Genomic DNA, 144,179 nt, shown 5'->3' on the forward strand with positions numbered 1-144,179 from the left:
TAATAGGCAAAATTGAATCCAGAGCAGAGCTATCCCTACTATCGTTTGGCAGACTTGAACTGAGTTGTATTGAGAATGCATTCATCAGCTTTTGATTTGACAGGAGATTCCTTGATCCTGAGTAAATCAAATATTTTACTGTGATATTCACAATAGATGAAGAAATAAAATTATTAAAAACTAATCTTATCGGAAGATTAAAAGAGTTTATAAGCCATTCTCTTCCCTTTTCCTCTTCTTTCATTATTTTAGTGAAACACACTTTCTGACTTGTTCAGATTTTAGAAAGTACCATATGATTTTGTAGTCTATCTTTAAAAGGATACTGCTTAAAAAGGCATATGTGTTTCTGATATAGATTTTTGGTGAAGGTGACTTTTCTCCAAAAAGATAATCAAATTAAGAAGTAGAACAAGTTGTTGGTGGCTGAGGAATATAAAGAAAGGAAAACATTGAGTTTAATGATATGACTCAATATTTTATATGCTTTAAATAAGAAGGTCTCACACAGTTGCCTAACAGATTGCTTCTTTACAAAATAAAAATCCCCACAATAAATGTCAGGCTACAACAGACATCTGAAAGCAAAAGTAGGTTTTTTCTTACTAGATGGCAGCATTAGAATGTCATTGACTGTGTTAACACCCCTTGGGTAATTCCATAACCCTTTACTGGGTTTACAATTATTGCTTGTAAACTTTACAATTATTGGTTACATGACAAAGGCTTAGGTAAGTTATTTGGTGCAAAGCTGGTCTTCACTCCCTTTGTTTACATCTTCCACTCTAAGCACATTTATCCATTCAACAACTATTTATAGCATGCCTACAGTGTGTATGCGCTGCTGTCTGGGGACAACAGGGGTGAAAGACAAAGTTCCTGCCCTCAGGGAGCTTACAGTCTTGGGGAGAAAAAAGCATTGGGTAAGCATATACTATGTCAGATGGGAAGAAGGCAGGGGGAGGGGGCTGGGGAGCTCTGAGCGCTGCGGTGGATGTGTCATTCCATATAGTTCCAGGCACTGTTCCCAAAATGGTGGCTATATCATTATTTTACTGCTAAAGATGAAGAAAAAGCTTTGTTGCTAATGAAGAGAAACAAGAGGGTGGGTGGGGAAGCTACATAGGCCAAGAAAATAGGCACTCGTCTGTACCCCTTAGCCCAGTGGAGATTGGAGCAGGAAAGAAGGCACCAAACAGGAAATAAAGAGAGTGAACTGAAAACCAGGGATAAGCATTCTAAGAGCTTGGAATCTGGCCTTTCCTTTCAGAGAACGGCGCTATGGCTTCCCTAAAGAGTTCATGGGGTTTTGATGTCTCCTAGCAAGAAGGGCTGCAGGAGACACAGGCTCTGCCTCATGTTAGGCCAGGAGGAACGAAAGGGAGGAAAGGGAGTGAGATCAAGGGAAAGCAACTGGGGTGCTAGGCAGAGGTCTCACGTTTAGTAGGATTGCCAGCAACCGGAGGGAGGGCCCTGCAGACATTCCAGTTTTAAGAGTCAATCTTCCAAATCTCTCTTCCCTTGTTAAAAAAAAAAAAAAAAAAATCTGAGATTAGAACAGAACCTGGAGTAAAGATAAACAATTCTCAGGAATGTACTGTTAGTTCCATAGGACCTCAAATTGAGATTTTTAGAGAGATTGAGGATGCTTGTACATGTGGTTGTGTGGTTTGGTGGAGGGGCCTGGTATTGGTAGACTTATCTTCAAGATGTGCCGTCAAGGGGGCTTGTAATTTTTTTTTTTTTTTTTTTGAGACAGTCTCGCTCTGTCACCTAGGCTGAATTGTAGTGACATGATCTTGGCTCACTGCAGCCTCTGCCTCTGAGGTTCACGTGATTCTCCTGCCTCAGCCTCCTGAGTAGCTGGGATTATAAGCACGCGCTATCACTCCTGGCTAACTTTTTGTATTTTTAGTAGAGACAGGGTTTCACCATGTTGGCCAGGCTGGTCTCGAACTCCTGACATCAAGTGATCCACCTGCCTCAGCCTCCCACAGTGCTGGGATTACAGGCATGAACCACCGTGCCTGGCCCAATTGTACATTTTAACAGAGTATTAGTAAACTACACTATAGATTCCATCTATAAGATCAGCATCTAAAAGGTAAAACGAGTATTGATTATTAAGTTTAAAGGTTAGAAGCTATAGTTTTTCTGAATATGATGTTAGAAAAATTAAATAGCTTGGAATTTGTAATAGAATTCCCCAGTTATTTGTAAATTAAGATACAAGTAATTCCAGTTGATGAACATTTTTTTCATGTAGGTGGAAAGTTTTGCACTTAATTTATTCTTACCTTCCGACTCTGAAGCAAACACCTTTTCTGTGCAAATTGAACGCCATATGATTTACATCTCAATCCAGCTCCTTCACTTCCTCTAGCTTGGAAACAATGATCTCTTTTGAATATTTAGTTTAGAGCACTCTATTTGGAAAAGAATCTTTAGGAAAATCTTTCCCATTAGTAGGTCTGTTTCAGGAGAGTCTGCAAACAAATAGGTCTAAGCTGCTTTCAGGAACAAACTGTCTTTTACAATCTCCTGTTCAGTTAAAGTAAACAAACACATTGACTAAAGACAGGCTCACTGGGCAGGATTTTGAGTTAAGCTTCAATCTACTGTAGATTCTCATTCTCCTTGAGCTGTGATTCTTACATATGTGTAGACTCCTCTCTGGAAGTTTGAGGGTGGCTGGTCAACTTGGTACATTCTTGACTTACGCCGTCTGGGGCACTAGTTCCTTTCTTTTGGCTAAGCTGCACAGATGATGGCCTCCCTTGGGGGTTCAACTTTGACTCTTGACCCTCTGTGGAACCATCTATGAGCTCAGTGAGAGGGTTTATGTGGGCCTGGGGAGATGTGAACAGGTCTCTTGCCTTAGGAGTGACATTAACATCAGCTTGTCTTCTTCCTTTGATGGATGGCATCATCTCTAACATGACACCTACCCAAATTTTTAAAATTTCCTGACTTCTCGGTAGAAGAAGGCTAAAGAATAACCTTTTCTCTCCCACTGAGAAATGATCCTTTATGAAACACTATTTTACTGTCAACTATTGGATAAAGTTTATCCAATTTTCTTGTTTCTCTTTCTCTTCCTTCATATTTGATCTACTATGCTGGGCTTTACCTCAAGCTTATAAACCTTATTTGAATGGGATATGAGCTTCTGATTTGAAATCATGATCAGACTGCATAGATAACTGTCTTTGTAGAAATTACCTATAAATAGGCCTTTATGTCTCTCTTTTCATATATACATGAATATGAATATATATATATACACATTCTAGTTTAAATCTGTACAACATTAAGTTTGTAACCAAACACTATTTCCTTATAAAGTTTCTAATTTCTACTTTAATGCCTTTGACAGCAATGTACTTGAATTTTAACATCAGTCTATCTCTACAGCATGATTGTAATATGATTCTTAAAACAGGTTGAAATAATAAACAGCCATTTTTGAAGGTCAAAAAGGGTCAAATATTGGCAATTTAATATGGTTCAACCTGGTATAATATCCATCATTCAGCAAATACTTGAGTGCCTTAGGCCAACTGTCACAGGAGGTTCAAAAATGAGAATGACATAGTTCCTCCTTGGAGTCTCTAGTCTGTACACCACAACTACAGTACCAAGGAGAAAGTGATTTTATTTTAAAAGGGGAAGAGCAACTCTCTGGTTTGGAGGAGGGGACCATGCTTTTCAATGGCAATTCCTTACATCATTGTAGTGCTTCAAAGTCCACAGAATCCCATTATAAAGCCCTGTCCCCAAGATCCATAGGTTCCCCAATGTCTCCTGAGCCAAGGTCAGATTCTTTAGTTGGGCATTTAAGTACCTATCTGAAATTATTTTTTCCCTTATGTGCTTTCACATCAATTTCTGCTATTCCCTCCTCCTGGAATATTCTTTCCTCCCAGTTCAAAGGCAGTAGAGCGACATAGTTAAGAGAGTGGCCACTGGACACCTATTGTCTAGGTTTAAATCCTAGCTGTGTAAGCCTTGGCAAGTTTGATCACTGGATGCCTCAACTTACTGTAAAAGAGAAACAATATTAGTGTGACCTCAGAGGACTGTGTATATTAAATAATTTATTACATGTAAGCACCCAATAAATGTTGTCTGTTATTACCATTTCTGCATTTCCAAGTCTCACTTATCTTTCAAGACTCTGGGCAAGAACCACCTTCTCCCCAAGGACCCCTCCAGAGTCTTTCCTTTCCCCGGTTTCCCACAGCACATTTGGAATTGTTACATGACACTTTTTATGTTGTTGTTTTTTAGCATCTATATCTCATCTCCTCTACTAACCTGTAAATGTTTGAAGTTAGAAGCCTTCCATGCAATGTTGCAATGCAATTCTGACACTGCCTTCCCAGAACAGGCGCAGGCTCCACAGGCTAAGGGCACAGTCTTCAACAGAACTGCCCTTCCGTCAGATTCGGACACCAGCCGGACTTCGGGAGTCCCCAGACCACCTGCACTTCTGACCAACTGGCTACCAACTCGCGGGTTCCTGTGACCCCAGCAAGTTTGATAACACAGAACTCAGGGAAGGGGCTGTACTTATAATTACAGTTTTATTATCAAGCACACAAATCAGGACAAGCTAAATGAAGAGACACAGAGGGCGAGGGTCTCAAATGCAGAGCTGCTGTGTCCTCTCAGTGTGGATGCAGAATGTGAGTTTTCTGGGCACAATGATATGTTCACCAACCAGGAAGCTCATCTGAGCTTTGGGCACCCAGAATTTTTATTGGGGTTTTGTTATGTAGGCATGATCGTGTGAATCACTGGTCACATGATTGAATTCAATCTCCAGTCCCTCCCTTCCCTGGATATCTCCTGGCTTAAAGCCTCATCACATAGTCGGTTTTTCCATCATGACTAGCCCCATCCTAGGTCATCTCCTTATCAGAACTCAGGTGGGGCTCGGGACCCACCATGAATAACCAAGGCACTCCTCTCTCTCAGAAAATTCTAAGCTCCCAGGAGCCCAGGACAAAGACCAGACAAATTCTTTATTACAGAATAGGAGGCTGGCTGCCACAGCTCACACCTGTAATCCCAGCACTTTGGGAGGGTGAGGCAGGCAGATCACTTGAGGTCAGGAGTTCGAGACCAGCCTGACCAACGTGGCGAAACCCTGTCTCTACTAAAAATATAATAATTAACTGGGCGTGCTGGCATGTGCCTGTAATTCTAGCTACTAGGGAGGCTGGGGCAGGAGAATCGCTTGAACCTGGGAGGCAGAGGTTGCAGTGAGCTGAGATTGTACCACTGCACTCAAGCCTGGGTGACAGAGCAAGACCCTGTCTTAAAAAACAAAAACAAAAACAAAAAAAGAATAAGAGCGATATCTCCATATCTGATTCATCTTTTAATGCTCTCCAGGGCTTAGTACAATGCTTTGTACATAATAGGCACTCACATTTATTAAAACACTGGGCAAAGGTGGGCTTGAGGAAAATAATGCTGGCAATTCATGTAGGATGGATCATAGACACCAGTTAAGACTACTGTAATAGACTGATGTTATTTCATGGACTCTCTCAATATTTCATTGATGGTGAGACTGAGGAATTATAAACTTTTAAAAAGTTAAATTGTTCTATTGCTCCCCTTCCTCCCAACTATAAAGTCCTGCAGTAATTTTCCATATGTTAAATTTATTCAAGAAAACCTTCTACTGGGAAGTTAAAGCGAGTCTCAACTGCAAAGAACTTTGGTCTTCTCATTTATTTAATTAATTAGAATGAACAGCATGTAATAACGTTGCAAAGAAAGGCCTCCTACTCAGTGTTGCCATTCCTAATATCCTATCAGGAGTTTTGAGAACGCTTGTCATGAAGATCCATTCACAACATTTACACCCCATGATATTGAGGATTTGCTTCAAAATAATCTTGGGGAGCATGGGGGAAGTACAAACGAAACACAAATGGTCATGAGTTCATAATTATTGAAACTGGTGGTGGGTGACAGATTTCTTTACACTTCTCCTCCTGTAATTTTTATATCTATTTTTGTGGGATTATATTTATACCACATTCTTTATCCTTTGGTATATTTTTTGGCAATTTTTCATGACAAAATTTTTTTTTTTTTTAATCTGTATCTCCAAAGCTGAAGACCTCACACAAAGCGTACAGAACTGGGGGCCATTCCACCTTAGGTAGCAGATCTTAAAAAATGGTACTCCAGGCCAGGCGCGGTGGCTAACACCTGTAATCCCAATACTTTGGGAGGCTAAGACCAGGCGGATCACCTGAGGTCAGGAGTTCGAGACCAGCCTGGCCAACATGGTGAAACCCCATCTCTACTAAAAATACAAAAAATTAGCCAGGCATGGTGGCGGGCACCTGTAATCCCAGCTACTCAGGAGGCTGAGGCAGGAGAATCACTTGATCCCGGGAGGTGGGGGTTACAGTGAGCCTAGATCATGCCACTGCACACCAGCCTGGGGGGACAAAAGTAGAACTTCTTCTCAAAACAAAAAAAGAAAAGGTACTCCACCCAACTGATGTGTGTGTGTAGCATCCAACATCCAAAGGTGGATCAAGCGGTGGCAATGTTTGGGTGCCAGATATTACTGCTGCCCTGAGACCACCTTCATCCCTCCTCCATGAGCTAAGCATCACTTCATTTGGTGAACCCTATGTAAGCCAATCCTTCCGGTGGAAACGCTGATATTTAAAGTACCTGTGAGTTCTAATAATTACCTCCAAATGCTTCGTTTAGAGTCACGGAAGTAGAAAACTACATCAAACAAAATTGGCTTATTCTTTGGGAGACAATGGAATCAAAGTCAAAAATAACACTAATACCAGATTGTTGCAGGACTGTGAGACCAAGCCACCCTAGATGATGTCTTGGCCAGACGGACAAACTTTATAAAACAACAGAAGACAAGTCAGGAGCACACAGAATGTGATTTTTCAGCATTAAAATCAAAACTGTAATGAATCGGAGTAGAGACAAATTCACATGGGCTAAGCAGGATATTTATGAACTGTATAGCTCAGCCCTAGCTGCAGAAGCTGCCCAAATGGCTAGCTGCAGGCAAGATGAAGGAAGGGCTCCAGGGGCACACAAAGGGCACGCTGCAAGAGACTTTTGGAGGTCCTGCTCCTGCTGGTATACCCCCCAACTCTGGGAGTACAGTGTAGTTCTCAGAGAAAATGAGGCTCACTTGGAGCATAAACTGAAAACATTTTTTGCACAAGCCCAGATGTAGGTGGCTGTTATGAAGTCTGTTTAACTAGAGGGATTACAAATAGCAAATTGCCAATAAAGAGCTGGCTTTTACGAGTTTGAAGGGAATCTTAGTGATTAGCCTCAACTCCAAGAACGAAAGCATCTTAGATTAGAATACAGAAGCCCCTAAACAGAATTCTTAAAAAAAAATTAAATCTAATATTTGGTACATATGAAATATATCTCTCTCACACATATGCAAATCACAAAACATAATACACTGAACACTTACAACCTAAGTGTTATGTCCAATTTAAGAACTGGAACATTGCCAATTGCATTCACCTTTGGGTGGTTCTTCTCACCCTCCTTCCCTCCACATCCTACCAGCAACCACTATCCCAAATTTTCTATTTATCATTTTCTTGCTTTTTATCACTTTATGAATTTCTTAGAAATATATGGTTTGGCTATGTTTGAGCTTTATAAAAATGGCATCGTTATATCTGTAGTCTCCTGGGACTTGCTTTTTTCCATCTTTTTTTTTTTTTGCTCAACATTATGTTTCCAAGCTTCATCCATAGCTTTGTGAGGAGCTGTAGTTCATTCATTTTCAGTGCTGTATAATAACCCGTTGTGTGAAAAGACCCTGAATGCCACTGATTTACATCATCACCATCTGTTGATGTTGTCAGACTTGTGAATTTTTGCCAACCTAGTGGGTATAAAATGATATCTCACTGAAGTCTTAAATTGCATTTCCTTGTTTCTCATAAGGCTTAACATCTTTACCTATGCTTATTTGCCATTTGCTTTTCTTTTTCTGTGCAATGCTTGTCTATGCCTTTTTCCATTCTTTTTTTTCTATAGGGCTGTCTTTTTTCTTACTGATTTTGTGGAGTTTTTTTTTTTTTTAAGTGAAAGCAAGTTTATTAAGAAAGTAAAGGAATAAAAAAAATGGCTACTCCATAGGCAAAGCAGCCAGGGTTCTTTATGTACTAAGCAGCAAGGGTTTTTAAAATCCATTTATCAATCTGTTGATCTTTAACATGTCAGGTGTAGAGCATTTAGAACTGGAAAGACCATTTGAAACACATAGTTCATCTCTCTCATTTTACTGAGGAGGAAAACTGAAGTGCACAGAGGTAAAGTTACTCTCCCAGTACCACAATTTGTGTTCGTACCATTGCTGAGGTGAGCACCTGGACCTTCTAACCCCAAATTAAATTATTCTCCTATGTGACAACCTCCTTTAATGGTTTTTTCTTATTTATATTAAAAAATTTTAAAGAACCCAAGTAATAATACATGTTCATGGTAGAAAAAGAAAACAAAAATTAGCAAAATGAGGAAAATAAAAATCAGTTTTAATCCCACCTTCAGATGCAACTATTCTCTGTTTTGTATTTCCTTTCTGGATAATAACTCTAACGGACCATTATTATGAAATGCTTACTCTGTGCTAGTTATTATAGAGTGCTTCTTACAAAATGCCAGGCATTTTGTAAACACTCTTCATGTGTGGACTGTTTAATCTTCTGCACAACCCTATGATGTAGATTATCACCATCAGTCATAGGCAGTGTGGCAGGCAGAATGACAACCTCCCTGAAATGTCCACATTCTAATCCCAGGAACCTGTGAATGCGTTATGTTACACGGCAAAGGGGAATTAAGATAGCAGACAAAATTAAGGTTGGTAATTGGCTGATCCTGAAATAGCAAGAATATCCTAAATTACCCAGGTAGGCCCAATGCAATCAGAAGGGAAGAGGGAGACACAAGAGGCAGCATGAGAGTGATGGGATGTGAGAATGATTCAACCAGCCTTTGCTGGCTTTGAAGGTGGAGGAGGGGGCCAGAGTCAAGGAATGCAGGAAACATTTAGAAACTGAAAAACCAAAAAATGGATTTCTCCTTTCGGTACTCCAGAAAGGAAGGCACCCCTGCTGACACCTTGACTTTAGCCCAACAAGGTACACAGAATGACAGCCCCAAAATATCCACATTCCAAACCGTGGAATGTGTGACTGTGTTACCTTATATGTCAAAAGGAAGTTTACAGATGTGATTAAGACTCTTGAGAAGGGGAGATTATCTTGGATTATCTAGGTGAGCCCAATGTAATCATAAGGATCTTTAAAAGAAGGAGGCAGGAGGATGAGAGTCAGATGTGATGACAAAAGCAGGGGATGGAGTGCTGTGCTTTTAAGACAGAGGAAGGGGCCACAAGCCAAGGAATGCAAGAGGCCTCTAGAAAAGGTAAAGAAACAGAATCTCCCCTTGAGTCTCTGAAAGAGTGTGGCCCTGTCGACACCTTGATTTTGGCCCAGCAAAACCTATTTTGGACTGACCACTAGAACCGTAAGACAGTAAATGTATGTTATTTTAAACCACTAAGTTTGTGGGAATTTCTTACAGCAGCAATAGGAAACTAATACACCTAGTTTACAACTGGCCAAGGCCACAGAGCTGGCTAGTGGCAGAGACAGGATGTGACTTCAAGCCATCTGGCTTCAGAGCCTGTATCTGTTACCATTATGACATAAGCATACATGGACACATAGAGATTTAAATAGTACATCCATCTCAATGAATGCAAACCTTCCATATTATTTTGATAGTCATTCAGCATCACCATATTAAATAGTTGTATCCCACTCAATAAGTATACCACTCCTCATATTTTATATAATAAATCCCTTATTATTCAATACATAGGTTGTTTCTAATGTTTCAATATTGTACTACCGGCAGTGATAAACATCTTTCTAGTGATATTAATTATTTCTTTAGGAAAAACTCTTAAAATTAGAAATGCTAGGTCAAGTTACCCCCAAAAAAGATTGCATTGGAGGCCGGGCACGGTGGCTCACGCCTGTAATCCCAGCACTTTGGGAGGCCGAGGCGGGCGGATCACAAGGTCAGGAGATAGAGACCACGGTGAAACCCCGTCTCTACTAAAAATACAAAAAATTAGCCGGGTGCGGTTGTGGGCGCCTGTAGTCCCAGCTACTCGGGAGGCTGAGGCAGGAGAATGGCGTGAACCCGGGAGGCGGAGCTTGCAGTGAGCCGAGATCGCGCCACTGTACTCCAGCCTGGGCGACAGAGCGAGACTCCGTCTCAAAAAAAAAAAAAAAAAAAAAAAAAAGATTGCATTGGAATATAATGTAAAATAAAACATGCAACCAGAAGTCGGAGCATCTCTGCCGCCTTTTTCTGTAACACTCTTGGTATTAAGCTATTTTTCTTATCCATGGTACATACTCAATCGTATTTTTGTTTTTGAAGGTTTTAGCTATAACACTATTTCTTCTGTAGATTCATAGCTGTTAGAGCAAAAGGGTATTTAGAGGTGATTTAGTCTAAACCTTTAAATTATAGGTAAATTCCCTGAGGCCCATAGAGGTGAACTGACTCACTAAAAGCTCTCCTTATAGGGGTGCTTGGTGAGAACACCCCCTCCTGACTCCAAGGCCAGTTGTCTTTCCACATCTGCTGCAAATGTCATGAGGCTAGCCCTCAAGTTGGGACCATTATTATTTTTTCTCTTCAAGTCATGCGAAAAATATCGTCCTTTTAATCAGAAGCATATTTTAGGGGCTGTGGAATAATAAGCACCCACATATCCAGTATTAAAAGATCAACTCCAGCCCTTTCCTGGAGTGAGCCTATTTTCATTTTCTCATTGTGAAATGTGGTAGGATTGATGGCAGACAATAACTCCCCTCCTCCCCCAATATTTTATTAAGATCCGTTCTTACAAAGGATAATCGGAGGTTTTCCATCATCACCTCGTTGTCTTTTTTCTAACTTGGTTCATCTGTTACCCAACAGTAGTAAGGTTACCTCATCCTGGAATCTGATGTACACAATGGTATGCAAACTCCTTCTCTCCGAAGCAAACAATGAAATGGGAAAACATACTGCCATTTTCTGACTGACCTCAATCGCTGAGGGTGGACCCCGCACGTTACATCAGCAGGCTGGCTCCATTACACTGCCCTGCGCTGTGCTCGAGCTACTGAAATATTGATTTTTACAGAGCCGGCGCACACACACTGAAAAATCAATATTCCAGTGCACACAACATAACAGGCAGCAGAGGGGGGACCCACTCCGAGGCCCAGCAAGCACTGCCGCCGGGCCTTGACCGAGGGTGGGGGGCGGAGGGCTGAGGAGACAATGCCTGGGGAGAGGCCCCTGCAAACCCGGGAATGGTCAGATAAACAAGCAAGTGTGGAGAGGGAAGAGAAAGGAGAGTGGAGACAAAGATCCTTGAGGATAAAACAGTTGGAAGGAGCAATGATTTATCTTTCCATAGGGGGAAATGGGGAGAAGGAAAGTAAATTAAGAAGAGTGGATGGGAAGAATTTTCCAGGTAAGAATCTTCCCATAAAAACGTATCTTATGTTTTTCTGTATCACTGGGTCAGACTTAAGATGGAACCATTATAAAGATGATACACATACTTTGTTACCTGAGGAGAAAAATAACTAGGCCAGTTCTGAGAAATATTTATATTTTAAAAAATGCAGTCCCCTTCTTTTTCCTTGGTGACTACAAGCCGGCATCAGAGTCCGATTTATAACATGGGCTCTACCTTTGCAATGCAGTTACTTTCTTTTCCTTGGGGAGAGGGAAGGAAGGAAGACATCCTGGTCACGTGGTCATTCATCAATTTCCCTTTCTTTCTAGAAAAGCATCTTCTTTGGCGTGCTTGGGGAACCACGTTAAAACTGATTCTTTCTACGTGCCCGTGACCTCTTCTTAGGGAATTCTGGGCGCCCCCGAGTCACACCCCCATCTAGATGCGGGAAGGAGTACGTGTCCCCTGGTTCAGTCTCGGGTGCCCAGTACCCAGCAGACGTCAGGGCGGAGGAAAACCGGGCTTTCGGTTAGTCCTTGTAGACGTGTTAAAAAAAAATGCAGAACTGGCATTTTTACTACTTTTAGTTAGCAATTTGGCCTCTTTATTTGGGGATGGGTGGTGGGCAGTTTATTAAAAGAAACGACTTTTAACCTTGATGAATTCTTGATTTTGCTTTTTCCTAGAATTCCCTTACCGGGAATCTCGCATTTAGTTCTCAACTCCCTGCCAGGGGAGGAAACTGTCCTCCCGAGGTTTCCATTTCGCACTCTGCCCTGCAGGCAGCGTCGCCGCCGCCTCCTCCCCAGTCAGGAGAGACCGGGCCCAGGCAGCGCTTGGGTTGGGTTTGGAGGAGGGGGCTCCGGGGGAAGCGGGCATTCAGGGGCACCTTGCAAAACGCTAACTCCTTGGGCCCAGCGGGGCTGGCCGGGGACAGAGCCCGGCCCGAATGTCGCGGGAGGCGGCACAGGCAGGCTGGTAGAGGCTGGTGGGCAGGAAGGCGGGGCGGAAGTCGAGCCAGGTGGCCACCTGGAGCGCCCCGCCCTCCCAGCACCGCCTCTGGCGGGGCCGGCCCGCCGCACCCCCGCCCCAGCCACCGCCCCCACGCGCCCCCGCCCACCCCCGCCCCCGCCTCCGCCCCCGCCCCCAGCCCCGTGCGGCCACTCTATTTGCATAAGGAGGCGTTTCCCGGGCCCGCCCGGGGCGCACGTGACCCCGGGGGAGGCGGAGGGAACCTGCTGACTTGACACGAGCCGCTGTGCGGCTCCCCTTGGCGCGGAATAGCGAGAGCAGCCGTGACCTCCAACCCCGCCCGCCGGCAGCCAATAAGAGCGCAGGTCGTCTCCAAACCCAAAATTTCCACGTCGGCAAAAGTCAGGATGGAAGGGAGCGGAGCGGAGCGCGAGGGGGGAGCCGGCCCGGGAATGCCTGGCGGCTGGCGCTGGAGGGCAGGCTGGGGAGCCTGCGGCGGGCGCACGAGGGGCCACTCGCGAAGGCGTCCCGGCCCAGCGCGACCACCGCCTCTAGCCCCGGGAGCCTCTGGGCGCCCCGCACTCCGCCAGCCGCCCGTGCTCCCCGGCCCGGGGGACGCAGCCCACTGCTCCTCCGGCCTTGGCTCTTAGGGGTGGCGGGGGATGGAACGGTGGCGAGGGTTTGGGGGAAGATGGGAAAGCACTTTCCAGACCTGTTGCACGCGCGCAACAGCTGTTCAGGTGCGGTATGTGGGGGGAGGGGGTCTGCTAGAATGGGGGACAGAGTGGTCGCTTCTGCTGCAGGGAAAAGGGGGTGCCAGGCGGGGGAGAAGAGCCCTGTTGGGGACTGTGTGCAAGGTTGTGCGGGAACGGGGTCCGCGGGAAGCGCTGCCTGATGGGGCAGGGAGAATCCCAAAGAGTGGGTGGGTAGAAGGGAGGGGATGGGACGGTTTCGACCCGAGTTCCCGGGGCTGGGCGCGGACGGCCGGAAGACCGGGAATAGAGTATTGGGAATGGCTGGGGAAGGGGAGTCTCAGGGGAGGCCCCGCAAAGCGGGGCTTTCTTGGGCCGTCCCATCTGCGGGGCTTTTCCCGGGCCTGTATTTGCTCCCCCCGTTTAACTCTTCCAGCTCCGAAAATTCGTCCTGGTGCAGCGCCCCCGCCCCCAGCTTTCCAAATGGGAAGGTAAAAAGTTGCCACAAGTTAGGTAGAGTGAGTTAGCTGCTGGCAAAAGTTTAAATAACTACCGGGGAGGTGGGGGTTCGACCAGGAATGGGGGTTATAATCTGAGGACGGGTAGGAAGGAAGGAGAGTGTGCGATTCTTGCAGCCCATTTGCTGTGACATTGCGACCAGAATTTGTCGAATCGAGCTGTTAAAACACCGTTTCTGTTGGGCTTTTGCTCTTGCTGACTGCGGCAGTAACTTTCCATAATTAATGACCCGTTCCATTATCGGTCGCATCCTGAGCTAAATTGCTTTTAACGAGTTACTCTTTGTCTTAGCTGGGGGGTGGGGGAGCACACCTGCAGGAAGAAACTTCTGGAGAAAGACAGCACGTTTGGTCTTTTGAGGCAAAGTTCTGAGACACTCCGACTCTGAGTATGATAGAAGTCAGTGCACTACAGAACTTTGTCTCTAGAGGCTGTGGTCGCCGCTACCGCCAGTGCTCCAGACGCCAGGCCGAGTGGCCCTGGTGGCCACGTCGCTGCGCCTTTCCCTTGGGGGAGGGGCGAGGCCAGAGGGGGTCCAAGTGCAGCACGAGGAACTTGACCAATTCCCTTGAAGCCAGTGGGTTAAACACTGTAAATGGGACCAAAATTACCCCAAATCTCTTACTTCATCTTACCCTGGTGGACTCCTGACTGCAGAAGTTTTTGGTTTAAAGAAGAAAAAAATAAAGCTTTGGACTTTTCAACGTTGCTTAACAGGTACTGAAAGACTGGCCTCACTTAAACTGAGCCAGGAGAGGAGAGTTGCAGATTTATTAGTGGGTGTGTTAGTGTGCAGTGCCTTGCAGGAATTTAAACTCTCTACCCTTAAAGAAGGAAATATATTTGTACAGAAGCCACGGATAATGGTCCTTTTACTCAAGTGACCTGCTGAATAAATGACAGCCTGCAGGGATTGAGTTTGGAGATCTAGTCTCAATTCTGCTTCCGATTTAGGTGCAGTTCACTTTTGTTTTTTAAAGTAAGTTTTATTAATGGAAAGGAAGAACTTTTTCCAAGAAAGCATTTTGAAAGACACTGGGGGAGGGGGACATTTATGCTTTTGGGCTGTGGAGATACTTTAGGTGGACTGCTCTCTTATCCCTAGTGGAATGGAGGTTTGGGTTCGTGAGTTCCTATCAATAACCTGCTCTGTATAGCGGGTCAGTGACTGGCACCAAATTGTAGTCCTGTTCCATAGACATTGCCCTGTTTTGGTTTTATGAGCTTTTGGCCAGGCACAGGACGCAGGGTGGTAGGCAAAAAAGGAAATGGTTCCTGTGCCCGTGGTGCTGACAGGTAAGGGAAGGGCCTTCTGATATATTTTATGGGATGCTTCGGAAGCCTTGGGGTTGCTTGTTTGTGTCTCTGGGAAGCCCTTGATAAAGCCAGCATTTTTTTTTTACTTAGGTATATTCCAGTTTATCATCGGGAGAGGGATGATAATGGAGGAAGGCTCAATGAGGGAGAAAGTATTCAGTTGCTTGATGTTAGAGCTTAATAGCAGGACCTACCAGTTGCTTTTCACAGGAATACTGTGTCTTGATCCTAAGGCAGCATGTGTTCTCTTGTGTGTGGCCATTATCCATTCTCCCACTTTTCCATCAGTGACCGTTTTGCTTTTGTTCCTCAATCCTTTACCCAAAAATGGCTGAATTATCTCTGTGCAGTTAAATAAAGTGATCCAAACTCAAGTACGTCTTGTGTTCATTTGAGATGAATGTGAGGTGTGCTTATGTGAGGAAGAGGATTCTCTTTCCTGGTTCTTATGTCTGTACATCTCCACAAGATAGTCTGAAAATACTGAATTCTAAGAAAACTTAAATCAACTTTGTAGGAGAATGGGAGGGTAAAGGGTGGAGCGGTTGACTGGGAGAGTAGTCATCCATACAAAGGAATTAGGTCAGGATCTCTCACCTCCGGAGAAAGGTAAGGTTTGGCGTCCCTGACATGATTCAGTCTGGTTTGACTTCTATGCTTAAATGATTTGTGTTTCTCCTGTTTGTGACCACAAATGAGTTAAGGACTAACCAAGCAGGAGGGCTTTGGTTTACTCTGGTGCTAAGGATGCCAGGAATAGGAACTGGGAAAATCGGCAGTCTTGGGGTGTTTACTGTAAACCTGGCATGGTCTCATAGACCTCAGTCATTTAGCAATCAGTGTATTTTCACCTCCCGAGCATCAAGTGTGACTCTAGACGTTAAGAATGCAGCAGTGAACAAAATAGGCCCCGAACCCTGCCCTCTTGGAGGTCTGTCTCATGCAAGAGGTAGACAATACAAATATAATCAGAAGGGTGATAAACATGTCAGGGAAGGAAGAACAAGAAACGCTGGGGAGGCCGTGGTGTTGATTTAACCCAGATCGCTGGGCAAAGGAAACCATCAGTAGCAACCTACTTTGCATGGCCCTGGCACTCCTGTCTTTATTTTAGATACTTCATGTGAATGAACCAAACAGGTGCAGCTGAAACTTTAGTTCATGCATCGCTTAATGGTGAGGATAGGTTCTGAGAAATGTGGTGTTAGGCGATTTCATTGTTTTTGCAAACATCACGGAGTGAGTGTTCTTAAACCTGGATGGTAGGTTGTATGCCATAGCCTAGTGCTTCTGGGCTACAAACCTGTGCAGCATGGTACTGTACTGAGTGCTGTAGGCAAATGTAACACAATGGTAAGGATTTATTTAACCATACAAAAGGTACAGTAAAAATACAATATAAAATGTAAAAAAAGTTACACCCATATGGGACACAGCATGCATGGAGCTTGTGGAACTAGAAGTTGCTTTGGGTGAGTCAATGAGTGAGTGCTGAGTGAATGTGAAGGCCTAGGACATTACACTGTTGTAGACTTTATAAACATAAGCTTAGGCTACCCTATGTTTAAAAAAACATGTTATGACATGACAGCTATGACATCATTAGGCTGTAGGAATTTTTCAGTTCCATTATAATCTTTTGTGACTACTGTCATATATTTGGTACATTGTTGGCTGAAATATCCTTATGCAGTACATGACTATATATCACTCAACACTGGAAGCCTTTAACTTTTTAAAGAACATTTTAAATTTCAAATGCAAGGGTTGGGAAATATGGGGGGATACAGAGGAGCTGGGAAGCCACGGTGCTGGGTCACTGATTCCCCATTTTGTATAATCTCCCACCACATCTTCTAGCAGTAAAATTCTAGGATTCTACATAACCTTGCATTTCAAAGAGTGTTTATGCCAAAGAATTTGAGTGCTCTCAAATATTCTTTAAATAGTTGGGAGTGGGGTGGACAACATATTTGTTGGGATCCCACAAGAGTGCTATAGTCGAGTCCACAGGTGATGTTCAGGAAGCACTTCTTCCCCTAAGCTTGTCTCTTGTTAATTGATGTAAATTTTCTTGTTCATGGGGAGGTATATACAGGGAGATCTCCTGGGATAATCACTGCAGACACAGGGGCGACCTTAAATATGAAAGCAGTAGACAGGGAAAAAAAAAGGCAGAACTCATTGTTCCCACAGCTATAGTTGATGTGTGAGGAATGAACAACCCGTGTTGGTTTGGTTGTGTTGGAGGAGCCAGCTGCAAGGAGGACAGTGTCTCTTCTGCAGAGCCCCGGCAATATTAGACTTAGGTCTTGCAATTCTGATCTGTGAATTAATTAAGTGGGCACTAGGAGAGCCAGGAGTGTCTCCACACAGCAAAGAGACAGTCCTGAAATTACCTCTGATTTGCTTCTTAGATATTCCTCTTTCTTTGCCAGTTAATAGAAGAAACACAAAAAATAGCTGGTTAAGAAGTACTTAATTTGTGCAAAGCACTGTTGTAACCATTCACATATGTTAAATCATTTATTCGACGAGGTCAGTACTGTTAATATCATTCCCATCTTACGGATAAGCAAACTGAGGCATAAAGGGATTAACTAACTTGCCCAAGACACATAGCTGGACAGTGGCTGGGCAGTTTGGATTAGTCTGTGATCTTAGCAGCTGTGCTGTACCGGGTATCATTTAGTTGTCCAATTGGTTATGGCATAGTACAAAGCCTGGGAGTCTAGGTTTAAAGTTAAGAACACTGAACATAATTAGGGCTTAGCTCAATGCAAATCTTCGGTCTGTCTGTAGTATGTAAGGTTGGTTTCCAGGGCCTAGTGGTAGCATTACTTTGGGGATTATTTTTACTACTTTGAATCTCCTGATCACTTTTGCCACTGGACAGAATTGAATGCTGAGAAGAATTGCAGTTTCTTCAAAAAGTGTCCTAGTTGGTGTACTAGAAGAAAAACAATAGAAGCAGAAAATAAGTTGCATTAATGCATTCTTTCAAGGAACTTTGAATTCTTTACCATGTGTCAGCTCCTGGATGTAGGCCATTTCAGTGTGATACACACAGCATGCTGCTAAATCAACCTGGAATATCCGGGAAGGTTTCCCAGAGGAGGTGACAGCTGGATATTGGAGGATGAGTAGGAGGTACCTGAATGAAGGGAGGAAAGGGCATTCTAGTTCAAGGGAACAGCAAGTACAGACTTATGTAAATATGCAACAGTATGATGTGTTTGGGAATCAGCAAGTCTTTATGTGTGGCAGGCAGATGAGCAACAGGCAATGAGGCTAGGAGATTGGCAGGGGTAAACCAGGAAGGGTCTTGTGTGGTACCTATAAACATTTGAACTGCATCCTGGAAGCCATGGGGATCCACAAAAGCCCGTAAGCAGGAAAATGGCCTGATCAGCTCTGCTTTTGTAGAAAATGTATTCTGGCAGCAGAAGGCAGGGTGAGTTGTCGGGAGGCTAACTAGCCAGTTATGAAGCTGTTAAGAGTCATGCAGAGAAGACATGCTGAAAGCCAGTGGCATAGACAGGAGGGGTGTGGGTGGGCATAGTATGAGAGCAGGAAGACCCACTGACCTGGGGCAACACACAGGAATGTTCAGGGCAGTCTGTTCCTGAGGCCCTTACATACATTTTGCCGATTAGTACTAACCCAGGGAATAAAATTGGCGCTCAGCTGCATTGTGTATGATATTTCGAAACATTAAACTTGCTTGGCTGTAATCCCAAATTAATTCTGGAAGGGTAATATTGGAAACATCTCTTTAACTCTTTATAGCATATTGAAAATTTCACCCTCATTTGTCAAATCTAAGAAATTAACCATTGCCAAAGCACACTCCAAAGGGAAGGGGGCACTGAAGAGAGGCTGCTGAAAGGAATATTACACAGGGTGTGGGCAGGGTTGAGGGAGGCCAGCCAGGAAGAGGGAAGTACTCTGGTGCTGGCAGCAGTGGGAAGCTGTGACCACTCCCAGCCATCAAGGGGCGACTGGAGAGAACAGCTGCTGGGGGGAGCTGAGGCTGTAGGAGAGGGCTGCCCGACAGGAGCTGGGGCATTTGGTGGAGGAAACCAAATGCCACTGCCAACGCACAGCTAAGCAAGGAGGGAACCAAGGGAGTGAATACCCTGATACGGTCCAAGGAGGGCGGCCTCCAGGGGTTAAGATGGCGGGGTGTGGACATGGAGGGTCAAATGGGAAATTTCCAGCGTCGTTTTTTGTTTGTTTGTTTGTTTTTTGGTCGCATGTCACATCTATGAATACATTTTAAAAAACCTATAAGAGAAAAAGTTGGTTGAAGAATTCCTAAAACTTCCTTGTATTCAGGGTCCTCATGTCTGGTTTTTGTTTTTTTGTTTTTTTTTTTTTTTTTTTGCATAGCGTCATCTTCTGCATCATTAAGAACACAAGCCAAGAAGCAGTGTTTCTTAAAAGAGTGTTCTGCTATTGTCTCTGGATCCAAGCCACTGATGCTCCTTCTGCAAAGTTTAATGCTGGGCCTTTTCCCTCCTGCTTTTAATTGTGGTGAAATATACATAACATATAATTTACTATTTTGACCACTTTTAAGTGTACGTTCCAGTGGTATTAAGTACATTCACATCGTTTGTTGTGCAACCATCATCACCATCCACCTCCAGAACTTTTTCATCATGTCAGACTGAAACTCTGTACTCATTAAACAGTAACTCACCGTGATGCTGGGGTCTCCTCGGTCTTACCAGAAGGGACCAAAAGAAGATTGTTAGTCTGAATTTGAACAAAGGTAGAAAATGTTAGTGATATCATGCCTACCACCTGGCTGAGTGCACTTTTAAGATGTTATTGGTTGTCAAATGCATCCTAATTTCAGAGACGTTAAAATGTAGAAAAAAATATGTTGCTTGGAATCAGCATATGATGAATCCTTCTAGAGCAGACCTCATAACCAGTGTTCCATGACTGGCTTTCAAGTGGACCCCAAATTTGTTCTCTCCTTCAGGGAGGCCAGGCAGGGCCTACTAGGGTAGCAGGAATCCTTAGGTGAAAAACGCTTGGCTTTGAGTATCACTATCCATTTACCCCAATGTGCCCTAAAATATTATCCTTTTCTGTGTGTAACATGAGTAGCTTTGGAAGATCTTTATCTTTAGTCTGACCAGATTTCTGGATATATATATATATATATATTTTTTTTTTTTTTTTTTTTTTTTTTGAGATAGAGTCTCACTCTGTCTCCCAGGCTGGAGCACATTGGCATGATCTCGGCTCGCTGCAACCTCTGTCTCGCGGGTTCAAGCGATTCTCCTGTCTCAGCCTACCGAGTAGCTGGGAATACAGGTGCACCACCATGCCTGGCTAATTTTTGTATTTTTAGTAGAGACGGGGTTTCACCTTGTTGGTCAGGCTGGTCTCGAACTCCTGAACTCAAGCAATCTGCCCACCTTGGCCTCCCAAAGTGCTGGGATTACAGGCATGAGCCACCATGCCCGGCTGTGGTTTTATATTTAATTCAGTATCATCTGTGTACATCAGGCAGTGGATGCTGATGGGAGGGCCGTTCAAATAAGCTTGGATGTAGCAGAAGGCTGCCATTCTAGAGGATGGACAATGATCCATGCCATTGAGACATTTTCGGCGTTCATGCTGTGAATAGGTTAAATAGAAGTGACTATAGGGTACCCATCAGAATAAAATCTGCATCCGCTTTGAACCACCAATTGCATTTGTATTGGTTAGGTAGTTTTGGTTCTAATTAACGTAGACCCAAACTCAACTGGCTGAAAGGAAAAAATAACTTACTTTACAAGAAGCCCAGAGGTAGGGAGGGTCCAGGTTGGTTAATTCAGCAGCTCAACACTGCATTAAAGATCTGGCTTCTTTCCAGCTTTTTCCTCTGCTGTCTTCGGTTTTTTTGTCTCATTCTCAGACTAGGTTCTCTTGTGGCAATGTGATGGCTGCAGCCCTCACAGAAGAATGTCCCTGAGCACTTTGTTTTTTCAAGACCTCCAGCCATTTTCTGCTATTTGCCAAGGGGCAGAATTGAGTTGGATGCCCAGGCATTAACCAATCACTGCTGATGAAATTGGGATCACTTAAGTGGCCTAGACCAATCAGGACCTAAGTCTGAGTCATGAGGAGCTGGGGTGAACCCTGAACCAGGTCAATTCTGTTAGCAAAGAAGAGGGGGAGGGGTGTCTTTTGGGTAGACAAACAACAGTGTCCGCTGAACCACGTGTAGGGAGCAGTCTTAAAAAGCTGCAACACCGTGGTGGTTGTACACTCATTGCAGTATTATTTTTAAAGACAAAATTGAGAATTAATTAAGATTTCCATTAATAGAAGACCAATTAAATAAATTGGGATAAAGCCATCAACAAAATATTTACTGGGAAAGAATGAGATAGATATGTATTCTATCAACATGGAAGGTGAATGAGATGTAATCTTCTGTAAAGAAAATGTCGTAGAACAGTTAAGGGGGATTGGATCTCATTTTTATTCCTCTGTGTGCATTCATGTACATATAGACTCAAATAGATAGAGAATTTGTGTGTTCTGGTCTGAAGGGGATCAGGATGGGGGCAGTGGTGGTGATGCTGGAGAAAGGAACTTTTGCTTAATAGGTTATACACTTTTGATCATTTGACTTTTTAAAAATAGACTTTTTTGACTGAAAAAATAAGTTTGTCATATGTGTAGAAGGCAAATAGGAAATAACATGGCAATATTATTAGCAATGAGATGTGTTCCTCTCCCACGTTACAGTCGCATGTATAGACACATTAGTCCCGATTTTATTAGTGTCATTTTTGAAGTCTCCTGCCTACACTGGATGTACCTGAGCTTTGTTTGGAAGTTAACAGTGGGACCTCTTGAGCTGTGATGTCTGATATGGGAGCAGCTAGCCACATGTGGCTTTTAAAATTGAAATTCATTAAAATTAAATAAAATTCATAATTTATTTCCTCAGTTGCACCAGCCACATTAAATTGTTCAACAGCTGCACAGGGCTAGTGGCTGCTGTGTCAGAAATCACAGATGATAGAACATTTTCCATTATTGCAGGAGGGTCCATTGGACTGTCCTGCTCTAAGCCTGACTGCTCGAGGCCAAGCATAGGCTTAGTCTCTTGGTAGCGAGGTGGCGTTAGGCAAGATGTTTAACCTTTGTTTCTTAGCTTTCTAGTCATTAAAACAAGAATAATGATAGTATGCAGCTCACAGAATTGTTGAACAGATTAAAATTGTTAGTGCCGGCCGGGCGCAGTGGTCCACACCTGTAATCCCAGCACTTTGGGAGGCCTAGGCAGGTGGATCACCTGAGGTCAGTTGTTTGAGATCAGCCTGACCAACATGGAGAAACCCCGTCTCTACTAAAAATATGAAATTAGCCAGGCGTGGTGGCACATACCCATAATGCCAGCTACTTGAGAGCCTGGAGCAGGAGAATCACTTGAACCCGGGAGACGGAGGTTGTGGTGAGCCGAGATTGTGCCATTGCACTCCAGCCTGGGCAACAAGAGCGAAACTCCGTCTCAAAAAAAAAAAAAAAAATTGTTAGTGCCAATCATCAATCAGGTTACCTAGTATTATTATAATTGTTATTAGGAATCTTTCCACCAATATTGATTGAGCATTTACTAAATGCTGGGCATTTTCCTCATGCCGCCACTTTCTGGATAAAATTGAGGTATGATAAGGGAACTGGAGCTTCCCTGTCACACTACAAGGGGCAGGGCAGAGGGTCAGAGCCAGGTCTGGTTCCGAGGTTTGTGTTCCTTGGTGTTTAATCTGTTAGGAGAGTAGGACTGAGTCACTAACCCTCCCTCTGGCGCCCATAGCCACTCCTGCCCTTCCTCTTCTTTTCTGAACAAGAAGAACTGACTGGTTCAAAAGAACTACAAGATTTCAGACTTCAAATTCATTCTCTCTCTCTCTTTCTCTTTCTCTCTGTGTCTTTCTGTTGGTGGAGAGGCTGGAGATAGAAGGACAATGAAATTTATTAGCAACCATGTACCCAGTTTTCTATGGTGTGTGAATTCTCCCAGTTTCTTCTTGTCAGTTTTCCAAAAGCTGAATAGTTCTTTTAAAAGGAAACCACTCTGTGACCAAATAAAGGAAGGGGAGCTCTTGCCAGAGGACAAAACAGGAAGAGATTATCTTGAAAAGCTTCTAATCAAAGTTAAAAATCATCTTACGTCTCTACTTGAAGGTTCAGTTGCACATACGCCTTGCCTGGAGGTGGGAGGTACGTGGATAACTGCAGACATTATTAAGGAGGCTTGTGAGAAGAAGATGGAGGTGCTGTTTTCACTTAATGCATTTGGGAGGGGATTTGTGTCCTTCAGATACCTCTTGGACTGGACCTGGGTTCATCTTCATGGTAGAAATGGCACCCTTAATTAGGGCTCCATTAGAATTGTTTTCCCAACTCTGCTGCATGCTGTCAAAAGGATATGCTCCATCTCCTCAGTGGTGAATGAGGCTGACCCCCTGCAGGAGCATGGAGACAGAACTGGTATCTGCGGATTAGGTCTTGCTGTGTGCTTCATTTCTTAAGCTGCACTTTCAGTTGGCTACTGTTTTCCTATGAGTCAACATTTATATTGAAGTTATTACCATGAGCTGAAGTGCTATAGAAAATACGCCTTCAGATTTTTCAGTCTTCCTAAGCTGTGAGAGAGAGTGTGTGTGTTAAGCAAGAGGAAAGGCAACCAATGCAGCTTTTGAAAGGCCACCAGAGAACTGGTTTGTTAGGGTGTTGAGATGTATCTAGGGATTAGACAAAAGGAAGAGGATGGTTAAGTGGTTAAGCAAGACCAGCCTGGGCTGTTAAGTCATTTGATGTTAACAGTTGATTGATCAGGATTTATCTGTACCCTGTGAAAACCGAAAATTGAATTCAGTTTGTCTTTTTAGCTTTGACGTAGTGGATTTCAAACGATTTTAGATATTTTATAATGCATTGTGGATAATTTACCTTGAAAAACTGTACTTCACTAGGAAAAACAGGAAAGAATAGGAAACTTATTATCTCATATCTTTTCTTCCTTGATTTTCTCATATCTTTTCTTCCTCCCCAAGCTAAGTCATTAGGTTTCTTTTTCTGTTTCTGAAGTAGAATTTGTTGAAACTACATTATCGTACAATGCCTGGCACATTGGCCACATTGTCTTCAATTCTAAGCTCCATGAGGGCAGGTCCATTTGTGCATAATTTGTTGCTATAGCTCAACACCCAGCACTGTGCAAGGCATATGGTGACCATTCCGTAAATGATTGAATGTGTGAATGAGTTTGTGGGTTCTAATCTGTGTGTATATGCCTGTGTGTATCTTGACTATGAGAGTTAACATAATTTCAATTTCATTTCACTAATGTTGGCTCCTCTAATGTTTAATGTGAAGTTGAGATAACTATGTCCTTCCATATAACTGTTTTCCAAGCTTTTTTCTTGTGGGATTAAATTAAAGCCTACATTTATCTTCCATCATTTCTTTTTAGGTTGATCCTGGTTTGGGAAGCTTCCAGCTTGGAATGATTACAATAGAAAGAAGCTGTTGTCCTGATTCTTCCTGATGCCGACACACCTTCTCTTTTTAAAAACAATAGCATGGCACCTTTGATTACTGTTATAAAATCCAGAGATCTTCAGACTGGGGCATGCCCACCAGGGGGGTATATAAAGACTTTGTAAGGGGCACTTGGGCATCGAAGTGTTGGATTATGTGTCCTCAACTTTCCTATCGTTGAGTTCCTAAAACAGACTTGCATCAGAACCTCTGGGCTGGGAGTTATTCACCCTTTCCTACCTCTCTTCCTTTCCATCATCCTTCTGCTACTCTACAAAAGAAAGGCACCACCCTCCCCCATCCCAAATCTTTTAAAGTATATTGCCTGGGTATAGAAACCTTTATGATAGCAAAGGGACGATTTCATTTCATAATACATATTTATTAAACAACCTAATATATACCAGGCACAGTTCTGGATGATGAGTTACTGCAGTGAACACAACAGTAAAACATTTCTGTCCTCATGGGCTTCCATTCTAGATGGAAGAGATGGGCAAGAAGCAAAAAAGATATTATCCATGCTGCTTCTTTCAATTAAGGCCCTAAAATTTTCCCATTAACCTCATGAAGAAATACATTTCAGAAAAATTTTCCTTCTTATGTTTAGTAATTATCAAAACTTACAAAGTTACATTATTTTGATCAGTTGTATATTAGTAATAATTATAATGAAGACTCAATCTAGCAAAATTAATACTTGGAAAATCATGGCAATGGGAAATTAAAATTTAAATCACAATTTTTATATGTACTTTGACTGCAGTGAAGTATAATAATCAGTAAAAAGGCTTTAAGTGTAAAAAATTACATCATAAGGCCGGGCGTGGTGACTCACGCCTGTAATCCTAGCACTTTGGGAGGGCGAAGCAGGCAGATCATGAGATCAGTAGTTTGAGATCAGCCTGACCAACGTGGTGAAACCCCATTTCTACTAAAAATACAAAAATTAGCCGGGCGTGGTGGCGTGTACCTGTAATCTCAGCTACTTAGGAGGCTGAGGCAGGAGAATCGCTTGAACCTGGGAGGCAGAGGTTGCAGTAATCTCAGATTGCACCACCGCACTGCAGCCTGGCGACAGAGCAAGACTCTGTCTCAAAAAAAAAAAAAAAGAAAAAAAAATTATGTCATAATACTTCTGTAGGGAAAGTAGAATGCATTATAGTTTCAAGAAATAAGGAAACGTCAATATTCTGATTAAATAAGAGCTTATTTGTATATTTTTAAGTGAATAATTGTTGGAATCAAATTGCCATGACATTTAAGCTTCACTGGAGATATATAAAAGAATAATGTTGCTATTTTAACATTTCAATTTTTTAAATGTTTATTTTAAGTTCAGGAGTTCATGTGCAGGTTTGTTATATAGGTAAAGTCGTGCCATGGGAATTTGTTGTACAGATTATTTCATCACCCAGGTATTAAGCCTATTGCCCATTAGTTATTTTTTCTGATCCTCTCCTTTCTCCCACTGTCCACCCTCAAGTAGGCCCCAGTGTGTGTTGTTCCGCTCTATGTGTCCATGTGTTCTCATCATTTAGCTCCCACTTATAAGTGAGAACATGCAGTATTTGGTTTTCTGTTCTTACATTAGTTTGCTGAGGATAATGCCCCCAGCTCCAACCATGTTCCTGCAAAGGACGTGATGTAGTTCTTTTTTTATGGTTGCGTAGTTTTCCATGGTGTATATAGACCACATTTTCTTTATTCAGTTTACCATTGATGGGCATTTAGGTTGATTCCACGTCTTTGCTATTGTGAATAGCGCTGCAGTAGACATATGCATGCATGTGTCTTTATGATAGGATGATTTATATTCCTTTGGGTATATACCTAGTAATAGGATTGCTGGGTTGAATGGCAGTTCTTAGGTCTTTGAGGAATGGCCACACTGTTTTCCACAATGGTTGAACTAATTTGTACTCCTTCCAACAGTGTATAAGCATTCCTTTTTCTCTGCAACCTTGACAGCACCTGTTATTTTTTCACTTTTTAATGGTAGCCATTCTGACTGGTGTGATATGGTATCTCATTGAGGTTTTGATTTGCATTTCTCTAATGATCAGTAATGTTGAGCTTTTAAAAATATGTTTGTTGGCCATATGTATGTTTTCTTTTGAAAAGTGACTGTTCACGTCCTTTGACTACTTTTTAATGGGGTTATTTGTTTTTTTCTTGTAGATTTGTTTAAGATCCTTATAGATGCTTGATATCAGACATTTGTCAGATGCATAGTTTCCAAATATTTTCTCCCATTCTGTAGGCTATCTATTTACTCTGTTGATAGGTTTGTTTTTGTTTTGCTGTGCAGAAACTCTTTACTTTTAATTAGATACTATTTGTTAATTTTTGCTTTCATCATAACTGCTTTTGGGGTCTTTGTCATGAAATCCTTGCCCATTCCTATGTCCAGAATAGTATTCCTAGTTACCTTCCAGAATTTTCTATAGTTTTGGGTCTTATATTTAAGTCTTTGATCCATCTTGAGTTAATTTTTGAATAAGGTATAAGGAAGGGGTCCAGTTTTAATCTTCTGCATATGGCTAGCCAGTTATCCCAGCACCAGTAATTGAATACAGAGTCCTTTCTCCATTGCTTATTTTTGTCAGCTTTGTGGAAGATCAGAGGTTGTAGGTGTGTGGCCTTATTTCTAGGCTCTCTATTCTATTTCATTCATCTATATGTCTATTCTTGTACCAGTACCATGCTGTTTTGGTTACTGTAACCCTGTAGTATAGTTTGAAGTTGGATAGTGTGATGCCTCCAGCATTGTTCTTTTTGCTTAGGATTGCATAGGCTATTCAGGCTCTTTTTTGGTTCCATCTGAATTTTAAAATTCTTTTTCTAGTTCTGTAAAGAATATCATTGGTAGTTTGATAGGAATAACATTAAATCTATAAACTGCTTAGGGTGGTATGGCCATTTTAACAATATCAATTCTTCCCATACATGAGCATGGGATGTTTTTCCATTTGTTTGTGTCTTCTCTGAGTTATTTGAGCAGCATTTTGTAGTTCTTATTGTAGAGATATTTCACCTCCCTGGTTAGCTATATTACTAGGTATTTTATTCTTTCTGTGGCAATTATGAATAAGATTGTTCTCCTGATGTGGCTCTCAGCTTCATGGTTGTTGGTGTATAAGAATGCTAGTGATTTTTACACATTGATATTGTATCCTGAAACTTTGCTGAAGTTATTTATCAGGTGAAGGAGCTTTTGGGCCAAGACTGTGGAGTCTTCTAGATATAGAATCATATTGTCTGCAAACGGGGATAATTTGGCTTTCTCTCTGTTTATTTGGATGCCCTTTATTTCTTTCTCTTACCTAATTGCTCTAGCCAGGACTTCCAATACTATGTTGAATAGGAGTGGTGAGAGAGGGCATCTTTGTCTTGTGCCCATTTACAAGGGGAATGCTTCCAACTTTTGCCCATTCAGTATGATGTTGGCTATGGGTTTGTCATAGATAGCTCTTATTATTTTGAGATATGTTCCTTCAACACCTAGTTTATAGGGTGTTTTTAACATGAAGAGGTGTTGAATTTTACCAAAAGCCTTTTGTGCATCTATTCAGATGACCATGTGGTTTTTGTCTTTAGTTATGGTTATGTGATGAATCACATTCATTGATTTATGTATGTTGAAACAACTTTGCATCCCAGGGATGAAGCCTATTTGTGTGGTGGATTAGCTTCTTGATGTGCTACTGGATTCAGTTTGCCAATATTTTGTTGAGGATTTTTACATCAATGTTCATTTAAGGATATTGACCTGAAGTTTTCTTTTTTTGTTGTGTCTCTACTGGTTTTTCATATCAGGATGATTCTGGTCTCATAGAATGAGTTAGGGAGGAGTACCCCCTCCTTAATTTTTTGGAATAGCTTCAGTAGGGATGGCACCAGCTCTTCTTTGTACAGCTGGTGGAATTTGGTTGTGAATCCGTCTGGTACTGGGGGTTTTTTTAGGTTGGTAGGCTATTTATTACTGATTCAATTTTGTAGCTCATTGTGGTCTGTTCAGGGATTCAATTTCTTCTCGGTTCAGTCTTAGGAGGTTGTATATATGCAGGAATTTGTCCATTTCTTCTAGATTTTCTAGTTTGTGTGCATAGAGGTGTTCATAATACTCTCTGGTGGTTATTTGTATTTCTCTGGAGTCAGTGGTAATATTCCTGTTATTTCTAATTGTGTTTATTTGGATCTTCTCTCTTTCATTATTAGTCTAGCTAGTGGTCTATCAATTTTATTTATTTTTTCAAAAAACCAACTCCTGGATTTGTTGATCTTTTAAATGGTGTTTTTTAAATGTCTCAGTCTCCTTCACTTCAGCTCTGTTTTTGGTTATTTCATTTCTGCTAGCTCTGGTATTGGTTTGCTCTTGGCTCTCTAGTTCTTTTAGTTGTGAATTTAGAAAAAAATTGAGATTTTTTTTCTAATTTTTTATGTGGGTGTTTAGTGCTATAAATTTTCCCCTTGACACTGCTTTAGCTGTGTCCCAGAGATTCTGGTATGTTGTCTGGTATGTTCTTGTTAGTTTCAAAGAACTTCTTGATTATATCTTAATTTCATTATTTACCTAAAAGTCATTCAAGAGAAGGTTATCCAATTTCTATATCATTGTATGGTTTTGAGTGATTTTCTCAGTCTTGATTTCTGATTTTATTGTGCTGTAGTCTGAGAGAGTGGTTGTTATGATTTCAGTTCTTTTTCATTTGCTGAGGTATGTTTTATGTTGGATTATGTGGTTGATTTTAGAGTATGTGCCATGTGGCAATGCAAAGAATGTATATGATGTTGTTTTTGGGTGGAGAGTTCTGTAGATGTCTATCCAGTTCCTTTAATCCAGTGCTGAGTTTATGTTCTGAATATCTTTGTTTATTTTCTGCCTCTGAGATCTGTCTAATACTGTCAGTGGGATGTTAAAGTCTCCCACTATTATTGTGTGGGAGTCTAAGTTTCTTTGAAGGTCTCTAAGAACTTGATTTATGAATGTGGGTGCTCCTGTGTTGGATGCATATATATTTAGGATAGTTAGGTCTTCTTGTTAAACCCTTTACCATTACATAATGCCCTTCTTTGTGTTTTTTGATTTTTTGTTGGTTTAGTCTGTTTTGTCAGAAGCTATGATTGCAACCCCTGCTTTTTTCTGTTTTCCATTTACTTGTTGGATTTTTCTCCATTCCTTTATTTTGAGCCCAGGGGTGTCATTGCATGTGTGATGGGTCTCTTGAAGACAGCATATCATTGGGTCTTGGTTCTCTATCCAGCTTGCCACTCTGTGCCTTTTAATTGGGGCATTTAGCCCATTTACATTCAAGATTAATATTGATATGTGTAGATTTGACCCTGTCATCATGATATTAGCTGGTTATTATGTAGACTTGTTTGTGTGGTTGCTTTATAGTGTCAATGGTCTGTGTACATGTGAAGCTTAGTTTGGCTGGATATGAAATTCTTGGTTGGAGTTTTTTTCTTCAAGAATATTGAATACTGGCCCCTAATCTCTTCTGGCTTGTAAGGTTTCTGTTGAGACATCCACAGTTAGTCTGATGGGCTTCCCTCTGTAGGTGACCCTGATCTTTTTGTCTAGCTGCCTTTAACATTTTTTCTTTCATTTTGACCTTGGAGACTCTGATGATTATATGTCTTAGGGATGATCTTCTTGTGAAGTATCTTACTGGGGTTCTCTGCATTTCCTGAATGTTGACCTCTCAGCTAGGGTTGGAATTTCTCACAGATGATATGCTGAATTATATTTTCCAAGTTGGTTATACTCTCCCCATCTCTTTCAGGGACAGCAGTGGGTTGTAGTTTGGTTTCTTTACATAATCCCATGTTTCTGAGAGATTTTGTTCATTCCTTTTCATTCTTTTTTTCTCTATTCTTGTCTGACTCTCTTATTTCAGAAAGCCAGTCTTCAAGCTCTTAGATTCTTTTCTCAGTCTGGTCTATTCTGCTATTAATACTTATGATTGCATTATGAAATTCTTATAGTGTGTTTTTCAGCTGTATCAAGTCAGTTATATTCTTTTGCATACTGGCTATTTTGTCTGTCAGCTGCTGTATCATTTTATTGTGATTCTTTACTTCCTTGGATTGGGTTTCAATGTACTCCTGAATCTCAATGATCTTTGTTCCTATCTTTATTCTGAATTCTATTTCTGACACTTCAGCCAACTTGGCCTGGTTCAGAACCCTTGCTTGAGTGGTAGTGTGGTCATTTGGAGGAAAGAGGCACTCTGGTTTTTTGAGTTGTCAGAGTTCTTGCACTGGTTCTTTCCTCATCTTTGTGGCCTGGTGTTCCTTCAATCTTTGAAGTTGCTGTCTTTTGGGTGGGTTTTAATTTTTTTTGGCCATGCTCCACTACAGACACTCCCCCACCAAACCCTCTGGGCTTTCATCAACTGGTGTGCTTCCCCTACCACTACTCTAAGAAGCTCTTCCTGCCAACTCAATTATCTGTAGTGGATGAGGGTTCTCATCCTGCTGGGATTCTAGAGGCCCAGAGTGAGAGTGAGTTGCTCCTCACCTAGTCAACTCAGCCATTCCCCTGGAGTCACTGGGGGCCAGGGATGAGTCAAGTGCACAGCAGCCCCATGCAGGGTTCCCAGCTCCCTTACCTTCAGCCCAACTTCTGTTCAATGTTTTCAATTACCAGAAATAATATCCTTTACAACTATTTAGACTTATGAAAAATATAAAGTATCTACTTAAGTATGTGCTGGGGGCACATAGTTTTTCACAGTTCTTATGGGAAAAGGGAGTAGCTATGTAAACAAACAGTTGAAATCCAAACTACACATTAGATTTAAAAGGAAGGCGATAGATGGTGTGACATAATAAATATATGACAATATTGCCTGGCTGTAACTGACATTCAGCAGAATCATACTGAAGCTTTTTCTGGAGAGATAGAAAAAAAAAAGTGTGAAGATCATTTATAAAATATTGACTAAATAATCACTGCTTTTTAAATGATCAATATGTAAATATTAATGTGATAATGAAAATTTGCAATTATTTTGGATTGTCAACAATAGAGGCCAGGAAGTCATGCTACCATAATAAGATACAGTTACAGGTTTATGAACCACTCTGTAGCTGTAATCCTGAAACAATTCATACTCAGGCACTAGCATAGATAACTGTGACAGCTTCATCATAGGGAGTTTGTAGGAACACAGCTAAAGTTTGGTAGAACCTTGCTCTAGGAACAGCCTAGAGCACCACATATACTGCATCCTAAGTTATGCAACATGGCAGCCCTGTTGTACTTCATGTCTGCAACAAATATTTGTTGAGCACCTACTATATGCCAGCTGGGTTTGGGCAAAATTCTGAAAGACACAATCCCAAATGCCATCATCCTGAAGGTTGAAATCTTGAAAAATCAAATCCCAAAAATATAGTTCTGGAAAAAATATTTTTAAATCATTTAAAATATATTTATTTACATTTTAAAAGGAGATTTATTTGAGTAGCATAAAAACATGATGGAACACTTCATAAGCCACTTTCCACAATGAAATAGGCAATAATAACATATATATTTTTACAAGAGTAGACACTCAGCTGTACCAAGACAGGTATAACAGTTATGGGCAGACAAACGATATTCATAAAAAAGTAGGTCAAAAAGCAAAATGTATTGATGCACAACACTATGGTTGGTAATTGTGTGCACTCATTTTTATAACTGTGGTCACCTGAAATATGGTGACAGACAACCTAAGTTTTGACAAGATTGAGCAAAAACTGTGAGGGGTCACCAACACCCACGTAGCCACCCAAAGAGCCAAGATCTCAAGAAATTTTATCTTTCACAAATGCAGATGTACAAAAAGGACATCTTGTCATTTATTGAGGAAGTTTTTACACTTTTATGTGCACACATAATACTTCCACATAAAGTCAATGTTGTGATAATGCCCTTTCATGGTGTCAAATTTGCAAAAAATGCATAAAATGAACTAGAACTCTCTCGACAATTCCAGTGTTGAAAATGATGTGAAGATGAAATACATAGCTTATCAAATTTGAAAAAATAATGCTGACAATTGTGGGAAAAAAATGAAAAAAAAATCATAAAAAGTCAAAAAAAATTTGACATGTGAAAAGGTATATTACAGGGCTAGGTTATGGGCAATTGCAAAGAGGTAGTCCATAAAAGCTGGCCAGCTTTCATGATCATTCACTATATTTTTGAAGTCTTGAGTCATAAATGAATCGCTGCTTCTTTTCTTGAAGGACATGGCTCTCCTCAAAGAATATTTTCATCTTCGTTTTCTATGCGACACTGCTCTTCAAATTCTATGATTTGATATACACTGACATGAGCATTCCCTATTACATTTTCTCATTTTCTGTGCAATGCTTCTGTGTTGCTTTGGGTCGATGGAAATCCATTCTGCATGCACTCATATGTAAACCACACATTTGGCAGAAACAATACTGGTGATCAAAGGCAACACTGTTGCATGTCTTCTTACCTTGCTTTGCACATAATTATTTTCAAACCAGTCAAAAATTGCTGGCTTCTTCAGACAAATGAAGCTTTAATTTATTCAAAGCTCAGAATTTCATCAACTGGAAGTAATGCCAATGCAGGCAAATTACATATTTTTAAACTGAAGTTTTCCCTAATGCCTTATTGAACGGCCCATCCACTCATCTGAATTTTCTGCCAAATGCAAATACAGACAATACCAAGGTAATAGTTCCACCCAACACGATGCAACTAACATGATGCAACTATCCTGCATATGACTAAAGATGCACTAATCCCTTCCCCAGAATTCTGCTTTTGGGATTTCAATATTTGGGATTTAAATTTTTCAGGATTGTGATTGTTTTGGGATTTTAGATGTTAGGGATTTTGATTTTTTTAGATTTCAATATTATGGACTGTGTTTTCTGGGATTATGACCAGCCTGATGCTAAGCATTGTGTGAAAGGATATATACACACTATTAAATCAAAAGACATGACCAGCCCTTGGCTGGGTCCAGTGTCAGCCTCATGGGGAAAATCAGGTGAGCTTTGTGGGAGTCGGGGAGGGAGACAGGTAAGGAGAAGCTTCCACATATGCTTGTGTGCGGCATAGAATATGCATGCAATATATGGAAGCCATTACTAATTGATAAAGTGATGCTGCTGCTTACTAGTACTATTAGTATTAACTCTAACCCTAGTTACTGCTGCCACTATATCTGCCAACATACCCAGATCCTGTATATCTTATTCAAAGACACATTGGAAAGTGCACCGATCAGGAGGCTCCCTTTTTAAATGTGCCAGGTACTGTTGTAAGCACTTTATATACCTCATCTCAGTTGTTCCTCACAATAACCTAGTATTAGCTTTGTTTTATAGATGAGTTAACTGGGGCATTGAGAAACTAAATAATTTGTTCAAGGACACACAGCTGGGAAATGATGGAGCCAGGATTCAATCCCAGGGAGTCTGGGTCCATAATACTGACTCTTTTCTTAATCACAATAGAATTAATCTTTAACGTTTATGGAGCACTTAATTGAGATCGGGCTTTGTGTTAGCCACTTTACATAAATTATCTAATTTAATTTTCACAATCAAGTAACTGGGGTACTTCTCCAATTTACAAGGAAATGGAGGCATAAAGCAGCCAGGTGACTCTTCAAGCATTACAAAGCTGGCAGATGGCAAAGCCAGGACGTGGAGCTAGGATCCCAATCTGGATCCCTCCCCGACACCCAACTGCCCCAGCAAAGACCATTTTGCAGAGTTCTGCAGCAAGCTTGGGAGCCGGGCCCCACCTGATGGTGTTATCACAAGCAGGGACCCTTTTTTAGGGTCTCCTGGGCCACCTTTTATTCCGTGGTTCACTTGCCATCAGAAGCTGCCACAGCATCTCAATTCACCATTTAAGTTACTTCAAACTGCCTTGTGCTAAAGATCTCTAGCGTAACAGTCACTGAATGGATTAAAAAAGTGCCAAAGATGCTTTAATGAGTGGGGTAGAGGTTGCAGAATCTGCATAGAATCTGAATCTTAACAACAGACAGTGCAAACTTTGGTGGGTTGATGTCTTCACAATGGTGCATTTTAGGATACGGTCACCATCAAAGTATACTGTAAAAATTAAGACTGGTTCTGTCATCCACAAGGATCTTAATTTGACTTTGAAATATTTGATACACAGTGGTGGCTTTTGGCCTGCTTGTTTTACAAACAAACACTCACAAGTACATGGACGTGCCTCCAAACAGCTGTGACTGGAATGGCCCCTGGCCAAGTGGTGCATAGCACAGTTCACAGTTGAGATTCTGGCCAGTGACACCAGCCACTGCCACTGAAGAGTGAAGGGACATGCAACTGTGGACATGCCAATGTGCTGTAAGAGCTCCAAGCTCAGACAGCATCTCCCCGTCAGCAAAGGTTCTGTTTATTTAATGAACATTTACTAGGGACCTGTTTCTCAACAGATGCTGTTGAGTATTAGTTATACAAAGATGAGTAAGATGCAGTTTTTATCTTGCAGAAACTCAGAACTCGATATGATAAATAAGTGTGTAAATAAATCACTGCACCATATTGTGGCCAGTGGGTATATATAAGGCTTGGGGGTTGGCACCCAGGAAGCAGTACCTGTCTGGTGCCAGGAGTGGGAATCAATGAATACTTCCCAAAGATGGATAACCTAGGCCTGAGGGAGACCCAGAAATCCCTGGATGGAAAGATCAGAGAAGACCATTCCAAATAACACAGCATGCACACATGGATGGAGTCTTTAAATTGCATGGTGGGTTTGAGATCTTGTAGGGCTGTTATAGTATGTGCAGGAGTCAGAGGATGAAGTGAGAGAGACAGATGGGGACCACACATCATGGAGGGTCTCATATGCAATGCCTGTGGATTTGAATTTTAAGTCGAAGGCCACGAGGCACCCCTGCAGGACTCTAGGCAGGAAGAAACATGCCTATGTTTTGACTGGGAATAGGAATTGGAATGGTCCGGTGAGCATTCTGAAAGTGGCTCCTGCTGTAGAGCACAGCATGATCTGGAATGGGTGTGGGGGTATCAGGCAGGGTGAAGGGGCAGTAAGTCTGGAGGATGGTGAACCAGTTAGGAGGTGACAGCAAGACCCTCTTGTGAAATTGCTCAAAAGAGTCTTGGAAGTCGAAAAGTCAGACTTCGTTTTGACCTGAGTGTAGAGAGAGAGAAAAAGTGAAGTTTAAGGACAGATTTCTGGTTTGAAGAGTGTCTAGCCAACCACTCTTGGAGGTGTTGGGGGTGGCATCAAAGAGAAGAGAATATAGAAGGGAAGGGATGGAAACTCAAAACAGAATGCTGTGACAGGGACCATTAGTTGTCTCCCAAATTCAATCATAAGATTCTTTGATTTTTAGTTGAGCTATATAACAAATATGTTTTTCAAGTATTTTTTGCATCTAAGTATGACCATGTGACTAAGTTCTGGCTAATGGGAGAAAACTAAAATGTCATGTGATAATTCTGGGAACCACAAAAGACGCTGGTATATGCCTTTTACTCTCTTATCCTTTGTTTCTTCCTCCATCCTGTTGCCTGGAACGTAATTGCCTCCATCTTGGATCATGGGGACCAAAAGAGAATCTGGGGGGGCTTGGCCCCAACTCATAGGAGCCTGGATCCCTGAGGACTTAGTGGAACAGAATGCTATACCTACCCTTGACTGCCTGCTTCCAGACTTTATTTACATGAAAAAGACAACGATTTATATGGTTTTAGCCACTGTTACAAATTTGATTTTCAGTCACATGTAGCTGAAACTAACTCTAATTGACGACTTTACTTATGGGCTTGATACATATTCTAAGTTGAGGACTTCCTAGTATTATCAGCTTGAAAAACTGGTTTTATGGTTATTCAATGAAAAGTCTTAGAAAACCTATTTCCGTAACTCAAATTTGTATTGCTACCACATTCTCAGAAAGAGTCTTCCAGAGAAAACTCCTGGTCAGAAGTGAGGGGTGTGGTAAAGTGCATGTTTGGATCTAATCCCTGACTTCCTGTATCATTTCAGAGAGTTACAGTGGGTTTGTCTATTAATCATGTCTTTTCATTCTGTATTTCAGATATTTTGACATCTTGGGGCCTTGATAACCCTGGAGAGACTGCCCTTCCAGAGATAGCTCATTCCTGGAGACAGCAAACAACTCACCTCCAAGCACACCTTTCATATGCAAACCAACCAATCCAGAGCCCCTACTCCCAACCACAACCTCTACTGGGTTATTGCACTGTGGGCCACTATTTACCTTCCCTAATCATCCCAGGGCCAAACACCAGACAGCTAGGGATAACCCTTAAGCCCCAGAGCCTGATGAAATTATTCAAACTAACCTAAGCGTGCTTACTCTGTCTTGCCCATTTCTTCCTGTGGAAACCACAGTGAAGGCTCTTACTCATGTTTCCCCTTCACTCTCTCTATCTCCTGACCAGCCCTGGTGCTTCCCGGTGTGGCCCTGCACAGCATGCCATGCCTCCAGTTTCCAGGGACCTGTAAGTACAAAATAGACTTTTTTCATTATGACAGTCATTTCTACGTTTGCATACCTTAACATCTCTGATTAAAACAATCCCAGGTACTCTTAAAACAGTGTGTTCCTCAATTTTCTGGCTGAAAGACCAGTGTACAACTCATTAGCAAGACATGCTGAGAAAGTATTCTGGAAGAGAGAAAGATGCAAGAGGGAGAGGACCCAACTATATTCATTCATATTCATGGCATTTGAATTACCAAAGTGATAATCCTGTTTTAGGTTCGATGCATGATTAGTTATTAAAAAAGGAATGTTATTTAATCCTTAGAGTAAGTACCTAATCCTCTAGGTGCTTACTGTTTCTTTTCTCTGAATATTTGTTTTATTAATTCATGTTTAGGTAGCACTTACAAACTGCATGTGGTACTTTTACACAGGTAAATTATATGCTTAATAAGAAATAAAATATCTGCCCCTAGGAGCTTGTAGTTAAGAAAACTATATTGTCGAGAGTTAATACAATATGCTAGCTAGTTATGACTAAGACTGCCTTTCATTGAGAAGAGGAGAAATCCTCTTCCTGAATGCCACAATAGCGTGCGTTTGAGTTCTGAATGAGTCATCCCCACGCACTGGAGACCTGATCCATCGCCTTCTTTCTTGTTTCCCAGTGCTGCTGCTGAAGCAATCATGCACTGAGAACAGCAATTTGTTAGTTGAAGTTGAGAAATAAATGACTCCTGGGGCCCATTCAGCTCAAGTGTATATATAGTTCAAGCAAACCCAGGATATAAAAATCTGTATTTATACAGCAGATAGATTGAGAATAATTCACGTTTCAATGGATTCACCACTGCATGCCCTTTCAAAGTGAACTAACCTCATATATTTAAAATACGATTTGATTTTAAAAACATCCCCTTCATAGGCATTTTTAAGGGAGGGGGAATCTATGGTAAAAATGAAATCAGAAGAGATAAAGTTCATAGACATGGAATGTGGCAGTTTATTTTTTAGTTCATTTGTGACTTTACCTCCACATTCTCTCAACTTCTAAGTCGAGACGTTCTTTAGAAGGTGTCATGGTGTACAGGGATGGAGGGTTGATTGCAAGAGATTAAAGGATTAATTGAATATATAAAGCTCTAGTATTCCTTAATGTAATTTAAATGCTAACAGCCTTTGCAAGGGTCTAAATAACTTTGCCTTTGATAGAGAAGTTTATGGCTTTCTGAGCACATTAAATGCATTACTGCATTTGCTTTTCATAACAATTGTATGGAGTAGGAGGCAAGGCAACGTTTTCATTTCCGTTTTACTGATCAGAGTCAAAGCTACATGGATTAGAAGAGGTAGAGCTAGGGTTAGAACACAAGCCCCCTCTCCCAGGCCTTCACATGTGACATTACCTTGAGAGTGCCCATTCTAGCTGCAGCTGGTTTTAGAGTGTACCAGTGACCCCAGATTTATAATTTTGACTCCCTAAATTTCATGTATTATTCATATCTCTACAAGAAACCAGTCTTCCTTACAACTTGATTGGTGTGTTTTAATCAGCTTTGGCATGAGGATTTAGCGATTCCTGGATTTCAGCTGTGACTGTAGATCTTGACATTGGAAAATATTTACACTTGAAGCCCTAAGGGACAGTAACATGAGTTGTGTTGCATCCCTGCCAAGTACACATTAACTTATTCAGAATACGTAGGAGAAAATATTGAAGGATGCATTTATTTATTTGTGGTGATGAATGTTTACATAGAAAGGGAATTTTAAAAATACTTGGATAATAATTTAAAACTTTACAGAAATTGTATTAATAGTGCCCTCTTTAGTAGTACATAACAAATACTGTTTTAGGAATTGAAAATACAATGCAAGCATTATAAAATAATTCTGCCATAATAAAACATATCTTTAAAAGAAATACTTGAAAAAGACAGGTACAGTTTTGGTCCAACAAACACAAGTTAGGATAGATACTTTGGGATAGTCAACTTTTGCCTAGAGTGAGACCTCAGGGAGGAACCATCTTCATGTTCTCCACCCAGAGCGGAATTCTCCCCTGAGTAATGGACAGGCACTGAACCCAAATCAAGTTGATTCAAGTATAGGTAATAGCAATTACCCTTGGGTAGCAAGAGCCTTCTGTGGTTTCTCTTTTTAGACAAGAGCTCCCGTGGGATGAACTGAAATGCTGTTGAATGCCTAATGCTAGAAAAAGCATCATGTCCTACTTGCCCGGTACAGAGGGAAAAAAAATGTGGAAAATGGCGAATGCCTGATTCTTAGAGCAAGATAACTTTTCTGAACCTATCATAAGCTTTCAAGACCAATGATTAAGTGTCGTGTGAGACCTTCATACTGACTAAACTTTGTTCAGTTTTATGCACAGTTTTCTTAGAATTTGTGGCCAATATCCCTTTGACCTTTATTTTTTGACGTAGTGAATATTCTTCATTTTTGAGTAATTTCTTGACTTCTCAACAATATCCATGCTAAATTGCAAAATGTGACAATAAAAATAATACCTAAAATGTAATTAATTAGCACAATATGGTGGCAATGTGGTACAGTTGGTCATAGGTGTTCAAATCTTCACTTTGCTTCTTTCTAATCTTGTTTTCTTGGATAGATTACTTAGATATTTGTGTCACACTTTTCTCATCTTCAACAGGAATAAAGATGCCTGATTTGCTAGGCTGCTGTGGATAGTCCATGTGATAAAATACATATGGTATGTACTAGGTCCTTGGCACATGGAAGATATGAGTTTGCAAACAAGTGGTCAAGGTTTTGTTTGTTGTATATTCAACATGGGTCAGCCAAAGCATGCTACTCCTTGGGATATGGATGTTAAACAGGTTTTATCTCCTGTGCCATCCTGATTCATTGGTTCTGCCTGCCTGAGCTCTGTGTTGAGGTTACAAGACTGTGTGTAGCCTTGAAGAGAAAGAGCACAATTATTTATTAGTCATGTCTGCTGTGGAGTTGGGAGATAAGTCATTACTCGTGCCTGCTGTGGAATTGGGAGAAGGGAGTGGCGGTGGCATGTGTGCAGGCATTTGCCTTCCTTTGACCTAAGATACTCATCCTTGCTTTTTTCCCCAGGACCACAGAGACTTACAGATACCTAATTCTGCTACCATTGGAACTCTTTGGAGGTAACTCTTTATTATTGGAAAGGCAGCTTATGTGAGAAGAAGGCAGGGCAGAGCTGGAAACTTGTTCTCCCTGGCTTCATGCCTCCACTCATGCCTTCTTGTCTCCCATTTCCTAGGATGGACCTTCCCCTTTCACAATTACATGCCTTTGCACATGCCCTTTCAGCTTCTGAGAATGCAGTTCCCTATGTTTTGCCACTTGCAAATTCTATTTATCCTGCAAGATCTAGCTCAAGTGTAGATTCTCAACATAAGGAGGCCTGATAGATTCAAGCCCAGGACTTCCTAGTATTCTTGGTGCCTAGCTCACAGTAGGCCCTCAATAAATGTTGGTTGAACAAAGTACATAGATATAAAGAGGGAGATATTGATGAGTTGAAGGTGAAAATTTTCCTGAGAAAATAATCCAGATGTGAATACTATATTGCTTCTCTGTGGAGTTTGTAAAACATCTTGTTTGCGGTTCTTTATATCTTAAAGGGGTGGCAGCCCTGATTACATGTTAAGATAAAAAATCAAAGTTTTAATACTATATTTGAAATGGCCTTCTTGAGTTATGATGATTGAGTCTCATGGGCACTAAGACAAGCAAGAATTGAACTTTTAAAAAATTGTGGTAAAATACGTGTGACACAAAATTTACTGTTTTCACCATTTTAAAGTGTATAATTTAGTGGCATTAAGTATATTCACATTGTTGTGCAATCATGACTACACCATCCATCTACAGAACTCTTTTTATCTTGCAGAACTGAAGCTCTGTACCTATTAAACAGTAACTCCCTGATCTCTCACCCCGCTGCCTTGGACGACCACCATTCCACTTTCTGTCTCTGTGAATTTGACTACTCTAAGAACCTCATATATGTGGGATCATGTAGCATCCTTTCTGGCTGCTTTATTTCTCTTAACATCATAGTGTCCTCAAGGTTCATTCCTGTTGTAGCATGAATCAGAATTTCCTTATCTTTAAGACTGAATAATATGCCATTATTTACATACAGCACAATTTGTTTATCCATTCATCTGCTGATGAACATAGGTTGCTTCCACCCTTTGGCTATTGTGAATAATGCTGCTATGAACATGGGTATACACATATCTCTTCAAGTCCCAGCTTTTGATTCTTTTGGGTATATAACCAGATATGGAATTGCTGGGTTATATGGTAATTCTTTTTTTAATTTTTTTGAGAAACTACCATAATGTTCCATAGTGACTGCATCATTTTACATTCCCACCAACAGTGCACAAGGGTTCCAATTTCTCCATATTTTTTGCCACTTGTTATTTTCTGATCTTTTGATAGTAGCCACTTGAATGGGTGTGAGGTGGTATTTTATTGTGGTTTTGATTTGCATATTTCCTAATGATTAGTGTCTTAGTCCATTTGGGCTACTATAACAAAATACTGTACACTGGGTAGCTTATAACCCAGAGAAATTTGTTTCTCACAGTTCTGGAGGCTGGGAAGTCCAAGATCAAGCAGCCATGTTTGGTATCGGATGAAGGCACACTTTCTCATGGATAGCGCCTTTCACTGTGTCCTCACATGATGGGAGGGATTTAAGAGCTGCCTTGGGCCTATTTTATAAGGGGCACTGATTTTATTCATGAGGGCTCTGCCTTTATGACCTAATCAACTCCCCCAAAAGCCCACCTCCTAATATAATTACCATGGGGATTCAAATTTTAACATATGAGTTTTGGGAAGACACAAACATCACTAGCAATTAGTGATGTTGAGCATCTTTTCATTGTTTATTGGCCATTTGTATATCTTCTTTGGAGAAATATCTATTCAAGTCCTTCACTCATTTTTAAATCAGGTTGTTGGGCTTTTTGTTGTTGAGTTGTGAGTTGTAGGAATTCTTTATGTATTCAGAATATTAGCCCTTTATTAGATGTATGATTTGCAAATATTTTTTCCCATTCCCTGTGGTGTCTTTTCACTCTTTTGATTCTTTCCTTTAATACACAGAAGTTTTTTAATTTGATGAAGTTTGATTTGTCTATTATTTTCTTTTCTTTGCCTGTCTTTTTTGCATCATATTCAAGAAATCATTGACAAATCCAATGTCATGATGCTTCTTCCCTGTGTTTTGTTCTAAGAGTTTTATAGTTTTAGTTCTTACATTTAGGTATTTGATCCATTTTTAGTTAATTTTTGTTTATGGTGTAAGGTAAGAGTCCAACTTCATTCTTTTGCATGTGATTATCCAGTTTTACCAACACTGTTTGTTGAAAAGACTTCCTTTTCCCATTGAATGATCTTAGGGCCCTTGTCAAAAATCATTCAACTATATATGTGAAGGTTTATTTCTGGCCCATTTGTCCTATTCCATTGGTCTATATGTCTGTCGCTATGCCGGTACCTCACTCATAATATAGTTGTTATTACTGTAATTCTGTATTACATTTTGAAATCAGGAAGTGTGAGAACTCCAGCTTTGTTCTTCATTTTCAAAATTGTTTTGGCTATTTGGTGTCCCTTGAAATTCCATATAAATTTTAGGAGGGATTTTTCTATTTCTAAAAAGAAAGTCATTAGGATTTTGATAGGGATTGTATTGAATCTATAGATTACTTTTAATAGTACTTATATCTTAATAGTATTAACTCTTCTAATCTGTGAACCCAGGATGCCTTTCCATTTATTTGTGTCTTCTTTTCAGCTATGTTTTGTAGTTTTCAGTGTACAAGTATTTTGCCTCTTGGATAAGCTTATTCCTAAGTATTTTATTCTTTTTAATACTATCATAAATGAATTATTTTCTTAATTTCCTTTTCTAATTGTTCATTGTTAGTGTATAGAAATCTAGCTGAGTTTTGTTTGTTGATTTTGTATCCTAAAACTTCACTTTTCTAACTGACATTTTTGGTGGAATCTTTAGGGTTTTCTAAATATCAGAGTATGTCATCTATAAACAGAGATAACTTCACTTCTTCCTTTCTAATTTAGATGCTTTTTATTTGTTTTTTCTTGCCTAATTTCTCTGGTTAAGGCTTCCAGTATAGAATAGAAGTGGCAATAGTGGGCATCCTTGTCTTCTTTCTGATCTTAAAGAAAGAGCTTTAGTCTTTTACCATTGAGTACAATTTTAGCTGTGTGATTTTCATATGTGGTTTTTATTATGTTGCAGTAGTTATTTTTTATTTGTAGTTGGTTGACTGTTTCTATCATTAAAAAGTATTGAAATGTGCCAAATGCTTTTACTGCATCAGTTGAGATAATGAGGTTTTTTTTTTTTTTTTTTACTTTTATTCTGTTAATGCAATATATTATATTGATTGACTTTTATACATTGAGCCATCCTTGCATTGCAGGAATAAATCCCACATAGTCATGTTAGTATAAACGTTTTATGTGCTATTGAATTCTGTTTGCTGGTATTTTGTTGAAGATTTTTTTGTACCAGTGTTTATTAGGGGTAATGGTTTGCAGTTTTTGTTTGGTTTTGTTTTGTTTTTGGAGTGTCTTTGTTTAGCTTTGGTGTCAAGGTAATACTGGCCTCACAGAATGAGTTTGGATGTTTTCTCTCCTATTCAATTTTTTTGGAAGAGTTTAGAATGACCAGTGTTACTTCTTTTTGAAATATTTGGTAGAAATTCCCCAGTGAAGCCATCTGGGCCTGGACTTTTCTTTGTTGGGAGGTTTTTGGTTACTCATTCAATTGCCTTAGTAGTTATAGGTTTATTGAGATTTTCTGTTTCTTCATGATTCAGTACAATAAGTTGTGTACTTCTGGGAATTTATTCATTTAATATAAGTTATCCAACTTGTTGCTGCACAATTGTTTGTAATACTCCCTTATAATCCTTTTTATTTCTGTAAAATCAGCTATAATGTTCCCTCTTTCATTTCTGATTTTGGTTATGAATATTACTTCCTTTTTTTCTTAGTCAGACTAGCTAAAGCTTTGTCAGTTTCATTGAATTTTTCAAAGCACCAACTTGGTTTTGTTGATTTTCTATACTGGCTTTCTATTCTTTATTTTGTTTATCTCTGCTCTAATCTTTATTATTATCTTCCTTCTGCTAACTTTGAGGTTAGTCCTTTATCTAGTTCCTTAGGGTGTAAATTTGGGTTGTTGATTTGAGATCGTTCTTCGTTGTTAATGTAAGTGCTTTAGACATTTCTAAATAGGGCCATCTACATGCTTTTATCCTGGTAACTTTACAGGAAGAATCAGAGAGCAGTTGGCAACATTCTACCCCAGGTAAGGGACCCTCATTAGATACTTGCCCACTGCTCATATTTCAGTTTCAGAGTTCCATGCAGTTCCCACATCTGAGATTTTGGAGAGGCTTTTCCTGTTTATATAACCACATCAAGTTTGCACTGACTGTATTTTGGACTCAAATACTTTTGTTTTATTGTGATGAGGTCTATATCCAAGGATGGACTCATTTTGTTTGAAACACAGTGCTTAAAGGAAATCAGTCTACTCTTGCTTCTAAAATATTTAATATAAAGTACTGCCTTAACTTTGTTAAGAATAGATCCACTGCCACAGGATTCAAACAAAAGTGAAGATAGTAGTAACTGTTCAAGGAAATAGGAGACTTAGAGTTTCACCAGTTCTCTCAATTTGTAGCCTGGTTGAAAAACGTGTTTGACTGGTGTCTACTTATTTGATAGGACAAGAAAACTCATCACAAGGGCTAGATATACTCCTTTATACAATATGGATGGGAGGGATATGTAGATTAGCATATTTTCTGATGCATTTAACAGAAAGTCAGACTCAAAATGGCTTAAACTATAGAGAAATGAATCATGTCTTATCACTGGGAGTTCAGAGGCAGGCAGACTCTGGAGTAGCAAAGCTTAGTTATGTGATCAAGGACACAGGATCCAGTCTGGATCACTTCATGGACATAAGATGGCTGCAAGAAGCCATAGGCAATATGCTTCCTCATTCATAGCTTAAAAAAACAGGGGAAAGAGAACGAATGCTCTTTTCCTCACCCTACTGTAAAATATAGAATTAAAGTCCTACACTGTCAATTATGGCTATATGTGGTTATCAAGCACTTGAAATGTGCCTATTTCAAATCGAGGTGTTCTGTAAGTATAAACAACACACTAAATTTTGAAGACTTGATATGAAAAAAGGAAAGTGAAATATCTCGATAATTTTTATATTGATTCTGTATTTACATAATGTTTTGGGTATATGGTATTGAGTTACATAAATATATTTCTAAAAATAATTTTAGCTGTTTCTTTGTACTTTTTAAAATGTGGTTACTAGAAAAGTTTAAATTGCATATGTGGCTTGCATTATATTTCTACTGGGGCCGGGCGTTGGACACAGTTTGGACAGTGACCAGACAGGTCCCATGTGCTGATTGGCCTCAGCCAATCATGGGGGTGAGTGAATGTTGGAGGGTCAATTACAACATTCATCACAAAGCAAGAGGAGTGGAGGAGAGCTGTGCATCACTGGACTCATTCAGGAATGATTGAGATAAAAAACAATTTCAGTACATTTAATCTACTCTGGGATTTGAAATAACGCAAATCCTCCCAAACCCACTCCTTTTTTCCTTCTCTCAGGCCTGTTTTCTAAAGCCCATTCCTTACTCTAGGAGTGGACAAGATAGATTGAAGAGTGCCAGGAAGAGGAGGGTGGGGTGAGGGTGTGGCAGTGGAGGGCTAGTGGCACAAATAGCTAAGGTTCTATCACAAGGTGAAAAGACGTATAGAAATGCCAGGTCCGAGCTGCTTGGTATTAAACTGGTTATTTCCCCCTTCACAGGATGGAGCATCCCAATAGATACTACTTTTCTGCTTGCCGTATTTGGGCAGCTTGGTCAATTAAGAACATGGTGAATGGGAAAAGGTAACTGGTGGATTCTTTCCTGGAGCCCCTATCTTTGGGTGGAAAGAGGCTAAGAGGATTGGTGTAGTGTTAATTTCCTGTGCAGTCCCTAGGTTGTGATTCCTCACCAGGGTTGCTATTCTAATGTTTTACATGCTATTCCTATTCTCTTAGCCCCCTATGTACTAGCCATTTTTTACTGGCCACGTTTTTTATTACGGAGTTTCCCCAAATGTTCGCTGGCTCCTCTCTTTATAAAACCGAATGTGTGTTACTCCTCATCGTGTGGTCTCTTCCCACTTTTCTCAAGGTGTCATCCAGACTACCTGCTTCAGAATCATCTGAGGAACACGTTTCAAAGCAGATTCCCTAGCCCCTCATCAGAGCTGCTGAATCAGGATCTCTAGGGGTGGGATGTAGGGATCTCCCTTTCTAACGAACTCCCAGGCCACTCCCATCCTCACTAAAGTCCCAGGGCTTCAGAGACTTGTATAGAGATAGTGGGTGCAGGAGGATGTGGAAGGGGTCATTTCTCAATGTGGATCCTTGCAAGGGGTAAGTCCTAAGTGGGAGAAGTGGACATCTCTTGGTTTCTGCAAGGAAAGCAGGGGTAGTATCTCAGCGTCTGGTGGACTGAAGAGTGATGGTGGTGCCCACCATGCCCGATAGCATGGCAGAGAGAGTGTTCTTATCAGGGCCACAGCAGCTGAGGCCAAGACGTGGCACCTCTCTCCAGGAGCTCACAGTCTCCCACAAGGAGGCCACACCTAGGAGAATGCAGTTGGATTTGTTCTAGCAAATGTGGCACTCATAAGAGATTTCCAAAAATAACCATGGAGACAGGAGGATACGAGGTCCTTTGGTGGGCAGGTGAAACCTAGTAGGTCTCCTGGGCTCAGTATTAATGTTAACCTGCAGTTAAGCTGCTGAGGTTTGAGGGCAGTTAAATTCCAAAAAAATTGCAAAACCCAAGAAAGCATCACTTCTGACTAAGCAACCTGAAGGCATCAGGCCTCTACCCCAGCACTTCTGTGGCTTTGATTGACACATTTGGAGCCGCATCTGTCTGGTAGACATGGGTAGAGACATTCTTGCTTGTTTTTCTAATGCAGTCCAGATTTGTGTGTCTCCACTGTACATTCAAGAACCCACCCATTTCCCTTTATGGAAGAGCCAGAGCTTCTTCAGACTGGCAGAGTAGTTGGTGTTGACCCAAAGTAGGGATGCCCTGGTGTTTTCTACCACCCAGGTAGTGCTGAAGATGTGGAGTGGGCATCTGAGTCAACTCCGTGTCACAGGCCAAATAACTCTCCTCTTCTCCACTGCAGCATTGCAGAATGGGGAGGGTGGGTATGTGTTTGAAGGAGACCCAGAAGGAGTGGGGAGCCATAGGCCACATTGTGAAACTTCCACCATTTCCAGAGAGCCCAAGATCTGAGTCTGTTTCTTGGGGTGGAATTGAACAGTGAAAGACTGAACCAACAATTTCCTCTCCGTGTACAGAAAGCAACCTCTTCCACTTCAGCAGGATTCTGCTTCTTTCCTGCAGGTTTCCTCCCTCCAGTTCCCTCCACTGAAGAATCCTTTGAGACTGGCCATAGTACCTTGCAGAAAACTGGAGTGTTAAAGCTTCCGACTTCTAGAAAGGTGGAAGTTCCTGATGGCGGTGGAAGTCCACAGATGGCAGGGAGAAGGGCGAATGGAAGGTGTTTGTGGAGCAGGGAGTACCATGAGCTCTGGAGCTCTGAATGACCCAGAACAGGTCTTCTCCTTTGAAGAAACATCTCTCTCTAATCTAGATGGTCAGCTCTCTCTGGATACATACACTTATTTTGGCCTGTGACAACATGAATTGTTAGACATATCCCTGCGTACCCTTTTTTGTTGTTACCTATGAATAACACTTTTTTATTATACTAACATTCAATTGTCAGGGAACACCTTGCTATTCTCTAAATATAAATGCAGGAGCAGCTTCTGTTAGGGCATTTAAGGCAGTTTGGGGTTTCCATTATATGCAGGCTGTGTCCGATGGAAGGGATTTATTCTGCAGCTGAAATGTCTAAGAGTTATTATTTTTCCCACGGAGCATATTTATTTCTTTTTGACAGTGTTTGAGGTTATGGACTCTATTTCTAGCTGACAAAAGAAAACAGCATACAATAAAATCTGTGACATTAGACTGGGTAAAACCAAATGCACTCATTTGCTTTCAGACAAGGACACCCATTTCAATAACTGAAAGAATTGAGAATGTCTAATGTTCTGAGAACACGCTAAGCTGAATTTAAGTGAAAGATGATCCCTGGTTCTTTCATTCTTGCTTTAAAAATAAACTACGTAATTAAATGGCTACAGATACTTCTTTTGTGGGAAGGAAAACAGCAGTCGGATTCTTTGCAATTGTGCCAACAGGGCAGTAGGTTTCCTAACCCTTTGGCAAAATTGAGAATCAATACCAATCAGAAAAAAAAAAAAACCAAAAACGGTAACAAAAGGAGAAATCTCACAGGAGTCACAGGCGATAAAAGATTTACAATGTGAATAAAACATTACAGGTCAGCATTAAAACAGATGATACGTTTCTGTGACAAGACAAAGCGGCCAGCCCCTAACCAGAGGTGCAAAGCTGCACCCAGGGGCCAATGAGAAAGCCCCAGACCAGCCACTTCCCTTCCCCTCAAGGAAAGGAGCCTCCTTCCCGGGGAGACATTCACTCCACAAGCTACATTCACAGTTTGACAGTTCACCTTGTTTGAAAGTAAAATTCTCTGGAAATACAAATCTTGCCTATGCATAATTTCTAGGATTAGTATATTTGGAATTTGTGAACAGAGACCAGACTTGCTTTCGAAAAGGAAAAGATGATTATCTGTTGGTTCATTTTGTAGGTGAATAAGACTCTTTAAAATACAACCTGGAGAAATTATGAAGTCAAAAAATTTCCATAAAGACAGACTGAATTCTGACTAAAAGGCAGTGGAACCCATCGCCAATTGGAGGGGTTTTACGGACATGGTGGAGGGGAATTCTTGGAGGGTGATCATTATTCAGGGCTCATTAGTTCTTGCTGAGTGGACTCTCAATCATGGGAATTTCCATATTCCAAAGCCAAATTCTTGAAAAGAAAACTCAGAAAACGATATTTTGGCACCAAGCCATTATCAAGGGAATGCATTTGACAAATATAAATCAATTTTATTATTTTTTGCCAAATCATGTAGAGTGGGTCTACACGCTCACCACTCGAAAGAATGCAGTTCACCTCCAATCAGAGACAGCATAACTGGGTGCCCAGGCAACCTGATCTCACACCCCTTAAAGTTGCCGGTGGACACAGAGCCATGGCCAATAGTCTCAGTTTGGCAATACGTCTTGTCATGATAAATTAAATATCTGTTTTAGTAACTAGACTCTATACTGGAAACTTGCACACTGATTTTATAACATTTTACATTTAAAATTTAGAGCATTATATCTTATTTATTATTATTATTATTATTTTGAGACAAAGTCTCACTCTGTCACCCAGGCTGGCATGCAGTGGCATAATCACAGCTCACTGTAGCCTAGACCTCCTGGGCTCAGGTGATTCTCTCACCTCAGCCTCCCAAGTAGCTGAGACTACAGGTGCACACCACCATGCCCGGCTAATTTTTGTATTTTTTGTAGATGGGATTTCACCATGTTGCCCAGACTGGTCTTGAACTCCTGGGCTCAAGCTATCTGCCTGCCTCAGCCTCCCAAAGTGCTGGGATTTTAGGCATGAGCAACCACGCCTGGCCTAGAGCCTTTTAAAAATGGTTCATAGAAGCAAATTTTTGTTTTTGTGTTAACATGAACTACAGAGTTTATCACAGGGGATTAGTAACAATATCTAGTTCCTGTTCCTGTTTCTCAACTGGCCGTCTGGCTTTTCTTAATCTTTTGAAGTTTATGTACTGTTGCTAACACTTAATGAGCATATGCAAATGTACTAGACACTGGGCTCAGCCCTTTATTTACACTTTTTTTTTTTTGCATTTCATCCTCATAGCATCCTTATGGGATAGAAGCTATCTACCTTAGAGATAAGAAAATCAGGGCTTGGAAAATTTCGCCAGGCCACCCACTGCTACCACCAAAATCCAGCCAAGGCAGTTTGAAGCCAGTCAGAGCTCTTAACAGGCACTCCCTGTGGCCTACCTCAGAGTGCAGACAATGTAGACTTGTGTCAATTTCTCTCACCTTATTGCTCAGCTAATACCTCTACCCCGAAACTGCCAATATTTTTAGTCCTGATGAATTTCATCCAATTTTCTTCCTTTTAGTTTTGCCTCACCCATTTATTTCCCGTTTCTAGAATTGTTTGTCCTGCACGATATGTAGTTATCTAGAAACACTTGTTTTCTCAGTGTTAAATGAGCTCATTTCATTGTTTGATTTATAATCTGTGTTGTTCTAGCTTGCCTGGCTGTGGTAATTTTGAGGCAACCTGCGGAGGAACTAGCTTGGCCTCTGTTATTTACATATTGATGTGTGAGATCGACAGATTATAATGGTGGCGTCTGATAATGCAGGGTCTGTGCTGCCCTTTCCTTTATTCTTTTTGAAATGGTGGCACAAACCTTTATCACCTGCTTTGGTCTTTTCCTGGAGCAACCTGCTATTTGTAGGAAGATCTAAAATGCAGGGTTTCTTCTTATTTTTTTTCTCCTTTTATGCCTCTTCTTCCTTTAGAATGAAGTGTTGTGCAACTGTTTTCCAATTGGGAACATTCCAATTAAGAAACAACTTAATGGTGTAAAATACATTTGTGTACAATGAAGTAAAAATATTAATGTTTCTTTCTTTTTTTTTTTTGAGATGGAGTCTTGCTCTTGTCGCCCAGGCTGCAGTGCAGTGGTGTGATCTTGGCTCATTGCAACCTCCACCTCCCAGGTTCAAGTGATTCTCCTGCCTCAGCTGCCTGAGTAGCTGGGATTACAGGCGTGTGCCACCACGCCTGGCTAATTTTTGTACTTTTGGTAGAAACGGGGTTTCATCATGTTGGCCAGGCTGGTCTGGAACTCCTGACCTCAGGTGATCCATCTGCCTTGGCCCCTGAAAGTGCTGGGATTATAGGCATGAGCCACCGTGCCTGGCCCATATCATTTATTCTTTACACAGCTTCTGGCTGCTTAATCACTCAGATTTTATGAGAAGCATATTAGAATCTCCCAGTCCTGCTGTAGATTTGTCAATTTCTCCTGGTAAATCTATTTTCATTTTATATGTTTCAAATACATTTACTAAGTAAATGAAAGTAATTGTTGGTAGAATTTTTTTGATGGATTGCTCCTTTCAGTAATGTCTCTTCATTCCTATTTATTTTCACCTTGAATTATATTTTTATTAATATTAATATTCCACACTAGTTTTCTATTGGTTATTATTTGCCTAGAATTTCTTTTTTCTTTCTTTCTTTTTTTTTTTAGCCTTTCTGGGTCATTTTAGGAATATCTTTCTTATAAATAGCACATGGCCAAATTTTGGGTTTAAATGAAATCTGAGAATCTTTGTGTTCTAATAGTCAACAAATATAGTTATTTAATCTATCCTTCGTGTCGTTTAATTTTTGTTTTATATTTTCCACGTCTTCATCTCTCTGGGCTGCACTCAAGGTAATTTCTTCAGATTTCTCTCCCAATTCAGTAAGTTTATCTTTAATATGATCTAACCTGCTATTTTAACTCATCTATTGAATTTCTTATTTCAATGACCATTGTTAAATGGTAGAATCTTTGTTTTTCAAATCTCCCTGTTCTGATTTCATAATACCACGTTATTTTTATAATATAGGTTTTTTTAAATCTCTGTAAACACTTTAAAATGCTTAATTTTTTTAAAGTTATAAACATTGTCCTTTTAGCTTTAGTTCCTTAGATTTGAATTTTCCTATTTGTTGAGGCTATAGAGTGTCTTTCTTGGCATTGCCTACCTCATATGTTTTAAAAATGCAGTCTTATCTTGGATAGGACTTAGCCTCTGTAGAACCTCCATGTGTGCTCTGTGCTGGGGAGCTCTCCCTGTGGTCAAGTTCCAGAAGTGTCTCTGTTCAGGCCTTAGGGGGCAGCCAATTTTTATACCGGTATAAATTGGGATACCGGCTTGGTATCCTAATCTTTGTCAGAAATCTCTCAACTTAAGGTATGTGGTATTAGTCTTAGTGCAAAATTCTCTTCTGGATTTTGGAATGTAAAGAACACATCTTTGGCTAGTTCTAGTATGCAGTTTAGTATCAGGTACTATGGGATTAACCATTTTTCTTTTATTAATTTGAAGTTTTATGATATCAATATCAATAAACAAATGATGATCTATTGGTGGACCTTGTCTGTATAGATCAGGATTTCTCAAGATTACCACCACTGGCATTTTGAGCTGGATACTTTTTTGTTGGGGTTGGGTAGGAGAGCTGTCCTGGACATTGTAGAATGTTTAGCAGCATCCTTGGCTTTTACTGACTAGATGCCAGTAGCAAAAACTCCCCAAGTTGTCATAATGAAAAATGACTCTAGACATTGCCAAATGTCTTGCAGGGAGCTGGTGGTGGGTAAAATTACCCCCAGTTCTGCTATATAGGGAAATGGCATATCTTCTTTTAAAACGAGTGAATAAATGTGAGTTTCACTGAGTCAATAAGCACATTTATTTAGCCTTTAATGTGTATAAGACACCATTCTTTTGTGGAAGCAGTTTTATTTAGGCACAGGGAAAGAAAGTTGTAGTCTACTGCGTTCTCATGAAGCCATTTGTGGCACATGACAACATTATAATGTAGTGTAAGCATTTTAACAATCAAACAACAGTGGGCTTCAATCTGTAAAATAGAGACAATCACTCTGTCCTTTTAGAGCTCTTGGGAGAATGTGTGCAAAAAGGTCAAACACTGCTGAAACGTAGCTGGCGCTCAATACATTGTAGCTTTTACTATTATTATCCAATCAGAGCTCATGCATATAAACCAGAGCCCACCAACCAGCTTGACTTGTCTGCCTCTGGCTACATGATACATGTCACACCCACACATCTCCCTGAAATGTTTTTATCAGAACAACCTCAGAGTCCATGACCAAACAAGCCAACAAATGAGTTAAAGAAAATCACATACAGCAAACCAGTGCTTGGCCAATGGTTAAAGTTCATGTTCCATGGTCTCTCCATGTGTCTGGGGAGCAGTGACCTCTGCATCTGTGTATGGCCCACACATGCTATTTATATCTTGGGTGGCACATAGATTCTACTGCTAGAGGAATGAATGATTGTTCGATTTCTTCAGCCTGGTTCATAATCTGTTTTAACATACCAGGGCTCCATCTGAGCAGGCCAACAGGAAGCCTGCTTTTGATTTAACAGTGCTCTGAACAAGCTCCTTCTATGACTTTCCAAGAATTAATTACAGAGCTTAGTAAAGGCGCCTGCCACAAAGTCCCATGGATAGCTTTATGAGCAATAACAGCAGCCACATTGATGCCAGCAGAATTAGAATTTCCTTGGAGGACTGCTTAGAAAGAGAGGACTGGCTTGTGGAAGTGTAGGGCACATGGGTCTCCTATCTATACTTACAGGGGAATTTAAAATCCGGAAGCAAGAAGAGATTGGTTCACTGTCACACAACATCTGTATTATTGAGTCCCACACACCTAGGCTTGTGTGATTTGGCTGCAAAAGGAGAGATCATTCTGATACGAAGCAACTGAAGCACTGTGGAGGGAAGGAAGCAACCGAGTGCCCGCTGGGGAAGGGTGCAAAGCCGAAGATCATAAGGATCTAATTGCCCGGCCGTGCAGCGTAGCATCCTTCACACTGCAGTGCCTGTGACTTGGGGGGATGAAGCAAATGCAGACAGTAGCTGTCCCCAACTGCAGCAACAGAGAGAGTTCCTGAGTGCACGTTTCATGTCTTGCCAGAAAGTTTCAATTGGTTGTGTGGGCAGGATGCAGAGGTGGCCGGTGGGAGGCAAAAAAGAGAAGGTGACTCCCTGATGAGCAAAGATGCGGGAGCCTTCCCGGAAACAGACAACCACTGCCTCTTGCAGAGCAGGCTCTCTACCCACTTTGTGTGTGGATGGAGCTGCAATGGCTTTCCATAGCTACTCACTGAAAGAATAAAGTAATCAATGACACAGCACTGGTAACCTCACAATCCAAACATTTTTACAATTTTGAGATTGTAGCAGCAGGAGGGACTCTGCCTCCCAATTCCTGATGGTAAAGATGGTAGATTCCAAAAGGATAGCCGTTTTTATGTAAATATCTGCCAGTGCAATTGAGCTTACACAAGGATTACCTGGGGGTCTCTTTCACCAAGGAGCCCTGTAACTCCCTCTGTCCTTGTGTCCAGGGCTGCTGGAGGCTGGGCCAGCTCTGTGGGCATGAACTACTCTTCCAGGGGTTGGAATAAGGAGCATGGCCTCTGGGTTTCTGCTGCACCTTCTGGTTTTGTCTGTGTGCATATTTTCATGCACATGAGAAATTCCATTCTTGCTTTTTACCCAAACATTTGTGAGTTTTCTGTACAGAGGTCTGGGGCTGCTGGTCAAAAGCTGTAACTATGGTAGAGAAAAATTAATTAAGAAATGGAAGTTTCTACCCTGATTTTTTTTTCTTTCTGGGGTCCTTCAAAAATAAATATGGTTGTCCCTCTGTATCCGTGGTTCTGCATCTGTGAACTCAACGAAATCCACAATCTGTGGATTGAAAATATTCAGAAAAAGATTCCATAGAATTCCAAAAAGCAAAATGTGTATTTGGCCCACACCGAGTACTACCTTTAATCTACGTGAATGAAGTGAAATCTAGGCCTTGTATTAGGTAATATAAGTAATCTAGAATTTATTTAAAGTGTACATGAGTGTGTGTGTAGGTGACATGCAAATACTACACCATTTACATCAGGGACTTGAGCATCCATGGATCTTGATATCGCTGGGCATCCTGGAACCCCTACAGGTTCTGAGGGATGACTATAATTGTCACACAGTCTTTTGCTCTTAGTCATTTCACGTGTTTGGGAAAATGAAATTCTCCAACTGAATGAGCAGTTGGTTTTCACCAGCTTTTGCCAGACATCATGAGCTCCATTGTGGTTTCGTTCAGCCTCATGGCTTTCAGAGGGAGCTAACTCCCAAATTCACACCTCCAGTTCAGGCCCTCCTCCTAGCCTCCAGGCCCACATCTCTACCTACTCAACCCCTCCACTTGAAGGGCTAATTAGACATCTCAAATTAAACCTGACCGCACCCGAACTCCTGAATACAGCACTGCAAATTAGCTGCAACCACATTCTCCCTGTCTCAGTAACTGACAACTTCAGCCTTCTAGCTGCTCAGACTAAAAACCTTGGCATCCTCCAGGCCTTTTCTCTTTTGTTGTGTTTCCCCCATTCAATCTGCCAGGAAAACCCATGGTATCCAGAATCCAGTCATTTTCCTACCCCCTTGCTCCCACACTGGTCTGGGTTAGCATGGTCTCTCAACTGGATGACTTCGGTCAGATGCTTTAATGTCTCCTACTTGGTCTCTTGGCCTCTACTCTTGCCCCCTGAAGTGTGTTCTCAACACGGCAACCTGAGGGCTCCTTTGAAAATCCAAGCCTCATTATATCACTTCTCTGTGCACAAGCCTCCAGGCACTCTCCATTTCACACTGAGTAAAGCCAGAGTTTTTACAGTGGACTCCCAGGCCCTACGTGATCTGCACACCCTGCCCCTACTTCCCTGCTTCTCTCTCTGACTCGTTTCCTCCTGTTTTCCCTTTTGTTCACTCTGCTCAGCAACAGTGGCCTCCTTTCTGCTCCCAACTTAGGGCTGTACACCAGCTGTCCACTCTGCTGAAAGGTTCTTCCACCTGAAAAAATGCTCACAGATCCTCAGTGAGGCCTGCTGTGCCCATCCTATTTAAAATGACAACCTGTCCCTCTTCCCTTCTGAACTCCAAATCCCACTTACCCTTGGCTATTTCATTTTTCTCTAACCCATATTACCTTTTAACATAATATGTAATTTACTAGCTGATTATGGTTATTGTTTACTGCCTGCCTCCACCAGTTAAGAATGTAATCTCCATGAGGGTAGAAATTTTTGTCCATTTTGTTCAGGGATGCATACCATGTGCCCAGAAGCTTCCTTGTACATAGTTGCTGTGCAACAAGAATTTGCAATGAATAAAACACTTTCCTTCAGCATAACTAAAAGGGTTTTGGGTATTACAGAAATGGATAAAAGATTTGAATATAGAAAGGATACTATTGAAAGAATCATTTCGGATCACCTTCACTTTTTTTTTTTCCTCTTGACGGGTGGCATATGATAGAAGAGTCAATTTCTTCCTTTTTTTTTTTTTTTTTTTGAGACGGAGTTTCACTCTTGTCACCCAGGCTAGAGTGTAAGGGTGTGAACTTGGCTCACGGCAACCTCAGCTTCCTGGGTTCAAGCGATTCTCCTGCCTTAGCTTCCAGAGAAGCTGGGATTACAGGTGCCTGCCACCATGCCTGGCTAATTTTTTTGTATTTTTAGTAGAAACGGATTTTCATCATGTTGGTCAGGCTGGTCTGGAACTCCTGACTTCAGGCGATCCACCTGCCACGGCCTCTCAAAGTCCTGGGATTACAGGCGTGCGCTACCGCACCTGGCCAAGAGTCAGTTTCATTAAACCATTAGATTCATTTGTCTGGAAACTCCTCAATGCAGGGAGAGACCAATCAGACAATTTGGACACTATATGCTGACCCTTGACACAGAGCCCTGCACAAGGTAGATGCTCTGAAATGTTGGTTGAAGGAACAATGAAGAAATTTAAGGGTTGGTCTTACCATTCATACAGACTGCTATTCTAGGCCACTAAAACAATTGAAATTATTTATGTATTCTTAATACGATGTAAATTCACTCGCAGAAGTTATTTTAAAAATTAGGGGTGGAGATAGGTGGGAGGTCTATGGTGGAAAGAGTATATATGGGAGTTGGAAATCTTGGACGCTGATTCTGGACCCAACATACTGTGTAGAAATCCGGGTTTTTTTTGTTTGTTTCTTTGTTTTTTCTCTAAAAACCATAGAAATAGCTGGAAAATCTGCAATTGTTTCCAGTTCTAAACATTCTTTCTAAGAAAAAAAGTCACAGTAACCTTTGTTTCCTTCTCTTCCCTTCCCTTCCTTGCCCCATCTTCCCCATTCCCTTCCTCAAACATGTGGGGCTCAGGCTACGTGAAAAGGCACATTAGTGTTGAGGTTAATAGCTCAGACTGGGGAGGCAGCTAGCCTGGGTTTGAATTCAGGGTCTACATCTTACTAGCTGTATGACTTAAGATAAATTACTGAACTTCACTGTGTATCATTTCCTCATCTGATAAATGGGTTAAAAAAATTCCTACCCTACAGGACTATGGTATGAACTACCTAAGATCATGTTAATTGCATGTTAAAAGTCTGGCATAAGGTAAACATTAGGTAAATGGGAGCTATTATGAGAAGATGAGTGGGAAGGGGAGAGGCCACATCTAACATCTGAGAGATGGAATAATTCAGAGGTGGAACATCTATGTGAATAGAGTTGTCTCTATTCATATTTCCAAGAGGTTTGCAAATGGACCAGTAGGGTGGAACTTCTCAACTCATTGATATTTAGGATACACATAGAAAATAATAGATGATTATATAACTGCATTTTTGAAACAGAAAAAAATCAAAGACCATTACCTCCAAAGAATTGTCCCTGCCTGTTCCCTTCTTATTCTTTAGAGAGAAGAATGGGGCCTCTTTATGGATACCATTGACCAAATGCTCTCATTCATGCTCTAGAGAATAAAATGCCCACGTTCATTAGAAAGTAAATGCCTGCCTCTTGAGACTGATTTGGGCTCTGTATAATATAAGGCTATGATTTTCTAAAAAGAGTAAATTAAGAAAAAAAAAGGCCAACTGAGTGTTTTCATTCAGAGCAGAATTCATGAACAAAACTGACAGCCTTAAGACTGTATCATTCATGGCAGCCGACAAGCTCCCCTCTCTTTATATGGACCATCATTGGCCTACTCTGAGATCTGAGTCTTGCATGTGTTTAATTAGGTAATTTTTGGAGATGAAGGAAAAATGATTAAATTATCTGGACTCCAGAAAAAAGCAAAAGATCCTTATTTCAACCATCCATCAGACCTTGACATCTAGAGTATTACATGCTATAACTCAAATGAAAATATTTCACTTAAGAGTACAGTGCCCCTGTCCATGATATCATTAGAGGAAATCATTAAGCATTTATGCAGCACTCTGTGCTGGAAAAGTGCTTTATCGTTATTTTTATTGCTCACCAAAACCCTCTGAAGCAGGTCCTTCTCTACATCTTAAAACCAAAACAGAGAAAAGAGATGAAATTACTTAGAATCTCAGAGAAAATAAATGACTGGATCAGAATGAGAACTTTGAGTGCCAAAGCCAACTGTTTTAATCCACTGAGCCATTAGGTTAGATGTTTATTCACTGTATACAGTGTTATCTGATTTGGAATTGACTTTTTAAAACTACCTAGATTATTGATTATATAGACCTGGTACAGAAGCTGCACCATTTACAATCACTTCCATTCATCGTGAGCATCTCCAAAGAGCACTAAGTTCCTGAAGAAATTTAATTAAAAAGAAAAAGTCAATATACTTTAAAAGACAGGCTTTATTGTGCTATGGTATTCAATAAACATTGAAATCTCTGTTTTGTGCCTTCATATTGCACTTTCCATTCTAAGTAGGAGGGCACTTCTCCATCCAGTGACCCAGGAATGCAGGTTCCTGCCATCTCAGTATGTGGTTTCCAGGATCACTGAAGCAGAAGTGAGCAAGTGTGGGGGGCCCATTCCTGTTACTGCATACTCTGGACCAAAGTGATACATAGTCCATCAGCCCTTTTTCTCATGGTCTTTTGGCCAGAGGTAGTCACATGGCCCCCAGCCCAACTGTAACCAAGGCTGGAAATGTTGCCAAGCATAGGGCCCAGTTGGAGAATACTTTTGCCTCTTCCACAGACTGATTTTAGCTTGATTTCGATTTGAACTTTTTTTTTTTTTGATGGAGACTCACTCTGTCACCCAGACCAGAGTGCAGTGGCGCAATCTCGGCTCGCTGCAACCTCTGCCTCCCAGGTTCCAGGGATTTTCCTGTCTCAGCCTCCCAAGTAGCTGGGACTACAGGCATGTGCCACCACGCTGGACTAATTTGTGTATTTTTTAGTAGAGACAGGGTTTCACCATGTTGGCCAGGCTGGTTTCAAACTCCTGGCCTCAAGTGATCTGCCCACCTTGGCCTCCCAAAATGTTTGGATTACAGGCATGAGCCACTATGCCCAGCCTCTGATTTGAACTTTGAATTCAAAATGGTTACGAGAGCATTTATTCAACTTCTGCCTGAAATAGGCGACATGATTTCCCTTATAATATTTCTTTTATGGGCTCCCATTTCCTTAGTGCTTTATTATTTTCAGCACCCTTCCACATGGCTCATCTCATCTGATACTAGCAGAAAGAGAAATTCTGATAGTCCAGAAGACTGCTGTATTTCCCTTTTGTTCCCTCTGGTTCAGCAGCTGTGGTACCTATGAAGCAAGGTCTACAGCTTATAGAAGGTATATCTTACTAGCTCAACCCCTGGAACTGGTCTTTTACAAAAGAATAAAATCAGAAGTAGTATTTATTTCATCATTGGAACTAAATCTTGGTAGACTATGACCACATCTTTTGTTCACAATTAACAACATTAGTGACAGGCTCAGCTTCATTCTGATTGAGTTTGTGGAAGCTGAGAAGATTCTAGGTTGAAAGGAGGTAGGTAGGAGGGGCCTGGCATGACTGAGTTTGGGGTCCAGGGCAAAGCTAGATCATTCCCAAAACTGCTGGAAGACTGGTGTTAGAGGCTTTACCTGCTAGCTTTTTAAAATTAGCTGTAAGATGATTCTAAAATTAAAAAGAAGCTAAGAAGGAAGTGAAATGTCAAATGGCATGGAAAGAAATGGGTGGTTCAAAGTTCTGGATCATGGAATCATTTCTTTTGGTAGTGGTGAGCACAAACTTAGATTTCAACTTTCCCCCCTAGTATATGTTCTTAAAACATGATTGCCAATAGGGCAGATAAATCCCATGGAGTGGTTTCCAAAGGAGGCCAATGATGAATTTGTTTACAAATTAATTGGTCAGGGCTCTGACTTTAGCCTTGATGTCCTCAGCAACTGCTGACAACTTTGGCCTAATTTTGGGAGGAGATTGTATTTGGCTGGGTTGCTGAGCTCTTTCTCAGAACCTCTTCTCGGGACAGTTGCCAAATGCTCTTTTTGAAACTGTGTTCTGAAATCTGAGGAAAGTTGTTTTGGGTCATCGCCTGGGGCCTGATGCCCCAATTGGAGACACACATGTTACAATCTTTATATTCCATTAGAGTTGAAAGCAGGTATCATCAACCTTTTTCCGCAGCACCCAATAACTAGAAAGGTTCTCTGAACCTTACTAGCTGCCTGATGAGAAGCAAGGAATTTTACCTCTCTATTGTTGTAGCAATTTCTTAGTCCAACACAGTCCTTCTCAATGCTTTTAAAACCAGGGATCCCTTTGAGAAATCATAAAAGATCTCAAGCCTAGTGTGCTGGAAAGACTGGTATACCTCCCTGAAGCTTGATTCTATTCCTTGACTTGAATAATTTGGGTAGGTTTCTGTTTCTTGCAATCACACACACCCTGATTAAGCCTCTAGAAATGGGAACATATCTAGAATGGTCACTAAAATATAGCTGAGTTTCAGCCCTCCAAAATGTGAATAAGACATTGTTGCCCTCATAACTTTAATGTTTCTCTAGGAATCATAATGATGATACGAAAATGCAACCTCGTCATTTTGTTTTAAAAAACAGTGCCGTTTATAAGAAAAAAGACATATATCTAGCCAAGGAGTGGGAGGGTGACACAAAAGGAGTAGGGTGAGGAAATAAAAGGAGAAAATAACAAAATTGTCCACGTCAGCCTTTGCCGCTGGCTTTTGAGCTATTCTTAATCCTGTCAGCACAATTAATGAGGGGGAAATAATTCCCAGAAGAAATGTAGCTGGAGGCACTGACCTGCCCTCCAAACCCCTCACGCCAAGAGGGGCAAAGTCTAGAGAAAGTTTCCCCAGTGAGAGTTACTGGGAAAATGACTCTTGGTCCTGGGTAAAACTTTCTTTCTTTGTCAACCTCAGGCAAGTTAGTTTATGGCCAAGAATATACATGGTGCTTCAAATGCAAAGGAAGAAACTGTCTCTTCAAATGGTTTACGACTTAGATGGGGAAGAAATGTCTACACTCTAGAAATGAAATGATGAAAGGACCTTACAGAGCAGGGGTACTCTGGAGCAAGCCAGGGGATTCATAGGTAAGCATTCTTGGAAAGTAAAGCTTTCACACTGGAGTAGTTGGGAAAGACTTCAGGAGAAGGTGGATCCTGGTAAACCTCAGAGGAAATATGGCTCCATGTGGATGAGGAGAAGCAGGAAAAAATGTGGATAGAGTATCCTGTGTTGGAATGGCAGGAACAGAGTGGCCTGATTCTAGGGAAGCCTTTGTATTCAGTTGCAACAGTTAAAATAGAAAAATGTCTTGAGTTAATGTTGCCTCCATCTAAATGCCAATTACACTCAAATCCACCCTTCATAAGCGTGTTAATGACTGAGTGCAGTGGCTCATGCCTGTTATCCCAGCACTTTGTGAGATCAAGGTGGGAGGATCGCTTGAGCCTAGGAGTTGTAGACCAGCTTGGGCAACATAATAAGATCCTGTCTCTAAAAAAATAAAAGATTAGCCAGATTTTGTGGTGCCTGCTTGTAGTCCCAGCTATTCGGGAGGCTGAGGCAGAAGGATGATGCTAGCCCAGGAGGTTGAGGCTGCAGTGAGTCATGATCATGCAGCTGCACTCCAGCCTGAGTGACAGAGCAAGACCCTGTCTCTAAAAAACAAAAATAAAAAATCCACTTTTCATTACCAGCTTAGTTTGCATAATCCAAGACAATATACAACTTTATTTCACACATTAAAGTTAGGCAGGCTCACCTGGGATTCAGATACTACAGAATTTTTTTGGGGTGAGCTCAGAAAGAGATGGAAGAAAGTGTGCTAGTAAAAAAGTCACCTATCTCTTATTTTTAAAAAGAAAACCTTAAATCAATATTTCCATAAAATTTTATTTTTGTTTCTAATTTACATTATAAACCCAGTTTCTAATTTTAGCACTGAAATTTAGGTACCAGCAGCAACAGATAGGTGCCTTGCCATAATAAGGCCTCCCATTTTGCATTCACAGAGCATTTTCACATTCATTACCTTATTTGGGTAGTCTGTTCCCAATTTTTATTCTTGCTGCTAAGGGTTTTCTACAATGTCACAGAGCTATGTAATAGGAGAATCCGAACTGAAGGCCAGGTCTCCTGACCTGAGTCTAAGCCCTTCCCAAACCTGGGCCACACCACCTGTTTCAGTGGAGGTGTCTATTGTGTAGGCCCAGAGGCAAACACAGCAATCCTCGATGTGGATGAGGGCACAGCAAGCCAGCCAGTCTCACTGTGGTGGGAGCACAAATTGATATGCATCCTTTGGAAAAAGCAATTTGGCAAAATGTATTGAGAACATTAGTACTGTTTCTACACTTTGACCCAGATACTTATAGGAATCTGTCCTAAGAAATTAATGTGATATGTGGCTGAAGGTTTTCGTAGAAATACGTTTACTGGAATGCTACTTACAATTCCAACAATAAAAGGTTAGTTAAAAACATATGGTGCTGGGTGCAGTGGCTCACACCTGTAATCCCAGCACTTTGGGAGGCTGAAGTGGGTGGATTGCTTGAGCCCAGGAGTTTGAGAACAACCTGGGCAACATGGCAAAACCCTGTCTCTACAAAATAATACAAAAATTAGCTGCCGTGGTGGTACACATCTCTGGTCTCAGCTACTCAGCAGGCTGAGGTGAGAGGATCACCTCAAGGGTATAGTGAGCCATGATCATGCCACCGCACTCTAGCCTGGGTGATAGAGTGAGACCCTGTCTAAAAAAGAAAAACAAAAAAAATTATGGAAATAATGTGAAAATATTTATTATATAAGACCAAGTGAAAAAAGTCGTCATCCAGATAGAATAACTAGCAGAGAAACAAGATGTATACCAAAATGTTAACAAGGCTTAACTGTGAGTAATGAGACTACAAATAAAATTTTTTACATTTAATACCCATTTCCCATGTTTTCTATAAATAAGATGTTGTAATTTTATTATCAGAAAAAAGACTATATTTAACAACTTTTAAATTGTAAAAGCAGCCAGTGAGAATAAACGCTAAAAGTAAGGAGTGATTTGGGGATTAAAAGTGATCATTTTATCTAGATTGGTTCATAAACTATACGGCTCATGTTCAGGAAAAACTAACAAACAAAAATATAGTGCTAATTCGTTACATTTCCAAGGAGAAGATTAAGGATGTATGATTTAAAGATGAAAACCACAATTGCAATAGAGCATGTGGCAAATATTTCAAGCTAGCAAAGTTTGACTAGGTAGTGGAATCACTTTCATGACTCAAGAAAGCTATACTGAATCTGCAGGAGTGAGGCTCTAGGAAGCCTAACTAGGAGAAGCTCTTGCAAGATCCCTGCACCATGTGGTCAGCTGGTTTCTTCCTCCGTGGTCTTTGGCCCTGGCTTGTTTTGTGTGATAAAAAGGAAGAGTCATCGGAGAGCTTCACATACAGCAAACACAACCTCAGAGATATTTTGGAGCTTTCTGGGTGGGAAAGAAGGACGTGGCAAAAGCAGCCGAAGGATTCAGGGTTAACACTTTGCCTTTTGAAGATATTTCAGTTCTTGGAGGGCTTCCAGTCTGAATTTGGGGAATTCATCAACAGGAAAACAAATAGCTGGCAGGCTCTGTATTTACTCTGCCCTTCTCAAGGTTGCGACATAAATCTCCCAACTTGGAAAGCATTAAGGCCCAGGAGACATTTTGTGAGTTCAGGGACTCTCCTCCAGTCTGCAGGAACCACATCTACCCTCATTTCGGGAAAACACAGGCACCAGCCCTCAAGGTGCTGCTGGAGACAGTACTGACACTGTTTGACTCGCTTGGGGCAGACTGGGGAAATGAGAGCTGGAAAACTTGAGTTCTCCAAGTGAGAGCTGTTGGTCTGCTTTGGAAAAAACCCACTTACGCCAGGAGAATGAAAGCCCTGAGAAGTTCTCATTGGGTGAGTTTATAGCAGGCTTGCCACGAAAAATACCCAATGGTTCTTTTATGGTGTCCGAATTGTAATATAGCTAGATCAATTCTGGAAGCAACCTTCTTCAACACCACTGGAATATATATGCTCCCATTCCCAACGTTTCCAATTAGCAGAGAAGCTAATGCTGGAAACCATTACATATAATCCAGAAAAACTATCTATGTAACATTATAAAAATTGAATATGTGTCAGAAGTGGATTTAGATTCTTTAGGTTAATATTATTTTTGCAATTAAGTAAGGAACTGACATTAATTTACTTGCGATATGTGATTAGGTTAATTTACTCCAGAATAATCTTGCATTTTAAAAATTAAAAATGGTAGCTGTATCTTCTCATTATCAATCAAACTAGCAGTGGCACTACAGAAACATCGTCATTTTGTACTCAATTTTGCTCTTATAGACAGTCAAATAAGCACTAAAAATGACAAATTACCATGCTCTGATAGATCTTCATGTTTAAGTACCTACAAATAACTGTCCATTTGTGAATGGTTAAGCTTAATACATTATTTTTCCTATAAGCAAGATAACCTCTTTCATAAATAGAAATCTACAAGTAATACTTAGAGCAGTTTGACTCTTAGATGTAATAATGCCACAGTATCTAGAAAACAAAATAGGCTTACAAAAATAAAGCTAAATAGTTTATCCTTTTTTTGACCTTCACAAATGTAAGTGTTCTATCTATGGCTCTATAAATTGTTTAAATCCTTTAATGATGCAAATGTGCTGATAATGTTCTTATACTTGCTGGAACTATGGTTCTGTTAATATTTTGAAAATTACTTTAATTAACCTTATTTCATTTTGTAGTAGTCATAGAACACTTTCATATTTTTAAACTGTGCATTAATTTGTTTCATCATTAACCTTGGGTTTTACCCTTGGTAATACGGTAATGCACAATTTGGGTTGTGTCAGGTGCTAGTGGAGTCAAACAATACATATTGTGGGAACCATCAATAGCTTTGGTGGTTAGTTTGCAGGGGACAGAAAAAGGGCTTGGCAGGCTGGAGGGTAGAGGGGCAGGGTTCCGCAGAAGATTCCCAGGAATGGTTTTTAGTTGGCCAAGGACTCTGGTGGAGGAAGGGGGATGCTGAGTGGCCTAGAACAGGCACTCACCGACCTCCCTAACTCCTCCTTCTGAAATCAGAGAGGGAGGAATCTGTGATAGAAGAAGGAGGGGAAGGAATGGATAGCCCCAAACACTGTGCACTATAATAGTTAATCATATTGATAGTGAGCGCGCTCTCTCTCTCTCTCTGTCTCTCTCTCTCTCTTTCTCTCCAGGCAGTCAAAGGCTGCCACCATATGCAACTGAGTCCTGCATTTTTCATCTGCGTCCCCAATTTGTCACTCGAAAACCCAGGTCTCAATCCTCCCTGATTTTTCTAGAAACACCACTAGTATCCAATTCAGTAGGTCCCTATCATGGGCAGTGCGGGGGCACCGGGCATGGGCGATGCTCGTGTGTGACTCGCAGCTGGGCAGCCATCCCCGCGGGCGTCCTGGCTTCCCTTCCCTCTGAAAGCGCCACGGCGGGCCAGCAGGGGGCGAGTTTCACTTCCGCACGGGAGACCCAGCCGGAATCACAAATGCCGCGAACGACACCCTCCTTTCCTGATCTGGCCAGGAGTCTGTGTCATTAAAACTCTCAGTTCTGCTTTTCCCTACGTTAACATTGTCTTCATTTTGAGCATATCACATTCAGTGACAGAAAAGGAGATCCCGTGAGTCACTGGAGGTAGACTTACAATAGATTAAGTATGGTATTTCATAGATGTTAGTGACATCACTCGAAGAAGCAGTGCTTTCAAAGAGCAGGATTCCTCATATTCACTTTTCGGATACCTAGCAGTTTTCAAGGTCTCGGTCTATACTCAGCCCTTTTCTTGGAGGAAGGTGCTCATCTTCCCACACAGGCTACACAGGGAGCAGAGAAAGTTGTGACAGGTGGTGCCGGGCCATGTGAAGCCCTCCCCCTCGTCCTCCTGCCGGGGGCATCTTACATATTGCTGCCACTGCCGAGGGGCATATCTGTGTATAGCTGCCCAGCAGAGTGGAGGGAAGGTGTTATGTGGGAGGGAAGACTCCTGGATGGGTAAGAGTTTGGGCTAAGTCCCTCCTGGTCCAGGTAACTTAGCTGGCACCTGCAGATATGAGTGGTGGGAGATGGGCTCCCGCCGGTGAGAGAGGGGCACCGCAGAACCACAGGCTTTTCTCAGGTCGGGGAAAGACCTTAGAGATCACCTACCTCAATGTCTTCTTTCCTGATGCCCAGGGAAATTGTGAACAAATTCACTACCACAGAACTAGGCACGTCCCCTGGTGAGCAAATGGACACCTTCAGAGAAGCCATTATCTTTCCTTGTGTATTATGTATCAAAAGCTAACTGTTTAACAAGCAACCCCGTGTCACAGTGGCTTAACACAAAACACGTTATCTCTTGCTCCTGGAACCACTGAAAGTCAGTGTTTCTTGGGCAGCTTCCATGCAGTGATTCAGTGACCCAGGCACCTTTCATTCTGTGGCCCCACCGTCCCTAGGGGCCTTAATGTTTGCTGCTGAGTACTCTACATCTGGCTGTGACAGGTAGAGAGGGAAAATGAAGGACTGTGCAGGAGGTGGGCAGGCCTCACTGCCACTCACATTCCACTAGCTAGACGCCACTCACAGGGCCAACCTTCCCCCACGGCGAACTGGGAAATGTACTCCAGCTGTGTGCACAGGAAGAAGATGGCATGGCTCAGGGCAAGCACACAGCAGTGTCTGCCCCATCTATCTTCAAAAGAAACAGTATTTGAGTTCTTTTGGGTTATTTATACTGGGTAGCAGAAGGCACATAATCTTTGGAGGTGGACAGACTTGGGTTTGGGTAGTGGCTGTGTGACCTTGGGCAAATAATTAACCTTTAGCCTCAGTTTGCTCAGCTGGGAAATGGGGCTATCTTGTAGGTATTACTTGAGGTAAGGAATGTAACTTGTCTATGTTAGCACGTGGTCTCACATACTTGTTTGTACAAACCAATGGGGCTGGGAGTATTGTTGGAGGAGAAGGAAACAGGCTTCCTGTGTCCCATTTCCCCAACCCTGGATGGTAGCACTGCTTAACAGCTCCGTTAGACACCAAGAGTGGTGGCACTTTCTTCTGTCACTTGTGAAATTTCAGTGTAATTCATTCTAATCAATATGGGACTTTGGAAGGAAAAAAAGCATTCCCCAAACCCACAAGCAACCATTTTATTTGATTCATAAAAATTCAGTCACTGAGAAAGCAGTTCCAACAAGAGAGTTTTGATCCTTCTTGCTCAGGCTGAGATGGTCACATCTAGAAAGTAGTGATTTTACTATTTTCTTCTGAAAAAAAAAAAAATTCTGAAGAGCAGTGAAAAGAGAAATAATCTAAGCTGAAGTGTCACTTTTCACTTATGGATATTGATGCTCTAAGGCTAAATCTGGCTCACAGGAGTAAAGAGAACTGCCTTTTCATCATGGGTGAGACACCGTGGGGTGAGATGTGACTCAGGTATCATGGTGTGCCCAGGACCTGGCACATGAGTACTGGCACATTAGAGGCTTCAATAAATATTTGCTGATCGAATTAATAGATGATTGAAGAGAGTTACACAAGCAATAACAATGAAAACAATTTTTTGACCTGAAACCACTTTTTTTTTTGCGGGGACTGGGAGGCAGTGGAATCCTGCATTTTAGTTTTTGGATTCCCTGAATGGTTTCTTCAATCATAAATGTTTGCTAACCACCCCCCCTCCCCCCGCCACACACACACACACACACACACACACACACACACACACACACACACACGCTCATCCACATGCCGACATTCTATAGGAAGGTAAAATAAAGAGAAAGCCGAATAGTGTCTGCCTTTTTAGAGCATTGTCCTTTAAAGTAACCTTCCAAGCCTAGCTAATTAAGCTTAGTGGCGATAAGATATTGAAAGCAATAAATAAATCCACATCCAGAGCTCAGAAGGTTAACAGTTTTTTAAGAAATTATTGTTCAAATCCAAGGGTAAAATGGCGTCTGAAATTACAAAACGTGGTCCTGTAGTGCCCTCTGGTGTCTTTTGCCTGGAATTGTCAAAGCCTGCCATTGTGCCCAGCTCTAGTCATTAACATAATCTTGATTTATTTATGCATCCAGGACTTTGGGGCCCTGACTTATTTGGAGGGGAAGTGGGGGACACAGGAAGCGGGGACTCCTTTCTTTCAGGTTCTTTTTCAAATGGGTTACCAGCACAATGTCAAAATAATTTTATATTAAATCTGGTATAAGATTTAAAAATTGAAACCAATCATTATCTTGAAAAGATGCCTTTACCTCCAAAAAATTATTGACTTTTTTTTCCAGAAGGCATATTATGCAGTTTCTTTTGTCCATTAAGCTATTCTTTGCAAATCAATTGGACAGACGACAGTTTTTAATTTCAGAAATTAATTATCACCTGTAATAATTGAGCCATTCTTTATTTTTTTCTTGATACCCATTCAGTTAAATAAAAGACATGCAGAGCTAGTCTATGAAATAGAATACAGATTATGAATAAAATTAAAATATTCCAAAAGACAGTATTTTTTATGTTAAAAAAAGTGTTGTTGAAATTTATTCCATAAGGATATTCATATTTTGAGGAAAGGGAAACTAGTCAAATTATACATATTAGGCAAGTGAAAATGGTGAAAGGCAATCACTGAGTTTTAGATTGTTAGTATTTGTTGATGAATCTGGCTTAACTCTAAATGCTGCAGCCAACATGGTAAAGTGCTATGAAAAAAGAAGGGTCTTCTTTTACCACCTTCTGTGAAGATGAAAGTCAATTTAATTCAATTTGTAGGTATTTAATGGGTGGCTTTGAGCATCAGGGACTGGGCTTAGGCCTGGCCTGGGTGGAATCTGTGACCCTCAGGAGCTCCAGGCCCAGCAGCGGGACATGTTGGCAACACCCGCCATTTGCAGTCCAGGGGATGCAGGCTGTGCTGGAAAGACAGCATGCAGGAAGGAGCCTGTGAGATTGAAGGAATCAGGGGAGGCCTCCCTGGAGGACATGACCTTGGAAGATAGGAGTCAGCCAGGTGGGCAAGAGAGGCGGGGCATCACAGACACAGGAAGGGCCAGCAGAGCGCTTCTTTGGAGCAGGGATATGGAGGGGAGGAGAGGTCAACCTAGAGACGGTCCCCAGCATGCTCTACTGAGCTGAACAGTTTTATAACAAGAGCCTGGAGTGCTCTGCAGGGTTTAGACCAGAGAGGGATACGTGCAGCCCAGTAGCCCAGAGAACATAGGTTGGAGGGGAGCCAGCTGAGGTTGACCACAGATTCTCAGTGGAAGGACAGTGCACGTCTCAAATTCTTTTCGCTTTGTGATAATAGTCACCAACGTTTTGAAGACCCTTGCAGGCAGGAGCGCAGAGCAGAGAAGGGTCTGGAGCTTTGGCGCTTGGCAAGACCTCCCTGAAAGCCTGGCTTGCCCACTGCCAACCTTGGGCGGGTTTCCTGAGCTCTTGAATCCTCAGTGTTTTCCCCGGTGGACTGGGCATGACGAAACTACCTTCCAGGATTGGAGGAGGTGTATAGGACATGATTGGCAGAGGGGCTGGCACATTGCAAGTGCCCTGTAAATGATATTTGACTTTTATTAAAGGGAAAATGATTCACATCATAAAAGCTCCAGACCAAGCCAGGCCCCTGCATATAATCTCATGGCAACTCCAGACCATCTTATAGCATCTGGTTATGTATATTTTTGTATGATTATACGATTAATGTCTGCTCCTTCTTCTAGCTCCACAAAGGCGGGACTGTGTCCCGCTGACGGCCCATGTGAACCTTGTCACTATGGGTCATGTGCGTGGAAGGTGCTAGAAAATAGCCATCAAATGAAGGACAAGGAGAATGGCTGGGGACAGCTCTGCCAACATCTCCTTGCTTTGGTGATGATAAAACTAAAAAACGGTAAAGGAGCCCAAATATTTCCCGTAATACTGTGATTCTGGGACTGAAAACTTGTTTTGTAATGTACAGTTGAATTAGGGGCATTAGTGTCCTCATTCTAGCCAATTGGGAGGACAAAGTTGCGGTTGAGAGAACTGGCCTCTGAGTCGGAAAGATCTGGATTAGAGTTCCAGATTCATCACCAACTTCTCTGCGCCTCCATTTGCTCATCTGCGAAATAGGGATGAGGTGCTTTGTTTGCAGAGTCCTGAGGACTAAACAAGGCAACCTACTTAACACCCTTAGCACAAACTCAACTCCTGTTTTTAGGTGGTATTGATTGTTGACTTTATGGATGAAAAATGTCTTTCAGATTCTGGTTTGCTGTTCTGTAGGACAGGAAAGACATATAGTGGTTTCCATATTTATTTTCCGCAGTAAGAAAAATTATCCTGTATTCAGCATTAAAGGTTTAAAAATCTCAAAAACAACAACTTCTCTGCATCTCTAAATTCACATTAAAATTTTTCAGTGTATAGACAGAAATTGTATATAGCTGTAATTAGTTAATACTATGTGCTGTTTTCAGGTTTTAGCACTGTTTGAATATGTGTGTGTGTATGTGTTTATGTATTTTTAGGAAGTAAATTAATTCATTCCTCTTTATATATAAATATAAAAATATTCATTTCTATACAAACATGAAAACAAGGAGAGACTGAATGAGTTTGACTTCATTCCCATGCCAACCTAGTATTATTGGGTGCTGGGACTAAAATCCTGGTCTCTGGAGGGTGTTCTGAGTAAGTTTGGTGTCATTTAATTCTTTGTATGACGTCTTCCTGTTGCTTGTTTGTTCCTTCCCCCACTCATCAGCGTGGGTGGAGGGCTTACCACCTGCAGGCAGAGGACTGCGTCAGGGCTGTAGATACAAAGAGGTCCATGCACCGAAGGAGCTCGGGGCATGGGCAGAGCTTCTCAGAGGGGTGTGGGTGTCAACCCTATGGTGTTTTGGAAATTTGGACTGACGTTTTTGTCATCATAAAATTGAGTGGACAATGAAGATATTCCATGGGCAGAGGCCAGTGTTGGCTGGAGATCCCAGAATGCCTCAAAGTAATGCCTGGAGTAATGCCAGTGTGCTCCTCTCCACACTGTCCTCTGACAGCCAAAGGCTGTCCTGCCTCCTGCACATCTGTTAGATGTCCCACCAGACAGTCACTGATAAGTAAAGAACCTGGTTAAAATTATCTAAGCCTAGTTCCAGAGTCTGTTTTATAATTAAACAAAAAGGCACATGTACGTGTGTGTTTATATGTTTCATTTTATATTCATATAAATACATAAATGTTTAGTTTTTGGCTCTGAATTCTCCACCATGCAAATCAAGAGAAGATTATACTTCATTGTGTTCAGGGTTTCATTAAGAGTTTTTCTTCCATATGGGATGAATGTCACCCATGGTATCTGAGTCACCTGCACAGCATGCTCTGTGGGGCCACACTGTGGGGTCCCCTGCAGCACCCATGGGGTTCCACACAGGGGGCAAATGCTGGCTGTGGCTGTATGCCTTCTGGAAGTCAGCTGGAACATTTACATGTTGAAATATGTATATATATATATAAAATCACAAATTACTTTTGTTTTTCCTTTCTGTTACAGATAGGGCATTGTATTGATTGTGTTGTCATTGTTGAAATTATGTGCTTAGGTAGATTATCTCTGGATTTCATTTCTGGGAAGAAAAAGAGGCATTACAGAGTATCTGTTATAAGAAGGGGCTGGAGGGTAAGGCATAGGGACCGCTGATCTAGGCCACAGAGACAGGAAAACAGATGCGTATCGTGCTGGAGAGATGGGTTGGAAGGCCCCTGGCTGGGACTGGAAGCAGAGACCCTGAATACAAGACTAAAGCACATTTAATTTATTATTTTATTTTAGTTTTGAGACAGGATCTTGTGGTGTCACCCAGGCTGGCATATAGTGGCATGATCTCAGCTCATCAGTGACTTTCACCTCCTGGGCACAAGGGATCCTCCTATCTCAGCCTCCCTAGTAGATGGGACTATAAACACGTATTGTGACGCCTGGCTAATTTTTACCTTTTTTTTTTTTTGGTTTCACCATGTTGCCCAGGCTAGTCTCAAACTTCTCAGCTCAAGCGATCCTCCTGCCTTGGCCTCACAAAGTGCTGGGATTAAGGTGTGAGCCTCCGTGCCTAGCCAAAAGCACACTTAATTTAAAATGCTATTAGCATACCTATTAACTAGAAAGAAAAATGTCATAAGCGTTCAAATAAAAATATCTTCCAGCTTGCATCAGGAAGTGGAAAGAGTCGTGTGTTCTGAACTTGATGGTTCCTTAACTTCTACCCTGACTCTGAACCATAGTTTCCACACCTGTAAAATAACTGGGTTGGGTTCAATCTTCTCAGGTGTCTTTCTTTGCTAAAATTTTGTGAGTCATCAACAGCAGCCGTCTGATAGTAAATCTGTCTCATTTTTCTTATCATGAACTTCATAAAGTGGCATGGATTTTTTTATATTATTTTCCAGTAAAAAATTTAAACACTACTTTTAAAATAAAAATTGGGCAGAAGGTGAAACAAAACCCTGTAATTCTATAAATCTGCACTTTTGTGGAAATTTTACTCACCGTACAACTGCTAGGTAGAGTTTAATAAAGATGTATGAGTTTCAAATCCATGTCTACCAATCATTAGTTGCATGACCTTGCTTAACTTCTTATCTCAAAATGGGAAAAATAATTATCCCTACCTCTAGTACTATGAGATTTAAATGAGATAATGCTTCCAAAACACTTAAAACCTACCATGCCATTCAGTTTTGCAAGATGAAAAAGTTTTAGAGATCGAATGTGTAACAATGGGAATATACTTAGCACTAGTCAACTGTACACTTAAAAATGCTTAAGATGGTACATTTTATGCTATTTGTGTTTTACTACAATTAAAACAAATGAATTGACCAGTCATGGTGGCTCATGCCTGAAATCCCAGCACTTTGGGAGGCCAAGGCAGGAGGATCGCTTGAACCCAGGAGTCGAATGCCAGTCTGGGCAACATAGTGAGACCTCATCTCTACAAAAAACTTAAAAGTTAGCTGGGTATGGTGGTGCTTGCCTGTGGTCCCAGCTACTTGGGAAGCTGAGTTAGGAGGATCGCTGAAGCCTGGGAGGCCAAGGCTGCAGTGAGCTGTTATGATGACACTGCACTCCAGGCTGGGTGACAGAGTGAGACCCTATCTCAAAAATAAATAAATAAAATAAATTTAAAAATGGGATTGCAAAATTTATATACAAATATATGTACTAAGTGCTTAATAAATATACTGCACCTATGATTTTAATACTTATTTTTGTTTTCTGGTGGGCTCTCATGCCGCCCATACATTCCACAGACAAGGGCCAAGTCCTGGGCTAGGCTGTGGAAGTCCAGAGAAGAACATCATTGCTGACCTCAAGAAGCTAAGGCTCTGCAAGGGGAGACAGGGGAGTAAACAGCTGCCATGGAAGGTGCCAAGTGCTATGGCAGGCATGTGACCGGCAGGATATGAGGATTCACCTTCAACTCTGTGTGCTTGTTGTGGGGAGAGCCCAACGTGAAGGGTAAAGAAAAAGCGGAGAAACTGCCAGAAGAGGCTTCCTACAGTGCCTGGGGCCTGAGCTCAGGCGTGGAGGACACAGTGGAGCTGGCCAGGCTGAGATGGCACAATCTGGATTCTCTGACTTGATGACTGGGGAATGCTGGTTCCACATCTGCACTGAGATACTTACGATAAGGGTAAACAAAAATCCCCTAAACAGGGCATGAGATGGTACCAGGAGTGAAAAGGCACCACCCTGTTTGCCCAAGAAAGACCAAACCCCAATAATTGGGAAACACCACCATTCCTTCCCCTAAAGCCAAGGCTCCTCCATGAGAAGGGGAGGATGGTAAGGCCCCCTGTGTGTGCTACACATGGTCCTGGCAGAGAGTGCTGTGTCCATCCCTCGCCCTTCCCCGGGGCCCGGCCTTCACACTGTCCGGGTTCTGTTTAGCAGGGCAGCCACATCTACTTGCAGTTCACCAGTCAAACGCAGCAGCACAGACCAGTTCCCCTCCACCTGCCTGCCACCCACACCGACAGGAGATGAGATGGGAAATAATGGGCCTTCCTCTCGCCTCCCACATGAGCATTTGAGTTAATTCGTATCTGGGCCTCATGACTCAACATATTATTTTGTGCATTTGCTTTATCACAGACTAGTGGTTCTAATAAAATTAGTACTATTCCACATTATTGGTTCAAAATTAGAATTATATGCACAAAATAGATACAATCTCACCCAGTCTTCTAGGGCTAAGCCATGGAACTGACTGCAAAATTTCTTTTTTTTTTTCACCTCTGTAGTTTCATTTTCAGGTTGTTTTCAGCCCTTAAAAGAACAAGACCTATTTCAACTGGATTTTCCTACAGTTCTTAGGTAAGGTGAGCATCTAATTCAGTACCCAAACTGGGACACTCATGAAAGTGAAAGGCAGGCTATTAATAGTTAAGCAAGGACAATAGCATATGCCAGAGCTGCCACAGGCAAACTGTGACAGGTGGTCACCCTATTTTTAGGGGCAGGCTGACCCTCTTCAATAGTCATGAATTAGTCTTACTAAGCAATGCTACTTTTTCTGATGGCTTTAAAAAAAAACATTAATTTGGGGCAATCATCTCAACAAATTTGAGAAACTAAAAGGAGAAGCAAAGATATATTTACATCCAGACATATGTGATTGCTTGGGACTTCCTTTGACACGAAACTTGCAAAGTATAAGGGGAAATCTGGGCTGGCATTTCTCTATGCTTGTGACCTGGACCAAAATATGAAAATGTACTTATTTTAACCCAAGGCACTGGAAACGTTGTACAAGTAGCACTAGAGTCTCTCTTCATTCCACAAAAGTCAGATTTGAGCAAATGGAAAGTTCACCCTTTGGCTTGAAGACGGAATGTACATCAGTAAATATGAGACTGTTTTTCTAGGAAATAACGCTTATTTAGAAACATCCAGGTGTTATCCAGAGAGCCTGACCTTGACTCCAGGTTGATTCAGGTGAAACTGGCTGTCTAGTATTCCTGCCTTCAACTCTGCCACCTGCCATCCATTCCGCACTCTCCTCTAGCCAAGGAATAATTTTCCATATGAAAGCATGAGATATTTTGCTTTCAGTTTTGCTGGTGATCCTGAAACACGTGAACCTGAGGCAAAAAAAAGTAAAGTGCTGTACCTTTGGTCCTTAAAGCAGCAGTGATTTCTCCAAATGGGAGGGCTGCATCTAAAAGCATGCCACGGTCTCCCCACTACCATGGCACAGGTTTGCGTGAAGACCCACTGTGATAATATACAGGATGGGCTAGACTTTGCTAACTGTAAAACACCACAACAATGTGAGTTATTTTTCTTGTTTGAGTGTTTCCTGGATGGAGCTGAAATATTTTGACAATCACAGATTGAACTGTAGATATCTCGCCCCGTGGATGATGAATTGTGTTTTAACAAGGCGATGCTCCACTGAGTTGTAGGTTACATATTTCTCTGTCAGAAGCAGCCCACACTGAGCAAGGTAGACAGTGGTCTCGAGTTAGGACATGTGTGGAGTCCCGGTGAGCTCTAGAGAATAAATGACTGCTAAGAAGGAAGAAAACGAGATGGTGGGAAGGAAAAAAAGAAGGAGGGAGAGAGTGGTGGGGGAAGAAGGGAGGTACAGGGAGGGAGGGGAAAAAGAAAGGAAGAAAAAGGAAAAAAAAGAAAAAGAAATGAAAGGTTCGGCAAGAACTCATGATGGTTTCAACAGCACAATTTGCAATTCATCCTAAGGGAGCTGGGGTACACACCCGCCCATGACCATCCAAGGGAAAATCTCACTAGAATGAGGTCATCTTTCCCCTCCAAACAACCAAGACAGAAAATGGCAGGTGAATTGGAATTGCACTCCCACCTTGCAATGTGTGGATGAGATTTGATTTCTCTCCATCATGTGTGTGGTGGACCTCGGGCACCCAAGGCTGGTGTCCACACTGACGTAGACTGAAGACCCCAATAGGAAGATGGCTGAGACCTGGGAGCTGGGCGCCTCCTGCAAGGAACTGCTGATAAAAAAAAAAACCTTTGTCAGGGCACAGGTGATCATCTTTTATCAAAATTGTTGTCCCTCCTATCTCATAACAAGGCTGCCCGTGTTGTGTGTGCGTGCGTGTGGAGGGTGCGTGCGTGCTGCTGAGCGGGTGCATGCCTCCGTGTGTGTTTGATGTCTCATCTGGTGTGATTAAGGGAGAAAAGGGGTGGGGGGACTGTTCTTTGTTTATTTTGCAGATAAATCTCATCTTTAATCCGGATGCACAGCAATGTCTTGTGCAAAGGAAAGGAAGCCCCCTACGCCACCCCCTGACATCCATATAAATCACAGGTTTTATTCCTCTGCTGTGAGGGGGCACTGCAGAATGGAGCAACGTTGCAGACTCTCATTGGGTGATGCTTCATTACTTGGTGGAAAATCCCCAGGGCCAAAACGTTATTTAAATGTGCTATGAAAATAAATGTGATTTATATATGTGTCGTCTGCTGAGACGTTCTTCTCTGTTGCTGCAGGTGCTGTCGTGCATCAGGATTAGCGCCTCAATTTATCGCCGGTTCAAGCTGCACACATGCTCCGTGACAGGGTGTCCTCCGCATCCCCGAAAGTTCCAGGAAGGAGACTGTGTTTGCTGAGTGGTGGGCTTTAGATATTTAGCAGTGTGGTTGGCTTTTATGGGCTGAGAATGTGTGTGTGTGTGAGCGTGTGCGTGCTCATGCATGCTGGTGTTGAGCCTGGGCCATGGTTTTGTTTGAAAGGTGCAGGGAACAGACACTTTGTACTCAGATGCATCAATTTCCAATGGCAGCAGAATGCTGTTTCTGGTTGAAAGAGAAAGAAGAAAGCGAAATCTTCATTTCAGCTTAGGACTGGGGCCCACATGTTTAGCTCAAAGTGAGTGGAAATCTCTGAAAAGCAGGTTTGGGCTAATGAATGTCAGCAGGCCTTCAATGTAAATGGGATTTGAGTAGCCGAAAGGAGTGTTGTTGCGATGTTTCCAATACCAAAGAAAGATATAGAGGGGCAAGCCTTGTCTTAAGAGGATGAAGAAGGTCCCTCCAGCTGCCCAAGTAGAGCCTTTTCCAGTGGGCTTTCAGACACTCAGAAAACATGGCTCCTACCACATGCCACGGGGCACGAGACCATTGCTCCAGACAAGTAAACCTGAGGTGGGGGGAGGTGGCAAAGCTGCAACCAGACACCACGAATGCGATATTCTACAATACAGAACATGCCACATCAGTCCTCACCACAGACTTGCCTCTGTGCCCCTCATTTTAAGGATGACAAAACTGAGGACCACAGAGGTCAGTATCTCAGAGTCTGGAACTCTTCATCCCTGGAGAATCCAGGTCTTCTGCTTCTGGAATCCTTCTTTGGGCATTCTTTAAACTGGTAGCAACTCGTGTCTTGCCAGTCTTGTCTCTGGCTCCCCTACTCTGTTTTTCTTCAAGATTAAGGGTTTAAATGATATCTAAAGTAGGACCTACCTAGAAAAAAGACCTACATACAATTACTTTCAGATTAATGTGGGGAAGCAAACAAAGGAACTTATGAATATATTCTATTAGGCTGTTATTTTAAATAAGCAACGGTCACTCTGGAGCCCTAATGGGAAACCTTAAAAAAAACCTTTTTATTTTGAAATAATTTCAAATCCATATAAAAATTTCAAAAATAGTGCCAAGAGTTCCTGTACATTTTTCTTCAGCTTCCGTGTTTGCTTTATCATTCTGTGTGTGTGTATGTGTGTGTGTATTTCTTTTCTGAATGGCTTCGGGATACACTATACACATTCTACCCCTTTACCCCTAAATACATCAGTACCCATTTCCTAAATTCATTTACACAACCACAGTACAGTTATCAAATCCAAGAAATCAACATTGCTATAGTATTATTATCTAATTTATAGACCTTGTTTGAACTTCAGTAAATGTCCTAATGTCCTTTCTAGCAAAAAAAAAAAAAAAAAAAAGGAGAAAAAGAAAAAGTTTGTTTTCCACTTACTTTGGGATTGTGTGAAACTCGTGTCTCATTTATGGGGACTTATGTGAGAGGGTTGAGTGTGCTAAAGTTTTAGGCTGTTAAACTAAAAACTAAACCTTACCTTAAAAATATACATATGTTATATCTATAGTATCTTCACCTTGATAATTCTTCTTTGATAATTATGATTAAATGTCCATAATAGGAAAATTCAAAACCTTTATATCTGTGAACCAAAAAATAAAACCAGATTCTGCATTCCTCGTGCATTTCAATTCGATGTAAGTCTCTTCAATATCTGCTTGGTCGGGGGCTGTGCCTTTCTACTTGCCTGCTCACAAGATTTCTGAAAGTCTTGGTGATAGCTTTGGCTCTGAATCCAGACTGAGTGAAACAAAAGTCCAAAGCGTGTTTTGGCAAAGGGTGGTGAGCAAGGGTGATTGGTCTATAAATGTGTTTCAGTGATGCTCAGTTCCTGGAGGAGCGTGATGCTGGAGGCGCCCCTCGTTATAGCTGCGAGGAGGTCATTGGCTCCTGTGATCACATTGTATGTCCCAAGACCCAGGGAGAGGCAAGTCACGAAATGAGAAGACAACATTGCTGGAGGAGTTGGTGTTTTCCACCGAGGAGGATTAGTGAAACACCTTTATAATGCTGGTGTTGACAGACGGGACTAACGTGGCTTTTATAGGCTATCAACTGAGTTATATCAAACTTCTCCTGTGGGTAGCAGTTATGTTTCAGCCGACATGATTTGACTTGTAGTTTATCCAAATCGGTGTAATAATAAGCTAGGTTATAAGGGCCTTTACTTTGCCATATATGCTCAAATATAGTAAACTTGTTATAAAACCAAGCAAATAAGGGCTTCTGTTTCTCCCACTGGAGCCCACTGAGGGTGTGAGAGTAATCGACTTGTTTCCCTCCAAGACATATCCATCCAGAAGGTCTGTAAAAGCTCTTTATTCCTCATAGGGAAATAATTTTAGTCTTAGGAAGGAAACACATGGCTTTCTTCTTACAGCTTCAAGCTCCGTCTTGCCAGCTGCATTTATTTCTCTTGGCCTGGCACTAATGAAAGGAGACTTTGATGAGCTGTTTGAGTGGTCACTCCAGAGAGAGGGATGCAGAAAGTCTCGACTTTTTGGAAGGTGCTCCTTTCGAGAACGTTTCTGCCTTATCTCTAACACACATCCCAGAGAGATATCCTTGGCTTTTGATGAAGCTCACAGGGCCCGATTTACCTTCAGAATCGTTTTCTGTGGGTTGGGCTTCTTGGAAAAATGATCTTGGGAAGGTAAAGTAGCTTCCACCTTCGGCCGCCTTGTGTATCTCCCAGTCCCTGCTGGGCCTGGTGTACTTTAAAGAAAATTCCTGCCTTTTTTATTTAAACTTTTTTTTTTGAGGTGTTAGCAATCTGTCTTACGTTCTCCTGCCCCTGCTGGGATTTATGATCCAGTTCGTATTTTACTACACGATCTTGGCAGGCTCCCCTCGTTGAAATTCAAACCGAAGCAACTCGATGGGGGAACAGACATAAAAATATTAATTTGGTAGATATTAAAAAAAATCACACTGGTTATAAATCAGGGGCTGTCCACTGGTTCCTTTCATCATCTAAATGGTCCTTCTAACCAGACTACAAATCTTACTGGAAAGGAGGAGGGGGTTTGGAAGGCGGGGGTCCCCTTCCTGAGGCTTTGGAGACAGCTTACATCCAACACTTCCTCAAACCTGGCTTTGTTTTCTAAAGGTAATAAAAAGTGAGTACTTCTGGTACAGGCGGGCTGATTAGCTGGCCTCACAGAACAGACTTGGGGCTTATAAGAAAGTTGGCTTGGTCTGAAAGAAGTCAGGTTGTGGAAATGTCTAAATATTGATTTAAAATAAGGCTGGGGAGACATAAGATGTGTGCTCTGCTGTGGAGGAGGACTCATCTGCACTCACCAGCAGTGGAGCACTCAGTGATGCTCTGCAGTGGAGCACTAAAGAGGCAGGGGGCCCACTTTGTTAGGAGGTGGTGTATGGAGAAGGGATGATGCAAGGTTGAGCTGGTAAAGGCCAGGGGTAGCAGACCATGGCTTGTATGTACCCATGACCGAACCTGAGGATGGGACAGCTTGCCTATGTCTCTACTGACACCTCCCATGCCAGCCTCAGATTTTCATAGGGAGCCATAACTAGATAGAACCAGGGGAGGGAGGTCAGTTACATTCCTGTTGGGTAGAATTAAGAAAAAGTGGCAGAGAATTTCTCTTCCTGTAATGATATTTTAATGGACTCTTTCATTTCCATCTTATGGCTGATCTTTACCATTAAAAGACTCTTGATAGGTACTTTAAAATTTCATGAAAACTCCAGGAATTGGTTTTAAAAAACTGTGGATGGTTGGAAGGCTAAATACTTCTATAAAGAGATGCTAATTAAAAATAGAAAGCTGTCCTCATTATATTTTGCATATAGCCTTATATGCAAAAAAGTATGTAGCCATGATGGAAAATTCGTTAGTATTCTAGAAGTCCAAAGCTCTATTTAGCGGCAAACATTTTAATAAAGCAAATGAACCCCAAAGCCAACCCCACTAGGCCTATTGTTAAAGTACATGATATCATGAAGCTCCAAGCACATCTACATCTTGAGATTTAAGGAGAAAGAAAATTCAGTAACTAGAAAAGGGACAACAAGTTTTCCATAAAAATCAAAGCAAGTTCTTGATTCAGAATATTAGCTTGACAGCAGGAAGAGAAAAGGTTGTAAACCAATGCTGTTTTTTTTAAAGGGAAAATATTTCTAACTAACAATTGGTTCATATTACTTATCTGCCATCTTTATAACAGCATTAAAGCAGGGATCTCATTTCTGCCTGAACAGTATAATGATGAAAATTATTTCATCTTAAACAGAGATTTTTCTACTTGGTTACCATGCAATCTAATACTGACAGTGCCTTGGACTTGAAAAATGATATTCTCATCTTCAAGAAATAGAAGGCGGAAGAAGGCACAGTTATTCTGAGCTTTACTCTAAAGCAATTATGAGCTCTTCACAACTCTCAGACAAGAATTGATTTCTATTTTTAGATTATTAAGCTGTGGGTGCAAGGAAGTCAGAATATGTGACCTAGTTTTGACCTTCTAGATTGAATTCCTCTTGAATTGATTCAATATTGAAAAGGAAAACTTTTAAAATGCATTTCTGCCTTATATTCTCCCCAAATTCTCTTTATTTATTTCCCATCTTTACCAAAACCTTCATGTTCATAAAGACAGATGAATAAGTAGAATAGTGAGGATAGTGAGTGTGGGGTATTGGAATAGAACACAAACACATCTGAATTAATGAATTAGTTGTCATGTCCTAAAGAAACTCAGAAATAAGGAAAACCTCCAAAAGATAATGATGTTATGTTTGATGCTTTTGTTGCCATCATCAGTGTGCTCCCTCTCATGCATGCAGAGGGGTCTAGCAACTCGCACTGTGGGCAGTCATATCACTAGTCATTTTGGGAAATAGTGTTTACATATACATTTATGTCCTAAACTGGATTGCCCCAGGAAGCCTAGAAGGGTCCTCTGGCTAGATTAAGGGCCCTTCCGAAGAGGCAGAAAGACCACTGCTTCCTTCTCTGATGCCTTCAAATAGCTCAGACGTGGTCAAATTGGGCCAGCTTCCAATTTTAGTACTGTCTGGAGTGTAGACTTTGGAGCCCACCAGCTTTCTCCCACCCCAATGTGGGCCATTGATGAGGCCAACACCCTCACTGTTCCTCAAGAACATGTGTTCATCCCTGCCTTCCTTCACCTGGATTCTTCTATAGGATGTTCTCTACTGCTGCTCCAGCTCTCAACTCTTTCCAGAATCTTCCATGTGCTTCCCCTGACCATCTACCTCAGCTTTTGCTCATGCTGCTCTCTTTGCAATCTCTGTTGTGTTTCTGGAAGGGCCTTTCTGGTTTGGCACTCAATAATCATAAAGCACTCTCTTCAAATGTGCCCTTTTCAACCAGAGATAACCTCACTTCTTTGAGTCTCAGGTTTGCCCTTTCAAAATGATCACATATGCAGGGTTGTTGTGAAGATGAAATGGGACAGAGCACAAGGCCTGGCCCACAGCATGTGCTTAATAAACACCCCTGGCTTCTCCTTTCTTCCCAGGGGACCATGTCATGTTTCTCCTGTCTTTCTTTGAATTTAACAGGTTTGTTATTGTTGAGTGGTTAAGCAAAAATTGAGCCACTCTGCATTATTATACTTTATAATATGCAGATGATACTTTTCATTGCTTCTTAGAATGGGATGGTCAAAATGCTTGGGTAGGGACAAGCCTGGTCTGATGTGGGCTAAGAGAAGCCATGCCTGAAAGGGAAGTAATGAAAAGTTAGCGACTCATGACAGAACACTTCACAGTCCTGAATGCCAGGGTTAGAGGAATCTTGGAGATGAGCCGATCCAAACTTCTCCTCTTCCTGGGTACCTCCATTCTCTGGGATGAGATGTGGCAGGGATCCGCCTCAGTAGTTGGAATGAAGCAATCACATACTCAGTAAGTAGAGAAATGAGATTAAGATAAGAACAAGGCCCCCCTGGAGATGTTAATGCCTCCTTCTGGCAAAAATGAGGGGACCCTGGAACAGATTAATTGGAAATACTGAGCTAATTATTAACCCTAAACAAGAGCGGTAACTCCTCCCTGTGCAACGCTGGTCCCGAAGGGGTCTTGTGGGAGAGCAAAGCTTTAGAAAGAGATATCCCTACCAGCCTGTGAAGTGGGCACACAGCCAGCCCTGTGATGACGCAAGAAAGAACCATCTCAGCTAAACAGACCTCTTGCCAAAAGCAAAGACCAGAAACTTCAACTCATATTTAACTTTTGTTGTATTTGGTTTTAAGTGAAAGCAGACTGAAGTACAATGTGTGTGCATACATAAAGCCTAGAACATTAGTACAGACAGCTGGCAAATCGTTAATTAACAGCAGTGATGATCTTCAAATAGCCCTCTGGGGAGGCCAGAAAAAGAGGAAGTTCCCTGGACCTGGTTGCAGTTTTGCCCATGACCTGAATTCATCCTCATTAAAAAGAAAAAAAAAAAAAAAAAAAAAAAGACGGATGGAGAAAGGAGAAAAAGCCACAGAGATGCCACCTTAACACCTTCTACCCCCTTCTCTCCTCACCCAGAGAGAACAAACAGTGAACGAGCCATACCACCCCTCTGTCTGCAAGGCGTCCCCCAAACCAGACAGACGCCAAATGAGCTGTGGGCACGTGAGACTGTGCCCAGCACAGGATAATTGTGCCATAAATATAATTAAAGTCAGCAGGAGGACCATTATGGAGAAAACCAAACTTAAAAAAAAAATTAGTACTACTGAAGAAAATATCATACATTCTTTTTATTTCAGTCTAATTTTGTTTACATGATTCATACAGTTTCCAAGAGTATCCCTGGAGAACATTAGCTGGCACCACATGCATAAACATTCATATATAACATGTAAATTAGAAACAATCTCAGGATTTATATAGAAATTACAGCCACTTCTAGCAAATTAATTCAATGACAGAAAAAGGGTTACTGTCTCTCTTCAAATCAAGAGGGGGAAATATTGGGCAAAGCAGATTTATTTATTCCAGAGGCTTGTTCCTTGCCAGGAGCTGATGTCCCCTTGGCCTGGAGATTTCCATTTTTTTTATTGGATATGTATTGGTGATTGAATTTACTTTGAATACAGGAGCAGTCAATGAGGACCATAATGGGCTGTTTTAAGTTATAGCATAGCTAATACAGTCATAAAGTCAATTAGGCTACAAGAGTTTGCAATAGGGAAATGATGGAAGAAGGCAAGTTAAAATATTCAAGATTATTGAATCTTAAAGCTACAAAGCCCCAAGAGTACAAACTTACCATTTCATAGATGAAAAAACTGAGCCCCAGAGAAGATGTAGTCCGCCCAAGAAAACAAAGAAAATGATTTATAAAGTCAAACCAGAAACTGAGTTTTCTTCTCTGTAGTTAGGTGCCCTGAACACTTCATGAAGTCCCTCATCTTCGATATTAAAATAGAATGGGCGAGTGACATTTTCTTGGAGAATTTTGTGCTGAGCTCTTTTGTTGGTGATGTTGCTACTAGGAACTGTGGCAGACTGTCAAAAGGCCCCAATTCTTCAACTTTCCTGTGTGTCCTTCTCAATGTGACTTTGTAGTCCTTGAATCTGGGCTGGGCAAAGACACAAACTTGCTTTGGCCAACAGAAGGCAATGAAGTGTCAGCTGAGTCTAGACTCCAAAGAACCAAGCAAGTTCCACTGTGCTTTCCCCTGCTGGCCATGGCTCTGGGCTAACCTGCTAGAGGGATGGGAAGACTCACAGGTAGGCTTGCCAGATTTAGTAAATATTTGGGATATACTTACACTAAAAAAGTATTTATTGTTTATCTGTAATTCCAATGTAACTGGGTGTACTGCATTTTATCTGTCAACTATACACATAGAAGATCTCCTGGACACATAGTTCTGTATTAGTCAGCCAAGCCTAACCCCTAAACATATGAGTGAGCCTGGCCAAAATTAGCAGATATATCTTCCCAATCCCTGGTTGATGACAAGCGCACAAGTGAGCCCAAATGACATCATCAGAACTGGCCTTAGACTCAGTAACAAAAATCAGTATTGATGGACATATGACACTGAGGTTTGGTGGCTGTTTGTCACACAGTATTATTGTGGCAGTAGCTGACTAATACAAGCACCGTCAGTATAAAAAATGTTCTAGGAAAATAAATTAGATTGGGCTTCAGATGAGGGTGATCTAATTGTTGTGATATCTCCTATGTATTCTATACAGAAATAGCATGAAAGCAATATCTTGACATGCAATTCCAATACTACAAAATCCAGCATAAACACACATTAATAGATGTATCGTGTGCGTATTTCTGCCTTTCTGGGGCCTTGCAATTGTTCTGGCATTTTGTTTTAAATGACCCAGTTTGAGGTTTTACATCTTTGTTAGAGAAGAAAATGCCAGAATGACACAATGTAGCCTTTTCAACTTCCTCTAGCCCTTTGATACATTCTCTCTGGATTAGTGTTTCTTCTACTGTTTCTTTTCTGCTTTTATATATCCCCTTTCTCACCCTTCAGGGAGATGGATGATTTAAGTGAAGGCTGGTTCTCCCTGCCCTGTAATTGTGCTTTATCTCCACTCATGGTTACATTTCCAAAGCTCAGATTCATCTATCAGAGGCCCTGAACTATGTATCTTGTTGTTGTATTATGTTGGTGCAAAAGTAATAGCAAAAACACAATTTCTTTTGCACCGAGGTTGGTGCAAAGCCAATTATATAAACCTATTATATAGGTTTATAATACTTTGTACTTTTCAAAGCACATTCACATTTATTACTTCACTGATTCCCCAAAATCTCCCCATGAGAACAATCGGGCCAGGCATTGGTATCTCCCTTTGCAGATGAGAAAACTGAGTCTCAGAGAGTTCAAATGATTTTCCCAAGGTCACACAGCCTATCTAATGGAAGAATTAAAACTAGAACTCAGATTCTTGTCTCCTAAACTGGGACTCTATCTGGTATCCTCTGCTGACTCCTTCATTCTGGGGCTTTGGCTAACTGATGTCATCGCCAGGTGTTTGATGAGTACCTGAATAATATTTCTGTCTAGGAGTGATTCGAGTGGAAACAGGGCATTCTTAAAGAGGCCATTAGAAATCCCCAGACCTCCACTAACAGGTTTTGGTGCAGATGACTGATGACTGTATAAATGCCTTCACCTTGTAACAGTCGGTCTCAGCCTCCAGAACAGAGTCCTACATTGTGGATTAATCACTCCATATCTGTTTTAAAATCATGTTATGGTCTTTTAAAGGTATGTTTTAAGATGTAATGTTCTGCACAGAGGCATGGTCCATTTAAAAGCAGTGCTGCTTGAAGGTTGCTGGTTGAGGAGAACAATTGAATGCAGGTGAAGGGAAAAGTACCAGGAAACGTCTTTTTCTCTGAATCTATAAAGCAAAGGCATAAGCCACCCACCAAAATGTTATACTTGCCTTGATTCTTGTTTTTCTTTTTAGAGATGTCATCTTGCTAGGTTGCCCAGGCTGGACTCGAACTCACGGGCTCAAGTGGTCGATCTGTTTCAGCCTCCTGAGTAGCTGGGAGTACAGGTGCATATCACCATGGCTGGCAACTTGCCTTGATTCTTTGCTTCATCTGAATTATGGAAGATTGGCGATATTATCATTGGTCTCAGTGGAACAACTATCCTGATTTGCCTCAGACTGAGAGATTTCTTAGCATGTGGGGCATTGAGTGCTAAAACTGAGTCAGTCCCAGGTAATGCTTGGTCACCCTATCCCATCCTTTGCACAGCCCTTTGAGGCAAGCTGATGAACACGCCTTTCTCCTCCACCAAGAGGCAACTCAGGTCTCCCACCCTATCCATCCTAAACAAAAGGATCCTTGTTCAGGGGAAATACACAATATGGATGTGCTGAAGTAATACAAGAAAGAATGACATGCCCTGGTCGCCCAGAACTGGTCTGTAACCAATCAGAAAAGAGGACTGGCTTGGGAATTAGCAGAAAAGCTCAATTATTAACTTTTGTGTTAACTTCTGCCAAGCGACTAATTTACTGCCACTTGGTTTTCCTGTCTGTAAAGAGGGGCAGTAACTAGAGGTCTCTAAGCTTTCTTCTCCATTATACACTCCAAAGCTTGATTGTATAGGAACCAGTACAGTGCCTCCACCCTGCCCGAACTCATTGTATCCTAAAGTCCCAGGAATTGCTCACCAAGCCATCTTGGAGGCCTCTCTTTTAGCTCAGCCCAAATAACGAACCCCAGCTCAGGGTAAGACGTGGGATAGAGTCTCAGGGCTTTTGTTCAAGGGTAGACCCTTTAGTTTAGTGCTGTCTGATAACATTTTCTGCAGTGATGAAAATGCTCTGCATTTGCACTGTCCAATATGGTAGCCATTACTCACATGACTCTATTTTAAATTTTTTAAAATGAAATTTAAATTTTAGTTCCTGAGTCAGAATAATCACATTTCAAGGGCTAACTAGCTACATATAGCTAATGGCTACAATATTGGACAGTGCCAACTGAGAACACTTCCATCATTGCGAGTTGTTCTATTGAGCACCATAGTTTTAGAGGACCATTTTGAGCATTTTCTCGGTAGCTGGGGAAATATCCAGAGTAGAAAAATGAGGAGAAAGACAGGAAATGGAAGGGAAAGTGGCCGTTATCACCAATGAACTTTATCTATTGGCATGGAATTGTGGAAACAATGTAGCCAGCTTATTAGAGATGAGACATCTTAAATCTTATTATAGGCAACAATCTTCCAAAAGTCAATTAAAAGGCATGAAAATGTATCCTTCGGTGACACCAAGGTAGAAGTTCAGACATGGAAACTTCCTTTTCACAAACACCCCTAACTGGGCTAACTCTTTGTTTAACAATAGAAAGCACCAGGCAGTAACATTAATCAGCTAAATGTAAATGTGGAAAATTACTTTTTTTGCAAGAATCATGATAGGAGATTTTTTCCCCCAACCATTTTGTAGAATTAAAAAAAAAAAAAAAAAAAAAACATGGAAAATGTTTTGTTTATTATTGAAATAAAGCAAAAATCAAAATTCATGGTTAAGTGTTCAACTCTTGAAAGCAGCATTACTGTCCTTGCTTAGGGGGTAAATAAAGAATGTTTTGTGGAACTGGAGCCCCAGTAAGGATGTTGGCAACAAAGCATTGAAATTCCAGCAGTAGATTCTTAGTTCCAACTCTGTCACTGGAATCTGTGTGACCTAGGGCAACTGACTTAATCTCCCTGGCCTCAGTTTTCATTTTGAGTTGGAGAAAGATGGCATTGGACTGAGTCCCTGGCATCATTAACATTCTGGGATCACTTTTGTGACCATATTCCTGACTTCTGCCATAGATATTAATGCTTACATCTTTTATCATAGCCATAAATATTGTTTCTTTTAACACTCACAGATGATCAGTGTTGTCAGTTGCCCTCACTGAAGGCTCCCATAATCAAACCTCTAAGCACTGTAGGTCTGGCAAACCTTCAGGTTTTCTGAAACTCTCATACAGGGGGATACTCAGCATTTAACTACTCTGCTCAGAGTGAGGAGTGAAAACCTCTCAGGGAAATAGGAGCCCCAGCAACTGTAGATTTACCCAGAGGTGAGAGCAGAGGCTCCACCCTACTTGTAAATGCAGCTGTAGTGTCACAGACAAGAGAGGACTGGGAGCCATTTCCAACTTGGCCACTCATCAGTGACATGACTTGGAACAAGTCCTTTCACTTCTCCAAACCCCAGTTTCCTAATTTGTAAAGGAATCATAATACTGTAGTTGTAGGGAAGGTAAGTTAGGAAGCTAATGAAGCTTAGATTTCAGGGTCTCTCACTTGCATGAGCCCCTTTCAAGGCCCTGTGCATTGTTATTATTACGTTTTTTAGAGACAGAGGTTTGCTCTGTCACCCAGGCTGGAATGCATCCATGCAATCATAGCTCACTGCAGCCTGTTAACTCCTGGGCTCAAGTGATCCTCCTGCTTCAGCCTCCTGAGTAGCCAGGACTACAGGCGTGAGCCACAGTGCCTGGCCTTTTTGGCATTTTTGTAATTTCGTAATCTTTTCCTCGAAGAAGGGCCCCCAAATTATATACGATTCAGGCCCTACAAAACCTTGTAGCAAGATGGCACTTGGATACACTGCTGTCCTCTGAAAGAGATTACTCAACAAACAAGATCTGGCAAAGCCAGCCTGGTCTGCAGCTTTTCTGTTTCTTCCAGATGCCATCCTCTCTCACATCTCAGCGCACCTGTGAGCCGTGCTGGCCTGTGCCCTGGACACCACAGGAAAGGTGACACTTATCAGTCACCAGCCCTTCTTGGGCGCTACAGTGTGTGTTCTTAGAGGCCACAGAATTATGGAATCTGAGAGCCAAAAAGAACCTCTAGGGAGCTTTTACTTTACTCCTTCCAACAGATGTTCTTTCCTCCCTTTTCTCTCAAATTCTCCCCAAATAGAGATTTCACAGTCTCCTTTAAAAGCCTGGTCTGGTATTACATCATCAGTATTCTTAGGGATATTTTCCTTAGGACTAACCCTATTTTCTCTTCTAATTCAGATATGACAATGCTTTGAACCTTCTTTTTAGTTCTGTTTTATGCAGATTGCTGGACACTTTCACAGACATACTTATGTGTTTTCCTGAACCTACTGAATTAATATCCTTCTTTTAGAAAGAGGTAACTGAGGTTCAAGGTGATACTAGATTTGGCCAACGTAATAGATGGTGGGGTCAAGACCCCGGGAGGAAAGTTCTATTTATTATTGCCGTTGTCTCCAGAGGGGGATTCTGGACCTTGGAGATGTCACACAATCTTTGAGAGAGCCAAAGTTTATAAACAGCTTGCTTGATTCCCAGGGGTGTTGTTTCTGTTATAGGATGGCTGTCTCCATTTCTGTCAGCTGCCACTGGCTTTGTCACTAAAGTCTCTTTCCTGGGTCACTGGGCTCAGAATTCTGTTTTTCTCCTTGGTGAAAATCCAAACTTTCAGCAGGGTGCTAAAGGAGGTACTTGTGCCTCAACTCTTCACACACACTACCCCCTCTCCCACCACCATCCCCATTCTTTATTTAAAATGAAATCACTGTCTATTCTTTCTTCATTCATTCCTTCCAAAATTATTTATTGGGTGCCTGTTATGGGCATGACAGTAATCCCATAACTTCCCCCAGAATGCAAGAAAGCAAGCATTTAAAGAGGCCTAGATATGGCAAGCGACATCAGCAAGGTGGCAGAAGAGGAAACCCCAGGCCCTCGTGTCCCTACAGAGACACTGACTTATCTATCAATAATATATGGACCAAATTGCTTTTGTGAGAATGCCTCAAGAGGCCTAAATAGTCCACTTTCTAGAAAAAAGGAATTTCTAGTTATTTAGTCAAATAGTGCACTTAGTAAAAAAAATTTTGATTGCTTTCTGTGTGTCAGGCACTAAGACCTTTATGAATATTAATGTAATTTTCACCCAATTCCCATGAGGTGGTGGATTCTATAATTATTTATTATTGTCCTGATGAGGGAAGTAGAGACACAGAAAGGTTACAAACTTGCCTCAGGCAACACAGGTGGCCAGTGCCTGCCACAGAAAATCTGGCAGTGCTGTTCCCGGGGCCACGCCCCAGACTGTATTTAAAATTGGAAGCTGGCACAGTCTGGGGATGTTTCTGAGCTGTTCAGATGAACAGATGCTTGAGTTATGCTGGTTTTAGGGATCTGTCTTTCAAAATAAAAATGTGTTCCTCAAAGGAGTAATTGAATTCACCCGGTCTTAACTCTTGATTCAATAAACAGAAGATGGAGGAAAGGAGCTGGTTTAGGTTTTAGATCTCTATCTTTGATCCTAACTCTTGATGGATTTTACCAGACAAAAGAAGAGAATGACCAATTAAAGAGTGGAAAAGGCGATGATTGGGTGAGATCTTTAAGAATAAATGTTTATCACAAATGCAACTGAATAGGACTTGAATTTCACCATACTTAACACATGGAAGCAGAAACTACCACTCCAAACATTTCCGTATCAGTAATCCACACACTCTGACACACAAATAAACATTCTATAGATAGACATAGGTATAGATACAATTACAACTTCTTAGATTTCTCTACAGCTCAGAAAAAAGGAAGGTTTGGAAAATATTGTGTTGGTGTGAAACGAATTGCGATTTTTGCTATTATTTTTACAAAAACGGCAAAAACCACAATTACTTTTGCATCAACCTAGTAGTTAACGCATAAAATTGGGGAAGATATTAGAAAACCTGGGTGGCTTTTTGTTGAGAGGAGGAATTTCTCTGATTCAGCACACTGCTGCTCACATTAACCAGAAAGATGACAAATGTCTGCCTTCTCCTGTGCCATGGAGGTAGACCTGGAGAAGAATGCACGTGTGAAGATTTAGTTTGCTTGGAAATAGTGTGGCATCAATTCTGATGCCAGAGCCTAGAAGTTCTTTTATGGACTTTTTTTTTCCAAATGACTTGATGCCTTTGCAAAAGAGGCTACATAAAGAAGAGTCAGACGTTTTTGAAAGATCAAATGTGTGTCAGCACTTCTAGTAAAGCAATAATAATTAATTTCCCCAGTGCAATAAAATCGTATAATTAGAATGGGTTGGGTGTGGTTAAAAATTTTTCAAACATGGGATGAGCCAATGGAAATGTTTTCTTTTTTTCCAGGCTCTTCCTTTATTTTTGGAGTTTGTGTGAAATACAGAAAGGAAGGGAGCCCATCTGTTTCTGATACTCCTGGGTTTGATGTATCAGAATGTTTTGAAGCAGTAATTTGATGTCTACTAAGTATGCTTCTAAAGTATTTTCCATAAGTTTGAAGCCTATTCCTTTATTGACAGGAAGTTTGTTTTTATGGCATTTTAGGGTTAGTTTGACACTCAGAAATGAAAAAAAAAAAAGAGTAATTGATCAATTTCTAAGTTGCACTATGTTTTAGATAGGTTTACTTTTGTGGATTAATCTACTGGGAGAAAATTTGAGAAGAAACAAAAATGAATGGAGTTGTAAATTATTATTTTTTGCATTTTGCAGTTAATCTTCCCCTCTTCTTAATCCTCCATTGCCACAGTCAATCCCCTACAACAGCCCTCCTTTATATTAGGAAAGTGTTACCCCTGGGGAGATGGAAAACAGTTCACAATGTTTTCTATATGGAAACATTTCACAATGAAAGGCAGAGAGTTAGAGGCTCATCCCTGGTACAAGGGTCAGGAGGAAGGAGAACCAGATGCCACCAGGATGACACCATTGTCTCCTGTACTATCCTCATGACACATTGCTTCTTGTTGGGAATATATGTGTGGGCAGGGTGAGGGAGTTCTGGGAAGGAGAGGCAGCGCTAAGGGGATCATGCTATACCTGCAAGAAGCACTTCAGCGTGGTAAGCCCTTTTCCCTGAGTGCTTCAACTGCAACTTACCTGCTTCACAAGTCTCACACTCCTGATTCTCTCTGCCATTCCTGAAACTAGGAAAAAGGAGTAGAAAATTTGAAATTCAGTTCTGTCACTTCTTTCTGAGCACTTTGGTGCTTTTTGAGGGAATTCTATTCTACTTAGCTGTAAAACTGCTTACCAATACAGAAAAAGCTCCAGCTTGGTGTACATTTTCTACAAATCTTTTGGACATTTCCTAAGGTAATTTTTGAAGGTGCTGAATGGTATACACAACTGCACAGTAGGACTAAGGGGTTTGATTCCAGAAGGAGAAATGACTGCTTGGCAGTCCAGGGGGCTTCTCATCACCTCTGTCTGTGGAATGAACTGTGGGCTGACATCACAGTAGGGTCACAATTTTTGGATCATGATTTTTAATTTTTTTTTTTTTAATGCTAAGCAGGCTTCTCCAGGCATGGAAGAAGACATTACCTTCTTTAGCTTAGCTCATATCATCATTTCACTTTATCACGGCTTTAATTTCTCTCTCACTTTCCTTCAGCTCAATTGTATGCCTATCACTGAGAATAAATGCAATTTGAAATATTATAACAGTATTTAAGACTATGCAGCCATATGATGTATTTTCTATATATACATGTACATTACCTGTAAATGGATAGAGAGAGGATTCAAAAGCTATGCAGCAAACCGAGGAGGAGGAAGTGGGAATGTGGGAACTTGAGCCTTTTAAATGTTTTAATATTTTGGCTTCTAAAAGCAAGATTGCACTTTTGGATCACTTTTATTTGGTTAAAAAACAAGCAACCAATCTGAAGACAAAACAAAATAAAACAACACAGACATACCAAAGAAAAGGGGGGGGGGGAAGCAGAAAGAAAAGAAAAAATGAAGAAAGAAATGAACAAAAAAACCCCGTCTCTCATAGACGTTTGTCCTACAAAGATAGTTACAGCTGCTGACAGAGGTGTAAGAATATATGCATTGCAGCACTGTTTCTAATGCTGAAAAATTAGGCACAATTTAAACATCTCATATTATGGAATTTATTGAATGAATCCAGTTATGATCATTGAAAGTAGTCCTGTTGGCCAATCTAAATTACCTTATAGAAGAATCCTGGACCACGGGAAGATTTCCATCATCTACTAAGACTAATAAAACACCCCAACAGTTTACGAAACAGAATGTGTAATATTTAACTTTTTGAAATGCAAATACATACACAGAAAAAAGATCTCAAGAATATATATCATTAAATATATATCAAATATATATCAAGATCTGAGTAGTGGTTTTCTTTAGTAGGGAGTGAATTTTTCTTCCGTTTTCTTTGTGCTTTTACGTTTTACTACAATGCACATATATTATTTTAATATTTAAAAATATGTATACAGTTTGGAAAATGCACTAGCCCATAGATGACAATTTTTAATATTGATGACTCTTTTGAAAATCAGGACAAGCTGATACCAGATGTGGTGAATTCTCTGACAAATTTATATTAGAATTTGGTCATCAATATATGGTTCATTTACCTCTAATATCCCTTGGAATATTCTCAATAATACTGACATTTTGCATATCCTGTGGAAGGCAAACTAAAAAGGGAGAGAAAAACTATAATTATTAAATATATTTTTCCAGGAGTGATTTTTTTTCTTCAAAAATATGTCCCAAACCACCTCTGGAAGTCAGAGTACTATTTCAAATTGGCAATTTTACAAAGAAATGTAATTTTGCATGGCATACGGTTGCTCACCATCATGGTAAATACAAATAACACTGAGACGCTGAGGTATCAAGGACTCTGGAGCCTGTGAACTTATGTAGTAAATATTTTATAATTTTTTTCTATACAAAATTCATTTTACAATCAAACTTAAATATATAAGATTGTTTAGCTTTTTGGGGGGTTGAATATGACTTTAAAACGTCACTTGAACCTTCTTTATCCATATGATGTGAAGAGAAAAAATTGAGGCAATTTTCAAACATAATCCAAACTTAAAGAAAAAAAAAAACAACTTGTTCATTTTACATTTTGGAGACAGACTGTTTCTTTCTTCCTTTAGATACATTTTTGTGTTTGTATGGGAAGCTGGTATTCTGGCACTATTTTGTTTTTATTTTTGTACATTACATTTTTATAGCGAATGAAAGTTAAAGTTTTTCATAACTGCTTTGCACCTTTTAGAAACAGCCACAGAATATAACATCCCTAAATATGGTAACTATTAATAAAGCTGCCACTTATTTTTTCAAGTCTGTTTTCATTACTTGATTATGGCACTCTGGGTACAAAACATCTCTTGTTTTCATGAAAAAAGTTACAGAAATATAATTATATATATATCTCTGCATATATATATATCTTGAATAGTGAATTCATGGTTTTTTTTTTTTCTTTTTTTTTGAGACAGAGTCTCGCTCTGTCACTAGGCTGGAGTGCAGTCATGCTATTTCTGCTCCCTGCAACCTCCGCCGTCAGGGTTCAAGCGATTCTCTTGCCTCAGCCTCCCGAGTAGTTTAACTTCTGCTACTACAGACATGCACCACCATGCCCAGCTAATTTTTGCATTTTTAGTAGAGACGGGGTTTCACCATGTTGGCCAGGATGGTCTCGATCTCTTGACCTCGTGATCTGCCCTCCTTGGCCTCCCAAAGTGTTGGGATTATAGGCGTGAGCCACCACGCCCGGCCCACAGTATTAACTTTTTAAAAAATATCCATAATGAAAGAAACCTGAAACAAACAAAACACCTCTTTCATGTTCTTAATTTCCTTTCTTGCGGCTAGTGTTTGTTCACAAAGGCAAATGCAATCTTTTGAAAAGTATATGGAAACAAACACCTTCCAGCTGTGAGCATGTAATTGGTAATTGGTCAATCAGTTCTTATTCAGAGATGTTTTTAAATGCCATTGTGTATTCTTATTTAATTCTTGGATCCCTGCATCCATAAAAATAGTGGCTAAACTGTTGCTGTTCTATGGAGGATATCAATTTCCATGTCTTTTTCTTATAAAACCATACTGGAAAAATGGATGGAATTACCCATTTCACATAATTCATAAATTTAAATAAAATAACATGGAACACAGATTTTGACTTTCTCACAGTTGGCAATTTAATTTATATATTCGGAACGTGGTTCATTTCTATTATTTGAACCCTCATTTAAATATGTTAGAGTTAGTTATTACTGTAAGCTAAGAGAACTAACATGTAAAAACAGATTTCTTGCCACAACCATTTGCCACCACAAAGAAAACATTTGGTTTAGAAACTTACAGGATATGTGATATATTATAAACAGTGTATTGTTATGAGTTTACAATTTAATGATAAACTGGGCTATTTGTTTTGTTACTGGAACCATAATATCAAGATGGGGAAGAAGTAAATAGAGACTGTAAAATGAAATGGTGAGATATGTACTTTTGCTCAATTTAGAGGCCACAAACATAGCTAATCATGCATTTTGTTAAATACTTGTTTGGTGATATTCTTAATTACATGTCCTTTGTGGCTTGCTGGTATTTTCAGGTGCTATTAATAAAAATCAGTATTCCTAAAAGTGCAAATAGATTGGAAGCAGATGCTTTTAGTAAAACATAATTGGGCTAAAGAAAAAATGTTGCAATTTGAAAACAGACCAATGTCTTTTATGTATTGATTTGTTGTGATTACGCATTCATGCAGGATTTGAAAGAGGAGCAATCAACAAATGCATCTTAAGAAGAATAGAAAATATAAAGAAGCGTTTTTGTAAAGCTCAGATAAAATGTTTATTTTATGTGAACAACATTGGAATTGCTGGCATAGGTTACAGAAGTTAAGCTACACAAGAAAACTTAAATTAGTCTTTGCTACATTAGAATGTTAAAATGCAACTTTTAAATCTTTCCAACATATGCAAAAAGGCAAATTCCTTTTGAATATATTGTTTTAACCCACAAGATTTATGATTTATATTTATAAATGATAACACTGTGTTTTTAAAAAATGCAAACTGTAGGATTTTTTATGGACAGATCGTTATTATATTTTATTTCTACTTTTCAGTAGTTCTGAGTGGTTACTTTATGAATGTGTATTTCTTATAATAAAAAGAAGTTAAAAACACGAATGTAATAAAGCTGTAAATTCTTACAAAGTCAAATTATAGTCCAAGCAGAAAATAAGAACAAAATAAATCTGAGCTTTGAGAAGTGAGTTCTTAATATAGAACCCAATTGGAATTTTGTACTAAAGCAAAACAAAAAAGTGATCTCACTACTAACACATAGAAAAAGATAGGAAGAAAATATAGGAAACAGATTTATTTACTGATTGTGAGAATACATATGAACATTTTGCATTTTTCTTCTTATGCCTTTCAGCATTTCTCAGACTTTTTTCAGGAACATATATATACATCATAACTAGAAAAAACTTATTCATAAAAGAAAAATGAAAAATAAAATAATAGTTTGCATTAAATAATAGTTTGGGTTTTTCAGTTATATTACTTAAATTATAATAGTACTTTATTCATTATCCCAAAGCTTGTTAAAACAGCACTAACACAGTCATATAAAGCTAACTCCTAAAATTAACACTAAAATGTAATTATTTGCCATTAGATTGTAAAATTTACTTTTTATAATTACTAAGAACCAAGTGTATAAAAGTGTTAATGTTTTATTACTCTACCTTACCTAGAGTTCAATTTCAAGTAACAATTTGACAAATTATCAACTGACATAAGTTTTTTGGCTTTAAGGTGGATATACATTATTGTAATTGCTTGGAATATCATAGGAATTAACATTTCTTTTTAACACTGAATCACTTCTTAGCAATGGAATAATGTCTCTGGATATACTTTCATGGAGGAGGCATAAAATAATGCCTCAAGTTATTTACTATTAAGACTACAAAATTAAATATGAATTGAGTTAAATGTAATCAACATACTGACGTAAATTTAAAAAGACACTAATTAAGCAAATTTTCCTACCTTTGTTACGTTTTGAAAAGTATTTAGAAGAATAAACGTTACACCATACTGACCTAAAAAGAAAACTTTTCCCTTCCCTTTGATCTTATAATTTTCCACAAACCATTATTCTCCATTGAGAGCACTCTTAACTTCTTACTAATACAGAAATTCTTTGGAATCCTCTATCATTTCTGTGCTGGAGGAACAGAAATTGCAGAATCGGAAAGGTGTAATTTGTTTTCCAGTGGAGAGACAGAATTTTGGCTGTGAATTTTAATTTCTGTTTAAATAAAGGCCCATAGCCTGCCAAAAGAAGTAATTCTTTCTTGCTTTTTTTTTTTTTTTTTTCCCGTGAAACGGCCTTGTTGACAACTCGATTTTAAAATGTAATTCAAATTAAGGAACAAAGACTCCCAAATTTAATTTGGAGCAAACAAAGTACCATAATTACTTTTCTGAAAACTGTAAAAATGTTATCCAGTATAAACGTGCAGATAATATGTTTTAAAACTTAGGTTCCTGAAGATCGTGTTTATCCTTTCATTTTCCAGTTATTTATCACTTGACATCTTATTTCATAAATCGTGAAAAGGTACGTCTATGTTCAGTTCGACCTAAAACAGAGGTAAAATTTTTGTAAAAAATAAAAAGAGAGAGAGAAAAGATCAAATCAATCACAAGAAGAATTCTCTTATTAAAAAACTGTCAACCGAGTATCCCTGGGGCATTTTACTGTTGGAAACAATTTTAACACTTGCATCATTCATAAGCAATTCATAAACGCTTAGCCTGAAAGAATTTTCCGTCCTTTTTCTGCTTCAGCGCAACTCGGATCTCTCTAGCTCTGCTAGTGGAAAATTAGGAAGACAGGGAACTCATAGTAAAGGAAAAAATGAATTCTAGTGAAGGAATAATTTTTATTGCACAAAAATTTTCCTTCACACACGGGCAGCCAGGAGCAGTGGCCCTTACACAGATTAAAAGAAAATTAATTTTGGGGCGGATAGATTGGTAATCTCTACTTATTTCATGATACAATTCTTAACGGCTTGTAAGAACCAACGAAAAAAATGCGTTTAGAAAGAGAATTCTCTTTAAAGGGCTAATTAAGACGAATCTTTTCAGAAAGCCATTTGTTTCCTTCAGGCCCTTGGCTCAGTCTGGCGAGGCTGGCGGGGACCCACCCCCGACCCACCCCCGACCCGCCCATACCCCCGGGGAGACAGGCGGGACACCCGGTTCTCGAGTTACAAAGCAGCCCTGGGCGCCCGCCCACTATTTATGCAAAATAACCCGCCCTCTTTATTAACCCAGCCAATGATCAAACGGCATCCCGCCCGGCGGGAGGTGGGGCCGAGGAAGGAAGCAAGCCGCAAACCTAGTTCCACGCTCCTCGGCACGCTCCGCCTCTTCCTCGTGCCCTTCCTCCTCTGCGCTCCGCCCGCAACCAGGCCCCTCCCACTCAGCTGGAGTCTGTACTCGCCGGGAAGAGGCGGGAAACTGGGAGGAGCCGGGGCCGGGGGAAGAGACGCTCGCGGTTTCTCATTTACATGCAGCCACCCTATTGGCTTAGGCTGGCTGTGATAGGCGAAATTAGGGGCGGGGAGCTTGTCAAAGTGAGCTTCACGGATTGGCTTAGCCTTACAATGACGTAAAGAAGGCAGTTTAAGCAAATGAGAGCGCAGGGCTAACGCGCCTCCTCCCTCTCGCCCCACCTCTGTGTGAGCGACCCAGTGAAAGATGAGCCCTTGAGGCACATTCCCTAGTAGATTTAAATGACAAATCTAGAAAGAAGAGGTTAAATATTTATGAAGAGGCGGAGAGGTGTAGAGTGTCTTCCGGAAACGCTTCTGATTGGCTGGTGTTTTCAAGCAAGCGTTAGTTTTATGAAATGTGTGAGTACCCGCAGATCAATTCAATAATTATATTTCCTGCTTCGGTTTTTCTTCTTCCAAAAGCGCCACACCATATACCTCTATTTATTTTCTCAGTAATTGGTTGCATGTGTGGTCCGAGGGGCTCAGCTTTGTCACATTTTCACTCTCAATATATTTTCTTTTTTGTAACTCATGTCTTATTTTCATCAATTTTTAAAATGCGAAGATCTGGGACAGATGGAAACAATTAGAACCTCCGCTCTGCTGATGTGTATAATCTTATTAGTTTAATGGGTCACAGGGCGCAGGACCTATTTCCTATGGATCAAAGAGAAAACAAACACGGTTAATATCCCATTTTGTTTTAGAACCACATCGGATCGAGTTCCCTCTCTGGGCCGTGGTTAATGACAATATTAAGAGAGCTTGGGTTGCCTTGAAGTTTAGAGGGAAAATTGAGTCATGAAACATTTTGGTTTAAAAACGCATTGATATTAACACCAGGTAACCTGTTGCCTTGTCCCTGAGCTCCCTTGAGTTTATCACAATAGCATGGCTTTTTAAAGGATTTCAGTAATGCTCTTTTTGATATATTGCCTTAAAGCAAGTGAAAAATCGTGCCTATTGCGTTGTTAATTATACCAGCTTCTCAGGTTTCCTCTATTCAGGCTCAATGCAAAACTTCCGAGCCCTCGGTGTAATTTTCAACTATGACTTTTTAATGATTTTTTTTTCTTCATCTGTGGATGGTAGTCACAAAATCTTTTCAGAATTTAATTGAAAAAAAAAAAAAAGTTAAGGAACTACATGACCGCCACCCAAAATTCAGCATTTCATTTCGGGGAGTTCCTGACCGCCTAAGGCCAGTCCATAGACTCCTAAATATCTGTGAACTCCGGTATCAGAACCCACACCTTCAGGAAACGTCTTTCATATTTTGAGTTGTGTTTGGTTGTGTTATTCCTAGGCCAAAATATAATCTTCTAAGCACCTACGAGGTTGGACCAGAACCTCTCTCTTCGTGACAAAGACCCCTTTTGGAAACCTGCCGCAGCAACTTCTCACCCCAATAAATTAAATGCAGCCGCAGTGTGGTCCATTACCCTGGAGTGTGAGGTGATGGCCCCTGTCAAAGGTGGCCGGCCCAGTACAGCCCCTTAAATATTCCTACAGATAATAAATATCTGTGCAAGGAACGGATGTAAAAGGTTCCTATTCGTTTGGAAAGCTCGGTACTACAACAATGAATAAACATTACAGACTTGATGAATGCCCCCAAGTCCTTCCACAGAGGAGGCGGAGAGAGAACCAGATCTTAAAAAAATTTTCACTCTGGGACTAGAGGCCGGGTTCAAGGCTCGCAGCTCTGCGAACAGCCGTGCCTCGACGTGTTCCTCCGCAGGGCCTCTAGGAATGTAAATACCACGAGTTGAGACAGGCCTGGGCCCCGGAAAGAGCAGGCAGTGGTTTTAGCAATTCATTTTAATTCCGAAGCGGTCCAATGCATTTGCTTTCACTTGGTTGTGCGGGGCTGGAATTGATAAGAGAGAAAACCATGTACTAGTCCTTGTGGGTTGGGAAACAGGGTCACTGAATCCTGGGCTGGCTCTCACAGCTTCCTGGCAGAGTTCACACACGCACTCAGAGGCTGCACCAGCCCTGTACCGCAGGACTGCGGGCGCTTCCTTCCCGGCACTTCTCCTTCGGTTCAGAAACCAAAGTGGAAACGCGTGGATTAAGTTGCAGGGAAGTCTGACATCTGGGACAAGATGTGGCTCCTCTGCCCGTGGCGGTTCTTCAGATAAATCCTCATTGCTTTCTTTTAATTTGCCTTTGAATTTCATTATTTTTTGCCTCAATGCAACACATAGTCTTTTCTTTGTTGTTGTTCTGCTGTATTTAATTCTCAAGGTCCTCTGCGCTATTTTTACCAATGGTATAACTTTATTTTGGGAAAGGGATTATTTCCCCTTCAGAAATGGGGGAAAATAATCAAATTCCCAGTCAATTGTGTCTCGATTTAACTCTTCTTTTCACTGGTCCATCATAAAATATTTAAACCGTTAAAAACATGTCCATCACCGATCAACTTTAGTTGTTTTGTGTTTTAAAACGTGGAAATATAACCCCAGGGTGTGTGTGTCATATTACGGATAGACCATATTAATCTCTTTTTCACGAAAAAAACATCTGCGTGTGTGAGTCTTAGTAATTATTCATCTAGGGTAACAAATTCTAGAAGACTTGACCTCTTTCTCTCTTTCTCTCTCTCTCTTTCTTTTTCTTTTTCTTTTTTTGTGCTTCTTTGTACCTAATACCCAGGGGCATTAACATCTCTCCCTCATCTTCCCGTGTGTGGAGGGACCCGACTGACGTCCAACAATAGATACCCCCTTTTATTATATATTTTTTCTTTTGTTTTTCTTGACCAACAATTTCTCTTCAGTTATTCATTTTAGCCGGGTGGCCCCAAGCTATATGCTCCGTGTAAACCAGAATGGTGTGGTCAGTTTTGTGACAGATAGTGGCTTCCTGCGCTGGCTCTGATGCGCACCTCTGGGGCGAGCCAAGGCGGAAACTGTCATTCCTAGAGGAAAGCAATGCCCGTCTGGGGAGAATCTGGGAAACCCAGCATTCCTATGAACTGCGGCCCACTGAGCGCCCTTGACCACAGTGATCACTGTCTTCTAGATTTTTGACAATGTTGTTTTGCTTTGTTTTAAAACATTATCGTTGCTGCTGAGAAACGTGGACCCTTATGATGAAGGCCTGTGTGGCCTTCCCCAGCCATTTCACTCCCTGGCCTCATCCAGGTTGGCTTTCATTTAGGGAGGGTCAGACTTATCTAGGTGACATTTCGCCCCGCCTTTCAGTCCAGTTGGTTTACAAATTTACGAAATTAGTGCTTGGTCTACATTTAGGGCTTTCTGCACGGAAAGGCCAATAGAAAGGTCCACGACTTGGCTTTTACGCTACGTCACTCCAGCCAAAAAACGGGGACCTCCTCGGGACTGGAGGCTGATCCTCCACGGGTCCCCGGCCCGGCCCATCCTCCTCGCAGCGCGCCTGGTGGGGCCGTACCAATTCCGCGCCATGAAGCCTGGAGTTACAGGCCCCTATCGAGCCAAGATCTGAGGCTGCCGGACCCGCCGGGTTTACTGAAGGCTCTGCTACCGGAAGTCATTTGACAAATCTCAGGCAGGCCTTTCTAATCTTTACTGCTCGGCAGAGCTTTGCAAATCTCTAAACACGCTGTAACCTTCTTCAAACAGCACGCCAGACACACTTGAAGGTTTTTTTTTTTTTTTTTTTTAAAGGTCGGACGGAATGGAAACTGCATCTGCACGGGACCTCTCCATAGTCTGGCCCGCACCACTCCCAGCACCTTCCCTAGACCCTCGCCTCCCCCCTTCCCCCGCACGCGGATTCTCGCGCATCCTTGCGCCCACCCAGTCCCTGGAGCCCTCCTGCCCCGGGAGGCCGCAGATGGTCTTGGGCTGGAGACTCACCCTCCGCCCCTGCAGCGGGCTGCGGGGAGAGAACCTTGGGGAACTAGGCAGGACCGGCAAGGGTAGACCGAGTGATTTATGACGCTGATCAAACTTTTTAGGAAGCAGAAATTAACCTGAGGGGGATTAGGCCTGAGCTTTGAAGTTCACGGTTTTGTTTTCCTTCAGCCTAGTCCTGCGATCAAACTGTTCTTGGTTCCTTCTACCCCCCTCCTCCTCCTTTGGTCTCTCGTCACCCCCACTTTATCCTCCAGCAACCCCTCCTGCGCTGATTTTCTTAATTTCAAGTAAAAATATCTGGACACCAGAGACTGAAGTTCCTGACAGTGACCTATTGAACAGAGGCATAGCATACTCCCTACATCCCAGTCTTCTTGGAACTGTGTTTTACGTTTGAAAGTGCGTTTTGGTTTGGAGGTCGAGAGTAGAAAATTTGTTTCCGTTCTTTTCTTTGGCTGTTTCCTACTTCCCTTTCAATTCCCATACTTATTGCACCCTCGGAGACTGGCCCTTCCTGGCCGAGCAGAAGCGCATGAGGGTTGAGTAACTCTGCAGGTGAGAGCTAACTTTTCAGCGCATCCACCAGGTACTGCAGGTTTGTGGATTTCCCCCCTAGTTGGTCAGAAATCTTACACCCAAACATGAAAGTCCTCTCTGGCCGCTCTGTACTCTTACCTTGGCCCTCTTTATTTCCATATCCCCCTCCTCCCCATGCAGGTCTCTAAAGGGAATCTGTCTCCTGCGGTTCTTTCCCGCAGGCGCCTGCTGAAAAGGCAATTTCCTTGGGGGTGTGGCTGGGGAGAGAGGAAAACAGAAACCAGGATTGTTTGGGGGCCTGAAACCATCCAAATTTTATTGCATCCGCTACAAAGTCAACTAACTCTTAATGAGCATCCAAGCGGAAAACGGCCGAAGTTTACTCCGTGTTAAGGCGAGGAATGGGGGGTGGGGGTGATGGGAGTTTGCTTATTTCCTTCTGGTACAATCAAAAGTTGCAACACCTTCCTGAGAGGCTCTTCCCAACGCCAAGAGTACGGACGCGAAACTCAGAAGGCATCAGGTTTCAGCTACCTGAATGATCCAAGATCACTCGGCCACGAAGACCTTCGAAGTTGGCCCTGTCTACAGCTTGTAATGAAAAGGATAATGTGTCTTGTAATAAAACACAGGACCCACACAAACAAACCCAGCTTCCAACGGCCCTCCACCTCGCCACACTCTTCCCTATTAAGGGCCAGTGACAAATATTGCCATCCAGTTCCACCCCAAAAGAAGGAAGCAGTAGATCTTCCTTTTAATAACTTCCCAAAGTGTTACAAATAATAAAAAGGACGCGTAAATCATCGCGGGGCGGCTGAACGCAGACGACAGAAGGATTTACTCCTCTCTAGCCCTGGCTTCCAACCGCGCTCTCATTGGCTACTTCCTTGTGGCCCGCCCCCGAATCCGCTCTCTTATTGGTCCGCCTGGACCCAGACGTAGAGACAGGGCGTAGGGTCGGTGGGGGCCGGAGTCCACCAGGGCGCATGCGCCATATGGCCCACATGTATGATTGACAGCAGGGAGAGGTGTTTGCGCGCGCGTGCGCGCGTACGTGTGTGTGTGTGCGCGCGCGCGCGCGTGTGTGTGGCAGGGTTGAGGGAGCGAAGGTGGTGGTGGCGGGGCAACGGTGACGGTGGTGGCTGTAAGTGCTGGAGCTGAGGCAGCTCTTGCCCGCGCGGTGAGGTGTAGTCCTCTTTGCCGGCGTTTTCCGCTGAGTCAGAAGCGCTGGTAGTCACAGACTGCGCTCTCACCCACACTGAAGTCGATCTGGAAGGAATTTACTGAGGGGGCTCTCCAGCAGCTGGCTAACTGGGGAGGAAGTAGAACTAGAAGGCATGCTTTACTCTTCCTGAGGAAAATACTTAAGCCCCTCAAGAAGAGATTTAATTTGAGCGCTGTGTTGATTTGTGTATTCCTTGTAAAGCACACACTAAATCCGCTTCGCATCCCAGCCGTACCTTCATCTGCAGCACACACCTCTCCCCCACCTCCTCTCAGCACTCACTTAGCCCTGTTCAGTTCCCCTGTAGGCACAGGTACACATATATCAGCCTCTTGTAATCATGCAGACCAGGGACGAACTTACAAAGACACCCGGCACACTGTGACAATCCTTAACTGGGAGAAAAAAAGAGAGAGAGGGGGAGAGAAAAAAAAAAAAAAAAAAAAAAAGCAAAGAAAGGCAGAATAAGAGCAGGAAAAAAAGAAAAAGAAAGAAAACTAGGAATATGCAGCAACCAGTAAAACGATGGTGGCAAAGATAAAATGCCGATGGAAAAAATTCGTTAAATGCAAAGTTTGATAAAAACTTCCTAACTCGGTTAATGCTGTGGAAATAATTCCAGTTTATCTCAGTGCTAGTGAACGCCTAGTACAAAATTCTTCAGAGGCGAGGGCTGGTTTAGTGCAGAGGAGAAACGTCGCTCCGTTGCCCTGTTGCATCCAAATTCTCCTTTCAGACAAGTTTCCGCGGCGTGATGGAGATGGGCAGAAGGCTGGAGAGTGCTTTCCTATTATAAGCTGTTAACTCGTTGGTTTGTACTCACACATATTTTAAGGAAATAATAAACATCTTATAGTTCTGCACATACTCTAAATTACAGTGGTTCTAGAAGAATTTTGTAGCTGACAAATTAGAGCTTCGGTTTTACGAATTCTGAATTTTAAAACCGGTAATGACTTCTCAGGCCCTGAGATTCTCTTCTTTGTTTTTTTATTTTGGTGTGTGTGGGTATGTGTAAGATGAGAAATGTACGAACACAAGTATTTCAGACACTCCAAGTAATATCCTGTCTGTGAGTTCACGGTAAATAAATAAAAAGGGCAAAGTGACAGAAATACAGGATTATTCAAAGCAAAATAATGTTCTTTGAAATCCCCCCCTTGGTGTATTATTTCTCTTAGGATGCAGCACTTTCAGCATGCCCAAGTATTGAAAGCAGTGTTTTTACGCTACCACGGTAGTTTTATTTAGAAACCCCAGGTTCATTTTTAGTTTTAAAATGGTCATTTATGACATAAAATTATCAGCAGTCATATTTTTGTGTTTTATTATTGCTTTGACTACTTATTGAAACCAGCAAACATTATGAAAATTAGTAAACATCTTTGATAGTTGCTTATTTTTGTTTAATTGAGTATCTTTATTTTATTAGGTAAATATACAATTAAATTTATTTAAAAATAATGAGGAAAAGAATACTTTTCTTTCGCTTTGCTAAAGCAAAGTGATTTTTCATTCTTCTCCGTCCGATTCCTTCTCTTCCAGCTGCCACAGCCGACTGACAAGCTCCCGGCGGCCTGAGAAGTAGTATGCAAATTTTGGATGATTGACACCTACAGTAGAAACCAATCATGCCAAAGTAGGATGCTGATTGGTTGACAACAATTTGACGTAAACCTTGACGTTTTAAAAACCTGACACCCAATCCAGGCGATTCATGCAAATAAAGGAAGGGAGTCACATTACCGGGGGCCGGAGAGACTTGAGTACGACCCCACGTGTTCAGTGGTGGATATTGCACAGACGTCGGCAAGGTCTAAGTAAACGCTACATACTGTTCAACTCAATTGCTTGCCTTGGCCTTTCCCAAACTTGTCACTGGAATATAAATTATCCCTTTTTTAAAAATAAAAAAATAAGAATTATGTAGTGCACACATATGGACAGTTCATGTAGAAATCTAAATGGACTTCCAACGCACGGAATTTCCCTATTTCCCGCTTTCTTTAAATTAATCCTCAACGAAGGCGCTGTTTTCCCCTAGATTTAAAAAGGACGAGATTTACAGAGCCTTTCCCTGGAGAAACCCGCTCTAGGCACAGATGGCCAGTAAATCTGGCTTCTTCAGCGAAGTTCCACATGGCACCGCCAGATGGCATAAGGATCCCCTTCTCACCATCTCCACCCCTACCTTGTACCCTGCAAGTAATTTAGAAAAATTGAAAACCAAACACTTTTATATTTTATAACTAAATGAAGTGAGAACATACTGGCACTGTTAAAGAGCCACATATTACAAAAATAAGCTTTGTTGGTTGTTGCCTTAATGTGAAACTTCCTCTGGAGATTTTGCCCAGGAAAGTTTGCGAGTAAAAGACTCATCCAGTGAAAGTGTTTGCAAAAATATTTCCTTAAGCGAAGTGCGCACCTTAAGTACGCTTTAAAAAGGTAAGGGTTAAGATGCCGCTGCGTTTCTGAGCATGTTGTTTGCAGGGCCGGGTGAACTTCTTAGGGATTAAACTGAAATCGAGAGGGAAACTCAGTTTCCCAGAGAGTGGTCTTACTGGGAGCAGAGCCTGGCCGGAGCCACAGGGCCGAGGTTGCCTCTCTGCTTTCTGATTCAGTTGCTGTTAGAGCAGCGTTGCTTTTTTAGAAATTCATTTTGGGGTCCCTATGACAGATAGGCAAGACTTTCTTTCCACTCACAAGTCACTGTAGTAGGGGGCAGCATCTTTGTTTTGCCAACCTCGGCGGGGGATTTGAGGGTGAAACCCTGGAAAGTGTAGACCTCCACTTCTTATCTGCCTTTCCGTTTATATCTGCTTTTCTGTTTGGGTTTATCAGAAAGAGAAGAGTTCGTGCTGTCCTCACATCAAGGCCAGAATAAGAACTTACGGTATTTGCAGAGGGAAGAAGGGAGGAAAGAAGAAAATACTGTACTCAAGTGAGAAGTTTCACAGCTTTACATGTACATTTTTACATTTTACAGGTCGACAGCCCTCTAGCTGGGAAAGTTCATGATTTCTTCAACCATTTATACAAGCAGAATAATTGCACACTCACTTTTGATTACTCTGCCCTGTAATTATGCATTTTAAAATTGCATTCAGCCTTTAAAAATAAATCTACTTAAGAAAACTTTCAGAATATAGCCATTAGCCCTCATTTTACAAGAAGGCGGGTTCATTAGGTCTGTTGCTTTGTGCTCTGTCGGTTGACTTTTGTTTAGCCAGAAACTAATGATTAGGGTGCCAACGTTTACTTACATCTCCCTCTGACATCCTAACTGTGGGTGAATTTTCTGGCCCAGCACCAGATCCCTAGTGTCTGCAGGGCAAGAATCTGCACATTTTCACCAGTCCCGGTTTCCAGTGACCAACTTCGTAGGCTGTAGGAAAACTCATCCTACCCGGTCACATATAAGCAAAAAAAGTAGTAACACTTTTTAGTTTAGAATCAACACTTCGGATTCTTAGTTCAAGTTGAAACCATACGTTTCTTATTTTATTTCACCATCTGCACATCTTTTTCCTCTCGAAAAAGATCGGAGGGTATCAATAGTAAAAGTAAAGCAAGAATTGCTAAAAGTAAAGCAAGAATGTTAGGGGGCACTTATTTCCCTTAGGTGGTAAGAAGGGAGACCTGAAGGAATGAGCCTTTTAAAAGAGAACCTTAAGTTTCTAAGCACAATCTTGCTCTCTTAATGTGTGTCTTCTGCCCTGCAGAAAACGGGGCAAAAAGTGTTTAAACAAATGGAGATGGGGCCCGTGGGCTGTCCAAGCGTGGCCTAGGACTCGGGAACTAGCAGCTCCCCTCCCGAATCTCTGCTTCTAAGTTTCTTTTGCAATCCCCCCAGTAAAGGCAGGCCCCAGGTGGGAATTTGGCGATCTCTGCGCGTGGTGACGACCGCGCTGGGGCGCGGGGCCCTCCGGGTGCAAAGGCCCAGGCACTGGGCTGACGGAGCAGGGGCAGCGGTGCCGGCGCGAGGGATGCCGCTGTCCTCAGCTCTCCCGAAAACCCACTCCCGGGCGAAAACGTGGGCAGAAGGCGGGAAACGCTGCGACGGGCCCTCAGAGCAAGTTGCCAGTAGACGCGGGAAGTTGAGGCTCGGCGCCCCCGCGCCCAGTCCCTGCTCCCCTTCAGGGCCTCTTCCGGGCTGAGTCCTGGGAGTGGGTTTCCCCGGCCGCAGTGATTTTGCAAGAGTGCGGCCGGCCGGCCGGCTGTAAATCAGCCTTTCTCCACTCCCGGGGGGCAGCTCTCCCGAGCCTGGGCGGGGGCGCGGAGGACGCGGAGGCCGGGCCCGTGGCCACCCTAGGCCCTCGGCCGCAGCTGGATCGGCCGCCTCCGGCGAGGCGGCGGGGGTTAAACGCCGTGAATCCATCAATCAAGCGCACTGCCGCCCTCGCGAAACTCGGAGCACCGCCCGCGGGGCCTGCTTTGTGTCTCGCCCGCCCGCCTGCTCGGGGCCTGGGAAGCAAGGTCGGGCCGCTCCGGGGTCCGGGGGGCGCAGCGCATTCCCACGAGGGGCCGGGGTGGCCTGAAGGCTGCTCCATCCAGTTCCACCCTGTAACGTGTTCGCTGGGGCCTGGAACACAAATCTCCCGTGCTGCTGGTTTCCTTATTTGATCACTCCTTTGCGTCTTCAACAGAATAAGGCCAACTCATTACCCTTTCCCGGCCGCGTGGAGCCCCAAACCCTGTCATCCCCCAAAAGCAGCGTGACCAGGGTTGGTAAGATTAGCCGTAAACAACCAGATAATGTGACTGGGCAAGTCACATCATCTCTCTGTGCCTCAGTTTCTCGTCTGTAGAAAGAGGGGGCTGTTTTAGGATCTATGCATTTTTTGTACAACTCTAATGTTCTTTTGTTTTAGGTGGAGAAGCCTGAACCCTTTTTGCTGGACAAATGTCCCCAAGTTCCCTTTTCTTCCACGTCTATTTTCGTACTGCCAGTCCCTTCCCTCCCCACCCCCCAGTCCGCCCAGCTGAGTCCCGGAGAGCAGCTCCAGCCCCCAGGGCAGGACACCTGAGCTTCGGAGCTGAGCCCTGGCCGCATTTGTCTCGGAGAAGCCACCAGGGGGCAATAGAGCCCAAGGATAGAGGAGCAAGGCTCCACAAGGCCTTTCCAAAAGTTTGTGCAACTTGGCGTGAATTCCTTTTTCCAGTTTGTGTGATTTGCAAATCGCGCAGTGATTTCAAGATCCCCCGTTTGATCATCAGCGCTAAGGTAGATGGATGCAGCTCGGGATTCATAAAGAATGAGGCACAAAAGCACTAATGAAGAGCGGGCTAGCGCACCCCCAAGACCTACTGGCAGAACAAAACGGGGCGAACGTGCACGAAGCTCACTTGAAGTGCAAAGCTTTGGTTCTGAGGCCATACACACAGTGGATTCTCAGGCCGTGGGGCAAAAGGCAGGGAAACAGTGGATCGCACGCTGGTGTGTTTTTTCCTAAGTTTCGCAAATATCGGGTTCGTTTTGCGATGGTGACGTGGGAGGTAGCCCGGGAGAAGAGAGAATGCAGAGGAAATCAGTTAAGAGAGAGATTCTCCTGATAGGAAGAAGAGGTGGCCAAGATTTAGGTTAGAGAACCCCAGTTCTTCGTGCAGCAGCCACCTTCACCCATCCTGGGAAGTTTCTGTCTGTGTGTAGAGCAGAGCCGCATCCCCGCCGCTGTCTCTGAGGGCAGTGTCGGATTATTCTTTCATTTGTTTCCTGAGAATGGTTTACAATATGGATTAGCGGGGCCCCAGAGGAAACTGGGGTTTGTTCACTACAAACAGCCAAAAGATCTTCAAGAGAGAACGTGTTAGGCTGAAATATCATCTTTTCCCACTTGTGCAAGGCTCTTGGATTGTGTTTGCTTTCAAAATCCATAAATGTTTTTATTAAACTATATCTTTCTTGTGGTCCCTGCGCACACAAAGTACTTGCAGCGTATGTAAACGCTTCCATTTTGGTTCTCCTTCAGGACAACTTTGTAACTCCGCAGTAAATATTTGCTCTGGGGTGAACCTTGGCAAGTGATAAACTCCGAAATCTGGTTTCACTGTACGTGTTTGTGTGCACATGTGTATGTTTTAACAGTATGTATATATATTGGAAAATTTGCGGGAGAGCTTGATATTTTTACTTCTTTGCTGCGCCACAAGGAGGTATTTACTGTAATTACTTGGATAACATTTTAAAATTAACCAAATTCTCTTTCAAATTCGATTCTTCCTTGTGTGCTGCCAGCCTTCCTCCCAAATCATGTCAATTAAATATTCTTACAATGTCACCCGTTAGAATGCCCTTTAGCGTAGTGATTTTGGGGCTATATTTTAAAGTGGTAAAGTGCAGTTTTGCTTCCTAAATTCTGTCTTAATAATAAGAATGTAAACATTAAACAAATCATGATCTTTATTGTTCTTTCATGTTTATAGTTTCATTTCCTCTAATGCTTTAATCTGTAAGCCAAAAAATTTCAGAGAGATACATGGAGACAGCTCAGGAGTATGGCAGGCAGAGTCAGGATTTTGGATTCTCATCCCTGAAGAAAAACTTGAAGTTATTCCTCTGGGATGAAAAATACTTTATTTTTATGAAGAAATGGAATCTGTTGAGGTTGAATAAATTAGAGAACCCTATGGAAGATTATTAAAATATGAAAACTGTTAGAATTGGGCTGTGTGTTAGTCATCTTTAAGAGAATAATCGGGAATTATTAACTCACTTTGACCTCATGAGCCTTGACATAATAACTGTGGCGTTCGTGGTGTCCCTGGTATTTTAAAAACCACCCTCCTCCCCCCAGTGCATTACAAAAATATGTCCTCTCCCTCTCATGTTGATTATATGGGTTTTATTTATTCTAATGACTGCTGTTGAGAGAGAATGCAGCTCTGAGCAGGGAGAAACAAGACGCCTTGTACACGTTTGCTGTGGGGTGGGCTGGCCACATAAGTTGAGTAGCCTTTGGCCAGATAGCCAAATAAATGCACAGTTCACCTCCCGGTGAAAACATCATGCCCAACAAACATCATGTGGGCCTGAGTCACTCTCTGGAGAATCTGCTTCTCAGAGTCTGGTTTGGCAGTTCAGGCAGACATAATCCTTCCTTTCATTTTCCCCTGCCCTTTTGAAGAGCAATAATTTTCAGTCCCCTCACACCAAGGGCACTTTGAGAGATGGCCTACAACTACACGGAGGAAGTTTCTTTGGCACAGACTGTGGGGAGCTGTGAATATTTGAGGCTGTCTCAAATGGGGACTGTGTCCTTTGAATGAAGTGTTACACAGATGTGTGAGTGAATCCATGGGAACAGAGGCAGATGTTAGGGAGTTAGAGAATTCTGAGCTCTGTGGGCCGTGTCAGTCTGAAGAAAGGCAAGATGGCTGTTAGGTGCAGCCTGTAAGTGCTGTTCATCGAACTGGCCTCAATTCATCTGTGCTTGGAAATAACTGAAATTGTCTGACCACTGAAAGTGTAATACAACTTGGAAGAGGGGCAGGAGAATACATTTTATTGGGGGCCATAGATCTGGCTTGGGTGAACAATCTGTGTATATTCAGATTCTGCATGTTTCTGAAAGATGATAGATGGATAATCGAAGCACACTTCTGAAGAATTTTTTTCTGGAGCATTTCAGTCCAAAAGAGCTCTAATGTGAGCTACATAGCTCATTTTACATATTACATTACATTGCACATTAAAAAAAAAAGAAATAGGTGAAATTATTTCAATAGTATTTTTCATTTAATGTAATATCTCAAAAATGTCACTTCAACATGTAATCTATATAAAGTTATTATTGAGATATTTTACATATTTTTTTTTCCATTCCCATGTATTCAATAGCTGGTGTGTATTTCATTCTCAGAGCTCATCTCGGTTTGGACCAGTCACACTTCGAGTGCTTGGTAGCCACAGTGGCCAGCGGCTGCTTCACTGGAGAGTACCGGTTCCAGATCGTCCGTGCGTGTACATAGTCACTAACAGATTTCCTCCCACATTTCTGTGAAGGTCTATGAAATTTTAAGTATCATAGGAAAGACTGAAGAAAATAGGTTCTAAAGCAGATATATATTTTGAACAGTGCCATTTTAGCTCTGAAGCTTCAAACCATGATTAAGGAATATATGGCCTTTGAAAGAAGTAGTGATGCCTTTTAGAGATTTTATTCCATTAAAAATATATATTTTTTATTATAAAAATGAATACCTACTTATTATAGAACACTTAATACAAGGCATAGAAAATAACAAAAATCATCTAGAATCCCACCATCTATAGATAATCACCTTTTGAAATTTTGGAGTGTTGCTGTTCTCATATGTGGATTGGTTTCATGGTTGTCATTATACTGCAAATGCCCTTGTATAGCTTGCTTTTGTTCACAGTAATATATTGCGAGCATCTGTATTTGTTGTTAAAAGCTCTTCATAAGAATAATTTTGAGCACCTGGATGATTCATCGTATGGCTGAGCCATGGTTTACTGAAGTCAGTGACTTTTGGTAGGGTAGTAGTTGCAGTAAGCTCACTAAATGTGACAAGAACAATAAAGGTTATTTTATGGAAAAGTCACCCTACCGAGTGACCATCCTCATCTCTCATATTGGCAGCCTTCCTTCCATGACTGTAGACAACTCCAGGCAACCAGAACCCCTTCTACTCTTAAGCTTATTTTTTAGAGAAAATATCTTAGAAAATAATCTCCCTTTTCCCCCACCCAATCAATCCAGATGTTTGATTACCATGTTGACACAATTGGATTATGACTTAATGGTAAAAAGCAACTTTTCTAAAGAGATTTTGAATGGAAAACAAGAGCATTTTAAAGATCCTCATATGGCAGTTTATTTCTCTTGTTAAATTCATGTCCCCCAAGATATCACAGCACCCACTAGGTACAGGTACTGGGCCACCCTTCGTTAAATCATAGTTGGATTTATTTTTGCTTCCCTTTTTGGCCCTCTTTCCCACCATTTGTCATTTTCACAGGCGTTAGTGACATAAATCTTGTGGAATGTTGGCTATGCACATAGCATGAAGGATTCAACCTCTCCCATTTCAGGCTGGTTGGCCAATGTAAGCAACTGAGGGTGGCAGAGATCGGGACAGATAAGACAGGGAGAAGAAGGGGTAGAGGGACTCTGGAAAGAATACCTGAAGTACAAAAATGACACCTTTAAGATTGAGGGTGATGGCAGTTGACTGATGATTACCAGGTAACAATGAAGTCCATTGGAAGCTGCACAACGATGAACTGTTATGATTATTTTTCCCTATCTATATGGAAAGACCTGGTTTGCATCTCTGCACACAGTCCTGATTCAGTGTGGTGCCCACATATTGTAAATATCTTATCCAGGAATCCAGGGACCTGGCCCTGAAGGAAAAACTGAGGACAGAGTATTTCTGCAACAGGACTAGGCTCTTGCAAACTTGCCTTCCCAAAGCTCCGAGCCCAGCTGGCCTGCAGGGGAGGCGGTCTTGCTGACAACCTGCTGTTTGGCCTTATACTTTCTGTCACAGAAGAGTCATTTTTCCTGACTTGAAGAATTTGATGGCCCACGAGTGCTGGGCGGATTTTATTAAGCTGATAAATATGACTACAAGTTTACTTAAAACCAGTGGCTCTTCTCACTGTCAATGCTGTGGCGTTTATGCCTTTTCTCTCAAGCTCTCTTTGGCCCAAGCAATTCAGGGCAGGGAGTTTGAAGGGTATTTTGTGTCTGACATGGGCAGTCTGAAAAATAGTGGACCTTCTAACATTGCACTGACAGACACTCTCAGGGCTAACATAATTGATGTATTCATAGGAGCTTAAGCAAAATAGCTTTCCAAAAGGGAGAAAAACTTGTCCTTTCACCTAAGCACTGACCGATTTGTGGTTTGGATGCTTACACGAGATATTAAACAGACTCGATGGAAAAGGCTTGTTCGCCTCAAGTCTGACTTTCCCTCATCTTGTAATTTTTGGCCTTGAGTCAAATTTTTGTCCGTTCCCCTGCACTCCTTGGGTTGAGGCCAGCGCCACGGGCTTGCACTCTCCATGGTGTTGACAGAGTGTTTTTCAGCTGTACCAAAGGCCACAGATTTTATGTCAGACTTCAAGATCCACAGCTTGATAAACATGTCTGCCTCTGGCGATTGGCAGCATTCTTTCTGGAAAAGAAAACAAAAATTGTTTTACATCAATAAGGAAAGTGGTATGAATAGCATAGAATAACACAACTTGGAAGGTGTGCCTGAGGCCTGAACTTTTTTGCAGTATGTTTTGCTCTTCAGTTCAATTTAGTTTTGAGCTGTGTCTTCACCCCACCAGCATCTGATTACTTTGATCAGCCATATGTGTCTGGTTGTGTAACAAATAAACAAATCAACAACTGATTTGTTTGGAAGGTTTGTATGGTGGTAAATAACTCCAGAATGGTGTTTGGAAAAAGTATTTTGGCTTTCTGTAGATATTTTATGTTATTTTTCTTATGGGATGAAATGGCTGATTATCGTTAACTCTCTCGTTCACTGTAATTTAAAGAAACTGCGTGATGCTACTTCTCTCTGATATTTTCTAGTTGAGTTTTTCCCCATCACTTTTTTCTCTCGGCCACGTGTCAGGTCACTAAATTGGGAAATCAGCCCACGTGGATGACACAACTCAACTCTGCGTTACCTGGAAATCTCACCTTTGTAGAGCTGTAGCCAGCGTGGTACAGATTCCCACAATCAGAGGACTGGATAACTTCTTCTGACCATTTCTTGCAATCAGAGGGGGTTCTTGCATTGCCATCTGGACTTCAGCGTTGACTGTTGGGAAGGAAGAGCGAGGAACATGTCCTGAGAGTCAGCACCCTCTTTCTGAAACTGCTTTGCCATTGAGCATGTGCCCCGGAAGCCTGAAGGGAAGGCTGACTTCTTCAGGTTAAACTTCCCTTTGGAAGATTGATTAAATGCTGATGATCTCTTCAGCAAGCCCGTGTGGACCCGATGGCTCAAGGTCAGCCCCGGAACCTCTCCAGTGCAGCCTGCCGGCCGGATTGTACCACCTCACCTGGATGCCGGTTGCTCAAAGGCCGACGAGACTCCTGGTGCCTGCTCTCGGGAATTCCTCAGTGGCACTCAACATTAATTACCTCTCCCCCAGGCCCTTCTGCAAAGTCCGGTGCCAGATCTCTGATGTCACTGCAGGACTATGATTAAACACCAGCTCCAGATCAGCCCAGTGACAGGGAGGGTCATCAGTAATGGATTTGAAAGGGGCTTCAAGGCCCAGGGTAATATGTTATTCATTACCAATGTCGGCTGAGGAGCTGTGAATCTGTCTGTTGGTTGGTAGCACTTTATATGACACCTCCCCAGGGTCAGTGCTAGAGAACGCAGTTTCTGTTTGATGAGTGGGGGTGTGGTGTAAACATGTGATGTTAGTATCTTATCAGGTAGCAGAGCTGAGTAGAGATGAAATAGTTCAGCAGTCTTAAGCAGCTTTAGAGAGCTGCCTCAGAAATAAAAATGGTTCATTCATAGACATAGTAATTCATACATACATACATATACACACATATACGCATGTGTATACATACATATGCATATTATTTTTTGATGTTTGGGGATGAGCTCTGAATTTAGGACATTTTGACAAGCTCTTCTGTGCACCTATTCTGTTTGCAGAGGGCAGGGTTCCTAATCTGGGGTGCGTGTTTGATGGCCCATGGATGGGCCTCGACAAGGTCTGAGTACCTCTATGATTGTAAGTAAGTTTTTGCGTGGAAGGCTAAGTTACTTACCCTCTCCAAGCTTTTTCAGTCATCTATAAGATGGGGAAAATAATATCTGCCACATTGGGTTAGGGTGAGGACTAAATAAGAAAATGCACTTAAAGCACTTAACACAACCTGTGGCCCAAAATGCTCTCTCAGTATTAGATGTTATTATTATACTTGTTGTGTTAATAAGATATACCTTTGTGAATTTTAATTGGATCTGGGAGCCACAGATTTTTAACAGATTTGCAGAGGAAACTTTGAACCAAACAGGTTAGGAACCTCTGTCTTTGATAGCTAGAACCACTGGAGAATAAATCTTTTACAGAGTCAAACTCACTTTGTCAGAAATGGAAGATGAAGACGTGTGATTTGTGAGGTTGACCAATCTGGGGAAATTCCTATGGTCCCCAGGAAGCTGGAAGAGACCCCGCCAAGTTTTATGTCACTGCTGTTTTTCTTCTACCTTCTATTAGTTGAAAAAAAATCTATTCTCACTCTCTCCACATTGTTTTTCTCTGAGTAAAGCCTATGGGGTATAGCCATCTCATCTGTACATACAAAAAGCCTGCTTTCCCACGTTTTGCCTCCTTTTGGCATTTTGGCTATTGTTATAATAACAACACCCTGTTACCACTCAGTCTCAGTTTATAGTAATGAGATAAAAATTTCAACTGAAAGCTGCAGCTATTCGCATGACATAAGTAAACATTGCTATTTCCATTTTACAGATTTGTAAACTGATCCAGAGAAGGGTAAACTTTTAATACACGCACCAATTCAGAAATAATAACTCCCAATTCAGGTTATGCCAAACCCATGCACCGCCGAAAACATCACAAAGACTTCCTGCAGTCCAGTGGCCCCTGGAATCGATTTACCACAAACTCTGTTGGGAAGGAAGTATCTTCCTCCTGTCATAAATCCTCAGACCCTGTAGATATGAATGGCTGAAACTACATGCCTGATAATCGCCATGATTTTTCACATAGCAATGAAGAGCAATAGCTGTGAAAGTTACAGAACACCGAATTACATGTAGTAAAAATAGACAGTCAAGCCCTTCATCTAAAAATTAACTTAACTGCTTGAGGAAAGAGATGGCTATAAAGTTAAATGGTGTAATTTCATGTATGGAAATGGCTGTCCTTTGTTATATTTAAAATTTACCTTAGGAAATAATTACCTCTACACAAAGCCAATTTCTAAATGGGAAACATTCCTCCAGCAGGATGTTCTTTCCATCTCTTGGGGGCCCCCATGGAATAGTGCTACTCAGCGATCCGGGGGAGAAAGTGTCAGTGCTCAGAAGCAAACTTCCTCAATGAAAGTCTTACTGGAAACTGGCCTCATCCATCATTATCTGTTCTTATCCCAAGGCAGCACGCCGGCTTTCCATCCTATGGAATTTGGTGAGAATTCTCCTCAGAGAGGATGCTGTAGGGAGTGAGAAAATGACCCAGTGTGCAGAGGGCCCTCTGCTGGAGCTGCGGAGGAGACCAGAGGAACCATTGTTTGGCCATCTTCTAGCTGACTTTAGAGCCACCGCTGCTCTGACCGTAGGAACCTATTGTGTACAAGCAAGATGATAATTGAATTGTGCAAATGGCGTTCTGTTTTCCTATCTGCAGTAACATTGTTTCTCCCGGGAATTCAGCTCATCAAGACTTTCTTTGATCCACTGCTGTTCACAAACTGCATAGGAAAGTCTGACATTGAATTTTTGTCTGAATTTTTTCTTTTTATCAAGGAAACCAAGGCCTTTTGCATTCTTTTAATTTTAATTACAGGGTAAGCCCATGCAATAATGTCATGACTTATAATGTCAAATATTTTTGCTTTTGATGGTCCCCTGAGTCTCAGAGACAGAAGCAGGAACTACTTTGTTTATTCATGATGCATTTATTGAGCCCTTACATCATTTGAGGCACTGTCCTGGACCCTGTGGAGACTGAAGATGAACGGGACCTGGATCCTGCTCTCAAGGGGTGGGGATGAAGTGGTGAGGCTGAGGCATGTGCACATCAAGGCATGAAGGCATGTCTGAAAATGTGGGCGTTGCAAAGGTGCAGGAAATTCCTACGGAAGGTCAGAGTCAAGACAGATTGTATCTACCTTGTACATAGGAGGAGGCTTCTTGGAGGAGGTGGCGTTTAACTGGGTGAATAGTATGGGCAAATCCAGAAAAGGTGATATCAAGTGGGAATGGGATTTTTACTCCATTTTCCTTGAAAAAATGACTCTAGGTACATGTATTTTTTATGGAAATTAGGGTCAAAAAATTATCCAAGTGGATTTTACTTCAACTTCCAGCTCTAGATTTTTTTGTACATGGCATGTGACTTTAAAGCAAGAAAAGTGAAAAATTAAAAATGCAAGGCAGAAGAGCAAGTCAATATGTGCGTTGCGTGTCACAAAGGGCATTTATTCCACATTGGAGTAATTCATCAGGTCATTGTGCCAGATAGATATAATCTTTGAAATCAAAAAGCATGAGCAAAGTTTGAAAACCCTCCATTTCCACATGTGACCTTTACCTATTTATAGAAGGAATCACAGTGGAATAAGGCAATCACCCTTTCTCGGAAAGCAAGAAGGATGCATTTCCTGGCACCATAAATAGAATGTCTGTGAGTCTCTGGCCACCCCCTCTCCTTAGCAGACAGCAGACAGGGGACGGTAACAGCCCCTGTCTTTGGGGTAGGAATAATTAATGGGGCAAGCGTATGTCTGTGGCTTTTGAGCAGCTAGGGTGAAACTGCTTGTCCATTTCAGCTTTCACCTAAACCACTGGGACACTTACTTCCTGAGTCAATGGTGAGTCTGCAGTGTTAACAAAAGACTCCCATTGATTATTGCCCTGTAGTAATTGCTGCCAGTGTTAGGCTGTCCCTCACAACTTGTTGACATCTCTTGACAATTTAAATATGGCCCATGCTAAAGGCCTGAATCCCTCAGAATGCAGGGTGAGGAATGAAAAGGCAAATATGAACTTTTCCAGCAAACTCAAGAGCAGGGTGCAAAAAAGCATCTCCAGTGATGACATTTTAATTGTACATTAGGAGCCTTTTCAGTGGAGCCTCCCGGCTCTGCTTGTGCTGAGAGGTTGCTGGTAAGCTAAATCCCTGTAGTCCCCACAATGCTTTGTAAATAAGAGGAGGCAGTGATGTACCCATTGGTACATGAATAGCCCCTCGGATTTTAAAACAAAGGCATGTTAGGAATCACCAGAAGGAAAGGTTTCATATCATGGGTGGGGTGGAAGTTGGCAGCTGCATCTGGAAAACCAGTTTGCAACTCAGCTGTGCTTGATGCTCAGCAAACTGACCAGGGTTCAGCAAACTGTGGCCGTGGCCCAAATCCAGCTCCATGCCTGCTTGCTGTAAATAAAGTTTTATTGGAACACAGCCATGTTCACTTGTTTATATATTGTATATGGCTGCTTTCCTTCTACAACAGCGGAGTTGCTGTTGGACAGACTGTGTGGCCTGCAAAGCTGAAAATAATCTACTATCTGGCCCTTTACAGAAAGAGTTTGCAGATCCCTACCCTAGATTAATGTATGCTGAAGGATGATTTTTCATATTAAGCCGCCAAATTAAACGTTTTGTAGGAGATTCTGTAGTCCTAGAGAAGCTATGCAAATATGTGTGAGCTTGGAGGCCTAGAAAGCTGGGCTTGAGAGAACCAAGGCTATACCCTACCCTTATTATAAAAACTTTAAAACTTTTCTGCATCATTCTCATTCCGCTTCTCTAAGATACTCATGTTCTTAGCTAAAAGTTCCCGCCTCCTGTGACTTTAGGGATCATGGGAAAACTGGTGGAATTTTATTTCCCTTGGAGCCCTCACAATCTAAACTGCTAATTCTTAAATGGAGGTGTAAACGCTTTTGATTGACATTTGGTTTAAGTATGACCATAAAAACTCCCAGTGCCACAGGTAGATTTAGTAAAAGTTAGGCATGCTTGTTCTGGCATTCCATAGTTAAATTTAAGTTTTATGGACTGCTTAGAGAAAGAATTCTTTATAGCTGGGAAGGAATTAACCTTTAAGGCACCAGTTTGCTGTAATTGTTAAAATTAGCATAGTTACTTGGGTGGAAAACTCTAAAATGTTCTATACTCTTGCTTGCTTTGGCAGCACATATGTCAAAATATTCTCTACTCTTTTATTGTAAAGGTCTCTAGTTTAGGTCTGTCACCAACATGGATGCTGAATTGAGACCCAGCACTAGAGGCCACTTCCTACCCTCAACCTTATAAAACTCTTATATATATGGAGAAGACGTCCTTTGTTCTGGATGAAAAGCCAGTGGATCATCATGTTGAGAAAGATCCTGAGGATGCATCCAAGAGCAGTAGGGAAAAAGTCCACGATTGATATCAATGGTTGATATCTGTGATGCTTCAAGACAGAAAGTGATGGCAACTCATGCTGCATAATTATTATTCTTGCTCTGTGGTTTCAAGGGCTGTGGAATTGCAGAACTGTCTTCTGTTTCTTTGTTATGAGCTCCCTGCTCTGTTGTCAGCAGGTCTGGGACTCCATGTTCCTGTCACTGGGAACTATCACCACTTCTTATTCTGTTACTCCATTGCTCTATTTTTATGTCTTTCTATATTTATTTATTTATTTTTGGCTCCTCTAACTGGAAAAACTTCTCTTGAGAAGTCTTTCTTTTTTAGACACTTCTGATTGATAAGCGTACTTCTTTCCACTCTCCAGGGCCAGTGCATACAAGTGTGCAGACTGTGACCTGGACAAAGTGGCCTGGAGAAGAGGTGTGAGGGAGGCTTAGATCCAGAGTGCATCCATTCCTTTCAGCTTTATTAGTCTGCATCCATTTTTAAGGATGGATTTTCTTTTTTTCTCCTTTTCTTTGTTTTAAAATAATTCACTCATAGATTATTTTATTAAATTAATTTTAATCCATTTATTTTTTATTTATTTATTTTTTGAGCCAGTGTCTTGCTCTGTTGCCCAGGCTGGAGTACAGTGGTGCAATCTTGGCTCACTGCAACCTCTGCCTCCCAGGTTCAGGCAATTCTTGTGTCTTAGCTTCCCTAGTAGCTGGGATTATAGGCGTGCGCCACCATGCCCAGCTACTTTTTGTATTTTTAGCAGAGATGTGGTTTTGTCATGTTGGCCAGGCTGGTCTTGAACTCCTGACCTCAGGTGATCTGCCAGCCTCAGCCTCCCAAAGTGCTGGGATTACAGGCGTGAGCCACCATGCCTGGCCTAATTCTTTTGTTTTGATGCTAAATTGCCCCAAATTTGGCCAGTGGGAACCCTTTCAGGTTGGCTTCTGTGCTCTATTGACATATTGCTATCATTTTTGTGGGCACCTTATTAACTTTCTGGCAAGGCAAAATGTTCCAGACTCATCTTTACCTTCCCCACGCCAGCTCTGGAATCAACTATTTCTCCAAAGATCCTTGGCTCCTTTCAGTTAGCAATGGTATTTATAAACTAAGACTGGGGTTCCAGGTGTGCTCACAGCTAAATAGAAAGTCATTGCTTTTAGGATGCAAAAAAATAAAAAAATTTAAATGACGTCATGAGTTTATATTGACATTTCCAAGTCCAATCTAATCACATAAGGCCCTCCCTTGCTGTCCCCACTCCCTTTTTAATTCTTGTCTTTATATTTAGAACCAACTCTGGTTCCTAACAATATCAATCCACCTATTATGTCAGAACTATAACATTTGCATACTTATTCATGTTCTCATCCTTTGTTTAATCCTAGCTCTACAAGCATATATATTAAATACTCACCATCAGTCCTTTTGCCAATTTCCCCACTTTTCTCTAGGTTGGATGGCTGGATGAGTCTCATTCTCTAGTGGACTCCTCAGGAATAGCAGGTGTTTCATCATCTTTCAGATGGGAAAGCTTCTCCTGACATTAATTCTGGCTTCCAGTTCTGTAGGTCAGCTCTGGCTTGCTTTGGCTCTGCTGAGCTCCACATTTCTTTCCATCCCAGGATGTAGGCTGAAGGAGCAGCCCCTCTCTGGAACACTCTTCTCATGGCAGAGGGTGGGAACAAAGAGGTTGACGCAAATGATTCAAGTACATTTAAAGCTTCTGCTTAGATGTGGTGTACATAATATTTGCTCTCATTCCATTGGCTAAGGCAAGTCCCTTGGCCAAGTTTTCCAATGGGCCAGGAAGTACACTCCTCCTACATGGAAGCATGGCAAAGGTGAGGAGTGGCTGATACTTTCACAGAAAAAGGAGATGTTAAAATACTCAAGGGTAAAGTACATCTTCAAGTGGGCAGTTTTGTTTAGCGGAATTTCCCAACTTAATTGACCACAGAACTTTTTTTTTTTGTTTTTTGAGGTACATCTTTTAGCACTCAAATTCCCTGGAGGACACTTTGGGAAATGCTGCTCTGGTCCATCTGGAGGTGTTAGAATTGACCTTAGAAAAGACATTCCTTTGGAGGTCTGGGTAAATGGAATATATGGAGTTCGAAACTCATGTTTCATTGAGTGAGAACCAGACGTTAAAACCTTCCCACATCAGCAAGTCCAGTGTTACTTTATTAGCTAACACTTCTTCAGCCTTAAAGAGTTGTCAAAAATAGATTTGGACAATAAACCTTAAATTCACCTGCTTTCTGATCTTTGTGGATCATCAACGATCTCTTTAGGAATCATCCATGCCCCTAATCATCTTTTTTTTTCTTCTAATAATCCATTGCTAAGGAATGATCATTTTCTATGTATTTCATCAAATAACAAAATCAAGAATCTCCATCTGGTTGTTTTTATGTCTCTCTCTAGATGATTACTGTCTTTCTTGGTAGCAGATATGTGAGTAATAAATTGCTTTTAATGATGATAAAAAATTGCTTACTGAGCATTTGATATGTGCATGGCAGGGTGCCTTCATTCTGTGGACTTTGGCTACATGGAAAGCAGAGAAATAAAATTTAAATTAGGAACACATATTCTTTCTTTATAGCATAAGGTAAGTATCTTATAACCTTGAAGTTAGGAGATACAAGTCATTGGCTAAAAGGATGGAAACCAGGGCATCCACATTCTAGTGCCAATTTGGGGGTACACTTGAACAATTTATTACGAGTCCTTAGTCTTCTTATTTGCAAAATAAGAGATACTGTGTGGAATCTTGAAGAAGTTCTGCTAATGAAGACAGAAAAGATGAGGAAAGTATTGCAGAAGGATAGAAATGTGCCACACAGTGTAGTTTAAGTTGCAGTTCTTTTTATCCCAAATATTTGATCTTTCAAGCCTTATTTTTCTAACTTTTAATTATAAAATATATATAACATAAAATTAACCATTTTAGCCATTTTTAAGTGTACATTCATAATGTTGTACAACCAACAGCACTATAAATTTCCAGAATTTTTTATTATTTCAAACAGGAGCTCTGTGCCCATTAGTAAAAACTCTCCATTCCCCCTCACCCTCAGACCCTGGTAGCCTTTATTCTACTTTCTGTCTTTATGAATTTGCCTAGTCTAGGTATCTTATATAAACAGAATCATGCAATTTTGTCCTTTTGTGTCTTGTTTATTTCTCTTAACCTAATGTCTTCAAGCTTCATCCATGTTATTGCACTCAAAAAGGTGGGAATGTGATTTTTGGCCCTGTACTTACCTTAGATCTGAATCAAATTAAGCCTCATCCAGGAGGCTTCAACAATATATAATTTAGTGAGGTTAGAATTGTCTCGGGCTCATAGGTGGTTTAAATTGGGCTTAAAAAGATTTATGCAAAATTCCAGTGCAATATTAGTAAGATCCAAAGAAATCAGAACTTCATTCCTTTTTAAGGCTGAATAATATTTCACTGGGATAGTATTCCATTGTATGAACATGCCAGGTTTTGCTTATCCATTCGTCTGTTGATCGATGTCCACTTGGATTGTTTTCACTTTTTGGCTATTGTGAGTAGTGCTGCTGTGGACATGGTGTACAGACCAAGTCTCATATTGAAGGGTTCCAGTTCACCTCTGCAGTCTTAAAGACTTGACACTCAACTGGGCAGAGGTACAGTATCTGGCGAGTAAAAGAAGGCAATTGGCAAATGGTTACACTTCTGGCTTGAAATGTTATAGGTTTAGTTTCTTTCCCCTTATTTTCAGGGCAGACCTTTTCCTGGAATCAAGTTTGGCTCCTAAAACCACCTTGGTGTGGTGGTGGAGCCCCAGGCGGATAAGAGCAGAAAGCCATTTGAATCCTGCTGCTTTACTTATTAATGGAGTCATTTGCTGTTGCAGAATTGAAAGTATTACAACTGAGTGACAGTTGTTTAATATTCTGATTACATGAACATTCTGTGTTATGGTTTTGCCATTTGACATATTAGATTTCATGATGTGATTGAATCTGTGTGCTGGAACCATATTTATTAACAGAGACTGACATGGTTCTCCTAAGAATTTATGTTAAGCTGACTGCAGTGATGTGGGAAGTCTATGGTGATAGTTGGGGGAGGCTGGGGCCCATATAGACTAGAATCTTTTCTGTTTAAGTTTCACAAGAAAACTTCTTGGAGATGAAATCCATGTTTTCACTCATTTTGGCATATTTTACAATGATGGATGTGAGATGGGGGAAGACTGGCTCAAAAATAGGAGATTGCAGAGGTCAAAAGTCAAAGGAATTGCTGTTTTTAAAGAGATTGTCCAAGGGGGAGCCACAGGAAAGCACTCAAACTGTCTGATTTTATTATTGTTTTCTCTCATAATGCCTTCCTGGCTGTGGGTAGAAATACATACTAGTTAACAAAAGTTTTGGTCATATACAGCATTTTTTTCAGGAGAATAACTAAGGTCTGCTCATTCCAAGATAAGTAACTGGATCTAGAGCTATTTCTCAGCATAGCTATGGCCTAAAAAGGTGGCAACATGATTTTTGCCTCTGCCCTCAGCTTAGATTTGAATCAAACAAGGCCTCACCCATGAGGCTTTAATAATTACTAATTTAGTGAAATTGGGCAGGTCCTGGTCTTATAAAGTAGTTTAAATAGATTCTAAACAGATTTATGTAAAATTCCAGGGTAATATTAGTAAGATCCAAATAAATAAAAACTTCATTTCATATTCTGGGAAATTATGGTTTTAAAGTAGCAGAGAGAGTCTGTATGGTTAAAAGTTATACAAAAAACAGATGGGCTATACCTGTATCCAGGTTTTACTTTTTAAAATTATTATATATTAATTTTTTAAACTTATGAATATAATTAACTATGAAGGTAATATTACAGCAAATATATAAAAGAAAATACTACTTACCCATAATCTAACATCTAAAGCAGCTGCTAATGTGTTTTGGCACAATTCTTCATAGTCTTTTTCCTCGGTGTAACTATTTAGCTATTTTTCTTTACATATTTATAATAATAATTTAAGGACAGTGTTTTATCTTGTTCTTTTCATTTAATATTGCATTAATATATTCCCCATGTTTCTACATTGTCTTCACAGCCATAATTTTAAGTGGCTTAATGGAAGGGAAGTGTGTAATGTAGAGCATTCTGCCTATTTCCAGTTTTAAACTAAACCAGGCTATGGGCCTATGCAGATTTATCGTTCAAGATTTCAGGTATTCTCAGGCAATCCAGAGGTCCATGGAATGTGGTAATTAGTAATTTTACTGAAGCATTAGGGGAATCTGAGTCGCAAGACTGGAACGCAGGAGCTTGCCAGCTAGAACACCAACTACTTACTCAATATAAAGACATTAACATAGTTTGTGTATTCTCAATTTGTCCCACAAGCATTTTACAGGGGGAAATTATTGTATTAGTTAATTTTTGCTGCATAACAAACCTTTCACATTTTAGAGCTTAAAACCATAAACGTTTATTTTTTAGCTCACCGTTCTGTGGCTGACTGAGATGTCTGGGAGAGTTCTGGCCTGGGCGGACTCGGCTGGGGCTAGATGGTCTAGCGTGGACTCAATCACATGGTTGGGTTGGCAGGCTGTTGGCCATAGTGCCTTGGCTTTTCAGTATGTTTCCTCTTCAGCATCATAGCCCTAGCTTGGGCTCATTTGCCTGAGGGTCTCATGGTTTCAAGTGCAGAAAGAGAAAACACGATTTGTGTGCGAGCATTTTTCAAGCCTTTTTTGCTTGCATCATATCTGTTAATATTCTGTAGGCCAAAGCAAGTCATATGGGCAAACCCAGATCAAAGAATGAAAAAAGAGACTCTATTTCTTGATGGGTGGGGCGGCAATATCACAGGGCAGAGGTGCATGCAGGCAGGAATGGAAAGAATTATTGGAACCATTTTTGCAAATAAACCAACACAATTTCATATATAGATGTATGGTCAAATTTGGGAATCTTTAAAAATCCCTGGCAGATTCCTCCACAAACCCAAGGCCCATACAACTTGTAATTCATGGGAAGGGGGGAGCTTCCAGTTATGGGCAAGTATTATAAATAATACTTTAATGTACTTCTTTGTGTATACAGTTTTTAAAATATTTTGAGTTATTTGGTTAGGATAGAGTCCCAGAAGAATTCTTGGGGTAATGGAAACAAGTATTTTTATGTCTTTTAATATTTGCTTTCCAAAAAGTTGTGTTGAATCATGTCCCAACAGCAGTGTATGTTTGATTACCTGTTTCACTATACTTCAGTTAGCACTGAATGTTAACATTAACAAAATTTTCTAGTGAGAAGTTAAAAAATGGCATCTGATTTCTAGGGGTATGGATTCTGCCATAAGAGAATTCTACAGACTGGGTGGCTTAAACAATAGAAATTGATTGTCTTCCAGTTCGGGAGGCTTGAAGTCCGAGATTGAGGTGTAGACAGGTTTAATTTCTTCTGAGACCTCACTTCTCAGCTTGCAGATGGCAGCTTTTCTCTGTGTACATGAAGCCCTAGTGTCTCTTCCTCTTTTTATAAGGATAACAGTCATATTGGATGAGGGTTCCACCCTTATGAACTCATTTAACCTCTATTAACTCTTTAAAGGCCTTATTTTTCCAAATATAGTTACATTGGTAGTTAAGTCTTCAACGTATGAATTTCTGGGGAACACAATTCAGTTCCTACCAGGGTGGATCTAAAAGTTGTATGGGGCCTGAAGCTTATACAATTTCGGGGCCTTCTTTAAAAAGAATGTAAAATTATGAATACAAAATTGCTAGGTCCCCTGCCTAGGGTTTGGGAAGGGGCCTGTGCAGGCAAAGGCCCTGAGGCTTAAGGTTCGTGGCTTACAATGAACCCGCCTCTGCTCATTGTTGCTTTTGCACTTTACTTAACAGTGGGCATGATTGCTACTTACTTATATTTGCCAGGTATAAAGTTAAGGCTATTGGTTTGATTATAGAGCAACAGGAGAGCAGTGTTATCATTTAGGGTGGAAGGGTCTCAGGTTTAAAGTTCTGAGTTTAAACAGACACCTAGGGTTTTTAGGAGGTCTTATTTGTTCTAGTGGTGCAGAAAAGCACTTGTGTGGTATGTTTTCATGACAATAAAGTCATGAAAGAAAGAGTGTGTCTTATTGCCCAAAGTGCTACCTCTCCCGTCTGAGCACCGATGACTAAAACATGATCAAGAGGGGACACATCTTCATTCTTTAGTTAGATACCGGCCTTAGAATTTAGCTACCCTTGGGAGAAGGAACACATCAACTTAAATTTGCATTAAGTTATACATGCCTGATGCTAGATTTTCTGGGAGCAGATTTTCATATGGGGAAGCAAGATGGTATTAAGTATATAAACATGTGTGTTTGAAGAGAAGGTACTGAAAAATGGAGATTGAAGTGCAAATGACAAGCTTCACTTTAAAAAATTTTAGATAGGGCAGTGCTGCTTACAGAGGACTTGGTTGATATGCCTTAGTAGAGACCTTGTTTGCATGGGGAATCTGTTGTTTTAGAAATGTGTTTCTGCTGCTGTTTCTGCTTCCAAGAATGTCAGATAAAGGGGCCTGAACACAACTGGGGACGTGGGAAGGGGGAACCTCTAGTCATGGGCAGAGGTGGGGCTGTGATGTAACAGGCATTGGCTTAGACCAATGGGAATGCAGAAACGGATGGGGCAGAGATCCTTGGGTGTAATGACTAATTAAGCATGATCTTTAAGTAGAGGTTGCAGGAAGTTTGGGGAGTTGATTGGTAGGACTGGGTAGAAAGCAGAAGTAATATAGGAGGTGGAGGTAAAGAGAAGAGAAATTAAGAAGGAAAAGTCTCATCAAATGACATATTTAAAGATAAATTAAACACAGAAAAGGTAAATATAATTTTTTTTCTTCTGGCTAAGTAATATAGACAATTCACATAGCTATGGAGATGATTATTCAAAATCACCGTGAACCTCTTGGCTTCTGGAAGATAGCCAATGTGATTCCCAGAGCTTAGAGGGGCCTGTCTTAACCACCAAACTGAGTTTCCACTGACACCGATACGAAACATGTAGAAAAATATTAGCATTTCCTATTCAAACAAATACGATATAGTCTGGGGACATAAGGTTATCTAATTTTCTTTCAAAAAGATAGCAGTTTAGAAAGCACATAGTTTAAACAGGAAAAACGCTTTGCACAATGTGACCCACTGATCCAAGCCCCGGTAGTTCTCATTGCCCGGGGAGAACAAGCAGAGCATTGTTTCAGCGATGAAAGGAAAAACATCCTCTGATTTTCCAAGTTTGTTCTGAACTAAATTTTTGGTTGAAATAGAAAGATGTATTTTTTTCCTTCTCTTGCCACACTTCTTAATTTTTTAACCCATTTTTTCATGAAGCTATCTAAGTGGATGTTGAAACAGTGAATGTTAAGAAAGAGTACATTTCCTATGTAAACAAACACAACCCGGCTTAGAGAGAAAGGAAAGCAGTCCTGTCAACCCGAAAGGACCCAGCACATGGTAATTTTTGTAATTGAAGTATCCCAGGGATTCCAGGGTACATGAACAATCCATAAAACAGGAATGAGACCACACAAAAACACGCCCGTGGCTCCAGGCGGGCACGGCTGAAAAGAAGCAGAGCTTTAACAGTAGGAAGCAGGGGCCTTGCATCAGAGGATCTTTGTAAATGCGCCTCTAAAATGAAAGTCCTCTCTAAGCTCCTTCCAGGTAAAAATGCTGTTTAGTGGGGCTGAAGGCTGTGAAACACGAGCAATACAGAGAGGAAGACAAAAAGACTGGTGAGGTCACGACCTTGAGCCTTACTGTTTTCTTTCTCAAGGTCTTTTACATGCATCGTTGGATTGCAGTTTCAAGCCTGGGATTCCAACGGAATTAACGTCCACTGAAAACTTACTGTGCTCAAGGCGCAGAATGGGGTGGTTTTATACACATTCTCCCATTTGGATTTTTCTTTTTTTTCTTTTTCTTTTTTTTTTTTGAGACGGAGTCTCGCTCTGTCGCCCAGGCTGGAGTGCAGTGGCGCGATCTTGGCTCACTGCAAGCTCCGCCTCCCGGGTTCACGCCATTCTCCTGCCTCAGCCTCCCGAGTAGCTGGGACTACAGGCGCCCACAACCGCGCCCGGCTAATTTTTTTTGTATTTTTAGTAGAGACGGGGTTTCACCGTGGTCTCGATCTCCTGACCTTGTGATCCGCCCGCCTCGGCCTCCCAAAGTGCTGGGATTGCAGGCGTGAGCCACCGCGACAACATCTAATCATCCCCAGAGAAACTGCAACTGAGAAGATAGGATGGGTGAGATGGTCCCTAAGTCTGTCCTAGACACAGTTGTCTTTGCAAGTCCTCTGCCATAGTCAAAGGTGCTTTCTTGCCTACCTGCTGGTAAATCCTTGACTGTCTGATTTCTCTAAATAACTATAATTGGAGCAATCAGATAATTAAAAAAAAAAAAGCTGCAGGAGAGATGTTAATGTTCTAAAATATAGTTTCCATTCTAATTGCAGATGAAGTGCCCTGGGGGCCAGGGTCCAGACAAGTATTTTGGCACCTCCAAGGCCTGAAAGAACACAGAGAGGAAAAGAGAGGCCCTGTTATCCTTCCGCAGGGGTGGCCATTCAGCCTCTCAGAGATGGAAGTTAAGATTTCCTTTGGTGTAAGTGGGCAGTTTGACTGGCTGCAAGGAGAGCCTCAGTTTGTTTAATTTGGAGTAAAATTTTATGAGTTAATCTCTAGTGAGGGAAAGCAGCAGTAAACACAGAACATACTGGTCATTATTCTAAGTATTTCTACATTCTTTCTCATGCATGAAACGAGAAAAAAATGTCACAAAAACGAGGAGGCATGGTACTCAAACGTGTGTGTGTGTGTCTGTGTGTGTGTGTATGATTTTGTTTTGATCAAACCATCTGGTGTGCAACATACCCCAGGAGTGTGAAGGCAAACATTTACCAAGAGATTCACATGATTTCTGCTGTGTATACTCATATTTGTAGAAGATGCTTATGTTTTCAGAAAGTGGAGATAAACAGATCTCTCTGCATTTATTAATGCAGCCCAGTTCTTTGCAGACCAAACTGTTATTTATTTTAGTGGGCCTTAGAAACTCAGGTGTGTTAAAAAGCCAGACAGACATACACAATCTGGAAATGATCACTGTCATGTCTGAGGAAAATGTTACCGTGCTCCTCAAGTTTAATAATATAGGCAAAAATTTCAGGGATATTGCGATACGATGGTGTGCTGAAAAGTGGATTAAATCTCGATTAAATCACAACATAAATAATGCCTTAACTAAAAATGTTAAAGGCAACCTTGAAATGGTCTTAAAAACAAAAGAGGTAATTTACGTGATTTATTAGGGGAGAGAAAAAGTAGCTTGGTGTGTGTTCTGTGGATTTCATGTTTAATGGGATGGACTTTTAGGGAAATGGCTGGGGATTTGAGGAAGCTAAATGAAAAACCCCTATATGCTGGCTGGAGTTTTAAGAGGATAGAGGGAGGGAAAAATCACCCATCAACCAACCAACCAAACCAAACCAACAGAGTCCGAGTGCCCCAGCACTGGAAGCAAGACAATTGTTTCCTAGGGCACTCCTGGCTACCAGGAGGCTGCTCAATAAGGGAGCACTTAAACTTCAAAAAGGAAAAAGCAGATTTATTAGGAGGCACACATGAGGCTTTAAGGGAATGCTCGTGGTAACTAGGACTCCTGCTGTTCTCATTCCTGTGCCTTTGTATTGCTGAAAACCCTTCTGCAAGATCCAAATATGCCTTTGGTTTTTTTTTTTTTCCCCCACACGTGTTGCCACTTGAACATTTTGCAACACCAATCTCTCTGAAAAGTTCAGGATGTAGGGTACTTCCTCTTGAAGATCTCTCAGTTCTTCATAAGGAATTGGCCATACTCAGCTTCACTATGTGGGGGGCAGTGCTGGAGTGGGGTGGGGTTGCTGGGAGACATGTTCCTTGTGGGTCATGTGTCCCCGTGGGCAAAGGATATCACCTCTTGGGGCTCAGTTTCCTCATCAGTAAATAGAGAATCTGCTTTTTAAGGGCCTTGCCAGGTCTAAGATCCTGTAATTCTCAGTGGGCCAGAAAACTCAACTTCTGAGCGATCAAACCTCAGAGTGACAGGATGGAATAGTTTGCCAAAGGTCATGCAGCAAATGCTTGTCAGTCCTAAAAAGAACTTGAGACTGTACCTGTCTTGTGACAACTGGACTCTGACATCTGACAAGGCAGCGGACTTTGCAGGGCAATGGCCACTCCTGTCTTGCTCACCATTGTCTGCCTAGAGCACGTGCCACATAGTGGGCAGAAGATATTTGTGAAATCAATGAATGACAGTTTAAAGAGAGAAATAAGGGACTTCCTAGGAGCAACTCAGTTTTGAGAGTCAAATTCTCTCAGCTGTCTGGCAGGGCACCCCACGCAAGCAGTTAGTGTGAATTTGGTGTGGAGGAGGGTGGATGCCCCAGCATGCTAGAAAAAGATCTGGCAGAATGATGGTTTGAGAGATTAAAACATTTCTATCTGTCATTGAGACTGATGGCAGAGCCTGGACTACTGTGTCACTGATCCAGACACAAAGTGTGGTAATTCTGGAGGCAATACAAGGAAAATTGGATGATAACTTTGACTCTGGACACTGATGAGTAAATTGGCAAACCTTGAACTGTCTAGGGTTGTGCAAGAGTCACCCAGACTGATCAGACAGATGAAGAAAGTACGTCGCTTGCTTGAGACTCTTCATAAAACAAGTCACATGTCTTTGAATTGGCACATTGTGACCCGGTAGACACACACCAACAGGAAATGAAAGCTTTGGGAGATGATACTTATCTTTATTCTGTGCAATACACTCTGATATTTTATGTTCTATTTTGTTTTTATTTTAGTTTTTTTCTTTATAAAAAAAAGCTTAATTTTTAATTTTTATGGGTATATAATAGGTGTATACATTTATGGAGCACATGACATACTTTGTTACAGGCATAAAATGTTTAATCACATCAGGGTAAATGGAGATATTCATCACCTCAAGCATCCATCATTTCTTTGTGTTATGAACATTCCAGTTGTACTCCCTTAGTTATTCTAAAGTGTACAGCAAATATTGCTGACTGTAGTCGCCCTGCTATGCTATCAAGTATTAGATCTTATTCATTATATATAACCATATTTTTGTGCCCATTAACCACCCCCATTTTCTGTCTCCCCATACTACCCTTCCCAGGCTCTGGTAACTATCATTCTAGTCTCTATTTTGATGGGTTCAATTGTTTTAACTCCCACAAATGAGTGAGAACATGCAAAGTTTTTCTTTCTGTGTCTGGCTTATTTCACTTAACATAATGCCCTCCAGTTCCATCCATGTCACAAGTGACGGGATCTTATTATTTTTATGGCTGAATAGTACTCCGTTGTGTATATGGACCACAGTTTCTTTATTCATTCGTCTGTTGGTGGACACTTAGGTTGCTTCCAAATCTTGGCTATTGTGAATAACATAGGAATGCAGATATCTTTTTGATATCCTGATTTCCTTCTTTTTGGGTATATACCTAGCAATGGGATTGCTGGATCATGTGGTAGCTCTATTTTTAGTTTTTGAGGAACCTCCATACGGGTCTCCATAGTGGCTGTACTAATTTACATTCCCACCAACAGTGTACGAGGGTTCCCCTTACTCCACATACTTGCCTGTCTTTTGTATAAAAGCCGTTTTAACTGGGATGAGATGATATCTCATTGTAGTTTTGATTTGCATTTCTCTCTCAGATGATCAATGATATTGAGCATATGCCTGTTTGCTATTTGTATGTCTATGTCCTATTTTGGGAAATGCCTATTTAGACTTTTTGCACATTTAAAAATCAGATTGTTAGATTTTTTTTTTCCTGTAGACTTGTTTATTATCCATATATATATATATCTCCTTATATATCCTTATATATTCTGGTTACTAATCTGTTGTCAGATGGATAGTCTGCAAATATTCTCTCCCATTCTGTGGGCTGTCTCTTCACTTTGTTGTTTCTTTTGTTATGCAGAAGCTTCTGAACTTGATGTGATTTCATTTGTCCATTTTTGCTTTGGTTGCCTATGTAGTATTACTTAAGAAATGTTTGTCCAGACAAATGTCCTGGAGAGTTTCCCCAGTGTTTTCTTGTAGTAGTTTTATAGTTTGAGGTCTTATAGTTAAGTATTTAATCCATTTTGATATGATTTTTGCATATGATTTTTGCATTTGATTTTGCATATAGTTTGAGGTCTTTTAGTTAAGTATTTAATCCATTTTGATTTGATTTTTGCATATGATGAGAAATAAGGGTCTAGTTTCATTCTTCTGCATATGGATAGCCAGTTTTCCCATGACCATTTATTGAAGAGACTGTCCTTTCTCCAGTGTGTTTCTGGCACCTTTGTCAAAAATGAATTCATTGTAGATGTATAGATTTATATCTGGGTTCTCTCTTCTGTTCTCCTGGTGTATGTGTCTGTTTTAATGCCAACACTATGCTGTTTTGGTTACTATAGCTTTGTAGTATGATTTGAAGTCAGGTAATGTGATTTCTCTGTTTTGTTCTTTTTGCTCATTATGGCTTTGGCAATTTTAGGTCTTTTGTGATTCTACATAAATTTTAGGATATTTTTTCTGTTTCTGTGAAGAATGTCATTGGTATTTTGATAGGGATTGCATTGACTCTGTGCATTGCTTTGGATAGTATGGACCTTTTAACAATATTGATTCTTCCAATGCATGAACATGGAATATCTTTCCATTTTTGGGTGTACTCTTCAACTTCTTACATCAGTGTTTTATAGTTTTTATCGTAGAGGTCTTTTACTTCCTCGGTTAAGTTTATTCCTGGGTATTTTATTTTATCTGTGGTTATTGTACATGTGATTTCTTTCCTTCCTTCCTTCCTTTCCTTTCCTTTATTTCCTTTTCTTTTCTCTTCTTTCCTTTTTTTTTTTTTTTTTTTGAGACAGAGTCTTGCTCTGTTGCCCAGCCTGGAATGCAATGGTGTGATCTCGGCTCACTGCAATCTCCACCTCCTGGGTTCAAGCAATTCTCCTGCCTCAGCCTCCTGAGTGGCTGAGATTACAGGCGCATGCCACCGCACCTGGCTAATTTTTTTTTTTTTTTGTATTTTTAGTAGAAATGGGGTTTCACCATGTTGGTCAGGCTTGTCTCGAACTCCTGACCTCGTGATCTGCCCACCTCGGCCTCCCAAAGTGCTGAGATTACAGGCGTGAGCCACCGTGCCTAGCTGATTTCTTTTTAGATTGTTCACTGTTGGCATATAGGAATGTTACTGATTTTTTACGTTGATTTTATATCCTGCAACTTAACTGAATTCATTTATCAGTTCTAACAGTTTTTTGGTAGAGTCTTTAGGTTTTCCAAACATAAGATCGTGTCATTTGCAAACAAGGATAATTTGACTTCTTCCTTTCCAATTTGGATGCCCTTTATTTCTTTATTTTGTCTGATTGCTCTAGGTAGGACTTCCAGCACTATATTGAATAACAGTAGTGAAAGTGGGCATCCTTGTCTTGTTTCAGATCTTAGAGGAAAGGCTTTCAGTTTTTTTTCCCATTCAGTAGGATACTAGCTGTAGGTCTGTCTATTTTAGTTTTACAAAATGTTTGATACAGTGCACTAAGTTGATTCCATGTCCAATGCACAATTTGAAAACAATACCCTGAGATGCATTTTAAGATTGATTATGGCAGGTGCAGACTAGGCATTTCATCTTGTTTCGCTTTAAAAAAGAGCTTTATTGAGATATATTTTGTATACCATAGAATTCACCCATTTAAAGCATACAGTTTGGGCTGGGCACTGTGGCTCATGGCTGTAATCCCAGTACTTTGGGGGGCCAAGGAGGGTGGATAACTCGAGGTCAGGAGTTCGAGACCAGCCTGACCAACATGGCAAAATCCTGTCTCCACTAAAAATACAAAAAATTAGCCAAGTGTGGTGGTACATGCCTGTAATCCCAGCTACTGTGGAGGCTGAGGCAGGAGAATCGCCTGAACCTGCGAGGCGGAGGTTGTTGTGAGCCAAGATTGCGCCACTGTACTCCAGTATGGGTGACAGAGCGAGGCTCCATCTAAAAAAAAATTAATTAATAAAGTGTACAATTTAATGGTTTTTAGTGCATTCACAAATCTGTGCAACAATCCTCACAGTCAATTTTAGAATGTTTCATACCCCAGAAAGAAACCCCTTATCCTTTACTTGTCACACCTCATCCCTTCATCTGCTTGGCCCCCATGCCACAAGCAACCACTAATCTATTTTCTGTCTCTATAGATTTGCCTATTCTGGACATTTCATATAAATGAAATCATACAATAGGCTGTCTTTTGTGACTGTCTTCTTTCACCTAGCATAGTATTTTCACCACATTGCAGTGTGTATCAGTACTTCACTCCTTTTTGTGGCTGAATAATACTCCACTGAATGGGATATACCATGTTTTATTTATTCATTCATATAGGCATTTTACTTTCATTTATAATTTAGGCTATCAAATCTCCCTAAACTTACTAATTCTTAATATCCAAGAAGATGTGTGCATGGTGGGAACCTGGGACACCTATCTTGGTGAGAACGTTTCCTAGCCCCTTCTATAACCTCATGGTTCACTCTTTGAAAAGTCTGCCTGTTTTCTCTGTGTTCTCACCATTGGCAGGAATCACAGGAAGGATCAGGTGTGGAGGGAAAAACTAGTTCTGATGGAAATGAGGGCCACAGAGCACTTGCTTCTCCCTTCATTGGCAGATGGACAATTGCAGAAGCAGTGAACATATTGATTCATTGGTCAGGACCATGAAAAGTGCTCTTTGGAAACCCTGTTCCTGTCCTTAGAAGAACACACAATGCACAGAGCCTCCTGGCGTGAAGAAGACCTTAATCTGTCTCACAATGATTTCAGATGAAACTCCTTACTCAGAAGAAAGTTACTCCCAACTGAATTTCATCACCCCGAATTCTTTACATTTGCTACTTTAAGGCTCTTTAGACTCACCAAAATCACTCTGGCTGCCCTTAAGATATTTTCCTTCATTTCAACTTTGGTGAATCTGGCAATTATGTGTCTTGGAGTTGCTCTTCTCGAGGAGTATCTTTGTGGCGTTCTCTGTATTTCCTGAATTTGAATGTTGGCCTGCCCTACTAGGTTGGGGAAGTTCTCCTGGATGATATCCTGAAGAGTGTTTTCCAACATGGTTCCATTTTCCCCCTCACTTTCAGGCACCCCAGTCAGACGTAGATTTGGTTTTTTTACATAATCCCATACTTCTTGCAGGCTTTGTTCATTTCTTTTTCTTCTTTTTTCTTTAGGTTTCTCTTCTCGCTTCATTTCATTCATTTGATCCTCAATCACTGATACTCTTTCTTCCAGTTGATCGAGTTGGTTACTGAAGCTTGTGCATTTGTCACGTATTTCTCGTGTCATGGTTTTCATCTCTGTCCATTCGTTTATGGCCTTCTCTGCATTAATTATTCTAGTTATCAATTCTTCCACACTTTTCTCAAGATTTTTAGTTTCTTTGCGCTGGGTACGTAATTCCTCCTTTAGCTCTGAGAAGTTTGATGGACTGGAGCCTTCTTCTCTCATCTCGTCAAAGTCATTCTCCGTCCAGCTTTGATCCGTTGCTGGCGATGAGCTGCGTTCCTTTGCAGGGGGAGATGCGCTCTTATTTTTTGAATTTCCAGCTTTTCTGCCCTGCTTTTTCCCCATCTTTGTGGTTTTATCTGCCTCTGGTCTTTGATGATGGTGACGTACTGATGGGATTTTGGTGTGGGTGTCCTTCCTGTTTGTTAGTTTTCCTTCTAACAGTCAGGACCCTCAGCTGTAGGTCTGTTGGAGATTGCTTGAGGTCCACTCCAGACCCTGTTTGCCTGGGTATCAGCAACAGAGGCTGCAGAAGATAGAATATTGCTGAACAGCGAGTGTACCTGTCTGATTCTTGCTTTGGAAGCTTCCTCTCAGGGGTGTACTCCACCATGTGAGGTGTGGGGTGTCAGTCTGCCCCTAGTGGGGGATGTCTCCCAGTTAGGCTACTCAGGGGTCACGGATCCACTTGAGCAGGCAGTCTGTCCATTCTCAGATCTCAACCTCCGTGTTGGGAGATCCACTGCTCTCTTCAAAGCTGTCAGACAGAGTCGTTTGCGTCTGCAGAGGTTTCAGCTGCTTTTTGTTGTTGTTGTTGTTGTTGTTTAGCTGTGCCCTGTCCCCAGAGGTGGAGTCTACAGAGACAGGCAGGACTCCTTGAGCTGCTGTGAGCTCCACCCAGTTCAAGCTTCCCAGCCGCTTTGTTTATCTACTTAAGCCTCAGCAATGGCGGGCGCCCCTCCTCCAGCCTCGCTGCTGCCTTGCTGCGAGATCGCAGACTGCTGTGCTAGCAATGAGGGAGGCTCCGTGGGCGTGGGACCCTCCTGGCCAGGTGTGGGATATAGTCTCCTGGTGTGCCCGTTTGCTAAGATCCTTGGTAGCGTGCAGTATTGGGGTGGGAGTTACCCGATTTTCCAGGTGTTGTAGACTCACCAAAATCACAAGGCAAACTACTAAACTGCAATTTCAGTTACTTGTAGGGTCAATGTTATTGTTTTTCTAAAGTCTCATTTCATGCTTTTAAATGAAAACGTAAGTGATATGTATACCGATCCCCAGAGGAGACAGTGGGTATACCATGTCCTCCAAGGACCTTACAGCACTTGATAGAGGATTTGATTTAATGTTCACTGAAAAGCCACCTTTGGCTTTACCTGATTTCTGGAATTTTCTCGGTTATTGAAACTGTGCAGTTTTTCTTGGCCTTGTCTCTGATATTCCATGCTGAAATGACTGTGTCTGCCTCCACCATGTCTGAAATGTTCTTTGCATTTTCCTTGGATTTTTGTTAATCCATTGTCCTGCGTGATGGATTCAGAGAAGAAATGCTGGAATGCAGAGCCAGGGCAGCGGGGAGATGTTGCCCCTTGGAGGGAACTCTCAGGCTTCCATACAGTGAGAGGTAACCGGAGCAGGATGACAGTGGTGCCATGGAGCCTCAGCTGACGTCTCAGCCTCACCCGGAAGTGGCAGATGGCGGTTCCAGACAGTGGCTTTATATATGTGTATTGAGGTGCTGGGCGGCGGGGGCAGAGAAAGAGGACTCTCTTTCTCATGCAGCAGGCTCTGAGAATAAGTCATATGGATTGTTCCCATGAAGGGAGAATAGAGTAGGAGTTTTATACTCAGAGGGACTTGTGTTTGGACTACACTCTTCATGAAATTTATTCAACAGATACTTACTGAATGCTCAATATGTACCAGGCACCATTCTAGGCATTGAGGATGTGTTGCGGGACAAACTAGAGAATGTTTCTGTATTTATGGAGTTTTCCTTCTTTTGTCAGGGGAGACATCAATATAGAAAATATCTATGTATAATTTTGTATTGCATAGAGATAAAGCTTTTGAAGAAAAATAGAGCAGGTGATGGATGCAGAGTGAGGTGCTATGATAGATGAAGGGGCCAGGGAAGGTGCGTTTTAAGGAGGTGATGCTTAAGCAGAGGTCTGAGTGAAGCAAGAGACTGAGCAGGTGACTTTCTGGGATATCTATTCCTGGCTGAGGGGGCAGTATATACAATGGCCCTGTGGATGGTGCTTGCTTGGCACATTAGAGCGGCAGCAGGAGGGACAGTGACTGCCACAAGGTGATTAAGGCTGGTCACTAAGGGAGAGTGGTAGGAAGTAGGGTCACAGGGTAACCAGGGGCCCAAACAGGTGGGCCTCACAGAGGCAGGCCTCACACAGTGGGGTCTGATGTGATGAGCCCCACTCTGTGCCTCACTCTCCCCATTTTCTGCAGCCTAGAGGTGATAGGATATGAGGAATGTGAAATGCACTTGGTAAAATGTGAGTCCTCTTCCTCCTCTCCTAAGAGATGACAACAGGCCCATTTTTCATGCGCTCATCCTCACTCGACTTGCTCAGTCCACTAGGATTGACACATAGTGAGGTTGGTCTTGGTTGGGGCATTTGGAAAGTCTAGATCATCTCTACTTTTAAATATCACTATGCCCCCTGGGCACTGACTTCAATGTGGTGGAGAAAGGGAGGGCAAAACTTGCACCATGAGAATGTTTTCCCTGGAGGGCCAGTGGGGACGGCATTTAGAGTTTGTCATCGTGTTTGGTGCCCATTTCCTCTTTGCCTGGCATGAAGCTGGCAATGGCCCCAGGGTGCTAGACACCCCCTTGGCTCGCACGTGGATCTTCCGTGATTCTAAGACTATATTGTGAATGGTCACTTTAGTCCTCAGCACTTTTTTTTTTTTAAATCTCTTTGTTTTCCTGACAACACAAGACAAAGCTCTTCAGAGAATAAATAATAATATGAATGTAAGCAAAGTATAATGGTGCCCAGAAATGTAGCCAGAAGATGGTGAGCACATTTGTTCACACCTAGACAAGCAGTTATCACATGGAAACTTATTTATGCCATCAAAGGTCCTGAATCACCCTGATTACACTGAATACTAGGGATCAGCTGCAGAATCTGTAGCTCTCAAGCCCTCCCAGAGGGTTTTCTACCAGCTTCCAAGGAAGCAACATTTAGGTTAATGGTTTCCATCCTGGTGTAGGGAGGAGGTAGGAGCTTCTGGGAGTGTGCAAGATGATACATTTTGGGGGCTGGAAGAAGAAGAAAATTTAAAAGAAAATTTTCTAATTTTCTTTAAAAAAATATCTCATCAGTTGGTGATTTTTTTCACTCCTTTTCCTTCCTTTTTCCCCTTTCCCTTCTCTTTCACCTTCTTTCTCTTTCTGTTCTATCATGTATTAATCTACTACTTAAGAGATAGACTCTGGAACGAAATGGCCAGGGTTTGAATTTTGGCACTGTCACTTCCTGATGGCATTCCCATTCCTTTGGGTTAGTAACTAACCCTCTGTGTGCACTAGCTTCTTCATTGACAAAATGAAAAAATAACATTACCCATCTGATAGAGTTATTATAAAGATGGAAACATTCATATATGTAAAGTGCTTAGAAGAGGGCATAGCATACTATTATATATTTTGACACTATTTTCCTATTATTTCAATAGGGCTATAATTTATAAGTAAATAATTGAGTAATTTATAGTCAATTAAATTATTTAAATACATTAAATTATTCAAATAAGTATGAAAACATGAGGTGTGGCTAGCCAGTTTTCCCAGCATAATTTATCAAATAGGGTTTCCTTTTCCCAACTTCTGTGCTTGTATACATTGTTAAAGATCAAGTGTATGTGTATGTGTATACAGTTCCTACAATTTTTCACTGATGGGGTGGATGATTTAAAAAATCTGGAGATCTTTCTTTGAGGCGATGAGAATCATTTTTATCTAACAACCATTGGGTTGTGTAAGGACACCGTTTGTTGATGGCTCTGATTTTATAGAAATGGAGCAGGTTTTAGTATCAACACTACAGAGAAAACATTCAAGATACAAAGAAGCAAAGCCTCAGACAGGCACCCAGCTCCTTTCTAATTATTAACATTTTCTGAGGCTGGTCTAATGGAGAGCTGAGCTGCAATGAGAACACAGAGACTTTCCAGTCTTCAGAGCCCTGAAAAAGCAAATGATTCTGGAATAATTGCACTCTCTGCATTCTAGTAACGGATCCAGAGAGAGATTAATTTTGAAAATCAAGAAAACCTTGGAGATCCTTCAACTAAAGAGTTGTTTTTCCAGGGGAAAGGGAAGGAATAAAGTGAGATTCATTTTAATTCAGGATATATTTGCCAGATACTATCATTCTCTTGGGCCTCCAATTCTCAGTGTTTCAAATTAGAACAGTCTCAGTTAACCCACTGTTTGTCAGGCTGATGACTGACACCCAGTGTGGTCTCAGCCTTCCACTTTTGAGTTAAGTTTCCTTGGGAACCAGGTGTCTCTTGTGCCACTTCCCTTTCATCCCCCTTCCCCCCATGGACTTGAAGTGCCTCTTCTTCTCTGCCTAAGTGATGAGCAGGTTTGGGGTAGGGAGAGCCAAGGGTGGCCCATCTTCTTTCCAACCAGCCTTTCATGAACAGCAGATGGAATTCTACCTATAAGGGAATTCCACGTGTGGGTTTTATAAAACTCAGCATTGGCTCTGGCTCATGGATCAGTAGCAGTCTCTGTGTAGAATAAAATGAAGTATCTGTATCCCGACTCTTAGCAAACGGCCACCCTCCTACAGCCACCCAGAGTAAACCAGATCATTAATTAGCCTGGCTGTCCAGGAGAAAGCTACATGTAAATTCTCCAAAACAAAAGAGAAAAAAACCCAAACCCCCCAAACCAGAATGATAACACTTCTTAACAACAATATTTACATAAATTGTATTGGAAAATAGATTTAAACATGTACAGAAGTAGAGAGAGAGGCATAATGAACCCTTTTTGTACTCATCACCCAGGTTCGAAGATGACCAGTCATGGCCAACCTTGTTTCAATTACAGGTCCCTCTGGCATGTTTTGAGGCAAGTCCCAGACATGGTATTATTTTATTTATACATATTAAAAACGGCCATTTAGGATATTGAAGCACATGGTGAATGGTAAGAGGCAGAGGAAATCAAACTAAGCCGAACGAAAAACATTAAGTGCACCTGTGAGATTATGTGAGACCTTTATAAAAGAATTGGGTAAAAAAAATGGCCAAACGGTAATCAGTCTCCCTATCCTGAGGCAGCCACTAGGGGCGCCTCTGGTCATGAGTCTCAGCAATCGACCAAGAAGTAAATTAAAAAAAAAAAAAATTTTTTTTAGTGCTCTTTTGCACTCCAGTAATATTATAACCATGACTAAGGACACATTAAAGGAGGAGTAAGCTAGATCCTGGAATCTGGTTGTAGTCTCAGAGGGGATTCTGATGTTCCCATGAGCTTAAAGTGTGTAATTCACTCTTGGAATGATGGAATTACTAATTTAGATACATCAACCAGAAATTTTGAAATTTCTGGGAAATAGTAGCAGGGTTGGTATAGAAAAAAATAATAATGGCCAGTTTGCCTTCTAAAAAAGAATCTGCAGCCAGGCGCGGTGGCTCAAACCTGTAATCCTAGCACTTTGGGAGGCCAAGGCGGAAGAATCTCTTGAGCCCATGAGTTTGAGAAAAGCCTGGCCAACATGGTGTATTTTCTCTACAGAAAATACACAAAATTAGCCAGGCATGGTGTGCGTGCCTGTAGTCCCAGCTACCTGGAAGGCTGAGGTGGGAGGATCACTTGAGCTGGGGATGTTGAGGGTGCAGTGAGCTATGATCGCACCACTGCTCTCCAGCTTGGGTGACGGAGTGAGAATCTATCCCTAAAATAAACAAACAAACAAACAAACAAACAAACCTGGGGAAGTTTCCAGTGGCCATTAAGTTACTCTCAATTGTCACCCTGCTTGAGAGAGTAGACATCAATTCCCTTTTCTTCCTAGAGATACAGTCTAAACAAGAAATGGTAAGTGAGTGACTTTGTTTTTGTTTTTGTTAGAAGCCTGAAATTACAGAATGGTTTATCCTGCACTTCTACACATTTGTTTTCTTCTTGCAGATCCTAAATAATTTCTTTATTTTACGCGTTTCACTCAAACAATTCTATTTTTCTCTATTGCCATTATCCTAACACATCATGTTCAACTTCCTTCTGCTTTTTAAAAATTCTAATAATTTCAATTTGGTGATTAGTGCCACAGGAAAAGATACAGTTTTAACATTAAAACAATTTTTCTTTCACCTAAGTAAACCATTAAAGACAATGGAAAGGAGAACAAATGTGTTTTTTGACAGCCAGGATTTTTTTTCCCCATTGTATCAGCTCATTGCAGACAGCATGTGTACAATTCACTTTTGACTGAATCATAATAAATATGAGACAATATGGTATAAACTACTTTTTTATAATACAATACTCAACAATAAATTACACTTATAACCTTAAATCAAATTGGTGCAGATGCAAAAATTATGTAAAACTGGTGGTACCTGCTCCTGACCTTGTGGGGGCCCTCCCAGATCTTGACTCAATAAACTTTTTCTTCCCTAATGATCTGGCAGTTATTCCTATCAAGAGAATACAATGGGGGTGCTGAGAAGTGGGGAAGTGAAGCAGTGATTCAGAGACCACCAGGGCCCTTAAGAAGATTAATTTGTATGAGGTACCTGAAAAGTTGGAAAAATCTCAATGCATTTCTGAATACACATATTCATTTTGAGCTGATTTCTGTTCCTCTTGTGCCCTGTAAAATTTCAAGGAATGTAGTTGAGGTCTGGAGATTTCCACAAAGAGATTAAGAGGGGCTATAAACCGAAGAAATAGTGGTTTTGTGTAACTGTTGGGCATGAAATATTTTCAGTACCAAGATGTCCTGACTTTC

The 144,179-nt window shown here is 41.3% G+C and overlaps 2 long non-coding RNA genes and 1 other non-coding gene across 5 annotated transcripts; all 3 read left to right on the top strand.

Moving 5' to 3' along the window:
* Positions 1-11,337: 11,337 nt before the first annotated feature.
* LOC144339881 (uncharacterized) lies at positions 11,338-54,778 on the top strand. 2 transcript variants are annotated; one of them, XR_013415428.1, is made up of 6 exons: positions 11,338-11,584; positions 36,732-37,158; positions 39,817-39,876; positions 40,251-40,303; positions 41,053-46,152; positions 47,681-54,778. It is a non-coding gene; the product is annotated as an uncharacterized LOC144339881 (long non-coding RNA). The 2 variants fall into 2 exon arrangements; XR_013415427.1 differs by having other exon boundaries at positions 46,069-46,152.
* MIR148A (microRNA mir-148a) lies at positions 14,113-14,180 on the top strand. The gene has a single exon (NR_032419.1). It is a non-coding gene; the product is annotated as a microRNA mir-148a (primary transcript).
* A 9,013-nt stretch (positions 54,779-63,791) lies between the features above and the next one.
* On the top strand, positions 63,792-78,749 carry LOC114676960 (uncharacterized). 2 transcript variants are annotated; one of them, XR_013415902.1, is made up of 3 exons: positions 63,911-64,389; positions 73,807-74,189; positions 74,800-78,749. It is a non-coding gene; the product is annotated as an uncharacterized LOC114676960 (long non-coding RNA). The 2 variants fall into 2 exon arrangements; XR_003728207.2 differs by having other exon boundaries at positions 63,792-64,389; positions 73,807-78,749.
* Positions 78,750-144,179: the final 65,430 nt, after the last annotated feature.

This window comes from Macaca mulatta, chromosome 3 (assembly GCF_049350105.2).
Source record: "Macaca mulatta isolate MMU2019108-1 chromosome 3, T2T-MMU8v2.0, whole genome shotgun sequence".
NCBI lineage: Eukaryota > Metazoa > Chordata > Mammalia > Primates > Cercopithecidae > Macaca > Macaca mulatta.